Raw genomic sequence first — 142,463 nt, forward strand, 5'->3', positions numbered from 1 at the left:
TTGGGCTCAAGTGAAGAGCTCATTTCATGTGGAAATGACGAAGCAAAGCACCCGACAGGGCTGCACCTCTTTTTGATGTTGACAACACTTTGTATTGTAATTCGGCCAAGCACAGAGGTGAAAGAAATGCAGCACAAGGCCTTGAGTAAAAGCAAAAATGAAGTTGTTAAAAAAACTTTAAAAAAACAACCCCATTACAAGCAAAAGAGTAGACATTCTGCAAAAAAGATGGCCCCTATGACTAATTATGATTTACAACGTCATTAGATTAGGTCAGATTGTTAACATTGATGCCTCAATGTAAGCAGCATTTTCCCCATTAACTAGTTGATGTGCAAGTAGTTTACTTTTCACTACTGACACATCATTTACTTTAATTAAGACCGTAAACTAAAAAATATTAGACTCTAAAAAATTAAAACACAAGCACAACAATACAGAATACAGACATTGCAGTTCAAAATGCCCAGTGATTAAAACACGCGCAGACATCTGTTCCGATGTGTCCAAAAACCAGAGGTGTACCTTTTGTCACTTTGTGGAGGCTCAGTTAATGCCACTTGAATTTGAATGTTTTTAATTCAATTCATCAACACATACATTTGTACGTAAAAATTCCAACACAGCATCAAAGTTGGCCACATTACTATTAACAAACAGGTGACTAGCACTTGTCCATCTTGGGAGCTTGAGCAAGATTCTAAATGCCACCTTAAGCTTTTTCAGTTCTGCCTTACAGTCATTGCACCACAAGTGGGCTGTATAGAGCGGAGTACAGTTGGCGTGAAAATGATGTGACCCAAATATATTTGACCTTCTTTACCACATGTAGCTCTTGGTCTGCCATAAAGAAAGAAGGACAAATTTGCTTTTGATCCTTTCTTGGTTTAAACAATCATGACATCCCCCTTCTTAGAATATGAATTATTATTTAACTTATTTGGCCCAAGGACAGTTATTTGATGAAACATCTGAGATCTTGTGTTGGAACTGCTAACGTCACATAGAGAACAGCATCTCCATTCATCTTATAGAACATCTGGACATGTGTGATTTCTATGTGAGCGGTGGCACGCTCTCATTCACTTAGTCTACACCAGCTCATTTCTATTCTATTGTTCTCTTTCTATATTCTTTTCACTTTATCTTTACTAGACTTTTAGTTCAATCACGAGGAATAATAACAGAATAATATGCTGTTTATGTTTTTTTTCTTCTTTTGCCACATCACACTGAAGAAATAAAAGATCATGTCACCAAACTTTATTTACATTTAACAATATTAATCAACGGCTATCATCAACTTGCCTCAGTGTTCTGGTGCTTCTTAATCAATGGATTATGTGAATTGAAGTGGAGTAAAAATAGCCCTAATTCTCACTATGAAGATAGAATGTCTCTAAAGAACGAGTGTAAACAGATATCAAGGCACGAACACATGGAAAAAAGACTCGGAATGAAACAAATAGTACAGAACAATCCATGTTAGACTTAAACCACTTGAAAATCTTGCAGGTCTTTTAGGAGTGCCACATTACCATTTCTGTTTTGTTTCTTTAAAGAAGTTACTTAGGAATGTTATTCAGTTTGTGGGGGGAACAGGCTAAACTAGGGACAGTCATGCAGAATAATGCACTATAGTACAATTGTGAACATTGATTCTGTGTAAACATTGTACAAAAAACATTTTCCCTTTGCCTGTTTTCATTCCTCATGCTTGTTAGTTTTTTTTCTTCTAAAAATAAGCTCTGTGCAGTCAAAAGGTTCACAAAATGCCAACGTTAGTTATCATAAGTTAATGTGATTTTTATAAAAAGTGTTTTTTGTACTCTATCCTCTTACTGAACTTCAAAAGCAAAAGGGGAAATGAAACAAAAATTTAAAAAAAAAACTCAACTCAAATACAAATCTGAAACTCAAACTGGTCCTCGAAGGCTTATTGAGGATGGAAATAATTTAACTTGACTGTATTTTCATATGCTATGATGAGAGCCAGTCGGCTCAAATAATTAATGTCATAATCTAATTTAAAAAAAACAGCAATTCTTAGCTGAGTGCCTTGATTGTTATTGGTTCTACTCCATTTAGGGGATACTTGGTCAAATGTACTCAGTATGTACTTGGTGTCCAGCATATATAATGTTAGTGACATTACTGCTATATATACACACACACACAAATCAGCCACAACATTAAAACCACCTCTTAAAATTGTGTAGGTTGCCCTTGTGCCGCCAAGACAGCTCTGACCCGCCTGGGAATGGAAACAGGACCTTTGGGGGTGTTCTGTGGTGTGGGGACATTGGCAGCGCATCATTTGGGTCCTGTGGGTTTTGTGAGGTTGGGTTGGGTTCTGGGCTTCTTCTCGTGTCCTACGTGCTTGATCGAATTGGGATCTGGGGAGGTTGGAGGCCGAGTCAAAACTGGTGGGTGAGGCTGCTGCCGACGGAGAGTGCCATGGGGGGGGGGGGGGGGGGGTCTGCCTGGCGTCTGGTCTGCAACAATAATTACGTGATTGTTTTGTGTCAGAGTTACACAAGGATGAATGCTAGGACCCAAGGTTTCCCCGCAGAACATTGGATTAAAACGAGATAGCTGCTGATATCCACTTCACCTGTCAGTGGTTTTAATGTTGTGGCTGATCGGTGTATATCTGTATATCCCATAAATAATAATGACACCATACACAATGTGATGGTTGCAAATTAGTGATTGTTGAAGTTCTTTCAGGTGTCCCCTCTAGGAATCAAGTCTGTTAGGGTTTTCAGTATGAAAAGCAGTAATCATCACACGGCTGTTGCAGTCTCATGCAAGTCTGTATGCGTCGGGCATCATCCTGCAAAGACAAAAAAACAAAAAGCTCTATAGAAATCCAATACAAATGTAGATAAACGTGCTGTTGTTTCATTGTTTTAATGTACATGAACTTTAATCTACGTTTACTCATTTATCCTGCGGAATCGGGTCCTCGGCAATCACAGCAAATCACCCAGACTCACATGAGTTCACATTATACTCGCCAAAAACAAACTAATGTAATTACCCATCTAGAATGCTAGATAAGGCTTTTTACAAAAGTGCATTTTGCGACTGAATCTAGTTTCAAGATGTAACTTGAGAGTGAAGGACACTGGAGAGTTTAATTTCAGGTCGCAGCAAAAAGGTAAGTGTAACCATGACTACAGTCTGGTTACTGTCCATCCCACAGAGTGCATTATTTTTTCCCATTTACCAATCCAGTAATCAAACCATCTAAAATTAAGCTGCTACACACTCTAACGTCCTTACTTTTAGGATTCCATTCATCTTGGACGAAGTGACAGCTACAAGTAAGTGTTACATTACATCATCTAACAATCTGCCAATTATTCTCTCGATCGGTTTTCAAAATATCACAAGAATAGTAAAAATGTTAAATGTTAACTGTTAAATGTTAAGACTGGTATGTATCATCAGTTACTAATAAATAACTGATTTGTGTCATCATTGGGTAAGATAATCCATTGTGCACCTAAATGAAATAAAAGCCATTGTAAAACATTTTATGATTCAACATTCCCACCCACCCAGTCGTTCCTCATTCATACCTTTAGAAAAGACCACAGTCTTTCAGGTTGTTCTTAATAATGACGTCAGTGACGGCGTCAAAGACAAACTGCACGTTCTTGGTGTCCGTGGCACAGGTGAAGTGGGTGTAGATCTCCTTGGTGTCCTTTTTCTTGTTCAGGTCCTCGAACCTGGTCTGAATGTAGCTGGCCGCCTCGTCGAACTTGTTGGCTCCTGGAAAACAACCGTTTGGGGAGACGGATGAGATGATAACGGATCACGTTTTCCCCAATGTTGGTATTTGTTTGAAAGACAATACATTGCTGACTTTGTGTGGTTTGACTTCTAATGTGTAACTATTAAAGCTCTACCCTCAGGTGCAGCACGGCCCCTGATGTTCCCCTCCCTACCTGAGTACTCTGGGAAGCAGATGGCAAGGGGGCTGCGAGGGATCTTCTCCTCGAAGAGATCCTTCTTGTTGAGGAAGAGGATGATGGAGGTCTCGGTGAACCACTTGTTGTTGCAGATCGAGTCAAACAGCTTCATGCTCTCATGCATTCGATTCTAAAGAGAAGAAGGAACACTGGTGATGGCTCATGATCTCCGCCACAGCACCAACAACACACCGGAGCTGCCACCAGGGGGCACTGTTGTTTAATGTCGGAAATGTGAGGGGACGCTCCTCAGAGCATCGTTTGGCCACGTCTCTCCTGAGCACTGGTTTTAAACGCATAAGCTCTTTAAGAAATTGGGTTCAAGTCACCGGGTCAAGTCACTCGAAAAATGAGCTATTAGCACTTTCATTACATAACTGCACTCAGCTGGTTGAACTGTAAATGTCTTGTTAAGCTCCAATGAGCCGGTTTTACCACCTGGAACTCACCATTCTTCAGCCATAATAAGGAGCAATGGGCGGCGTAAAACCTCTTCTGATGTCGTACAATCTAAACCACCTCATACTGAAAACGAGCCAAATCAGACGGCATGTAAGGTCCATCGATGCAGATGACGACACACACACATAAGGCGGGGCTTTGTCCTCACCATCTCCTCATCCTCGGCCAGCACCAGGTCGTAAGCACTAAGTGCAACGCAAAAGATGATGGCTGTGACTCCTTCAAAACAGTGGATCCACTTCTTTCTCTCTGAGCGTTGGCCGCCCACATCGAACATTCTGCGAGGTAGATGAAGCAAAGGATGTGATAATAGGAACACAGTGTGTGTGTGTGTGTGTGTGTGTGTGTGTGTGTGTGTATGTCGTTGAAGGGAACATGTCAGGAAATGACAGAGGAAGCGGGGAGGAAGGAGAAAGTCAGGGTGGCACATTAAGTTTTCATGAGGCTGTTTTGAGAACGACAGTGGTGGTGAAGAGTCCATCAGATATCTGATAACAGATTGCAGATGTTTTTGCTGTAAGAGGGTAGGCCTCCGAAATTCAGAGCAAAGCACTGGCTAATGGGGAAGCGGAGCTCTGTGACTGATGCATTAAGAGGTTTGAGCAAAGACCCTGCAGACAGCGGAGGTGATAATAGTCTTCCACATGCAGGACAGCCGCCACTCTTTGATGATTCAGGCAACAAATGTGAGGTTCCGTTGGACCCACAATCTGTTTGGGTTAGCAGGTGACCGAGGAGCGCCATCTCGATGAATCTAAATGAAACCACCGTCAGAAGATGGCATTCACCTGTATCTATTAATATTTCCTCTCCGTAGTTGTGATGGTGAACAGGGCCCAGTTATAAAAATGTGACTTTCTTCTTATTGATTTCCTCCATGTATTATTCAGGCCAAACACTGCGGCTGTGACAGAGTGTAAATATCAGAGAGTTCATCAGGACACAGGTCACACCGGAGCCACGTGGCCGCCACTGCCTCTTTTACTTGGCCAAGTCTGTTTAGCTATTTTACAAAAGGTCGAGTCGTTTTTATATTGCTCGAGAACTATTAAAACAACAAACAACAAAAAATGTAAAAATACATATCATAACAACATATTATATGTTAATCTATACAGGAATTGGATCTGCTTATAGGTCTTGATATCAAATATTAAATAAAATCACTCCCTTCTACTAAGAGATACATGTATATATCCATTTCTGTCCCACACCTGAGTGCTCAGGCTGGATCAGGGCATATTTTATGTAAGATCCATAGTGCTGTGCCATGGAGGACATACTCATACGTTAGCAACTATATAAAGCTCTGGTTTTATTGAGTGAGAGCACGGTGGGCAGGTCTGATTTGTTTATCCAGCTCTCCGTGCAATCATGATATTTAGCCTTTTAATTACTGGCGTAATTTAGCTTCTGAGTTGTTGAGTTGCACATTTCCTGGCAGGGGGGTCAGTCGCCCCCCTGAATTAATGTTGGGAGAAAAAATAAGCTATTAAGCAATTTCTGGGTAATGCTGTAAAGTGGGCGTAGGGCCACTGTTCATTACGCTTCTGTTTTAGTGTTCAGAGCAGGTGCAGAGGCGGCGGCTTGTGTTGGCACATCCCCGCTTACCAGAGAGGACCAAATTCAACGAAAACACTTCTTCCACATCCAACACAGCCATTGTCCTGATGCTCTCCCAAAACAGCACTGAGGACAGTTACATTTGTATTTATTTTTTAATTTTTGTTGTATCACTGTAAGCGAGCATCGGACGTGAGTGAACGCGAGGGAGTCATGCAACCACTCAGGTGACTTAATGTCAAACACACTCTGTGACTGGGTCAGCTGCTGAGTAAGAGTTCCCTGGACTCACATCGCGGTTGCAAATGGCTAAACCACTCCATTTGGTAAAAGAGAGGCAGAGTGAGAAGGACGACGTTAACTCCCTACAGTTTTCATTTATTTATCTATTAATCGTTTCCAGGTCACTGGGAAGACTATTAACTCTGATATCACATGGGCGTTATTTGACCTTACTTGAAGTGCAGTTCCTTGAAAGTGAAGTGAGTCTCCACAATGCCAGTGGTCTTGACCCGAGTTCGCAGCACATCCTGCTGCGTGGGGATATAGTCTAATTTAGCTATCCTCTCCAGGTCATTCAGGTAACTGAGGGGGGGAGAGAGAGAGGGGGGGGGGGGGGGGGTGATGATTACAAAAAGAGACAAAAGCACAAAACACGCCAACACACCATAGTAACGCACAGTCACTAAAGCACTTGTGGTGCATTAACGTTCGCAATCAGTCTGCATTTTACTGAGCTGCATTGAACGGTAATAAACTCTGGCAATTTTGTGAACTTTCTGTGGAGTGAGTCACACTGCGCTGCAGTAAATGACTTCACTTGTGGCATTTCATTAGCCTGTTTGAGGGCCTTTTTTTTTTTTAAAGAACCGTGCTCAGCAGAGTCCCGCCGTCACCAAATGCACCGCGCAGGTTAGACTCCAACGCGCTGGCGGTCAGCCTCGCAGCACCGCAGCTCCCCACTGTGGTCGAGGAACGTCACATTTAATCGACATGAACATGTACAGCTTCTTCACAGGAAGACGACTGCAACAACTGTTGTGTTTTCTTCTAGCAATTTGGGGCAGTGGAAACGAGTTATGAACGCAACATTAACATTGCCCTCGCCAACAGTCGGACATTCATCCTCTTTTACCTCTATTTTTGGACTCCACCAACTCCGGAGGGAAACATCCGCCTGTTCGGCTGCTAAAAGCCCCACTGGGGCAAGCAGCTAGGCCCTAAGTGTGTCTGTGTGCCGCTTCGGTTGCTGTACAGGCGGTGTAATAGGTTTTTAGAGCTTAGTTTACGAACGATAATTATCCGTCGGCTCATCTCACATTATTACATTGGGCAATGGCAGCAAATATTTATTCTGGGGTTTTCTTTTGTGGAACATTCGTCCTCCACGCTGTCGAGTTGCAGTAGATTTTCCTCTGGGTTGCTGCTGTTGTTGTTGTCGTCGGGGTTACAAACTGTAGTAGAGGCTTTTTTCGCAGACTAGAGCCCGACTAAGATTGTGGCTGTTGTCACACAGGCAAGACATCCCAGGTGGACATCCACATTCATTGCTAATATTTACTTTATGTATGAATGTATTTCCTGCTGGTAATTAGGGCTGCAACTAACGATTATTTTCAGAATCTATTAATCTGTCGACTATTTTTTCAATTAATCGATTAATTAATTGGTTCATCAAATGTCATAAAATGGTGAAAAATGTCAACCGTGTTTCCCCAAAACCTCAGGATGATGTTTTGTTTTGTCCACACAAGAAAAATATTCAGTTTGCTGTCACAGAGGAGCAAGGAAACCAGAAAATAGTATTTAAGAAGCTGAAATAAGAGAATTTAGACTTTTGTTTTTCATAAAAACTACTTGAACTGATTAATCGATTATCAAAATAATTGCTGATTAATTTAGGTATCAATTACTAATCGATTAATCAATTAACTGTTGCAGCTTTACTGGTAATCTGGTGATTCACAGAGCTACATAACACGTCTTAACAAATGATTTGTCTGCTGTGTTTCGGCCACACACTTTTTTATGTGTTTGATATACTGAAGTTAATCATTACTATGGTAGATGACATAGTCGCTGCCTTCAGGTGGTTTTGTTTGGTTACTTTCGATTTTTCCATTTTGGTTCACTCCATATTGGATGTCCTATCATAGTGATACACGTCGATGTACACTCAAGCTCTGTATCAAGTGTAGCTTGTAGAGGAAACATTTTTCACCGTCACTCATGTTTGCGGGGAATGAGATGAGATCAGAGCGTGGATGCCAAGTATCAACTCTGCACATATAACGGATCCTCACGTGAATTGGATCACTGAGATGTCTTTGTGAGACCTCTGAGGGATTACCACTGGACCCCCAAGACTATGTACTGTCCTCAGTGGGAGGATTTCTATGGCAACATGCATATTCTTTACTGATTTGCTCTACTTCAGTCAATTTGATGTATGGTATACAAAAAAACATGACCATTTGATATTCCTTCTCTGATCGATTTAAATACAATACTCCATGGAAATCAATATGGCTCATGAGGGCTATTTGCACTGATGTTTTGCCTTTTAAAAGACAGATTACTGGCAACCTTTTCTCCTTGTTAGAGAAGCATTGAAATATAGAATAATGCTAAACATTACACGGTGTCTAGGAAGAACAGAGTAGGAAAAAACACCCATTTGATTTTTGCTCTCCGTGGTGCTTCATTCACAACCCTCCCACTTTCCCGTCTTTTCGTCTTTTCTCTGTCTTCTGACAGACTGTTGGTCAGCAGGGGAGTGTGGAAGCATTTTTCACCATGCTTGACACAGCTTGCCCCACTTACACAAGCATTGCATCATCATCCGAGGCCAGCTGGGATCTTCAGTGGTCCGGCCAGCCTTACACTTCACAGGCAGAACGAGAGAGATGTCCAACATTTCAGCCAATGTGACATTCGTGCATGTCACATGCCCATGATGATAATACATACAGTGAATAACTAGTATGACATAATTATTGAGTTATGTGTTTGTGTTAGATGTGTCAATCCTGAGATATCACGTTGAAAAGTCCACAGCTACCTTGACCTTTCACCACCAGTCCAAGTGAACCGTTGTATCAAATTTGAAGGAAGTCCTCTCTAGAGCTTTTGTGTTCATGAGAGTGGAGTGTATGGACGGATGGACAAACTGAAAACCTGATCACTACATCTATGGCTGTTGCCTAACGTTTTCCATCTCATCATGAGCATATCATACAAAACAACATTTCAGATTTTTGTGCAGCACCGCAACAAAATCAAAACAATTGCTCCAAAAAAACAACAAATCAAAACCAAAGTGTGGGTCATTGGGGTGTTTTGTTATCACAGCCTTGGACTTACATGGTTTACTTGGACGAAGTTTTCTCATCCGAGTCTCATTCTTTCATCTCCCGAGACAGACGATTCTGTGCTCTGCTTATCAGGTTACAATATTAAATAATCACACCCGGATAGGGAGAAATGATCACTAAAAGAAAGTTATTGGAATATCTTTCTCGTCTCTAAAGCCCCCTGGAGAAGTAAAAGACAGGTTTCTCACTGCAGCGCTTATGAGAGAGGCTGACGGGACTACACCAGTAGATCCATTACAACACCCGCAGTGGCAATACTATCGAACAATATGAAACCACTATTTGGTTTGCCAATTGGCCACATTTACCTTCATAGTGGGTAAACACAGAGAGGCAGTCTAAGTAAGTGAGCAGAATATTAAAAATCAGCAATTCTTTTAGGCTCGCACACGGTTGGAAAGTATTTCGATCACATAACAAAGTCACACTCACTATGCTGCAGAGTCGTTGAGTTGGTATTCTCGCGACCTTGCGAAGCAGCTCTGTATACCGCTGTCACCCCACAATCGCTTCATCACATTGGCCATGTCATCGGGAAGGACGCCCTGCTCTTCAGCGGCCGCCGACAGAGCAAAGAGCTGCTGGGCATCGTCCTGCGAGGGGTGAGAAGAACACCGATGAAGGAAATCACTGCCAAAACATACATGCAAACTGTGAAATGTCAAAAATCCTCAAACGATTGAAATATAGTACACAATACACAGAGGAAGTCCTAAATATTTCTCATATACTGTAGAGAAACCATTAGCTAAGTTGTACATCAGCTGTTAGACGGAGAGAGAGAGAGAGAGAGAGAGAGAGAGAGAGAGAGAGAGAGAGAGAGAGAAAGCAAATAGAATGATCTACAAACAGTGAAGAATCTTCTCAGCCATTAGTTTACCAAGTAGTTTTTGGTAACAACAAATAAAATTAGTCATGGCTGCTGTGTCTCTCTGAACTACTGCCAAGGAAGCGGAGGTTATAGCCGCGATATAATGTGATGATGACTTCAACCTGCAACCTACGAAAAGTTGATGCCAGCCAATCTGGGCTGAGCACATGCAAGATAGGTGAGATATGTTGGTGTGACTCGCGGTAACAGCAATGCTGCTCTAACAGACTGTGGTTTGACTTCTTGATGCCTGTGTCTCTAAATTCTCCCTTTTCAGTCGGCATGAAAGTCAACCTTCTTCTCTTTATTTTACAGTGTCTGATTAACAAAGAGCCGCCATTGGTCCCCGGTCGTCCCTGTGCATCCGTACTTATATTGGCGGTTCTGCTGTACAGTATTTGGCTGTAGTTGTTTCTCTGTCTAAAAGAGGTCTGATTATGAATGCAGTCATCATTCAAATCGAGAAATGATTCACGGTGACAAATACATTTCACAGGTTTTTTTTCCTTTCTTCTGGAAACACAATCTCACTGTGTGTGTGTGTGTGTTCATCACATTTGAGAAGAAATGCACTTTTGTCTCTACTTCCTGTCATGCAGTCACCCACTATGCTCCTTTCACGATTAGTCATTTTTAATCGACTTTCTTCTGTTGATTGATGTATATTTACCTCGTTCGTAGTGAGAATCAATCACCAGTTCTGAGGAACATAACAGCCATATATTTACTGAGGCTCTGTGTCTGCATTGCTGTTATTGCTTAACAATGTGTTCTATCATAGGGACCAGGACTAGCGAGCTTACGCACCACCAATGAAACAGATGCTTTTTATTGATGGATGATGCCACAGTGAATCTCTGGGAACGGGATATGTTTGCTAAAACTTATCCTGCTCCTTCAACCAGAGTTAACAAATACACAAAGAGCCTGGATAATGTGTAAGAGTGCATGTTTTTGATTTGATGTCTGTGTTTGTGCACGTGTATGCATGTGTGCACATATGCACAAACTGCGTGCGCGCTTCTGAGGGGCTGCTGTGTGCAAGTATGGGCAGGCTAGCACCACTAATTGCTACGTGTGGGAGTCTGTGAGAGTATCGTCACGAACACACGGCCATTTGACAGATCTGTCAGTGAGAGAGAGAAGGGGGGGGGGGATAAACATTTATCTATCCATCCTGCTCTTATAATGACCACAGCAGAGTCCTCGATCCCACAGTTTCAGATACAGAACACACTGTTGATTCCCGCTGACACACACTCCTCCACAGGAACGAGTTCAGACACCGTTAGACCTCAGTGGCAGCTTGTTCATAGGCTGATAAGTGTTGTGATGAGTGTTCACAGGGTGCAGTGGGCTGGATCTGTGCTCGGAGCTGTGGCATGTTGTTGTTGACGGTGGTGGCTCTCTTTCTGAAAGCAGCATATGAGAGTTTTTAATGATAATTCTGATGAGCTTTGTGTGTGTGTGTGTGTGTGTGTGTGTGTGTGTGTGTGTGTGTGTGTGTGTGTGTGTTAATTGTGCCTGCTAGAGCTGCAAACGATTCCTTTTTGCTATTGATTAATCAAACTGTTTTGTTTAACTGACGAAGCATCTAATCTATAAAATGTCAAAACAATCTCAAAAGCCCAGCAAATGTTCTCCCCAGAGTCAGATTGAGACTAATTAGTCCCAAATCCCACAGATATCATGATAATATCAAACAGAGAATAACTCACGTAGAAAAATGTTTTTCACTTATGCAGTTTTTAAGCCATTAGTAACCTTTTGCACATGTCAGTTTGACCTGTGCTGACAGGTTTTATCAGCCGTAATAGGCATTACACATTGCCAATAACTAACTGAATTTAAAGTGCTATGATAACTTGCTCAATTGAAAGTAACACCTGCAGACCTCTCCCCATGTTGCCTCTCATCGTCACACTGGGTGGCACGAAGCAAAGGATGCAACAACGCTGCCTCTGCCAAAATACAGGCAAAGGAGGAACTTCTCTTGATGGAACATTTGTATTTGCACCATTATTAAAATGGCTAATTCCATGAAAGGCAAACGCCACAAAAAAATACTTAAAAGACAAGTACATTGTGAATGCACGATCCAAAGTTTTGTCAAAACTTGCCAATGGCTAATTCCCTCTACATGCAGTGAGACAGACTAGTCTAGACAAAAAGCAGACATAGAATGTGAAGCAGACATAGAATGATAAATCACAGATACAAAAAAAAAAAGAAACCAAACAATTCTGGGCATCCTTTAAGGTCCTGCTTTTACAGGTAGTAATGTTCAGGACAAATACTTAGTTTGTCATTGCTGAGGCGGCAGAAGGCATCTGGCAAACTGAGTGTGTTGTCAAAATGTGCTCTGCCATCACTTTTGGACAAATTCTATCCCCAAAATAGCTGCCAGTGGCCTAACGGCTGATGCTGTTGGTATTAGCCACACATTCAGTAATTTGAGGAGAGAGCAGATCAAATATGGAGCAGGTGAAGTGGGTTAGACACCGACCTTTTCCCCCGCCGGTTACAAAGATGGACTAGTTGAGCGTCACACCGTGATCCCGTTTGTACTACCGACCACAGTTTCACCACTGACTGCTGTGCTCTGGCGAATGCTGAAATCCCATGATCCTGCCTTTGACAGCTTGCCAGTGTTATTGACTGAACACGAATTGCCCGAGAGGAGGCATGACGGAGGAAACAGAACCTTGTTTCCCAGAGGCATCGCAGCCTTGAAATGATCTTTGGTCACTGGGTTTTACTAGAGCGTTGCAATGAGGGAATACAATGTTTGTAGTAAGAGATAGTCCGACAGAGTTGGGTTTTTTTGTCTCATTGAGGCAGAAGGAAATGTGAAAGTGAGTTTTATGGAAATGAAGGAAAACTATTGTGATTTTAAATCTGTGCAAGCATAAAACGTAAGAACTACAACAAATAAAAAAAACAGCAAGATGTTGTTGATAAAACATGCTTTGTTTTGTCGTTGCAAATTTAAGATGAGTGGATGGAAATATTGCATTCCGTATTAACGTACAAATATACAGAAATGTCATGCTGTAACAAATACACAGTAGTTGTGTTCGCGTCTTACCACTCTGGCTGGGTTGCTGTAGTCTATCTTGAGACTGGCCATGGCTTTAACAATGGCCATAATAGACTGGATGGTATTACTGTAAACCACCGCCCGGTACTGCTTACACTCGTCTTCTGAGTAGCCGTCTTCGTGGATGATCCTGAGAATATCAAGACATTATTATCAAGTGCATACGTAAAAACCTTCATTCACAGAAGTGTTTTGGCCGCTTGCAGGCTAACTGCTCCACCGTGTTCCAGTGACACTCCTCAGCACGTCAATCATCGAGATGAACATGAACGGAAGTTTTACTGTCATGAATTAAGTGATGTACAAACAGCAATGATATAACTGATACTGTATGATTATCAGTGACACATTTGAGTGTTGAAGCTGAAAGAAAGCTTCTTTCTCGTCTACCAATACTGTCTGGTCTTGCCAGCAAGCTGTGTAGGATGATGCAGTGGGGTTAACACACACACACTCGAACTGCCTCTGCGGCATCCATTAGATGCAGTATCCTGAGTTTAGCTCTCGCAATATCATCGCCCTGGACCTGAGAGGGAGGGAACACAAGCGTCTGCACATGTACTAGTGCGCATCCTATCAAGAGGTGCAATCGTCGAGACTTCATCAGTCTGTCGAAGAAAAGCAGGAGGAGAGCGAACTGAGACGACCCCACGTGAATTGTTGAGTAAACAGCTTGCTGCATTTAACAGTGCATTGATGCAAATGATTAGGAAACAAATATATACATTTTCTGATTTTGAAGATATTTTAAGAATGCAGTAATGTTTTCCTAACTTTTACTAGTGTAATGTCATGTTTGCACAGGACGCTTCGGTGGGTAATGTTACATAACGGGCCAGTGGAGTGTTTCTGTGTTGCGGCTGATTTATCTGTACGCCCGTACGCGCTAATAACCGGGCTTCGAAGAGAGTGACAGACTGTTCCTGCTCCGAGCTCATAAAAAATAGATTCAATGCCTGGCTTGTCCAGAGGAATGTGAATAATTAAGCCATTTGGGGTCCTGCATGTGTGTGTCTGTGTGTGTGTCTGCGTGTGTGTGTGTGTGTGTGTTCTGAATGGTACACAGGCATTACAACACCCTCTGTAATCACAAACTATTACTGTGCTCGTAGCAGTAAAAGACAATAACACGGCGAAGGCCATGAGGTTCCCTACAAACCGCACAGAGTCAAACGTACCTTATCTAACAATCACATGGTTACTGTTGTAAACTCCCGAGCTAAAACCTCTGATTTAATCGGCCACATGGTCAGTGCCCGAGTGTCTGAGCCAAACGGAGAAGACAAGATCAGAAGAAAGTGTGGCAGAATTAACAGGGATTAGAGAACCCTCAGGTGCATGCGTTTGGTACTTTATGTTCTTACTTTCAACTCAGCTCGGATTTGCTGGTTTTCCAAAAGTTAAAAATGGATAAATATAAATGAGTTAAGAACCCTAAGTCCCGAGAAAGTCTTTAAGAGAGATTAAAAAAGAGGATAAAAACCCACCCACGTTCCAGTGAGCTGGGGTATCCATTTTAAACAGAAGAGACACAGTATATATATATTATAGAGGTAAGATAAAGTTTGCTTTTGTGACTTACTTCATCTGCTTTACAATGGTGCTCTTCCCAGACTCCCCTGCACCTGTTGGAACATTAAAGCATTACAGTTACAGAGGGAAATTCGGCCGCATGTTGCCGTTGCTTTGTGTCAGTGTGCGTGAGGTGAATACTGTCGAAAACAAGCAGTGACTGTTCCTGCTCCGAGAACACGAGTGACCCAGGGATGACCTGGCACCAACATCACATTCTGTCCTCTGGGTCGCCTGGTTTATTTATGTTTCCACTTTTGAGGACATGATGTACAGATATGCAGAATCCCTCTATTTAATTCATTGTTTATTTTCCAATCTGGTAGGAGAAGGGTGCAGGGAAGAGGCTGCCGGTTATTTCAGGCCGCGTGGTAGCAGTTGTTTTCTCAACTCATGGTAAGTATAATGACAAAAGGTCCTTTCAATTCGGCTTAGAATGTTTTAGTGTTGCATTCATTTTTTAAAGCACACCATATATTCATTCAAACATTTTTGGGTCAGCGACTGGTTGCCAATCACTCAGAAAACCACCTTGCAGGTTTGTCGATTGTATCATCTTATTTATCATCTAATGTAGCTGTGAGCTCCGGCAGGACCGACTCCATCCGATTGGTCAGCAACTGACATATTAGAGTGACTTAGTGTACAAGAAAACTAATTGTTTACATGTGTCTGGACATGAACCGCAATCGACATAAACAACGACTTCAGACATATCTAGAAATTTAAATTGTTGCAAATTGGAGAAAATATCTACAATCACTGAGCTGAAACCAAAGTTTGTTAAGTGGAAATGCAAGACACACTTAAGAACAAAAGGGAGTGAAAGTCCTAATCATTTAATCCATTAAGGATTAAAAATTAATAGCATTGGTACTGAGACAACCTGGCAAAAAAAAAGGCAAAATGTGCCATATAGTAGCAAAGTTGTCATACACACAGTTCACATGTCAGCACAAAACACACAATAAACCCAATCGGTCCGGATTACAAATACAGTGAGCTGTGCTTCAATCAACGCCATTGCAATCGTGTTGAAATGAGTACGCTTGAGTCTTTGGCATGTCCACTGTGCCGTCGGGACCACGCCACCACGCACTGTCCCATCATCATGCCACCTAACCCGGCCTTGCCAGAAAACATTAGCCTTGCCTGGAGCCGACAGAGCAAAAGGGAGCAAAAGGGATCCCAAGCGCCCCCCCCCTCGCGCTGTCAACACTCATCACATTCACACACGTCCAGCCACTTTTCTGAGAGAGAGGGACCCCGTGGCAAAGGGAGGGGTGCAGAAGCAACGTCTGGGGCGACGTTTGCCGTCTCACGAGATGCCACTCGTGTTCTCCTGCTAGACAGCCACGAAAGCAGAGAAAGTATCTGGATGGATATCACCCAGTAGACACAACAAACAAGATGTGCTATTAAAGAAATTCACGTTAATTCTCAGGTGTTCTCCTTGTTCCTTTAAATCCTGAAGTAGAAACGTTTCTTTAATCTAGTTTAAGGCTGATCTAGATGAAATTATGTAACTAGGCTGCTGCTTCTATTCAATCCCCGTCCTACCTCTAGGAACACTATGTTATATGACTTTTAGACCACGCTTCCACCTGCACATATGAACAGACAATATAAACTCAACATCAGATTCATAGGTGCTTGTATAAAGTTCTAATGTAATGTCAAAATGTGCCGTTTCAGAATAAAAGGTAGGTGGTGGAAAGTGGAATATCTGTCTCTCTCCGCGGACTCACACAGGCATGAAGGTCACCTTCCTCACCCCAGAATAAAACCCGTCCATTAATATTTCGAGCCTGAAGGGAGGTGAACACTTGTGAACAGCAGCGAAAAAAAGAAGAGAGCATCCTCAGCCTTCATGCTCGAGGTGTTTTCGGTGGAATGGGCAGTTGTTGTTGTTGTTGTTGTTGTTGTTGTGCTGGTTTGGGGGGAAAACCTTTGAATTGACTTTTGGATTTTTCAGTTTCAGGACATCTTATCGCAGCAGAGTAAACAGTGCACCATACATAAAAAAATATCGGTCATTATTCATCTTGTGGGTGTCAATTATCATTACTGGAGGTTTTCAGGAGAAGCCACATCAGCTAACAGCTTGGACAGAAAAACAAAAAAACAATCATTTTTTGATTTGGTTGCCTAATTGGAGGTAAGGATACTGCAAATTAGCTGAAAATAAACTTGACAAGAACAATATAAGAGTTGGCCATTTTAGGGATTAAATGTCACACCTGTCCATTAAAAATGATCTTGGAAACAAAAGCTTAACATAAATCAGGTACAAACATCACTGACAGCCGTAACGATGTCAAATCATCGGGGGACAAAGTGCCTCTGCACATGATTAATCAATCGGCACTGAGCAGGATATTAACACGGCGCTATGTGCCAATAAAATGACTGTATGCATAATTGATTTCAACAACTGTCTCATGTGGCGTTCAGACATCTAGTACTAGTATATCAGTGAACCCAGCAGAGAACAATATTGGTAAAGACCACAGGTCTCTTATTAAGCAGTGTATTCTAACGGAGCAGATCTATCCATCGTACATGAAGCGCTGTGAGTTGAAGCAGTAATGAGGACTGATCAGAATTACAAAGACCCCTCTGTGGGTTCTGCTGGCAGAGCGGACAAGCTCTTTCTTTTTGGTGCCGTTACAAGAGAACCAGAATCATTTTCTGGCAGCGAGGAGACGGTGCCCACCCCCCTCTTTCTGCTTCTTCAACCAAAACTATTCACGGCTGTTCCCCGGTTGTTTTTTTCAGAGAGCGCCTGAACGCAGCAAAGATGACACCATGATTTGGCGCTGAAAAGTGGCCAGGCTACAGAAAACAGAACCGTTTCTCTCAAAACACCCAGCACTCGCAAAATCGATGGCAACTCGGCTGCGGTCTCAGTTATCCACTGCTAATGACGCAAAGTAGCCATTCATGGACTGATGAGATATCTTGTTCCTCAGCAAACACACAAGCGTCAAAGTCAATCAACTAGCCCCGCCCTCATCTGCACTTGTGCTACACTCAGGGGAAGTGAATCAAGCGACTTGAAAAGTAATTTGAAAGGAGAACCGTAAGGATTCTGTTGGAAGTTCGAAAACTTAAGAACATTTTGAAAGTAATTTGAAGATGCAGCCTTGGGCCAATGGTGGCCACATCTACGGCCGCCAAGTGAATTCTTCAGGTAAAAAGACGTGGCTGGCATGAATCCATAGCTGTTTTCAAACATTAACTCCAGAAAATGTCCGGAAAACTGAGTCCGGACATTTCAAAGGAGTTGGCAATTCACATATGAAGACAACAGCAGGGAATTGTCGGAGCCAGACACGTTCACAGAAAAATGCCGGAACGTTCTGTGGCGTCCGGGTGGAGCAGCAGGAGGCAGGACACCACGATAACCCTGCTGCGGAAAGCAGTGTTTTCGTTCATGCGGTGTTCTCACATGGGCTCGCTTGGACAATGTCAGTCAGACAGTCTGCGGACATTTACTGTTCTCACACGAAGCCCCTCCGGAAGAATTTCTGGAAAATGACCAGCCTTCAGTGCATGTCTGAAAGCAGCTCATGTATATCAGAGGAGTTGTCTTCATCCTCCCCTCGACAGCAATTGCACGAGGACTTCGGTGAGAGAGATGTTCCTCTGGGTGAGTTTAGAAGGCAAAACAATACATTAAAAAAGAATAAAATATATATTTCAAACTCCTAATGCATCAGTGACTGACTTTCAGCGGTCGGGATTAGATTCATACGCTTTAATTATGAGCTTGAGTCCAAGAGATGTCCCATAATGAGCTTGCTGAGAAGGCAAAAACTGCCCTCGTGTAGCTCTCGGGGCACAGAATCCCTTGGGAGAATCTGTGACGGAGACTTTATATTAAGTCAGTAGAATATGTGTAGGAGTACCACTCAAGTGCTGCAGAGCCTTTAGTGAATACCAGCAGGCAACCGCTTGTTTTGTTCTTAGTCTCTGCGTCACATCACTGGCAGTAGATTAGCAGTTAGAGAAGCAGGAGTAAAATACATGCAACAGCAGATATATGGCAGACCAACCTTCCCACAATGACCCAATTACTATAATATATCCCTAAAACCTTCTCTTATGATGGCGCTTAAACCAGTGTATTACTTATAGGCTGCTAATTTCCAACGTGAGGCTTTTGATCCTGACATATATGTCTCAGTAATGATTCTCCAAATCCATAGTTCGATTCAGACATAGATTTCTGGGTTTAGTACCGTAGATTCACCAGCTTGCTTCTGCTTCGTCTACGTGACACTAAACTAAACAGTTAAGGCTAATGGGCTTAGTATTCGCCTTACAGGTATGTGGTTATACATCAAGTGCAGGTGCAATCTCTTCCACAGGTTCCCCAGTTCTTTGAACCACTTTGTCATTCATATAAAGTCATGGCAAATAAACTGAAATCTTGAATATTTGTCTAAACCTCACGGCAATGCATCCAATAGTTGTTGAGAGATTTCCGACCTGGACCAAAGTGGCAGACTGACAGAGGACATCCCTGGAGCCACGACGACCAGCAAATACACCTACTGCACTTAAAGAGGAGAAACAACTCAGCAGGGGATTTGTGACATGACAATGGGAATAAGCAACACCAAAAAACTGCATTCTGCTATTTCAGCGCAATACGAGAGCATCCTTGCAAGACATACAATCACAAACACTGTGTGTCACACGGCCCACTGCCATGGCTTTTCCTCTGTAGAGACATGTAGCACATCCCAGCATATGCCAGCGTCATAGGCCATCTATTGTCTAAGCGACCGCCATGGGAGAATGACTCACTGGCCTGGCTGAGACACGATTGCTCCTTCCCTTTCATCCTCGACTCGCTGTCCCCACCCGTCGGTGTCACGACTGCTCACATCCGACTAGCTTTTAACAGCCATTTAAAGGTTAATCTCTTCTGGGCGTCGATGACACCGAGCGGGATACACAACAACGATGCCGTTGCTATTTAAAGCCACGTCGCAGTGTACAGGCACAAGCAGACGTGATGTTATTTTGTGAGTAAATACATTATTATAGTGTTCTTCCTGACAACAAAATCCTCTCTTGTTAGCCTACCTGAATTCCCTTTTACGTTGTTCTACCTTTATCCGAGTTAAACAGATATATGTAACATTCAATCATGAAAGCTTTAGATTCCAATCTATATTGGTATTTTACCAACTATTTTACCAACTTTAAACCAAACCCAAAATGGGAACAGGCCATTGTAACCTGACCTTTAGTAAGTGCTCACATTTGTTCATCCCATCCACTTCAGCCCATTTTACTCTGAACCCAAAGTATTCCTTGCTCTACATTTTATAATGTCCTATAATTTGCACAGCTCCTTCCCACCTATTACCAGGTGCTATGTTGAAAGTCGTATGAACCCACAAAGAATTGTCACCCACCTCTTCAGGTCCCATCATTTCTACAAAGCTGTAGAACTTAACTGTTTAGGTTCATTCTCATCACTGTAATCACCATTGTTAACAGTTTCAAAAAAAAAAGCTCAGAGTGGAGAACTTAGCAGCTAAAGAGACTGGTATATTTAGTGCAGAAGATGGCGGAGACCCAAGCAGAGCTAACATTTATCAGGAGGCCACAATCACAACTCCAAATGAAGGTTGCTCCAGATAAGCTGCATGGTAAAACAGGCAGATGTATAAAGGTGCAGATATGTCAGTGTTGTTTTTACAGTTTGTTGCTCTGACGTGTAGGCGACACGAGTGATAAAGCCCCTTTGTAATCTCCATTTTTTTATGCAACAATTCTAAGACTCAAACAGTTCAGGCTCAGGTTTTGTTTGTCTACTGAAGTGGATAAAGGTTAAGGGTATTTAGGTGTGTGTGAGAGCAAGATACTCATCTATAAGTGGAGTTGTTTTTTGACACTTGGTTCTAGTATGTCGCCCTCTGTCAGCAGGCTTTTATTATCAGCCTCCTCTTTTTTCTCCATCTTCCCTTTATTGACCCGTCGACCGCCGCAGTCTTTGAATTATTTCACGCAGCCTCTCCACCACTTTGGAACACAGAACAAAGCCCTAGATGAGCTTTCTGTAGTTTTCAGTATAGGTAGGTGTCCATCAAAACAATATACAAAGCATCAGTAGCACAGTTTCAGCCAGCCAGGCATCCTGCCGCCCACTTTCACCGCCACCTCAGCCCACTTCACAATTAAAGAGAGGAGAGCGATGGAGGAATTTTACATGACTGGATACAGTGCACGTTGTCGCCTGGAGTGGAAAAGTAGGTCATCAGCCCTGAAAGGGAGGAGCGGAGCTTCACTGCCTCGCAGTGCTTACTGCACTCTGACTGTACAGCCAATGGTAAATGTTATATGTGTGTGCACAAGGAGCACCAACACATTGATGTCACCTGGATGTTCAATAAACAGCACAATATATTGCACAATTCTGTTTTAGAATTTACTGTTGGACATCACAGAGCCATTTTTGAAGAAAAAAAAAAAAATCAATGACTCACATCGAGCAGAACGCCATGTGCGAGACAGTGAAGACACAAAGAGTGACGGCAGCTTTAGCAGACTCCTTTTATCACACGTCTTAATCATGTGCCTTGTACCAAGGACAGCGAAACAAGATGGAAATCAAAGGGAGTATGTCAAGACTCATGTCTGAGGGGGAAAAAAAGGATCAGGGAGAAAAAGACGAGTGAAAGCTCATTCTGATGCACACAAATCGACAACGGAGGCGCTGTGACGTGACGTGCAGATGCCGTATGTGTGCAACACAATTAATCACTGCTGCCTGAGGAAAAGTACTGAACTCATAAGAGGAGTATAGGCGCACTTCATTACCGTCGTTGAAAGACAGAAGCAAGCACGTCTTTACATTTAATCCTTTTAGACCTCGGCGCATCCGTCAGCACCACTGATCATCCTATTCTAAGTTAATGCTTTATGTGGGTAGTTCTCACTGCTTCTGCTCTCGACTGGATCAAACTGTACCTTTCCAGTCTCCACTGGCAACCCCTCCTCCTCCTCCTCAGCAAAAACTGTTGGACTAATCCATTTCTTTGGAAATGCTCCCCCCATGGTCATACACAAGCAAAATGCATTGTTTCATTGCTATGCCATTGATGAGACTGTGGCTCCTCCTAAAAATCAATGATCCAGCCACTCTTGACATTTTAAGAAAGTGAAAAAGAACTTCATCTGTGATATACTCAAAAGAAACAATTGAAACCCTGTGGTGGCAAAAAATATTTAGGTCACAATCTGGTGGTGCTCAGTCATTTTTAACTTCATAATCTTCAAAAGAGAGAAACCTATTCAGAGGTAAGAGCTTTAACTTCAAATCACTTGGAAAACTGAATTTGATAAACATATGGATGTGCTTTTCAGAAGAATTTTTTTTTTCTCATCGTTTGGCCTCTTCATTTCTCTATTCCTCTGTTAATGTTTTACATGTTTAACATCTCCATTTCAAATAGCATTAAGTATTAGCTTCTTTCACATCCACATGGTCAAACCAAAAAGATAGAGTATTTGGTTCCTGCTGTTTTTTGCAGAAGGAAAAAGGATTTAAAAAATGTATTATATATATATATATATATATATATATATATATATATATATATATATATATATATATATATATAACCATGGCAACCCGATAGAGGGGATTGGGAGCCAGACTGGTTCATCTTAGTCCACTAAGCCAAACTATTTTTTAACATCATTCTCCAATGATGCAATACACTCAAATGCCCATAATGGAAATGTCCTTGTCAGAGGTCTTCCTAAACCAAATACACACGTAGCAAAGACCACCGCCTCAGCACGAATATAGTCTGAAAACCAGAACAAATAACCAGCATAGTGCCTCTGAGGTGCAGGTGCTTTCTCTGTTTTGATGTTTGATGTGTTTTGAATAGATGTTAAAACTGGCTATAATTTCACTATCTCCTACCGATAACTTGCCGTATAACAAATATATGTTGTGTCTTTTGGTCGGTGCTATGGTGCAGTATGCAAGGCATCAAACTATTGTCAAATTAATTTATGAATGTGAATGTGTGGAGGAGCGGTTTATAGTTATGCCAGCAGCAATCAACTGGGAGTCAAATCAATGAGTGACCTTTAACGCCGCCTTAACTGGTGATGTTGGTAATTTCGACTGAATGGTCCAGCAAAAAATGATGACAGGGAAAAGTGTTGGTAAAGACCTTTGCATGACAATTTTTGTCCCCGTCCCCAGAGCAGTGCTAGGGGACTCTTCCACCGTTTATTTTCTGCTGAGCTTGATTTGGCTCACAGGGCACTTTTTGCCTAGCCACTATGAACAAATCTTTCATTTGCGATGCTCAGTGCATCGATTCAATTTCCGTCCACCACTGCAAAGTTTAATTCCCAGCAATACCTCTCTGCTTTGGCGGAGTTCATGGGTGCAAAGTCCATGCTGCATCCAAATATGAAGTAGATGCGCCCTGCCGTGAAATACAAAAAGGTGCTGAACCAATGAATAGAGAGCGGAGGAAGAAAAAATAAGAGGTTTGCATTCTGTTGATGCATTGAATGCAGTTTTAATGACAAATCCACTCAGTCTTCTTCAGACTGAGTTCATGCTGCGACAACCAGCCCTAATGGTTTAAGTTTTTCAGAATTAGTTAGAAAATTAATTAACAGAAATTGTTGCACCAATATTTACTTGCTACATACTGTATCCAAAAGTCTGTACTATTAGTGATCATTTAAATGTAATTCAAAGTCCTGCTTTGTTTTTAATCTTGCTTTTACTTCAGCCTGTATTTGTCTCATGATTCTGTCAATGTCCCTCATTTTTTCAATAATTTTGATTTTATTTTACATCTAATTATTAGTTAGAGGTCTTAGTCTTTTTATCTGCATTTTAATCTGTTCTGTTTCTCTTAAACATTTGCTGATGAAGAATTGCATTCACCATTATTCTTTACTGCTCCTTCATTTGATGTAATTGCAAAGCACTTTGGGTCAACTCCTGTTGGTTTTTAAAAAAAAAAGCCTGTATCAAGCTTATTTAACAGTCAATGACATTTGATTTTGATGATGATCTGATTTGATAAGATTTCTTCATCAGCATTGTCAAAATGTCTTTTCTGAGTCTGAATTATAAAAGATATTTGTACATATTTAAATTCATGTAGGTCTTTTCAAGTTATTTCATGCATTCATAAAAAAGAATCTCTTTCTCTCTTACTTTCTGCTTATTCACTATCCCTCTCAACCTTCCATCAAATCTGAAAAAAAGTGTGACATAATGTGGATGGATTGATGTTGACACAGGCAACATGGTGATGAGTCTTGGTCCTATCAAGACTTGCTTGCTGAGGCCCTGTTGCACTCCTCACCCACTGTATGAGAGAAAAAGGGGCAAAGGATAAAAGAAGCCTAAATTATGTATGGGGGGGCTGATAATGAAAAAGTGATTGGAAAATGAAAGATGGGAAAGGATCGGGTTTGTCATCTGCACCACAGAGAGGATGAGGGCTGAGATTGGACTTTGGAGCAGTTATTTTGAGATGTGATAAATCAGTAATTGTATTTAACAAAGCTCTCCTCTAAAATGTCTATAATATATAATATTCTATTGCAGCAACTGCCAGATAACAGCAGCAGGTATCATAACAAAGTCAAAGGATCGTTCCCTCCCACTGCAGCAAGAGAAAGCGTAGAACATTTTAAAATTAATACAAAGTCACACAAAGGCTGGAGGCCATTCTCTCTCTTCCAAACACACAAACCAGCGCTGTGCAATTAATAGGTAGAAAAACGGCTACGTCTGGAAAACTGCGCCACAAGCAACATTTCAAAATTCAATCACAGAGAAAAGAGTTTTTCATTATCAAAAAATATAATTTCTAATTGCATTTGAGAATAACAAGGTGCATTTTTCTGGTATGATTATAAAGCAGATATTATAGTTGATAAATTACATTTGACCTGACATTTCTTTTTGTAATTCGTGTAATAATTATCTCTTATGAAAACAAAATGTTTCCATTGCTGGGCAATAACGTACATAACCAGTAGTATGTGTATTGGCATATTTATGTGCACTTATTTTGTGATTTTGCAAGATTACTACATTTTAAATACTCAGCTTCATACACAAACTGTGCTTAGATTTAGTACATGGTATGGACTTGAAACAGTCTGTACACTGTCCAGGGTGTTTCCTGGCTTGTAACTAAAGCATTCTGGGAGTGATGGGCTCCATGCAGGGGCCGACGAATGTGATATCTAATGTTAGATATACATCAATCTGAATTGTGTAAACATTGAAACATAAACGTGTCTGTGAGGTGTAAAACTGTGAGGAGGAAGTCTTTAGGAAGAGGACAGGTTTGCACACGTATCGCAAATGCGTAAAGCTGAGTAAGAGTCGCATTCTCACTTCCCACAAATACCAAAGTTAACACTCATGCAAGGTCTCATTAACCACCATCCTGCCTCTGGAGATATTCAGAGGCAAGCCCACTTCCTGCCAGTCGCATATCAACCAAAACAGACGCACCGCCTCGTACAGACACTTATTAAGACATTCACATATCAAAATCCGACACACACAAGGCCTGAAAGATGTGCCCTCCCCCACGCTCATTAGTCGACTCGGACCCTGAGCCGAGCGGCCTCATTAAGAAAAATCCTTAAATCACCTCTGATATTCTCTGAGCGGAGGTCACTCTTCTATGCTACTACCAAAAATCACCAATCACCATTACCATCTGTAAAGGTTCAAAATGTAGATTCGAGTTAACACAATATCTTGAGTGTGACCGCAGGGAGGATCTATTTCTTGCTGGTTCAGCACATAAATACACATGCATTTATTTTTCTTTAGGACTTAGTGGTATTCACCAGAGACATGACTAACAGTAGATAAGTATATTCTTTCACATTGTGGGTAGATGTGAGGTTGACATCTCTGGATGGACAGTCTCAGCATGAGCCCTTCTCCCCGTCACGAGAAGTGAATCACGTCTGTGAAGCACTATTATTATCGTCTGCCCGGGGCGGGAATTACAGATAAGCTGCAATTGAGGCCGATTTAAGGGGAGTTCAAAGGAATGAGTTTGGGGCAGAAAAAAATATATATTCTCACCTGAATATTTTTGGGTGAAAGGGAAAGTAAAACTGCCCCCTCTACCCGGTGCCTTACACGCCTAACTGTAACGGACAGATTCGTACGATGTCTGATTATAAATGTGATCCTATTGCTTCTGTATCGTGAATGGTAATAATAGCAGTACTAACACTCAAGTGTGTATTTGCCTGGAACCTCTCGGTTCATTTTGGATCTCCAAGAGGCGTTACCGACGGACACAGAGCAAAAGGCCTCTGGACGCAATTGTATAGCAACGAATCATGTGACGTCTGTTGAGCGACGCGTCTGATTGGTTGAGGCTGTCTGCAGTCTGTCTGCAGTCTGAGAGGACTTCAGCCACCACTACGTTTTATTTACAGTTTTTCATTTTTTGTTATCAACTTGGGATGTTGGGAGTGTGGACGGGATGAGGGAATATACAATGATTGTTTCAAAGTTGTGTGATACCTCCTTTTTATAAGTAACTGCTGCAAGGGATCATATTCTAAGAAATAAAGAGTATAAAAAAAGGAAAAGCCCAATAATCAGTTTTATAGTGACAGAATCCCTGCTTCATGTGTCGCCGCTCTTCTGGAACCAAACCCAGGCCCTTGAGTTGACAATTTACTAAGTTCTATTTTGCCTTATGATTATTATTAGTAAACATCTGGGGAATACAGATGAACCAAAAAGAGTCATCAATAAGTAAAGATGTCACTGATGGTCTTCACCTTTTGATATGTTACGTCATAGACTTATGCAACATGAGTTTCTGTTCCTGGTTCCAACACCATCTAGTTAGTCGGTTGCACAGAGAGCTCTCAAGTATGGCGCAACATTGTGAAATCAGTGTTTTCTTACAACACTGCGTGAGCACTGAGTTTTCTATGGACCTATGAAGTTTTATTTTTTTGTCTTGTCCTAAATTATGGCTTTAAGTATCAGTGCAGTTGGTTAAAAGACAAATGAATTCACTCAACAAAATGTTCATCAACTTTCCTCCACATAATTTGTTTCTGACTGTCCATCCCCAGTCCTCACTCGAACTTACCACGAGCTGTTATGTAAATCACAGAGTTATTTGGTTTATTATGCACTCTGTATCCATAACAACATTGTTGGCAAATGCAGAACTTACTAATTCTGCAAGGAAAAAAGGGAACCGCATTATTAGTTCCCCAAAGAACTTACGATTTAGACCAAAAAATGAAATTGGCTGAGTGCCGCAAATCCATGAATATCTTTTTGATGCACCCCTTTCATGCTTCACTAAGAAACCATCGAGTGACTCATCTTCTCTCCACCAGAGCAAGTTGGCATCTTCTGAAACACAAACGAACACCGACGAGCGGCAGCCTCCTGCGTGACGTCAGTGCACGGCCACTTGGAACCAGCAGGAGGTTCTTGTTGCCATTTTGTGCTCATTTTGTGGTTTTGTTAGTCTCTGTCCTAAGGTTCTCAATTTTATTTTGAGTGTGTGTGTGTGTGTGGGGGGGGGGGGGGGGGGGGGGCAGTAATACTACTGCTCACCTAATTCAGATTAAATCATACCAATGACGTCAATCAAGATGTCCGATCATATGAATAATTAATAGCAGTTGGATTTGGGATTGAAGTGGACCATGGAAGAGAGACCAAGGAGAAACTTGCCCTGAGAGACAGTGTGCATTGTGATAAGACGAGGGAATGAATATAAATTCCATAACATACAGTAACACCTGATGAGACTCTACAGATATGAATGTTAAAATCTGAGAAAAACGATATGAGACATAAACACCTACAATCATCCGTATTCGTTTAGCAATCATCATTAACTATCAAGTATTTTGATAATTAATCAATCATATTTAGTCATTCTTTCAGAAAATATAGAAAAATTATCTTATTTCGTCTTCTAAAATGTGAATATTTTCCGTAGCCTTCTATGATAGTAAACTGAATATATTTGGGTTTTGGAGTGTTTAATGGGCAAAACACAACATTTGAATATGTCATCTCGGGCTTTGGGAAATTGAGAATGGTCATTTTCCCCAAAAGAGAAAATAATACACAGGCTGATTTAGAATTTTCCCTTGTAACTCAGTTTCAAGGGGAAGGGTCAACTGAATTCAGCCACCATTGATTTTATAATTCACACTGGTGAAATGCTGTTCGCTCCAAAGCCCCGTACCTCTGATGAAGCTTAGGGAAAAGTTCAAACAGGAAGACTGTCTTCTGTGCACGCTTCCTGATTCACAAGAACAGTTCCCGCAATCTCCACACTCCACCAGCTCACTCTGGTTTTCATCCGATCTCAACCCAACATGCTCGCCTTGAGCTGTCAACGTTTTAAAATGCTCTCGCTCTCTCTCTCTCTCTCTCCTTTCCTTCAGCTGTCATTTCAGCACCTCCACCCCTGCACCACCTCAACTCCAGATGTCCCATTAAACTGTCCAACCCTTCATGAGACATCCCTACTCCGTGCTCCCTTCCTCATCACCACCACCGGTGTCTTGGCTCGGGGAGGGAAGTCTCCGTCACGTTGGACACTTCCATGTTGATCTCCATCCTGCCAGGGTCCAAGCACCAAAGTCCGTTCCTCCTGCTCACGATGAATCTCATTTTATTCTGAATGACTTATTCTTTGTTTCTCAATAAGTCTCTCCTGAATGAACTTCCGCTTTCCTTTTTTTTTTTCCTATTAATTTTCAAGGTGATGTTTTGCTGTTGCTAAACAAATGGCTTCGCATTTGCTGGTTCACAGTAGTGGTTAACAGCTCCACGGTGTTGACACTACACACGAAGGTTCACAGATACACATCTCATCTTAAGGTGTGTGTCTGTGTGTAGAAGAGCAGAGCGGGGGCATCCGCCATTAAGACGTTATATGGTTTAACCAACGGATGATTTTTGCTGCTGTAGAAAATATAAGGGGACGTGTGGCAGAAAGCTACAGTTACACCAGGAGCTTCTGCTCCAAACACTGCTTGATTCTTCATCAGCTGTTTTTTTTTAACTGTGTTATTCATCGGGATCTTTCTAAGGCTGGTTAATAACAAGTGAATCTTTCTGACCTCATGTTGCCAAAACTTAACCTGTGTCAACCTCTCAGCTCTCTAACACTTGGCTGGATCCTGTCCTCTACCAACAGCTTGTCACAGCAAGATGACACCGATCCAACCCCACCCAACTACACACACACACACACACACACACACACAGAAAACATCCTGGAGTTGAGCGTGTGCACATTTGTACAGTACGAGGGAGAAAGACAAATCAAGAGCAAGATGGTGGCAAACAAATGTGCAGATGATTTGGATGAGAGGGGAAGTGTGAAATGAAATTGGTAGTGAGTGGGAAGTTGTGTGTAGTTTGTGTGTGTGTGTGTGTGTGTTTCTACATTAAGAGTGAAAGGCACAGGAAGTGTGTGTTTTCATCTCTTTTTTCCCGACTCAAGTCAAACAGGACTTGTTTTGCTGTGCCAGGAGACTGTTGTGTATTAAAGAGCGGCGCTGAAGTGTGACCCTGTCAATGTTTGGTCCTTGTCCACAGGTTCAATACAGTGAATTGAGTTTCCTGGGCAGTTTGCCAGCTGTGCAGCAACATGATGATGATATCTGACTTATCTCGGAGTTTATGGACATTTGTGTTTGGCTAATTAATGACATGGTTACACCGGAAATTGTTCTCTCTGTGCCACAGCTAATAAGATTTGTTCCTTGATTTGTTTTAGGTTTTTTTTTTTTAATTCCAATGAATGCAATCTTATCTTCAATGCATTTTGTGAAATGAATTTTGAATTTTATTGCGTCTAAATGGTGCCAGATAAATGAACTTGCCTACATTGATAATTAACTGTGACTTCAGAACCATGTTTTGCTGCCTATATGGTAGTTTTATCATATGATTTGGTAAAGTCCTAATTAAATACACTAAAACACTATCATATTTTCACAACAGTATCATACTGGGCAGCTTGGTTACTGTCCCGATCATATATAAATATAAATATATAAATATATATATAAATAAATATATATATAAATAAATACATCTATATAAATTATATATATATATAAAAATAAATAAATATATCTATATATAGATATAGATATAGATAGATATCTATATCTATATCTATATAGATATAGATATAGATATATAAATAAATAAATATTACAACCAGAGAAGCAGCTGTGACCTACCCAATAAGAGCAATTTCACTTCTCTGGCTGCCTTCTCTCCGTCTTCCCGGAGGTTTTTGTCGATCATCTTCGACCTCTCCGCGGCAGCCTTGTCCTCGGCGCTCACCGTACAACCCATGGCTCCAAAACGCAGGTGCACCAAACACTTGTGCAAAAAAAAAAAAAAATATGTATACAGGCTTCAATGTGAATGAATGGTTCCGGTCGATGCCAAAAATATAAACGGCGGAGCTGTTGCTTCCAGCAGGAAAAAAAAAGGCCGATTCCAAGAGTTGTTGCCCCGCGCGTAAAAAGTCAATTGTTCCTGCAGAGTTCAAGCAGATGGCTCACACACACACACACACACACATGCACGCACACGCACGCACAGATGATGATGCATCCAAATCGTGTGTTGTCTTTACACAACACAGTCTCGGGCTCGTTACTGCTGGTCCATGTCGATGCGCTCCGACGCAGCTCCTCTCCATCCGCAGACTCGTCCTCTCGGCCCCTTGTGCGCAGCGCGTCCTCCTGCGACGGTCGAGCGACTGCGGCACGTCCCGTGTCGCTGCTGGTCAGCGAGGTCAATCCTCTGCGATCCCCGAGACAATTGCAAAAGTAGAGTCGACCAGTCGCGTCGACGTCACGCGGACGACTTGCAGTCCAATTAAACAGCACCAATTAGAGAGGCGTGATTCGAGGGGGGCGTGCGTGTGCGGACCGCAGTGGGCGCCGTGCCAGCCTCATTCCTCCGCATCTCTCATCACGGATGATGCGGACTCAGTACGAGGTGGACTGGACCGTGGAGGAGCAGCTCCGTGTGTGCGCAGTGATACGGGAGGACGCGCTGTTAAAATTGCAAAAACAAAATTGGTGATTCGTGTGGGACATCTTGGCACATGATGTGCCACTGATTTAAGGAGTTGGCGCACAGCGCCGCCGAATGGACGTATATCTGTTTTCCTCTGCTAGTCGACAGTCACTAGTGGGCACCATGTGATATTGATAACCAACACATATTATTCACAAAAACAAAGTGGAGGAACCAAATTGACAAATATTTAAAACAGGATTAAAATGGTTAAAAAACCTGTACAGTAATTGTCATAAAATATATGAATAATTGTGATTTTTCTCACATTAAGCATAAGATCCACTACTTTTTCAGAAGGTAAGGCTATTCATTTAATCTTAAAGGGAAATGCATGTTTCCTTCTAAAACCATTTCGTAAGAGGTTATACTCTCAGGATTCCACCATTGTTCAGCCGTGGAAAAAAGCTATTTAATTTATAGTAATTGTTATACTTTGGTCGCTGTCCTAAGGTGAAGGTCACATTCTTAGAAGTTTTTTTTTCCATTTGTAAAAGATGCTGATGAGATTTCATATTAGCGCTCATCAATGCATAACACTTATGCTAAATGCAAAGCGTCTTATTTTTTATCTGATTCATCTCTCGCGTGCCATTAAAACGAATCTGTGTTATCGTTGCAGCGATGAGATACAGCTGGGTACATTATGTTCATTTCTTCTTGTTTGGGTTGTTAAATATGGCAGTCAATTTCTGATTAGATCGGCTGGGTGTCAGGAAAAAAAACACTCTTGTTTACAGTTTTCACTGTAAACAGATCTGAGTTAAAATGTTGTTTTGTCTTTTGCTTTCTTACAGTGAAGACCAGCAGCGTGTTGACATGACAACATCAGGAGTCATTGATCGTGACGACCTGAAGCTGTGTTTTGTTAGCCATGACAACAATGATAAGAACCCTGTGTGTGTTGGATGAAACTAATATATTTGCAACAATGATCAATATCTATTAGCAACACAGAAAACCCCCAAATGGCTGATTTGCTCATTTGCACTGAAGATTCACTTTTTCAGAAGTGCGTGCAGTTTAAAGAATAATCACTTTCACTAAAGGGGAAATGATGAGACAATGTAAAAACATCTACAATTATTTTATTGCCAAACTAAAACTGTCCCTGCTATTTACACTTTACAAGCTACTGTAAATATGCATCACAAATATAAAAGGTTTAGATTTATATACATCATTTATATAAAGCCACATCTTATTCACCAAGATCCCATATATCTTATTATTAACTTATAGTTGTGTCATTAGCAACAGTTAGAATATAATAAAATATCACATAGATTTGATTACAGGAAAAATGCATATTTCATATACTGTGTCTGGTATTTAATATGTGGTACCTGTTTAAAAGTTAAAGGCATTTCGAAGCAGTAGGTAGTCAGTTGTTATTTTGGCGTGAATAAAAACTCACTTCACTAAACATGACAAAGCTAACCCTTCATTTAGCTCACACCACAACAGCCACGGCAAATACACATGGAAAAAAAGCAAGGGACGGAGGTTGATACGTGCACTAATTATTTCTCCTGCTGTTGTTTGTAATTTGTCCGTTGAAAACACCTCGATCAGGACTCAGAGCTCCTGAACAAACGCAACACAAACAGTAGAAGAATACATAAATAAAATGAGAGAAGCGATGGTTTACACAGGACTTTGCTGAAGCCTGAGAGTCACGCGTTACCATATAAAACCACCTTTACATCGTTACAAGCACTGAGTATTTGTCCTATAATTTCAAAATTTCAAAGATTGGCATTGTTTTAGCTCAGTTAATTTGCCAGTGTATATTTAGAAAAGAAGGATAAAGAAATGCTCCTGTCATCAGTAAAAAGTCAGCGTCAGTTTGCCATTGCTATCATGGGACCCGAAATCAGTCTGGAGAATTACAAATATTGGAGGTGATCATCCGCATCCCTAAATTAACCTCAAATTGAATTTGTCGTCACTGACCGGACATTACAACAGTAAGGATTACAGCATTATTTGTTGTCAAGTCTTTTAAGAAGGGCTTCATAATACTAACATAACACTATGGTGACTATAGTACAGGATGGGACCTCCAGTCCACTTCACCACAAGATGCCAATTGTATAGTGTTACACTGACATCTATGACAAATGTGGGAGGGAACATCTCTTGCTGTGTAGTTTCACTACACCAGCTACAGGACAGACTGGACGTAACAGCATGCAAAACATGAACCTTGAGTCTAAATATTCAACAAGCAGATCAAAAATAATACAAACCAGCACAGCAGAGATGTTAGGTCAGAATAACAGCAGATTAATACATCTTCAATTATCAATGATAAAATCAACCTGATGAACTCTGCTAGACCCACCAGTGGGTTTATCTTTACAAATTCATGTTGCGCGGCCGGGCATTTAACAAACCCACAGTTAGATTTAAAAAATAAAAATAAGGAACCATTTTTCCTTTGTACTCTACCTACTTTTTTGGCCCCTTCAATTTTGAATATTTAAAAAAAACATTCTTAATTGATTAGAAGATCAATACCACTTTGAGCGTGTGTGTGTGTGTGTGTGTGTGTGTGTGTGAGAGTGAGTGTGTGTGTGAGTGAGAGAGAGAGAGGGGGGGGGGGGGGGGCTTAGTTGTAAGAGTTGCTGATTTATTTATCTACTTATTTTTTTACCCCCTCTCCTGATCTTTATGCTAAGCTAAAAGTTTCCTGGCTGTTGTTCATTACGAGTATTTCCTAAAATATCAATGTATTATTTATGGCTTCTGGTATTCAAATTTTCCCTCAATGTAAGCATCGTAAAAATCCAAGGAAGTACTGCAACTTGTAACTATTATTTATCATATATGAATAAATATAAGTTCTGAATGTAGGCAAAGAAATTAATGAGAAATTTAAGGGGGGGGGGGGTATAATCAAGAATTAATGAGGTTCATGAGAAAGGCTGAAAAGTGAACTGCTGGGGTAAACTTGAACTGTACTCGGTTCATATTCAAGGTCACAGTTTGGCGTATGTGCTAAAACTTTTTTACAAAGCGCGGAATCAAATCCTTAAATCAAGCTCTTTATATTTGATCACACATTCAAGGTATTGTCAGTCTGTAACGCCTTCCATTAACTATATACTGAACTGTTAGCGAAAACAAAAACTGAAATCATACAGGCTTTTGGATCATTAACTTCATCATATACAGTAGCTAAATACGGTCCATTTGAAATTAAACAAACTTATAGTCGCTAAATAAATAAGCATTCCTTTTTTTACTGTGTTGTTCCAAATATTGAAAGGCAATTGATTTATGCATATGAAACAAAAGCATAAACTGTGTAATACCACACCACATTATAACTCTGGCAAATGGCAGATCACGAAAATGAAATGTCACCTGCACTTTAAGGCTTTGCAGCACTTTGTATCTCACGTTACATGGTGGTGAACAGTTCAGAGTGCTGCTGGTTCAGGATGAGTCCTGTTCTGAGAAAAATACTCGTGTAAAAATAACTTCTGAGTTATTTAGCCCTCTGTAGTGTATATATTGACGCCTTCCTGTCTCCAGCCTAAAATACAATCATAGCAACTTTTCTATACAGTACCAGCTGCAGCTGTTTGTGTGTAAATAAAGAGGAAGCAACAGGAAAGGACCATTTCACCATTGTTGGATATGGACTTTGTCACACAACAGATGATGAAAAAAAAAAACTGTTCCCTCCTGATTATTCATATAAATTAAATGACCATTGCACTAAGTTCAATCGGATTATGAAACATTCTTATGAAAGGACTTTGTTCAGATAAGTGTAAAAAAGTTAATTCAACTTGGTTAAAATATAAATGTGATTCCAACCCACATTTCAATATTGTATATATTGTTTTACCGTTACAAACCCCAGGCTGTGAACTGGGCGGCACTGTAGTTAGTGTGTTCCCACTGAGGTGATAGTGCTTCTTCCACCCCCCCCCCCCCCCCCCCCCCCCTCCCATTTGCTAAGCCTACACACTGAAACAGCCTCTAGTGGCCTCCTGCAGCATGGCCGCTCCCCGTTGTCCAGTCAGCGATAATGAAGCTCAGACTCATTACCATGAAGGAGACGCCCAGAGCAGCAAAACAGGCAGCCTAGAACACACAAGTGGTACGGAGGCTTAATCATCGAGTACTCTGCGGTGTAAAATATATCACTAAAACTAAAGCCTGTATAACCAAATAAGTAGAATCTTTTAATGCCTCACCAGGATCTTGGGAACAGAGTTCATGGGTTCCTCGTCTTTGGGGACGATGCGGATGTAGAAAATGGCGGGGAAAATGAAAATGAGGCAGGGGGCCGAGGTGGCACCTGAAAGCAGAAAGAGGAAGGACTGGTTGAAAACGAAGCATACAACGAAAAAACACAGTGATATACAAATACATGTACAGATGTAATTGATATTAAATATTCCTACCGGGATTCAAACCTTCTTGCTGTGAGGTGACATGGCTAACCACACCAAAAATGAGTCAACACTCAGAAAATCAAAGAAGTAGTGTTGCTTTTGAGTAGTTATTGGATTTTCATCAGACTGTGCTTGATGGTTTGTTCATTTCTACATCTTGAAATTTTGTTCTTTGTTGAAATATGCTTGTTATTAATATGAATATTATTGCCATATGTTTTCACTCAGATTTTTGTATTATTGTTAGTTTTATGTATCGGCTTTTCACCTGTTGTTCAACTCAGAAACAGCTAAATTCCTAGACTGAGTTCTTAACATAAACCGTACAAAGGTTGCTGCAAACAGCTCCATATATTGCGTCACAGGACTGTGAGAGCTGTATTCGTGTGTGCCTGTATATTCATGTGTAGTCAAGTACGGCACGTATGTTCGAACCACATGTGTACTTAAATACCTCCACATATTTGTGAGGGCAGAACCTGTTGCTTTGAACATGTCCTTGGCGGTCCCGCAACTTCAAATGTTTTCAACTTTAACCTCTAACCTGTGAAACGTGGCCTCCAATCTGAGGACAGAGCATGACAATAATATTGACTCCGGCCATCAATTTGTCCTTGAGCCCAAACATGGACTGGTCCCGTCTTTTAGTTTTGCTTTTAAAGTTTTATTATTTTTGTGCTAGGACCTAGGAGGGCTGAAAGACACTGGCATGTCGAACAGGAGACTTCAGTCAGTAAACAGACACAGAATAAGTAACTAATAATCGTGCATATGTAGAGTCGAACATAGAAGAAAGGGTTTGAATCGGTCCAGACAAGTGAGATGAGACATATAGTCTATAGTCATTTAGTTGTGATATAGCACAGCATGTTTGCCCATTTGCCCCACAACTTTTTAGTTATTGGACGGTAAACATATTTGTTTAAACATTAACTGGTGGACCGAATGCAACCAATGTCATGGGACGAGGTGATCAAAGATCTTTTATACCATTTCAATTTCTTTGGCTCGAGAAATGTTAACTTTTATACCCACCGATGATGCCGAAGATGCCCAGAATGTTTGGGGCAAATATCACCAGCAGGTTGATGAGGGTGAGCAGAATGATGGCGATGGCAGTGTGACGCAACCAGTTGAAAGACTTGGTGGGGAATAACATGTGCTGGATGGCTCTGCGCACCTGTGGGCAGACAACAGCAGAAGTGCGAAGGTTTTAATAGTGCCACGATGTAAGATCCACTGAGCACTGCAGGGAATGGATCAGCAACACACTTACAGGGAACAGCACGATGGGGACGGTCAGTGTGACGGCGGTGAGGACGGCCACACGCACACACAGAATCAAAGTGTCATAGGGATCGATCCGGCTGTACGTGTGCAGCAGTTCAGGCTCCACATTGCCTGCAGGAATATAAATAGAACAAATCTTTCTTAATACATGTGAATGTAACCCGTTGATACTTCAGGCACTGGTCCGCATCATTTTAACAATCAGTCACCACAAGAGGGAGCTTATAATCTATGTATGTTTAGGAAGGTAAAAAAAGAAGAAAAGTAAATCTGTGCAAAGCTTGGTGAATGATTTTTCTTCAAAACACACAAATAATAACCACGAATACTAAGGCTATCAACAAACAAATACTAAAAACAGGGTAAATTGTGAATGATTGATTAGGAAATTCATAAAAATGACATTCTCTTTGGCAATTTGCAGCTACTTTACTCACTGCAAAAATGTTATAGTAAAATGTAAATGTGACAGCAGTAGATTCTTATTTTTCCTGAAAAAAATGTGTGTGGGTGAGACTTTATTTTCAGCAGGCACATTGGCAGGCACACGTTGTTTTCTTTAAAGCGCACTACTGAGTGGGCCTTTAATTCTAATATCGCAAGATAAGGAAACCAACAAAACAAAGGCTTTTAAATATCAGTCATCCTGAACTCCTCTTGCTTTTGTGTACTATATTTGCCTCTCTTTTCTAAAAGTATCTATTAATTCTACTGCCTCTAAGCCAAAAAGCATTCCCCATTGCTTTTCTGTGAATCTCGTATGAAATGCAATAAAAAAAATATATTGATCAATGCACTACATCTGATTTGATTTGTCGATACACACTTGTGTTCATCTATTGATGTTTGACCGCAAACACAAACTCCAGATGAAGTGCAGAGGACAGCTGTTCTCACCATAGAAGGTCAGGTAGCCAAAGAGAGCTGCAAGAAAGTACATGCTGTACATGACAAGGATGGAGATGTTGGACACACTCTGCATCCTCTTCTTCGTGGGACTGAAATCAGACAGTTGAAAGTTTATGTTGAAGCCACATTCTCCACTGACATGCCGTCAAATATTGTAGGTTGCAGAGGGATGACTCACTTGCGGAGCTCAGTGTAAATGGGCAGGACCTCGGGGTGGCAGACGAAGGCGAAGGCCAAGATGGGAATGGTGTATGCTGTCTGCGAAGAGACACATAAACACACGACGGTTGAAGATTAGCAGTGCAACCGAGCGCCCTCAGACCTGCGGGTACACTCAATGTTTCGGAAAAAACATCCAGACGTGCAAACTGTATCTCCGGACTCAGCCGCCTACCTGTGAGTTGATGGTGAACATGCGCGGGGAGCAGTCGTCGTCTGCGTGAACAACACCGTTGGTGTACTCGTGGCCATGGCTTGAGATGTTCAAGCTGAGGAGGGCAGCAGTGCTGTTGGTCGAGAACTCCTCGAACGGGCAGGGAATCTGAAACTTCTTATAGATAACCTGCAGACAGACGCGAAAATGGTGAAGACAAGCATGAACATAATCAAAGAAGAAGCAAAAAGGAGAGCTCTAAACCACTGGCGACAAGCTGTAAAAAGAAAAGAAAAAAGAAGGCCATTTCACATCAGATTAGTGTCTCAGCCTCCAAGGTTTTACACTCCACCTTTGATGTCTGTAAGCAGCTCTTATATTCGCCTTATCAAACATGGCGAGTGTGGCAAAGAGACGAGGCTGGGAAAGTGGGTAACGCACGTGCCGAGGTGACATGCCAGAGCACATGAGGCTCCTTGTGAAGGGTCACTGTGATGACTCGCCACTGTGTGAGCTGGCCCGACTTACCGCAGTGAGAAAGAACACCATGCAGCCGAGAGAAAATCCACTGGTATAGCCGAGGTAACCTGGAAAGAAAGATAACAAGGCCGTCACTGTTACAGCCCCTGGATATGAACTAATCCCTTTGGATTGCATGTGTTGTTTGGTACGACGTAAACTGTATGAGTTAGATAAGAAGTTTACACTAAGAAGATTTCCTACTGTTCCATAAACGAGACTTCTGAAGCTGAGACATGTATACGGGATGTGATCGTCTCAGGAAATAAGATGTCTAATTGGGCCCCTGCTGTTTCCACTGCCTGTGTGGGATAAAAACACACTAATCGCCTGACTTCGAGGTACCTGTTCTATAAGAATGTCCTCATGTAAGTTGGCTCAATGTCAGAAGAAAACATAATCTTCATTAACAGATCTAGAAGATGGAAAAGGCTTCTTGAAAAGAGTAAGATCGGCACACTGCAGTAAAATGTCAGTCTTTGAAATGCGGTGGACCAAATCGAGACATCACTGACTACTGTTTCCCAGGAGACGAGACTATGGAAGCATATAAACACAAGAGACAACAAAAAAGTCAAAAGTACAATTTAAAAAGAACTATTTTTGACTTCACAACACACACCGAAATGTTGACATACTGTACTTTCTAAAACTATTGGGCTTTTTAAGCTTTTGTTATGAATATCAGAGAGAGAGAACAGTAAATGAGAGCGAGCAAAAAGTCCTGAACCAGACTTGACCTGGGGACAATTTGGATTATGGTCAGCATCTGAACCCCTTAAGCCAGTATGGTGACCTTGCAAGTGGAAATGTTTTTACATAGCAGGCGGTCAGACCAAAGTCAGCAGCGTGTAAAAAAAAAAAAGGCAAGGGTAACATTGGTGCGGGGTGTGTTGTTGTGGTTGTTGTTGCAGGTGTCAGTTTGAAAGTCACCTAAAATCTCATTGAGTTTTTTTATTTCTATTATTGAGAAATTTTCGTTGCCACTGTCCCCTAGCTGGGCACTGCCTGTAGCTTGAGAACATACAAAAAAAAGTCAAATATCCAGGTTATATGCCTCATTTGCATCTATCAAAAAGGAGTTATAATCTGCAGAAGTCTCAAAAATACGACGGCAGACGGTGAGGGACAGAGAACATGTATGACTGTAGTGTTGCTCACCAAGTTGCTTCATTAACGCCAGGGGCAGGATGATACTGGCAGAGACCATGATGACCAGGTAGTTTCCATTCAAGTACCACAAACTGTTTGGAGAAAGAAAAGTCCAGTTCACTTTCATGAGCTCATCATTTTAAAACACAGAGACACAGATTAGATGGACACATCTAGAGAACTGTTGGCAGTGGGGTTCATTTTTTTCTGAAATCAAATAGTACGACAAAGTACTTGTTCGAATGTCCGGCTGTTAGAAATCGACTGGTCCACGTGGTCGGTGTGCTGTATGTTGGGCATGACGACAGCAACTTGCTGGGAACGTCCTTGGCCTCAAGACTGCGGAATAACGTGTCTGCTTGTGTTTCTCTCCACAGTGGGACTTGAAAAGACTGTTGCATAACTCCGATGATTTATGTGACCGTTCACAGTTCGGAGCAGGAAGACACGGTGGAGCTTAGGCATCGCAAAGCGCTGAAGAAAGCCTGCAAACATTACCGTTGTCAGCTTCGCACCTTTGCCATCTGTCCTCTCTCTCTGTAATCTCTGCTGCCCCTATATTAAAATATAATGTCGCCCGGAAAAAGTTTCCCTCTAAACGGCACTTCTTAGTTCTTTGAAACAACTCTGAAAAACCATGGCTGCTCCCTTTTCGATCCAATGAGGGGCCTTGCTTTGCTTCTGCTATATGTGGACACCACACGTGTCCTCCCATTAAGCACCATGTGACTGCTCCTTATAAAACATGCCTCCCTCATATAACCCGAATAACATATCATGTACACTGGGGCTCTTAACGTATGCAGACTTGTTGGCACAATGTCATTGTGTTGATCTGACACGGTGACCCACTACTACCGACTGCAAACATAGGAAGGAGACAAGATATTTCACCCGCTCGCGATCACTTACAACATTGTTGATTATGGTAAATAGACGGTACATAGTTGAGCGGAATCGTTAATGGACGTTTTTGCCTTTTAAATGGACCAAACACAGCTTTACATGTTGGACCAGAAGAGACACAGTCGCTTTGACCGACATGTCTCCCTCGGCAAAAAATATTCAGGAGCAAAGACCATAATGAATCTTAAACATCAGAAAGGAGCGCCAGCAACCTGCAGCTTATAGTAATGATTGTCAACCCATTAAAAAACACTGTTTCCTGAATCCTGTTTGTAGACAGGGTCTTCAGCCGTACAGCTTCTTAAAGCCACAAAGACTCTGAACGAGCAATCAACCAGTGTGTGTGTGTGTGTGTGTGTGTATGTGTGTGTGTGTGTGTGTGTGTGTGTGTGTGTGTGTGTGTGTGTGCGTGTGTGCGCGCGTGTGGACGAGTCCCTTGAAAGCATGAGAAGTCACACGAGTCTTTGGACCCCTCATCAGTGGGTCATTTCAGATGATCGGCTTTCACATGTGGCTACTGAGAATCCAGCGCTGTTAGGGGAAAGTCATACCACAGACCAAGCCAAGTCCAGTTTCATGTTACTGAGGACAAGCCCAGGTCCTCATGAGCAAATTGCAGGTCTTGCACATGAAGGATGTCTTGATACATTGCTGAGCTTGAGTGTTTGCAATCGTCGGCCTTATAAGTAAATACTTGAGATGGTTGGTTAACAAAAGGCTTCTATCATACTGTATTTGTGACATAAGCTTGTGTTATTACATTGTTGCAAAAATAATATAATATCAATCAAACTAATGCAAACCAAGAAAATAAAAAAATAGGTTAAAAAAAAAACTACCAAACAATAAAACAATGATTAAAACAAAAGCTAATAATTAACAAGAATTAGCTTTATTTTGTAACTTTTTTTAAAATTTGACTTTAAACTGTAAAATGTCCCAATCAGCACGTTTCTTGATCACGCGTCTTTAATAACCTGATTGAGGGATCTTAATGTGCCTTGTGATTGTGTCGTTAAATGAGCACTCATTATCAATTTTTTTTAAATTCTCAAATATCAGTATTGTTGTATTGGTATTGGCATCAAATCTCAGCAGCTCCATTTTAGTGACTTCCGTCTGACTCAAGCCCAAGTCCAAAGCTCTGTCCCTGCCACTTCCACATTTCTGATCCTCTCCCCCCATGTGACCACTGGAAACGTTTCAGTATTTTACCTGAAGTTCATGTATACTCTCCACAAGAAAACAATATATACGCACTGTATAATGCACATCTTCGTGAGATCTTTTGTTTTATCAGGGAATTTTAAGTGAAAGGCACTTTATGTGTCTATCCATCTGCCACACATCATAGCTGTCTATTTAAAGAGCCACGGGTCATAAATAAACCCACAGCCCCACCGCCTCGACCCTCGTACCCGACACCACAGATCTGTACAGCGGAGAGGTGCGTCAAGTGGAAGTGAACAGTGTGTCTCGGTTGTTGAGCCGGCCCTGAGCTGACCTGCTCGGCCTCTGAATTTGGCATGCGTATTACAACACCTGCTGCTGTCATTAGTGTGTGTGTGTGTGTGTGTGTGTGTGTGTGTGTGTGTGTGTGTGTGTGTGTGTGTGTGTGTGTGTGTGTGTGTGTGTGTGTGTGTTTGTGCGCGTGTGCGTGTGCGTGTGCGTGTGCGTGCGTGTCATACGTCAATTTTCGATTGTGGCTAAGCTTCTGACCCTGACAAAAATACACATGAGTTTATCCTACTCGATAACTGATCAGTGATAAAGGGTAACGACGTGCCCTTCAGAGGGCTTACGCCCACGTGTGCGAGTTATCTTAACGGCAAGGAAAAAAAAAAATTTGGAATACCACTCAGCAAGACAACAGAGAGGCAGGTCAGGCCGTAACCTTAGATGGAATCTCTTGTGTAGAGGTTGTGTATTGTGTACTGCATTGAATGTAAGATCCCCAAGAGGACTTTCCGGGTGTTTACCTACAATATATAGAACACAAGATATTTTAAAGTGTCGGTGTAAAAGAGCTGCAGTCCCTTTTCAGCACGAGGTTTGTTTTTAAATTTGAACGGGCAGCTGGAATCCACGTCAGTCCTCAATGGCCATATGCAGAGCGTCTGTGGCAAGACTCGGACGTGAGCGGCGCTCGACTCCACAAGGCTTATGTTGTGTGTGTGTGTATACATAACTGACAGATATCCAGCCGTGTGCCCCCCCCCCCCCCCCCCCCCCCCCCCGCCCCAAAACCTCCCTGGTTGTCCTCGGCCAATTAAAAGCCTCCAATCTCATCACACCCCCACACGGACTGAATCGATGAATGGTGCAAACGGACATACTCGCTGCCAGGCCCCCCTTGACCCCTGCACACAGTGTCTGAGCTCTGGACCGACAGCAGGCAGGAGTCATGTGCGTCCAAAACCACGTAGATGACAAATACTCACTCAGCGGTGGGATCCGCCTTCAGGAAAGCTTGGATGACCAGCGGCAACTCCGATTTAACGATGTACAGGTAGCTGGACATAGCTGCAACAAGAACAAGAGGAGATGTGAACTTGCGTGGCCAAGCGCGGTCGAGTGCGAGTTTACTTGGCAGACATCAGCAAACAGACATCAGCAAAGCCATGTCACAAGAGCACTTATCACACTGTGTTTGTGTAAGTGACAGAGCGGCAGCCACTGTACTGCTGCGGACATTGAGGTCACGTCCCTTGCGTTGTCTTTCTGGGAATCATGACATTTCCGTAACCTCTCTAGGTTACAAAAAAAAAAAAAAGAATGACATTTTATCGAGAGGTTCCACTTTGAGGGAGACAAAAAGTGTGATTATCTCAACCTCAACTCATATGTTATCATTCATAATTAATTTCAGGCTGATGGAAATTAAAAAAGATGTTTTCTCTGAACACTACAAACGAGATCTACTGTCCTTCGGGATGAAATTAATGACAAACTCAACAATGCTTTGTTAGGAGATATCCGAAGACACATGCTGCTCGGGGAGTGGGAGGAACACTTTTTATTTAATATATCTCTGGGAACGAAAACTGTTTAACTGTTGTTCTGGTCTTTGCCCTTAATACAACCACAGATCCCAGTCTGGAACAAAAACCAGTGGATTAAGTGAATATGGATGGGGAGCTAAAGTCTTATCCATTTAATGATGTGTATTTCATGTTTTCTGCTACAAACAGGTGACACATGCTGTATTTGTGAACACATTAAACTCAGAGTCACGGCGGCTCCTCACCTCCAATATTCTGCAGTGTTATTGCTATACCGGCAGCCATTTTTCCTGTAGTGCCAAAGGCTCTGTACCCCAGCTCTTCATAAGCTCGAATTCCTGTAGGAAGATTACAAACAATAATTTCAACTCAGTTACATTTTGCTGGGACATCTCTTTCGGCAACACAAGGAACAATATCTGAAAAGAGGTATGTGTGTTTGGTAGATAACGAACCACCACTGTTTTGATATACAGCAGTAGCAAAAAGTGTTGGAGCTTTACATTGACATATCATATCGGTGCCACAACGTTATAACATGTAATTGTGCTGTTTCACGACAAATGGCTCAGACATGAAACAAGGCTTACCCACAATGCCAGAGGATTTAAGCAGCAGATGAATGGAGTAAGACGACAAGGCTGCGACTGCAGTCAGAAGAAACCTGTGACACAATAGAAAATGGAAAGTCATATAGCACCGTTATACTTATATATTTCTCCAAACTCTGCATTCTTTGGATTACAGCCTTCATTACCTAATATGCATCTATTTGTCTCCATCCATGTCCTGCCCATGCATGGGAATATGACGCTGATACTGCTCATTGCTTCAAAATGTATTATTGTAACACAATACCAATAGTTGAATCAAATAATAAATATGCAACAAGAGGAGGCATTGTTGATATAGAAAGTCCCTTGCGATAAAAGAAAATACTGTAAATGTGCGCCATTGATAAAGGGCCAATAGTCCTACACGTGGTGAAAATGCTATTTCCCATAACCCCATTTGTGTAATGAGTTGCAGTGTCCCTCCTACAGAGGAACGGAGCCTTGAGCAAGGACTTTCACATGAGCATTCCTGGAGAGTCACAGGGTGATCCCAAATCAATCACCTTTCTCAGACCTTTTCCCAGCATTTCTGTACACTCTTTGTGTTTCTCGTAGCCACAACTAGAATCTGTACGCCTGCAAGCAGCGGGATGGAGATCCAGCCCTGAGATTTCATGAGAAGCACTGGTGCCGTTATAAAGGTAAACTGTAAACTGTCCGAGCTCCCTCAACTCGCAAACAAGTGTTGATTTGTGCCCGTTAGAAAAAAAGAACTTGGAGTTTGAGGCCTTGTCTAAATGAAGAAGACAGCCTTCTCTGGATCCTGACACCCTGGTGCAATATTCAGCAAGGCGCCTGGCTTTTCACGGCCGCTCTATTTCTGTGTTGCTCTGGAAATATACAGATGAGGACTGAGCATGTCTGTTTGTGTTGCGGCTGGTGGATGAAGAAGCAGCAAAGAAACATGTGAACACATGGGTGCTTATGACTACTTCTGCATGTCTACAAGGAAGCTAACTTATTTCACTATAATTATTTGATCATATAGAGATATGAAGCCCACAAGAGCCCATATTTTTTACAACCCTTTTGTTTTAGTTAGCCCTTTATGAATTAGCCTGCTCCCTTTAAAAGAGTCACTTGCCTTTAATCACTATTTAAAAAACGGCAATTTGTTATGCCTGAAAGGTGCCGTTTATTGCAATAGACAAAAAACAAAAAATGTGAATATATATTTCAGCAAGATACAGTAATGAAAATATGTTAAAAGGTAGAAGAAGTGAGGATGCACCTACATATATTTTAATACTGGCTGCCTTAACAGACACAAATAGATAGTGTATTAGGTGTTAATGACATTTGTTTTCTTTAAATATCACACTCAAGTGTCATGTTAAATATGTATTAAATCCTTGCACATACTGTTCATGTTTTGTGCTTGTTATAACAGGAGGGTTGCTCCTACTGTGGTTTGGCAATTACTTCTGTGGTAAACTTTGACATGCTGTTTATTGCATGTCACGTTGGAGATTTCATCATGACGTTGATGAATGTTTTCATAAGCGATAGCCTGCAGCCTTCTTCATTAGAGGAGCTGCTCTGCGAAAGCTCCAGCATTGATCTGACTTCCTTTTCCCCTAGTTGGGGGTAACATGAGGTAATTCTCTATTCCTGTCCTGCCATTTGCTATGCGGCTAAACAGACACAGACTGTCAGACCAAGACGACCAGGGTCATGTCTGCATGGAGCAGTTGGAGCTAAATGAACATTCCAGATGCCTCACTTGGGGGTTTTACAGGTTCAGTTATTCTGAGCTGTGGCCTTTCTGTAGTCTCCTTGTGGCGACGAGGGTGGAGACGAGAGCCTCAGGATAAGGGCATGAACAGATGAGGCCAAATCATGGGACATAACATATTACCAGACATGACGACACTAAATCAGTAAGAACTGTAACGCTTGCGCTTCAAGTCCACAGCAAGACATCAAGTCTGACAGCAATTCAGCACTGCAATGATTAATATACTTGCAGTGTTTGATAAGTAGGTAGAGTCCAGCTTTTATTTCGGAAATGGCCTCTTCCTTTCTTATTTACTCACAAGAAGAGGAGTACGCCAGTGTTGGCCATGGCATAGGCCAATCCCAGGATCCCACTGCCCATAATAGCGTTACCCAGGTTGAAGACAGACATGCCAAAAGAGGTCTTCCCTTCAAACTGATGGAAAAAAAACAAAAGCATATGATTAATCTCCATTTCACTTTGACAAAACCCACAATGCTCTCTGTTGTTTTATGTAAACTCGGGCTTTTGCACTTACATCTGTGAAGCGTACAGGTTTCTTCCCATCTGCACTGGGCAAAAATGTGTCATTTTCCAGGCCTCCGTCAGGATCATCAAATCTGTGGGGGGGGGGGGGGGTTATACCTGTTATAATTGAAGGTCTCTCTTTCTTCCTCCAAAAAAACTGCACACATATCTGCTGCAGACTGTAGTCAAAATCACTTGCTTATTTTTTGGGGCGTTATTGTATGCATGACAACAAATGCAGTGGAACAAAAACGCTCATACAAATCTCAACAAACATACCTGACTGTTTGAGTGCCATTCCTGTACAAGGATCCACCCGTTGAAGTGAGCACAAAAACAAGGTAGACATGCATTTAAAAAAAGCAAAGATTATGCAGGAGGCAAGTCATACTGTATGTCAGTCACCACATCAGTTATCCCTGTCATATTAATGGGAAACTCTTCCGACAGGGAAAAGATACATGTAAATCTGTCCAAAAACTCAGTGTTTAGCTTTGTGTGGTATTTCATACAAGTACAACGAATGCAGAAAAGACAAACGGGCTCAATATCAAAAGTGCTTGACACATGCTGTGATCACCAGAATATAAGCAACAAAGAGCAGCCATTCATCTGTGCTCGGAGTAAACGGGAGAATACTCACTGATCCTCCTCTAGAAATGTCTTCATTTGCACATTCATGTCTTCTCCGGGGTCGTGGCTTTTCCCGTTGGATATGATGTTCATCTCTGACTGAGCAGGTTCCATGATTCAAGTTGTAAGGTCAATCTCTTCAGTTGGTGTGTGTTCAACGGAGGTGTCACTCAGTATCTTGAATATCTAGGGGTGGAGGCAGAAAGAGACGTGAATCACAAAGGTACAGTTGTGTGGGATTGTTTGGTTATTTAAGATACTATTTTGTTGAAAATGTGTAGCACACTTTGAATGATTAAAGGCCTGAGAAAACATATCTTCTGAGTCGGCTTCACATTATGGGATATGTTGTTCTTTTTTAGATTACTGCCAGATTAATAACATTTGTTTCCTTTTTTCACATTTCTGCACATTTAGTTTGTGTACATATATATATGTATATATATATTTTTATTTATTTATTTTATTTTTTAAGGGTTTTAGCTTCCTCTTAGTTTCGTAGTGTAGTGCCACCCTACTGTAGTTTTTGCTTTATATATACCATTTTCCAATTGGAAGTATAAATGAATCCAATTTCCATTTCATTTCAGAGAGGTTTAGGGTCATACAGTGTTAATAATAATAATAATAATATATTGAATTTATAAAGCGCTTTTCAGGTACCCAAAGCGCTGAAAAGCGTGTTGCAGTGTCTCTTAGCTCAAGTAAATTCTCGTGTTGTCAGATTTCTGAAATCCTGCATTCAATGACAGACGCTTTGACTCCATATATTTCAGTGTTTGTCTACTTTAATGACTCACTCGTGCTGATGACGATGTGATTTCCAACACCCAGGACTCGACCTCATTCACTCACTCGTCAGTTAATTCACTTAAATTTCTGCTGTACATAGCGACAGACTGTAGCTCTACAAATGATCCCAGGCTGAGGTTAAATGCTGAAAATTGGGACAAAACTTCTTTTGTGTTTTCCAGAACTTACTTACTAAGGAAGGCAAACAAGTCCACACAACACGGTCAAAGGTCAAGGTCTATATTTGAGGGTTTTTTTGTTTGTTTTTTTAAGTTTTGTTTGCTCTTGTCTTTTGTGTAGTTAAAGTCGCAAGCCTAAAGTTTCTCCTCTGTCTTTATGTTGAATATAAGCACAAAACGTGACAAAACAAAAAAACTAATCTCTCACAACAGTGCTCCCTTAAATTACTGAGACAGTGGATTGCAAAACAGTTATTACTGCAATACCTGATTTACACATCTTGACTGTATTTTTCTTTAAAGATGTTTTGGGTTTGCTGTTCGCAGCGGTTTGAAGACAAATGAGGTATATTTGTAAACCAGGAAACAATTATCCCACATCTATATCCCACAGCCAGAGTGAATCCTCTTCACTATTTCCCTCAGGGAGACAATAGTGCATTGTCCGCTGCTTCTGCTGTGGCCAGCGTACAGCAGCTCAGTTGTGTCCAGTGGCCTCTCTGCCACAAGACCACTGTTACTGCCATTCACACTGTACAGACGAGAACCACTACAGCTACAAAACAAAGTGGAGAGGCATCAAATAAAGTCACACATAACGCTACTCAACACAATAATAACCTCAAAATGATCTCACTTAAAACCTATTAACTTCTAAACTACAATTTCCCATGACCACAAATGCAAAAGCCCCTCACATCAATACTTCCTGTTGTAATACAAGACGTGGAATGATCATTTCCTCAGAGGTGAGACCGAGACTTTCCCCTCATGAATCACAAATGGGAAGAATAATACTTTTTTTTAAGACTGTACATATTGTAACTCTACTCTAATCACTGTTGTTGTTCATGAACAACCAAAAACAGTGGATTTGGGCTTAAATTATTGGCGACAGGAGCCTGGAGACATTGTGCTTACAGTGAATACAGTAGAAGGCTGATTATGGCATTTTTCCAATGATGTGATCCCTTGTTTGTTGCCATACAGTGCTGTAAATATGTGTCCTATGTTACACCGTATTAATGTCAGGTGTGGTGTTTGCAGAACAGAAGTTAAACTGTGCCTCGCATGACATTTGCAAACAATCTAGTTTCATTGGTGACATTTGTGAAGGAAAATAGGTACATTTCGATGAGTGTGGTTATTTTATTTCCACGCATCGTTTAAATAAAGCAGGTATCTTTTAGTCTTTCAGTATCCACGATCATTAAAGACAGAAGGAGAAAGAAAGATCTGAACCGATAAAATCACAGTCAAAATCATATTCTTCTTACATTATAAAACCACATTCATGTACGATCTAAATACAGGTTTCTGTTTTTGTACTCATTTTTTCCATTGCTTTCACCCAGAGCAGGTCAAATTTTTATATATATATATATATATATATAATATATATTTGAAATAAAATATTTGTGATTTTAGAAAGAAAGCTAAAAATACCATATCATATAGCCATTTCTACTAATACCCTTATGCAGATTCTCATGACGCTGTATAACCTCCAAAAGTGAATTTATTTGAGCTCAAATTGAGTCTTTTTTTTTCCGGGATATCCCTATTTCTCATTTTTAACTACAAAATAAATCTAGAAGACAAAAGAATTTTCAAGGAAACCTCCATCGGGAACTAAAGGAGAAATTACAGACCCATGAAATCAAGTGTTTCCAGGTGTCTTCTGAAAGAGCCGTGTGGCCACATTGGACACTTGCAGTTCTCTGTTCAAGGCATCAAGGTAAGTCTAACTCAAACACATGGTGTCTTAAGCGTCGTGATCTAGAAAAGGCGTCCCAGTTTTCCAGCACTTCTGGTGAACGCAGTCCGTCAGCAGCGTTAATCCAGCAGGCAGAACTGAAACATCGGACATGTACGGACCAGGACAAGTGCAGATCAGGTGGCTACACGGACACAGTGCTGATACTGTTCCTGCCGTGTAATTTCATCTGGTGACAGTTTAACTAAATGTGTCTGTCAAGGAAGATCCCAGACGGCTTGTTAGAGACTTGACAGAGCTGGTTTCATACGAACACTGTTTGAACATTTCCACAGCTGTGTAGATAACCTTTGTGTGGTGTTTTATTTGTACAATTAACTTATAAATTTAAAAAAAAAAAATGATTAACTGAAGGATGCATTGGTCTAAATTCTGCTATTTCAGAGATAAACTGGGAGTTTGTATGCTGCTAAATATGTAACTGATGATACTAGGTTAAAACTTTCCAAGTATAAATGGAAAATGTGCACACGACTCGTAACTAAAAACCAAATTTGCACCTTTGTGGTTCAAAGGAAGGCGCATTACCTCTTTTTTGGGGGGAGTAGTAAGAGATACAAAGGTTCAAAAGATATTGTTGTTGATTTTGCTCCCTCTGATTTACCTCTCTGGCCACATCTCTGTATGCTGGGTGATGGATGGATCAAATGTAAAACTGGTCAACCTCTGTATCTTGCAGGTGAAAGCTGCCAAGTCGTGGGAAATGTTCTATTCAAGAACATCTGCAGACTTTCCGAACAGACGGAGAACATTTACACAATACTAGAAAAACTGAGTCACCAAATTTACTGTACTCCCTTGCTCTTTCTATATCCATGTTACTTGTTCTCATGCACATTTCTGGCAACTGGTGCACAGAGTGCAATATTTTTTCTTATATTTTAAATATATAAATTCTTTGTATTTACATTTCTTATTGTTTAACTTTATATTTTTGCAATTCTTATATTTCTACATTTGTATTTCTTATACTTCTTTGTAAGGTGTATTGGGTGACTGATACCTGCTGCTGTTACACTGGAACTTCCCAGCTTGTGATCAATGAAGTAGTTACTGAATACTGATTCCTGTCTATCTGGCAGAATGCCCTATGAATGCTCTTCTACTGAACACGGGGTGGGGGGTGGGGGGGTCACCTTACACTTGTGCACTCCACTGGAGCCACAGTGAGTTTGGTTATGTAACTAAGCGGCCACGAAGGCGCATGACGGCGAAAAGTGTCATTCCGAGTTACTGGACTCGCATGACATTTAAAATGTTTGAACAGGTTGGCGAGTGAATAATGTCAAGAGGTTTAGAAGAACTGTGGCTGCGTTCTAAAGAATGACTTCCTATCGTTCCTTTTGCGAGCTGGACATGAAACAGAAGAGGCACGGGACAAGTGCCGGGGAGCACATGTAGATGAGGAGATGCCCATGTGGTGGTGTATCAGGAACAGGCACGAGGTTCAGCCAAGAGCGCCTGGCAGCACCAGCTCATCCTCAGCCACGTGCCTGCCGGGGACAGAGGAACTCTATGGCAGCAGTATCATAACTATTCACAAGCAAATCTCACGTTACGTAACGCGTAAAAAAACACACAATCCACAAGTAAATGCAGAGTGGTTTGTCTGTGTAAATCTGCATCTGTGCCTCTTCAATTTACAGCTCGTATAACATCATTTGTACGCTACTATTTTCAATGGAGATCTCAAACTGTACATAGTGTGGATACTTTTAAGAGTCATTCCGCATCGTTTTGTGTCAAACTAATTCCTCAAACGCAGGAGGATCAAGCGGTTGCCAACAGATGTCAGTAATGCAATATATGGAAGCCAACCCACCGCTGTTCAACAAACAGAAACATCAGAAATGGGCAGCAGCAGCAGCGTGGCTAGCCAACTAGACGATGCGATTTTTATCACGAAGATATACATATCTTTTTATTTTACAATGAAAAGGTCACTCGGAGCCATAACTAACAAACATGATGAGTAATCAGCTACTGTACCTGGATTGTGTTTTACAATTAATGATAGATTTTACGAGTCACATGCTCTGTGCATTTGTTGATGTACAAATAATGTTAAAATTAGAGTCACAGATACAAATCACTTGTATAATTGGGCATCATATTTTACGACTTAACATAACTGGACATTTGTTTGGGGAAAGTTTTGGCTGTTGACAGTTTTAAAAACTCCTGTGGTCATGCGATGTCGCCCACCACCTGGATCACATGTTCTTCTCCTAGGCAAGGGAGGCTCTTATTCTGGTAAATTTCTCACTTTTAAATGGTTCAAACTACTTTTATTATTGGTTGTTCATGGGCAATTAAGTGTTTTGCCTAATTTCCATGAAATCATCCATCCGTTTAGCCACGAGTCTGTACATCACCTAGTACATCCGCAGCCACGACTTTCCTTGCTATTGGGCAAGATTCATTTTGGTATTTTAAGGTAAAGTTAAAAGTAAAATGTGACAATATTTAAACAGCTGAACAAAAATAGAGGACATATTTTTGTCTTCCATATCCAAGTATACCAATACAAACAGAGTACATGGTTCCTGTGTATAGGACCAAACTCCGACATCCAACCGCAACAGTCCTTCATCTCTACCTTGTACAGCAAGTTTCAGACTGAATGTTTCTAGCATGGAATGGAAATAACTTTTCCACACATCTTTGCAGAGGTGCTTTTCAGGTAAATAACCTTTTTGTGAACGTACTGTGATGAATAAGACACTCCGTGGCAGCGCTCATGTCTGTGCGGTATACTTATCCATAAAACAGAAATAACATAGATAAAAAAAAGATGTGTTTTGGTGTTTCATATTCAAGTGGTGGTTGTACCAGCTTTAAATGCAATAAAATAATCAAACATGGTTCTGTATTTCCGTGACATTCAGAGACATGTGGTCATTGCTGGCCTTGACTAAATGTTACATAGAGAGGGGGGCACGTCACAAACAGATGACATCTAATATAATGAAAGTCAACAGATTTTTAATAAAACACCATCTCAGCCCACTAAATTCCTCACAGAATGAATGTGGATTTATATGCAGGCTGTCTCCTCACACAAAGACCCAAATGATAAAGAGGTCGTAAAAAGAAGCTTCTGGTTCTAAGGTGCAAAGATGGAGCCAAGATATAGTTAAATATGCTGTTTTACAAGCGGCCACAAGGATTTGTTAACAAGTTTGTTCATTCTCAGGTCACAGGGTGACAATGTTGTGTTAAAAAACTGTTTCTGAATTAGCGAAAGGATCCTCCCTATTTTAAATATCAAACCTCTAATACTCTGTAAGATCATCTCTACCCATAACCCAGTTCACACTGTCACATTGTTTCTCCATATTGTTAATATACAAATGTAAATTATAGTGGCTTTAAGATGAGTAGCTATCTGTCTGTTGCTGCCTTAGACATTTTGCATTGTTGTAGGATTTTGCCAGGTCAAAACTTGAGACCTGGAAGTTCATATCCAAGTCTTTACAAAAACGAGAGCCATATATCAGCTTGCATAACGGTTAAGTGCTGACATTCAATATAGAGTTTGTGGCCTGCGATTATAGAGTATAGCGATTTATTTCTTCTGAGTGTTCAAATACAGTAACATATGGCTCTATGAACAATTTTTAAGGTGGCATATATTAACATGAGAACAAATATTTGGTCCTGATTGCTCCAGAGGGAATAAACTCAGGGGATGACTAATGGGATTTTTTTGCAGATGCAGAGAACTACAATGCCTAAAAAAGATTCAAGACTTTCACTTGGAAAGTTTCTCAAAAGATGATGAAAAACATAATTCGCTAGGACAATTTCCCAGAAAACCGAATCTTTAAGAACAAAGCGCCTGGAGGGAGGACATCCTTCTCTTCCAAATACTCTCAATGGATTTACATTATTCACTCACAACCAGAATAATGATATTCTGCACTCAAATAAATGCTTCCATTTGAATACAAATCATCAATAGAGGACAATGACTTTCCAGTGCTAGAAATAGAAATAGAAAGCAGCACATGACAGGGTCAGGTTCAACCCCACGGATTATGATAATAATGATAATGGAGAAATGTACACGCATGTCGGCCCGGTGGGAAAAAAAAACAAAAAACGACCTATCACACAAAAACAGCCTGCACAGTCACAAATGTTTGCTCTTCGTGGCGCTCAAACTGTCAGCGGGGGGGTTTTGGTGTCACAAATTAGCGAAGATTAATAATAACCTCTGGTGAGTCTGATAGTTCACACACACACACACACACACACACACACACACTGACTTGAACGCAGATCTTCACAGTTCCCTTCAGAGTGACAGGAGGGCCCAGCTGGCTGCCTCTCACGTTGATAAAGCGCCGGCCCCCACACACTGTTGCACCTGTCCAGCTCCTGCCTCGTACTCTCAGCCACTCCGATCGCTGCAGACAGCGAGGTCGCTGACCGCGGTCGGGCTTATCTGCCCATTCTCCACTGTGATGAACCCGGCATGAAAACCCATGTAGGGGTGTTGCTGTTTGGATGGGGTCAAAGTCAAAAACATACTGCCCCCTCACCCACACCACATTGAATACACAGACAGAAGTTCCCTGCACCGGCCGCCTGTCTGCCTCCCAGAATCGGTTCAAAGTTGTCAGCCTTCCTGGGATATTTCAAAAATCTCTTAAAACGATATTTCACATCAGGTAGCTACGTGTTTTCACCAGTTTTCCACAGTTGCTGACCGAACACCACCTTCATTCAAGCAACTGCTTTGTTTCACACCATCCGATTTTCATGCCCGCCTCTGTGCAAGACAGTCAAATGTTGAAACTCACAACCTGCAACAGGCTTGTAAACTTTTTCAATCTATAATATGTTAACGTGACCCATTAAGCTGGTTCCCAAAAAAGCTGCTCTGTTCTGGACTCAGCAATGCCTGAAAGGTCACACGAGACAAATCAGAAATGCCCAAACCTCAAGTATTATTATTATTATCATTATTATTGACAATTACTTTGGAGCCCTGTTATAACAGGAAAGAATAACACTGCCTTTAAAGGGCCGGCTCCCTGTAAACTCTTGGTTTTTTCAAGATCGTAGCCATCACTGTATTAAAATAAATAAGGGCTGCGACTGATGATTATTTCCGCTATTGGTTAATCTGCAGATTTCCTTCTTGACTGATCAACTTTTTCATTCGGTCGACGAATTAACTGCAAGTCACAGTTTTCTCAAGACTTCGGAAGAGTAATACTTCTGTCCAACCAATAATCCAAACCCCGAAGATGTTCCGTTTACCGCCAGGCGAGACGAGGAAAGCAGCGAATGCTCATACTTAAGAATCCGGAACACAGCCAACCATGACACCTTTGCTTGAAAGGCAAAAGCTAATCAATGGTCTTCTAATACAGCACAATGGCCTTTAACATGATAAATATGACCACAAAGAACAGCTTTTTCGAAATAGGTAATACTAAACACTGGAAAACATTTACAAAGAAAAGTGCAAAACCACAAAACATTAGGTCACGAAATGGAGAAAGGGTTGTGTGTCTCTAATAATCATTCAGAAAAAAAAATGGACGAGTAATAAAATTGTTGTTACTAAAAGCCATTTTTTTTGTCAGGGGCAAAAATAATAATCCCACAATAAATCAGGCTCGGTGTGTGAAGGGTGATCATGCTCAGCAGTACCTTCCCACACAGGGCTCCTCTTCCTCCACATGGGTACTAGGCCTATATATAGCCTGGCAATTATAAAAAGGCAAGGCGCTTTAAAAGGCTGCTGCTGGTTGTTAAAGCTACTGGTGTTGAAGTGTAATTAAAACAGAGAGAACGTGTTACTGAGATGCACTGTTGGTCAGAGGAAAAACCATTCGCCTCGGCCAGTCATCGTGGTTCTGGTGGGCAGGAGGAGGAAAAGGAAACAAGGCTGTCCGGTCGCTTGGTGTCATGTGGCAGGACACTTAAAGGTGTACACTGAGAAAATGAATCAAACTTTTTTTTTGTGGGGGGGGGCACGTGTCTCAAGGAAAGAGTTGCACGAATATGGATTCGTTGAATTGGCCTGATCACACACGGTGCTGCGTGCACAAAGCCCCACACAGGCGGCGACACCAGCTGAAGCTCGGAAACGTCGGCGCAAAAACTTTCCCCCCAACAACAAAGACAGAATATTAAAAGCTGGAACATCTGGGGGGGGGGGGACACATAAAGAACGCCATTCATCCCGACGTTGGTTGTACTTCTCACGTCCAGGCTCATCCACGGCGAGGGACAGATCGAAGCCGCCGGACAATAGATGGGACGACGATCTGTCAGTCGCCGCTCGACGCACATGGTCGTGACATCGCGACCTGGCGCTTGGCGCGCGGTGACCCAACGTGCGCTCGGAAACAAAGACGAATCTGCCCAATAGTTTGCCATGCGGTCATATGGGCCGCCGATATGAATTATAGGCGATGTGTTGTCTGAACCCCCCCCCCCCCCCCCCCCGCCCCCTTCTACATCCCTGTGTGGTTTGGAGCGAGAACCAGCCCCAATATGTCCAAGATTTTTCCCAAGCCTCGAACCTTTCCATAAAACCGGTACAATTCTAAAAAAGCAACACAAACTCTATCATAACTGCAAACGAGGCGTGTTTTTCCTTCCCTGTCGGATGTGTTCAGTCTTACCAACGGCTCTCTGCGACGAAGCCTTCAGGTTAATTCCTCCGCTGAGTGGAAATAAACTGTTGGTCGGTGGCTCTTGCTCCTGGTTCTCTCCGCGTTTTCGGTTTTCTCTCTCTCTCTCTCTCTCTCCCTCTCTCTCTCTCTTTCTTTCTCTCTCTCTCTCCCTCCCTCTCTCTTTCTCTCTCTCTCTCCCTCCCTCTCTCTCTCTCCCTCCTTCTCTCTCGGTGACTGATACGAGTCGCTATCTATCTGCGTTTGTGGGTTGATTTTGGTTTTACGCACATTCGGACCGTGGCTCTCCGAACGGGCAGCTGCTGAATGAGAGTGGAGAAATGCTCGGCATTGTATGAAAAAACCCAAACCCTTGTGGAGCTCGACTGTGGGGGTCGCGCTGGGCCCGCCTCCTTTGCGCCCACCCACAAACCTGGCTGCGCGCTCGGCCACTTGTGGTCTTGTAGAAGGAAGCAGTGGCGGCTCCTGGGGGGGGGGGGGGGGGGGGGGGGGGGGTCTATCAACAACGGCTATCGGTGTCGTTTATTATTCAATTAATATTTCAGAAGAATTTTTAAAAACATTTAACTAACATCAATCTATTTTTAAGATATCCTTATTATTTTGGGTAAGTTTCATTCAAACTATTTGGGAAATGGATACTAATATTGATCATTACCAAGAACTACAATTATAACTTATTCAAAATCATTGATAATGACTAAAAAGAATGGAGTAAGATGACGTCACGACATTCTGCTGATCAGCGGTAGCAGTGTCACCTCCCTGTGACTCTGTTCTTCCGCTTTTCACGACGGTTTATTTAAGGAGCCAATGAAAAACCCTGATGTGGCGAGATAGCATTACGGTAAAACTTCAAGGTTTCCCCCAGACCGTACCTGCTGTGTTACGAAACGAGCAGGCTGAAGATATCAATCATACATTCCACACACCCACATTCATACGTGACAAATCGCTCATTCAATGCGCTCGGTGATTACTGCAGGAGAGCGGGGGCATGGCGGTGTGCGTTATCACCTGCGAGCAACATGTACAATCCGCTTAACATGATCATTATCCAGCTATTATATCAAACTATGACATATCTTCACGTGTTTAAGACCAACAGCAACTTCACATTGTTGTGTGTTTCCTTCAAACTACAAACTAGAAGAGTCTTGGGAGAGTTTTAACCCTCAGGCAGTGCACGCTGGGAAGTCTGTTAGTAATCTAGCTTTGTTCATTTCATGAGTTGAGTAAAAACTCAGCAGTTCATTAATTCAACAGGTTTAATGTCAAATTTGAACACATTGTGTTCAAAGAGCTAGGAGACATCCTGCATCTTTCCTGTGCCGAAGAAGGGACGTCCCAGTGCGCCTGGAGACTACAGACCCGTGGCCCTAACGTCACACGTCATGGCAACCTTCGAGATGTTGGACCCACAACACCTCAGGCCCCTGGTTCGTGACCACCCGGATCCACTAAAGTTTGCTGACATTACTGTCGACGATGCCCTCATCTACCTGCTTCGCCGATCATATACACGCACCTGAAGAAGCCAAAAAGCACCATGAGGATTATGCATCTGCTCGCTAAAAACTTGCATACTGATGCACAGAATCTGCTTCAGCAACGAGCAGAACTTGGCTCAATGCCAAGCTCTTAATCGGTTTTATTTAAAGGAAATACGTGAATTGCATAAAGTTAAGGAAACAGCTCATTTTACTTGAGCAGCAGAGGGATGTTTGAGTTTCTGAGAAAGCAGGATGGGAATACAACAGCAGAGATTCAATCGGCGACCGCAGGCATCAGGATGTATTGCTCCACTGTAATAATGTAACAGTAGGTGGATGTGAAGTTCAGAACATTTCTCGCCGAGAGGTGGGAATATCAGAGGGTGGGGTACGGCGAGGTTCACGAAACAAGCCCATGGGATGAACTAGATTATGTTTCAGTGTGTTTATGTAAGGGATTCCAGCACAGAGAAAGGGCAAACTGACCACTGCTTTGAATGAAAGAACAATATAATATATAATATAATAATAATATAATAAATACAGCCCAAGACCCGTGTGCCCTATACTGTAAGTTGTTGTCTGACAATGGAAACATAATAAACAGCATTTCATTCTCCACTTACAGGATGCTTTAAGCTTCCCTTTCCTCCTCCATCTGCGAACAAAGAGAAGGAGAAAGACCATAAACTCAGAGTGCAATGATGTCTTCAAACAAAAGTTTGCACAAGAGCAACACAAACGTGTTTAAAAATTATATGCATCATAATTCATGTATGTCCAGTAACTATTTGGCGCAGTGTTTGATCTGAGCCTGAGAAACCTCACAATGTGATAAGACAGTCAAATCATTCACACCATGCACTCATCCATAGTGGTAATAACAGTGTTAATTTGTGTAAATAAGCAGAAATACTACAATAAAATCAAAAAATGAAACTTTTTTTATATCTGAAGCAGATGTCGCAATATTTTAACAAAGACTGTGGAAATTTAAAAACACAGAAATTTCATTGCTCGACTGGCCAGGGCAAACAGAGGAGAGCAACAACTCAATCGGAGCTGGAAAACATCTGGTGAGGTGGACTTTTAAATTTACAGTACATACCCGCAGCAGGCTTCAGCTGTGACTCTGTGGGATGATGAATGTCAGATAGTTGGGTCATAAAGCAAAGCAATCTTTTCTGAGATTAAAACACCTTTGAATAATTTGAAATCAAATTTATTTGTCCGTTATTGACACATGTTAACACAAGTTGGTAGTGTTCTGTCACACAATGTCAATGACAACATGTGATAAAATGGGTCCACCAAGCTTCAATACTTGTGATCACAATAATCACAAAGTATTGTAACTGCCGTTTAAGATTTTTAAAATGCACTACCAGATTCAGCGGACACTTCTTTAACAATGAAACTTTATCAGTGTAACATTTAGAAATATTCGTATTACCTATGACATTTATTTGTAAAGAAATCATTCGGCCCATACCCATGTCTCCTCGTTTGTGATGTAATAAAATGAACACCACCAGAAAATCTCGTAGGGAATTTATTTTATGTACAAACAAAAGATTTTGTATAAACTGTACAATCTTTTCAACATGCTGAGAAAAAAAGGGCATTACCACTGACGAAATACAAAAAAACCAACTTTGTGAACTAGGTAAGTAAACTTACTGTGCATATGTACAACTTATAAATTATGTAATTCATTATCTTAATATGCCTGCGTTACAGAGTATTTATATGGTCTGGTCCTTGGTAAGGGGCATAATCATCGTGGAGTCATCATACATGAGTGAAATCATTTAAGATTCTCTCTTTTGCTTCAGTATCAGTTCTTTTATCCTTGTTAATGCAGACATGGTGGAGCTCGTCCAGAGGAAAAGGCAAATATCATCTACAGGCCAAGTTGATATGAATCATTATTTGAGCTCGGGACAAAAGATTCATTCCAATTCAGTGAAGCGAGCAAACATGGCTTTACGGACTGCGTCTTTGTACGTGTCGGAGGCAGAGAGGGTGTAGTTTGTGCCTTTAGTTCCAAGTCCAGCTCCTTTTGTTCTCAGCTGGGCCTGAGGAGGGAAACAATAGACGTCAGTACTTTTAATAATTAGATATCGATATACACTTATTGAGGCTGATGGGTACTGAATACACACCAACAGGTCATTGTTGTTGATCATACCTCAATTGGTGCAGTGATGCCCTGCTGGTTGCGACCAAGTCCTTTCCCCTCCTTCCAGCCCATGGCCTGCAGCATTTTGTTCCCAATATTGTCACTGTTAAGGCCGTCCTTAGTGGGCTGCTCATAGTTACTGGACAAGTGGAAATTTTGTGTTTGTTAATTAAAACGTCTTTCTTTTTATGAAAATGACCCTAATGAGAACAAAGTTTCTTACATGACTGGTGGTGCTGCTTGGTTAAATTTCTTCTTTTTGGGCGCTGGCGGTTCTGGGATGCCATATTTCTCTCTCCTCTCAGCTGCCCTGTCTCTGTATTTCAGCTATTCACCAGAAGAATAAAAACATTTTGAGTCATTAATTCACTGTGAAACAGGAACTTTGACTCAAATAACAGCAGGGCGATTCGGTGTTGAGACGAACCTCGGTCTCTTTCCTCTCCAACTCTTCCAGCTCTGCCTCGGTCATTTTTGATCTGCGGAGAACCTCCAGGTTTTTCTAGGAGGGACCAGTGAAAAGTTAAATACTGCGATGAATTCATAGCCTAGTGGGTTTTCCTGACTTGCACTTTGGATTTTCCCATTTTGGTGGCGTTACCTTGTGGAGGTCAGAGAGCTGTTGATGTCGAACTAGACTCTCTTTATTGGGAAACTGTCTCCTACACAGCAAACAGGCCAACTTCTTCCAGTCTGTCAGCTGGTCCTGGACTACGTCACCACCATCGAGCTCTGCTCCCCCCTCCTCAGGGTCACTGTCTCCACTGTAGGCGGCCACAAGGCCAGACTAAAAACACCATGGACAAACAAGGGCAAGAGTAATATAACCAATCTGAATATAACTGAGCACATTTACAATACAACTAATATGGCATTAACAATAATCTAGTAACTTAGCAAAAGAAAAGCTCCAGACCCCAAAGACAGGGAAGACGAAAACACTCACCTTGGAAGTGTGGACTGAGCTGGTTGGTGGCTCTTCCTCAACGGCCCATGGCATCTCTGGCATGAGTCTGTCTAGACCCCCTGCCTGCTACAAAATGCATAAAATATATAAAATCAATACTATATAATCTCTTAGGACATTTACATCAGGTCAAAGGAACATGCACACACTGAACATTTTCATATATTATGACCTTATTACCTTCTTTTCAAACAATGTGAAGCCAGCGTCAGCAGCTGCTGCCTCCCTCCTCTCCTCATGACTTATAGGCTGAAAGCTGCTTCTGAAGTTCTCTTTCTGCTTGTTAAGACTTTTAGCCCACCGTTCCATGTCTTTAGCAATCTGGAAGGATAAAATTTGGAATTTGAAGTTAGATCGAATCAAATATTCAGAAACTGCTACATAGCAGAAGACGAATGAGCTGACGTAGGATATATTATGATACCTGCTGAGCAGTCTTGCTTTTGGGCTTTTCCTTTTTCTCCTTGCCTTCTTTCGATTCTTTGCTTCCTGTTGCTGCATCATTTTGTCCAGCATTCATGTCACCTGAGGCAGGTACGTATGTCTGCTTCTCACTGTCCCAGTACAGGTACTGCTGGGTCTGAGAGTTGTAGTAATACTGAAAGGGGATAAACAAATATATAAATAATCAAAAACAAGATAACATTTCTGTTAGTGTCAGCAACATGACAGTAAACCAAGTTGAGTCCTGTGTGGTGGTTGTGCACTACTTACATGTGTGTTGGGGTCGTAGTAGAGGCCAGTTTGAGGATCATAATAGTAGCCAGAGGACTCATCATACTGATAAGTGGATGTATCAGGAACAGCTGTAAATTACACAACGTCATTATCAAAGTAGAAACGTATTTTCTAAGTTATATGACATATTTTAGGTAGTTAATCAGTTGGGTCGATAAAAATCATTAGATACGAGCCTTTCACAAACATCTGTATCAGCATGTATGTTTGCCAATTTCTCATAATCTTTATTCAAGTTCTATATATTTGGTTGATTTCCTTTAGTTGTTTATAATAAAGTTAATGGATTAACTGTAAAATATCAAGCCTCAATTACATATCTTGTCATATGGGTTTGATAACAACATTGGTATGAAAAAAAAATCATCTAGGATGTTTTAAGTAATAATACTTTTTTAGTTATTCATGTCATGTCAAATAATAGAAAGTAATCTCAGGTACAGCTGCTTGATCATTAGCTTCATCCTATCATATACTAGTCATAGCTTCTTTTTATTTGTAAATTGACTTCATTTTCAAACTACATAACCAAACGATCAACTATTGCTTTTTCCAAGCTGTCCCCAGAGTAATTTAACGCACATGACGGTGACCATGGGATGATTAAGCACATTATTCATCATCATCGCCATAGTGAAACAGAGCAGGTTTTACATGACACTATATGATCCTCATACCAGCGTTGGCTTCAGCCGTATGTCCGGAGGCTGTTGAACCGACCGCAGCTGTAGGAGCAACAGACAAGGCCGCAGCTTCCATCCCTGAGAGATGTCCTGTGTGGGATTTTGCCTCCAGTTGGTGCGCAAGTGTCAATGCCTGCAATAAATGTAATTGTTATTTTGACCTATAAATCATGCATTTTGTTAATTGTACTATAGTGTAATTGCAGCGCTTACAAATATATATACATTACCTGTACAGCAGGCTGAGCAATTATATGTGGTTGGTAGACTTGTGCAGTCGGTGTGATAACAACTCCAGCTGCAGTTGGAACAATCTTTACACTTGGGGCAGCTGAGATCAGAAAGGCAAAGCACAGAATAATTCCCCAATGCTCCACATGATTGTGCAAACAGTCAAATTATTATTACTCCTGCTTTGAAAAAAGCAGGAGTTTATTTAAATTAGTAATACTTTGTTTCATGTTCCTAAAGCTCTAGTGTGGACAAATGAATGTCCTGGTATTATCAGTTGTGTCATTACACACAATATTATTACTAAATAATAAATAGTCAGAAACTGTGACATCTCATACCTCCTAGAATTCCATTTCCCTGTGAGGTGCTGGCTCCTGCTGCTTGCTGGTAGTACGTCTGATACTCCTATTGAAAAAAAGCCATTCATTGAAACACAGAAAATATTTTTTTAAGGCCTTAGATGTTTGAAACTACATCAACCAAGGCTTTACCAAACAGTGATGCACACAATTACCATCATGGGTTGTTTTTTTACACTTATGAAATACAGGTACAGCCTCTTTTCTAATTGCTTACATACAATGGTCATTTCAATAAATTAACCAATAATTATATATTTTTTAAAGATATCAGAATTTATCTACTCTAAAGCAAATTGATTTAATGTTTTTCTTTTTTCTTTTACTAACCTGTGACATTGGAGTGTAGCCTTCTTGCAGGTAGCTGTACTCCGACATTCCATCTTGGCTCTGTTGTGGCCAACAAGGTAAAATCGTGCATTAGGATTCTGTGACATTAATACTTGGAGATGACAAGTAACATGAATTTGAAAGAATATGGGCCTACCTGACTTGAGGACCACTGGGCTGCAGCGATGGCTGTGCTGGCCACGGAGAATGCGCTGACGCGATTCCCATCTGGTAGTAAAAGATCCCTAAAACAAAAGAAAATGCTCAATAGTCAATTCCCGCCTTGTGGCCGAATCTCTCCGTTCACTGCTGTGGATATAACAGTGGCATATTGAAGAAAAACACGACTACCATATCTATTACAAAACGCAAAGCACACAATACAGTATTGTTATACTCACTTTCTAGCACTCTTGGCATAATCCACCCCTATTGTTTTCCCATCAAGTTTCAGAGGAGGCTGCAGTCCCTGTAAGATGGTGAGCAGCTGAGAGGCCTCCTGTGAAGTGGAGTGATATTATATTTTAAACCAAATGATGCAGCAAGTTCATGCAGGAGAAAAGTATGGATTTAACTGTGCATTGTTCACCTATAGATATTAAAGAATACTTTACCAGGGGAGAGGAGAGCTGTACAAAGGCAAAGCCTCTGTTCTGGCCCGTCTGCTTGTCCTTGATGAGACGAATGTTGCTAGATGAAAGATTAGCATATGGTGCCAGGGCCGTCATGATGGCTTCCACGGTCGTCATGTGAGCGATATTTCTCAGGATGATTGCTGTACAGAACAAAAGTCTAGATATAAGAACAAACGTCCACAGACAGGGCTGGTTTTCCTTTCAAAGCGGGACATTAAAATGCCCTTACTGTCGCCATAGAAATCTCCACTGGATTGAGATTCGGCGGGTCCTGTATTACTGCTGATTTCACCTTCTGTTGAGAGAACGACAGAAGTAAGAGGTGCATTAACATAACCTTCAAAACAGTGTAACCAAAGAACTGGAAATTAGGTAAAAGGTGATAGTGTTGAACACTTGTGCTAAAAATGAGTATGTATTTACAATATTGGATAGACTATTTCATAAATTCCATTTTGTATTTTGTTTTGTCCCCTTTTTGTGTTACTGTCAGGCAGGAAGGAAAAATGTATGCTGTTTCCCCATCTGTGCGGTTTGCCTACATCTGACAGTGTCAACACTTAATAATCCATATCACTTGGTTCACTAGGCCTTTACAACTCCAAGAACACAAGCTTTGCGACTGCATCCCAGTACTGCTGCCTCAGGCTGTCAGGATGTCTGCTGTCAGTGGCCTCTTGTTGATTAACTACTTACCAGCTTTGGCTGCTCCACACCTGAAGCACTTCAGCCTCCTCCGGAAATTGTACAGGCCACACTGAAAGTAACCGTTCACATCATTTTGATTATACACCTACTAAAGCCCTTAAAAGTGCTGCCTCAGAGAACAGGCAGTCTATATTGGTGCAGCATACCATACTCACCTGAGACACAACCTAACCTTTAGCACTCATCCAAATGTAGGTGTATCAAAAAAATGACACGCTCACACGACTGTAACAATTGTAATTTAAAGGACTAATGTCTGTGTTTGTGTGCATTGTTGTCTGGTAACACAGAAACTAGGAACTTACAGTGTTGCAGAGCCAGTCTTCATACTTGTTTCTGGGGTTACTGTAGTGCATGTCCACAATTTTGCCTTGGATGGTCAGACGTTTCTGAAAGAGGAAGACAAATATTACTCAAGTGTCCGTGGTGAGAATTTATCTCATCAATAGAGCAAGCAGTGTTGGAAGGGAGAGAAGGGGAGAGGGACCCCCAAAAGATAGCCTTTGTGTTAAGGACAGGCACATGTATATGTGGGCATGGTGTATAGAGGTTTCTTAAAGTGTTTGGGACCCGCGTGCCCAGACTAAGCTGGAGCAGAGTGTACAATGTGACCCTAACAGACATCTTTGACATGTATTGGCTTCCCAAAAAAGTTACGGAAGAGAGTGACTTTCTTTAAAAAAACAAAAACATACAAAAAATAAATACCCATCTTTTGAGTGGGCTCTATCACCACGGTAACGATAATGTGTTCATTATCTTAAATGCAGATTCCTTTAGGAGATGACCTCACAATACGAGTGAAATCAGCAACTTTGAAGCTACTGCTATCACATAAACTAGACAAAATACTTGTCAAAACATTAATCATGACTTATCAAATCCAGTAATATAGAAAAAAAATCTCTAACACACAATCCATTTTTTTCTTCAAAAAAGATTAATATTTTCCACACTACTTATTTAATGCACTTTGGTTGCCTTTAGGGTTATTTTTTCCAGATCCCCAAGATTAAAACTAGACTTGGCGATTGTGAAGCAACCTGATTGGTCTCCATCCATCGGGTAGCATCTTGCAAGTGATAAAAGTCCACGAAGGCGAAACCACGGCTTATACCTAGAGACAGCATTCAAATATAGACGGGAGGCGTGTTAGTTAAGAGTCCATGGGCATATTATTCAAACTCTTCCACAAACTGCTTCACGACCCAGGCCCTTTTTGGTACACAGCGGGCCACTCCTTAGGAGTTTTATCATAGCAAGAAATCCTGCTGAATATCACTGTTTGAAACACACTCAACAACTAAGTGTGTTTGCCAAATGACTCTCACAACTATTATTGCTTCTTTTACTTACCTTAAAAGAGATCCACAATTAACTGAAATGAAAGGTCTTAAATTAAGATTTTCACGTAACATAAAATTCTCTAAGCTGCAATGGGAAAATGGGTCTGAATGGAAGCAGATTGGCCCTATGGTCAAAGACTGGGGGAAGGTTGGGGTCCGTCTTGTATCCGTTCCTCACCTGTTTTTTTCTTCATCAGTCTGACATCCACTGGCTGGGGTCCCTCCAACTGGTCTATGGCAAAACGAATCTAAAGAACAACATAGAGATGGTAGTTTAATAACATTATTCTAAACCTTCCCCGTTTTATACAAAGAAATTTTAATGGTGGACACTTAACATAAAACACATCTGTAAAAGAACACTTCAGACTTACATCATCCTCAGCGACATGAGGAGACAGACCCCAGAGCATAATGGTCTTGCTCTTCTTCTCCTCCCCAGGCTCCCTTCTGTAATCCTGGTCTGGGTAGTCACCGTCTGAGTGGTAACCATCTTCTGATCTATCACTGTTGCGTCTTTTCCTGTCTCTTTGCTTTAAAGGAAATAATTCAACGCATCAGTAACATCCCTGAACAAAAGAACATTTCAACTCCACCATCAAAATGCAGTTTAAAAGAACGATGAGTAATAAAAAAGCTACCTCTGGACTGTCTCTTGATCCTCGGCGGTCTCCTTCGTAACGATCACCACGTCTCTCTTCCCCCCAGCGGCGCATGTTGTGTTCACGCTCTTGATCCCTCTCTCTTCTGTCGCGCCATTCTGATTCATCACGGGACTGGTCAGAGCCATATCTGCCGCTACGTTCTGTCCGACTGATCCTGTTAAAAGTGACATTGAAAGGAAAGGTAAAACATTAGCACACCATCACTGTGCCACTGATGTATTTGTATTTGAGCAAATACTACTATATCATCAAGCTCAAATTACACTAGTTCTTGATTAACATTATGCAAAAAACAAGCCTGTCCCAAGCATGGAGAATTAACAATCACAATGATTTCTGTGATGATTACATAGGTCGAAAATGGGGTAGAGAACATTTGAATCTGTAAAAAATGTTGATGACATCCAAACAATGTTTATGACACTTCGACAGATAACATCTGGAATAGAAGCCTCGTCAGCTGTGATTTCCCAGCCGACCATGTGATGGAGGCAGAGAAAGGCTTTTCTACTGAGCTACAAAGTGGCCATAAAGCTATATAGAGCTCACCATCTCAGTTCAGTAGTAAGCTGCATTCATGCAACTTTCCCTCAAACTGGAGAGGGTAATGCCTAGCTTAGCAAAACAAGATGCAATATATCTCAATGCTGTCAATGTGTAACCATCTGTACTTTTCATATATGATGCTAAATTAAGGTTAATTAGAAATTCAATGTCAAGATTGGGTCCACTACCGGCATGAGAAATGTCCTACCAGATATCAACGTTTCATTAGATGTGATGGATCGAATTTATATTTTACCCTGCCAGTTCCAGCACGTGATTGGCTGATATTTGCTTTGAGTTGGCATGAAATTACCCAGGTGGAAAACTTCCAACTCCACGATTTAAGGGGAATATTACCATCATTAAGAACAAGTGGGGTGACAGTAATAGATTTACAGTAGCATCCGGGATACAAGATATCTGGACTGTGAATATTTCAATTGCAGACGCTTTTAATCCAACGCTATGTTTGTCTGCGGTGACACGACATGGCGGATACTTTAACTGGAATGCTGGTTAGCCGCACCTAGCATGGGCGCTAAAGCTCAACGCTGCCACTCACCTTTTATCAGCTCCCATTTTCTCACTGCCTCCGAACGCACACGACCTCTAGAAAGCAATAATGCAGAGTTCCAAGTCAAACAAACACTGTTTTAAATATATCTTGTTCACAGGATGGTTCATCTACTACGATGCGACAAACACATTGATCGCAACTGCGAACCACAACACGGTCTAACCTTAGCAAACAGACACTTTCTGCCAAATCCAGCGACGCAAATGACAAGAGAATTTGATGTTCCAGTTTCTAGTATGAAATAGCAGTAACTCACCAGTGCGGTTGTTGACAGGTTGAACAGCTGTGTTCGTTATTCGGAGTTAAAATCTGAAGAAATGCACGCAGGAAAAAATCATCTCGCGTTCAAGGGCTTTCGACGACACTACAAAGGCACCTTCTTCATCCCAAGATGCATTGGTGCATAACCGGGTGCATTGTGGGTACTTAGCTTCGCCCCGAGTTTGCCTCACAGGCAGAGCTTGCAAATCGGTTATCGTATATTATATGGTCATATTTTTAGGTTGTATTTGTGTGGGGGTTTTGCATATTGTTAAAGTTGCCTGTCTGCCAGTGCTACAGAAGGATGCGGTGCAACCTGAACAAAGACAGACAGAAGGGGTCTATGTTGGGGTACTGCCTGCAAGTCCATACGCAGGGCGAATTATAATCAAGAACAATAAAGTGCCACCATTTTGCTGGGCATATCTGCCGTATTTGCAATTCATGAAAGTCTAGTTCAGATTTAGTGTTAAAAAGTTTAAACATTTTTCCTTTTAACGGATAGTTTGCCACCTTTACGTAGGCGGCTGTTTGTTACTGCTGTTGCTGTATGCAAATATGGGGGGGGGGGGGGGGTGCTCAATCTTCCATTCAATTAATTACATGCATAGTTTTTGAATAATTTGATCAAGAGGCTATACATTTTTAAACAATATGGTATAAAGAAATCTTTATTTCTATCAAATTAAAATAGTCACAAGGCCCTGGAAATTGTTTGAAAGTACCAGTGTCACAAAGATGAGGCAACAGAGAATCATTAATTAATTTACACAGATGCAACCCATTTCCCTTTTTTTTTAATGGCAAAGTTCTCAATGTTTTCTTTGATTCTGAAATGACAGACCTGCGAAAACAATCCAGCTCACCTTTAACAATGTTCTTTATGGCCTAAATTTATACTACAGTAGCTCCCTTTCTCAGTTAGTAGTGTTCTCCAGACTGCCTAGGCTGTGGGTAAGATACTGTACATGTTAGTGTTGATTTAACGTACCGCTGTTTGTCTGTATTTGTATGTTCCTGTATTTAGTACTACTCAGAGCAACATTTTCTTGTTATGTGAAACTCACTTAGGTTGAATCTGATAATGATTTGCTACAGCAGGAAACAAGGTAATTGTTTTTCATTTATTACAGTATTTAAATTCTGAAACATCACCAAACAGTTCACTGTACAAGCAGGTTCTTTAATAAAGATGACGCCACAAATAATTGTTGGACATGGCACACAAGAATGTTCCTCTTTTATAACCCTCCAATACGATAATGATACAACACAGATGGTCAATCAAATCGTGCTGATACCAGATCCATAATTAAGTTCCACAATGCTTTCTTTTCATTTTGTAACATTGATGATGTCTGAATCAATGACGCCCAAGACAGGCCCATATCTTCTGTACAAATGCACCATGAGATAAAAACAACACAAAACCCATATATTTAATATAAAAATGGTCCAACGTGGCCCCAGAATAGGAATATGGAATCCATGTCACTTATTCCGATGAGATCCGGGGTGAGGCGAGTTGAGGTGAGGTGAAGTGAGGTGAGGGGGCAGGTGGGATCTAAGATGCTATGCATTTCTATGACGAGGTCTAGGTCAAGGTCTCGCCTTTTGTCACCTGTAATGAAACAAACACTTATGTGATGTTTATATCACTTTCAAATATTAACATTTTTTAGATTACATTTTGCAGTATACTTACTCTGGCCTCAATGTATTCAATCCTCCTCTCCAACGCTGTCAGCTTCTCATTTAGAGTGGCCAGACGGGATCGACACGACATATCTGATGGCATAACACACAGTTATAACACATGCGGCGTAGCTTGTCCACGCCATCAATCACGATGAACAACAGTGCTGCTACTTACTAACGTTACCGCCGAGAGAACAGCATTACATATCGATGCTAAAGCAGCTGTTGCCATAACGCAAATCACAGCAGGGCAGGCTAGCGTTAGCATAGCAGAGGCTAGCGGTGGCGTTAGCCACCTCATCACTCGAATAAAGTCGCCTTTTGGTTTAACATTCTGACATTTCGCAGGTATAACACATTAATCGACACAAAATGTCACGCGAAACTGTCATGGTATGTGTGCAAGGGAACAACAACAAGCCCGCAGCGAAAGGTACAAGCTAGTTGCTAACTGGGAGTGGCCATTTAAAACATCAACACCAGTGCTAGCAGCAGCAGCAGGATGGCTAGCTCAAGTAGCTAGCTTGATCGAGCGATTCACACACAACCTCCACACCAGCGTCGACCCGGTCCACGCGGTCGGTCGTTAAAAACTCACCGAACGAGTTCAGGAAGTCGGCGATCTTTTTGATGCTGCTCGTGATCACCTCGATGTACTCTCGATTCGCCCAGTCTTGGTGAATCTCTCTCTGCACTGGATCCTCCTGGCCGGCCATGTTGGACGAGTCGCGAGCTAAGCGGCGACGGCGCAGCGTTCATTCGAGGATAGATCCCTGCGCTCACCCAGGAAGTGCGGCGTGGATGGGCCAGACGTGCGCTACCGGTTTAGTTAGCCATAGTTAGTAGCCACAGAATAATTTTGGATAAGCATTTTTGTCATATTTTCCCTTGTGCAGAAGACGATTTAAAGTTATGTCACACCCTAGATAGTGTACACCAAAGACAGCATCCACCAACGTTTATTTTGTCTACAATAGAAACACCACCTACTGCTTTAATTTGAGTTATGTCATTCAGTCGTTGACATATACATGTCAATATTGATTAAGTCAATATTTTTGCATCGACGCAACATGAAAATCCACGTTAAACACTCCTCCGGGTGTAGGCTACATTTTTCGAAAGTCGAACCGGCCAACGGTACAAGTCACCAAAGATATGACTGTGGCAGATTTTGTTCACATACAACCACAAACACTTCACATATTATGTCAGGTAAAAACATACATTTTTTCCAGATACGTAAGAATGTTTTAAATGATGCGGTCGTTGGTGTGCATTGGACACAGATGAGAGCAGCACTTCTTGTGTCAGGAAATGTTTATTCATAGCCCTCCAAATAAAGATATTTGTGATATGAGTCATACACAGTGGTCGAGTCAGTCTTTTACATGTTCATCAGAAACTCCCCTCACAAAAAAAGGCTTCAAGGAGTGTCTTCATTAAGTAAACAGGCTTCACAACCTCAGTGTACAGCACTGGAAATACTCATATCTCAATAGTTCTGCAGCTCACTGTAACTGTGAACATGGACAAAATGATAACATAACTGTGACAACTGATAAATCTTTTTGGCCAGTCTGGTCGTTACTGATATTCTTCACGGAGTGTTTTGTAGCACTCTTTACTTGACCCTCTTGAGTAGCTCTTGAATATCTGCCTCAATATCGATGGTAAGGAAATTTCTGCTGTAGCGCTTAAAGGGCTCTCCATCAGGGCCGATCAGGAACTTCTCAAAGTTCCAGGAAACATCGTTCCTGCACACTGGACTCCAGATGATGGACTTTGGATCAGTCATGAGAGCCAATGCATCATCACTGGGAAATGGCAGGCTGTTTTTCAGGTAGACAAACAAGGAGTGTGCATCCTTTCCATTCACATCCACCTTCTCAAGGAGCTGGAACTTTGGTTCAAAGCCATTCCCTGGACGGACATACTTCAGACATTTGAGGATTTCATCGTTCTTGCAGTTCTCCTGTTATGAAAAAAGACAAAAATCATTAAATGGATTGTAGAGTTGATGGACAACATGCTACCAAATTATGCCAGTGGTGAATTTCCTCCAGTACTGTACTTAATTTGGATGTAACTGTGTTTTACTTGGGAGTTTTAAAAAAAAATCATGTAACATATGTACTGTTTCGACAGTTACTGTAGTTTGCACATTTAGATTTTCAAATGCAAACTCAATAAAATATGAAGCACTGCTACCTGACTGATTTTTTGGGGGGACTGATTTTTATATATTTTAGGTTTTTATTATTAGCTCCACCTCTAATACCTCAAACCTCAAATACAACAGCAAATTACTTTACCACTAACACATTACTAATAATAACACTGATAGGGGCAACTCTGATGCTTATCAGTAGTTAGTAACCATCATTTAGCTGGTAAAATTTTTCAATTATTTTTTTAAACTGGTGATGTTTTACCACTAAAGGCCTTATGACAGTTTGATCATATTAAACACAGCTTTCCTTAAAATTCAAAATTTCCTAATGATAATAGTTGCTAGACTTTATGCCATTAATAAACATCTGGGTTTTACTCTACAGTCTGATGAGGAAGGAGCACAGGGGCCTTGGAGTCCTACACAAATCTGATCATATTCTAATCCTTGATTACTGTATTTTCTAATCCTCACATGGGAAAACAGAGTGATAATAATAATGAAACATACCTGATGTCCAAATTGATTGCAGGGGACACCCAGGACAACGAGTCCCTTGGCAGAATAACGCGAGTGGAGCTCGTTCATCTGGGTGTAATCCCTGGTTGTTGTTCCTCATAGAGACGCCACATTTTCAATAAGAACAACTTTCCCCTTTAGTGAAGCGAAACTCAAGGTCTCTCCACACAGCAGCTTTGCTGTCAACTCATAGAATCTTCTCACAGTCCCAGCCATTTTCTTTCGGGATTCCGGATAGATTCAACGAAGAGGTTAGACTTCAGAAAAAAACGACTTCGATTGTTTTTTAAGGCGGTCGAATGTCAACAAGGCCAGCCTTCGCCTTATTCGTGGGGCGGGGACATTCATGTCACACGACACTCCAGGCTTCGTTGTGACCTTACTACTTTAATATTTCATCATGTTCATTCATTTATTTTGCAATACGATTCAATGCGTCTCGCCGAAACTGCAACTTCTTGAACTCTCGATATTTTATAACAATTTCACTGTCAAGGAAGTAACGTGCATTTACAAGCACTGCACAGTTGATCGATTTGTATTAATTATTAGCCACATAACTATGGTGAATGAATGTCTCATATTCATATTGGACTTCGAGACGTGTGGCAGACGTGTGAACTGCTGTTTCTGTAGTTCACCGATTTAAATTGCCTCTCAGAAACATTTGTAAGTGTCAAGAACATAGAAAAGTTGGCACGGACATAATCAAATGTCTTGATTAAAAAAAAAACCCACCCCTCCTGTGGTCGGCTTGAATGGTATCTTCCAGGAAGTCCCATGCAATGGAGAGATGAGAAGTACAAGAAGACGTAGAAAATAGGAGAGAATCATTACAAAACTCAGATTTGGGCATACCTGACTAATGAGTACACAATTCAAAATAGGAGAACATAACTCAGGAAACTGTGACAATTGCGGACAAGAGGAACCAATAGAACACATCATAGTACACTGTCAAACATATGGGACTGAGAGAACACGACTCAGTCAGAACCTGATAAGCTCAAGATGAAACTGAATATTGTGGACATTTTACAGCAAAACTTGCAGAACGAATGTTATAGTCATTTAATACAGTACCTCAGGGAGATAAAGGTGTTACGGGGAATCTAATAATATTGTACGTTTTTGTTTTGATTTGTTTTTAGTGATTCTGATCCACACTACTCACCAGTTGGTGGCGGTAATGCACCAGTTCGTTGTTTGCCAACCGCCATAAAACAATAAGAGAAGAAGAAGAAGAAGAAGAAGTCGTAGAAGTCCCATGCAATGTGCAATCTTTGGTGCTTGGCGGTTTAGTTACACAAATCTAAATGCAGCTAAGGACAATTTACCTCCAAGAAAAATAACGAAAACATTTGAAGTGAGAATGTTCAAACTGTGCTCAGTGTTCACATGCAGCTGAATAACGGTCCCTGCGCCTGATGCTAGCGCGCGAGCTAGCGTCATGTCCGAGTGGCTCGGTGTGTGTGTGCTCCTCAGCCTGTTGCTCAGTCTTCTAACAGCGGCCGGCTACGTGTTGTTCTCCGCCGTCCGGTCGGACATCACCGTGGTGACCGGCTCTCCTCCCATAAAGAGGATCACCTTCGCATACAAGTTCAGAGAGGCACGGCGCGACGCCCGCGGACAACTCTTCGACGAGTCTCGCAGCATCGGACCGAAGCTCTCGCGCATCCGAGTCTTTTATGCCGAGCCCACGAAGGTAAACGGACACGACACAGCACGCCCAACGGTACACGCAGTTCATTATAACCGTGTGTTAAGCACTTGACTCAGTAATTTCATTTAAAAACCAGCCAGACTTTGTAACGTAACGTGAACAGGCCACTAGATGGCGGTAATGCCCTTCTCTTTGATTGAGTCAACTTTCTTTTCAGCAGTAGTCAACCACTTGGGGGGTTAAATAATTGAATTGATCTAATTAAAAAGTTTTTTTTTTTTTTTTACCACTAGTAGTCAGTTTAGTGGCATATCATTTGGTTTCGACATTCAGTTTTTTAAAATTTTTGGATCTGGTTTTCCTCAGCATGTTGCAGAGACTTTTGGCCCTGACGGATGTTTGTGTTTTCCACCGAGTGTTATCACTGCACATCTGGACAGGGTGTGGTGTTCTTTTGTGGATTCAGATGTCACAGATATCATGCGAGGTTGTTTATTACAGATCCATCCTGAGGTGTTGCCCTAAACCACAGTATATACCGCAAAGTCTGTGGTATTTTCTCATTATTTAACAATACAGCATGTGACCAATAAAGAAACACATTTCAATAAATTAAAAAAATATGTTTTACTAAAGCAAGTAAACCATGGTTACCCACTTATGGCACTGATCACAACATATCTACAAATTATGAAAAAACTATATAATGATTTTTTTTCCCAGTCTGATTTGGCTAATTTGAAGTTAGTTTGAATGACATCCATTGTGTTCAACTACCAAGCTAAGTTCTCCCAAGGTTTTGCAATAACATTCTTGCTGGTCTTTATATTGAGAGAAAGAGTCTAAGGCAGATTCCTCAACTGCTTTTGTGATTTTGTATGTGTTAAGTTATTGTGTATTTTTAATCATTAATTGATAATCAAACATCCATTAGTAGGATTCACCCTTTGACAGTGAAGCCGACTGGCTTGTCTTTTCAGCCGAGGCTTCTCACAGCAGCGTTCAGTTGTTTAAATCAGAAGTTCCTTGAACAGTCTTGTTTCTCTAGCTGAGAGAAGCTGAGCTGTGACAGTCGAGTTGACATAAGTGTCACTGGGGAAAAAGTGCCAGAATGATATAAAATGAGGAATTTTTACACACTAATTATGAACTAAAAATGAACTAAAGTTGTGGAAATAATGTGGAAATGCATGATTTTGTGTTATTTATTTCATAACATCCGGCTTCCAGCACTTAGATTTCCTTTGCTGTCAATATAATACAATTAATAAGTTGTATATCTTGATGAGGTTTTTTTTCCCACACTCATCTGATTGCATGTGTGAAATCCTCCATTCTCAAACCTCAGTAACTATAAGCAGCAGGAAAAATATCTGCTGGATCTGTTTTCGTGATACCTTACCCCATCCTACCTAACTCTACGGGGTCTCCAAAGTCATGTGGTGCTGGTTCCTATATCTTAAAGTGAGTGTAATATCAATCGTCTTCTCAATAGTCTCTGTCCTAACAGATGGGATGAAACAAGTAGTAGCATCTTGAAATTGTTAAGCCGTTTTGAGGTTCAGGTAACGAGCAGAAAACAGGAGCCTGACAGATGTGGTCTTTAGAAACATGAATCTGCTCCGGCATGTAGCAAGATAATAGTGAATGTTGAACACAGTTTGTAGCTGACTGTCAGAGCAAACTGATGACCACGGAGATGGAAACACTTTGATGCATTATGAAAAAAAAACAATGTACATATAAAATTTCCTATGGAATTATAACATCATGACAATTATACGAGACAGAATTTTTCTCAGTCTGAAGACATAAGACACTTAAATTGTCAGTGTATGTTTTCAACGAAATTGTGTTGGTGACTCACACAGATCAGATTGTTACAGCTACAATCAAATGTCAGTTAGAAATTAAAAAAATATAAATAACACAACAATAAACAATAGCAGCAATTAAAAAATGCAAAGGACTAAATGAATAGATAATATCATCAGTGGGATTTAAGTGCATGGGAGGACAGTTATTTGAAGGAGACTATTGTGCCAAATGTGCTAAGTATACATAATGATAGACTACTGTTTCAGCTCAAAGGTGTATGGAAGAGTTGGATGTGAAAGAAATGAATAGATTGCCCTATCAATAAATCAAAATAAAACCAATTTGCAACAATTGTGATAATTGGTTGATTGATAAGTGATTCAGCTAAAATGGCAAACATTGTCTTTCTCCACTGTGAAGATTTGTGTCTTTTCTCCTTCTCTTATATTTAATTGTAGAAATTGTAGACTGAATATTTTTCAGTTTTGGATTGTTGGTCGGGAGAAAACACAAACGTGAACATTAGCTTTGGGGATATATATTGGATATTGTTCCTGCAGTGCATATATTTTCTGTTTATATGCTCTGGAAAGTTTAGATTCTTTGTTCTTCTTGTTACCATGTCACTTCCCTTTATAAGGAATATTCTATATGGATGTGCCAGTTGTCATAACCAAAATTTATTTATCAGTATTTAGGTATTGAGTCAACTATATGATGTTACCTAAATGTCAGTATGACTTTATAGTTTTGATAATTTTGCACTAATTCTCCTCTCTGAGGCAGATGTGGCAACTCATCAATATTGCCTTAAGTGGCACAGCTTTAGCATCCTGCACAACAACTTGATGGAATGTAACCAAAGTTCAGCAATGGTCTCTTCCCAGCTCTGCTTCAAAACCCTTTTGTTATGCTCATCCTCTTTTTCCCAAGCCAGCAATTAGGCGAGCAGAGGGTCCTAGTTCCTCTGCACAGTCACAGCCAAGTCCTGATCTAAGTTAAAATAATTGGCGTAATGATCTCAGCTCATTAGCGTTCGAGCCTCAGGATGCCATTCTGTCCCAGCATCAGCAGCCCCACAGTGCTTTCAGATAGGAGGACTGGTGTTTGGTGGCTAAATAGTGAGACACTGTCCATTGATATTAGCAGCGAACAGGATTTTCAAAGGTTCGGCTGAGAGAGGACGAGTGTCGGCAGGGCCAGACTCATCCTCTGTACTTGTTCTTCCTCACTTTTACCTCCTTTAATCACTTCCTCTGGAGAAACAAAAGACCTCAACAAGGACTTGAGTTGGTCCTGAGATGGTTGCCATGGATACATGGCTGGAGCAGCTCTGTCTGTTCTATCACAGATTTCTGAGCCCCACTCACTAAACCTCCCCCAGTCTGTTCACAGTTCCACAGCCGGGAGGTTTTTGTTTTTTTTCTGACCCACTGTGCCCACTCTACCTCTACCCTGCAGCTCTTTTCTTCTTCGCTCCCCCTCTACATCCAGCAAACGTCAGAGGGAGGTATTGTGGGTGGATTTTCGTCAAACTTTTATATTCCAAATAAGCGATCAGGGTCAGGGTATGTTGTCCCCCAGACAAGGATTGTATAAATGAAAACCCGGACAACAAGTGGAATAGTGTGGAAATGACATGGGTCTCGTGATCCTCAGGGACCCACGTTTGGGTCACAATATGATGAAAGCAGAGGGCGTGACAGCTCAGGGAGGGACCGGTCAAGAAATGCATTAATCAGTCTAAATGTTAGTCTTTGTGGTGAATGATGAAATAGTAAAAAATCCCAATGGTGGTACTCCCCCTTTCGTAAAGGCCTAGTAAAACATCTATAACGTGAGTTTTACTGTATCTGCACGTGGATAGAAAATACTTTTTAATGCCAGTGAAGATAGTTTTCCTTTTTTCCCCCCTGTTGCCTTACCAAGGCCAATTCAGAGGATCTGCTCCAGCAACTTAACTATTAATAGAACTGTTAGTGTATTAAAGAAACATCAAAAGACAGGACACTTGTGCCTGGATGAGTGCAGAGAGGCAAAACATTAATTGTGTATAGGTTTGTTCTTTTGGCGATGGCTCTGTGTTCTGGACAATCCACTTTGAGCCTTGTGATTATTAAAAACTCCACTTGGCTCTCAGACGTGGCACTGTGGGCCTCCATAGTGGCAAAAATACCCTTGTGTAAAGTATCACAAATGTACTTGTGGTACTTAAAATACGGTCAAGCCATTAACTAGATATTTAAACTCTATCTCTCCTGTTTTGAACAAGTTGTTTGATGTGTTATCTTTTAGTTCGGACGGCTTCGCTGAAAACCTCACTCTTCTTCTGACTGAACTGACAAACACCATTATTGATTTGCCGTGGTGGGCAGAGATGTATTTTTCCATTTGATGATGGGAGATCATAGTGAATCTGTCCTGCATAATCTCCTCTCCTGAGCATCCAAAGCATTTTGCTACAATGCTTACCAGAGACCAGAGGCGCTGCATCACTTAAATATCATGTGCATAAATAGTAAATTTGAACTATATGCATTTTGTTTTTGTTCATGCTGGACAACAGTGTTAACTCCTGGGATGGAGAAACTCAAATGTCATAGTTTGTTCAACCAACAGTCCAAAACCCAAAGATGTTGAGTTTACAATAAACAGAGATAAACTGTAGAGAAGCAGTAGCTGGGTATTTTTTTGGTGTTTGTAACCTAAAATGGCTCAAACAATGAATCAATTAACAAATCTGTGTCTGATTAATCTCCTGTAGATCAAATCATTTAGTAATTAAAAAACTGTTACAGCTCTGCCCTGAAGACGAATCCGTACAATGGTCACAGGCTCGGGTAAAGCTGGTAAATGTTCTGTAGAAACAGATTAGAAACTGTTTCTGATAATCACAATTTTACCAGCCATCTACCAGCCAAGATTTAAGTAGACTAGTACACGATGTTCATAATAATACTCAAAATAGGATCATCTGCAAACACCACACAAGGGTCATATATGTATGTTGATGTAAGAATCTGTTGCAGTATTCCTGCATGTATGTTTGAAACTTTGTGAAGAATCAGCCCAGTCTGCAGCGCTCAATGAACATTTCTATCCATCGCTGGCCTCACGTGATGAGGAACATAGGAGAAAATAGACGCTCTTTAGAAACACCGGCTGTGCTTGAAGCACAGCATTGATAGGTTTATGAACAAATTGGACTGTTTCAGCGTATTTATGACACAAGCCCTCAGTGGTGCTCAGCCCTGCACGGTGGGGAGAAAGTCTTGGTTGTCCCTGGAGTAATCATTTAGAAAAAAAAAGAAGCAAGTATCTCTCTTTTCTTGTTTTAATGGACATCCGGGTGCTCGTGGAAGAAGGAGCAATAATTGCTGCACAGCCAAATGCTCCAAGTAGAACTTCTATCAATGACCGTATTTTCACAGGAGATATTGGGTTTGTTTCTTTTTATGTGTGCTATGTGCTAAACTGACCGTACACTACACACACTTGTGTTAATGACGATGCACAGTGTAGGGAGTTTGTACAACTAGTTCCTACATCGAAACACAAGCAATCATTTCTTTGGAAATGGCCAGAGGATTATATATTTTTTTTGCTTGAGTATTAATCTGTCCGTGTCGTTGTTTTCATATTTAGAATCTGTTTAATTATGTCACTTTAATCACTGTAATGAGGGGAAAAGGGGAAGGTCAAATGCTGGCAAGAATACAGAGTGTGGGAATCTCTTCTATCTGTCAGTCTTGTTTTTATGTCCTCATTCTCCAACCCATTTATTTTATCATATTTATTTATCTGTTTATTTGATCCCTCCTTCTGTCCCTAGGTGCCTGGACCACAGTGCCGCTGTGCCATTGGCTGTATTCTGAGTGAAGGAGAAAACAAGGCAGACGAGGAGCTTACGAGGCGCTTTGAGACGTCTGGCTTCAATGTTTTTTCCTTTCCCGAAGTCACACACGTGGTCACTACCTCGTTACCCCACAGGGCCTTTTTCTCTGTTCTGCTGCGAGTGTGGAGAGTCTACTCACAGCTGGAGCTCTACATCAAGGTATTCTGCATTTCTGCCGAACCTCACTCAATCACTTGACATATTTCTCTTAAATCACCAAAAAAGGAAAATGAAGAATTCTTAAGTGTGTATAACTTCTCAGTCCAAATGACAAATTCTGTACATACACAAACTCCATAGATTTAGTCGTGGTTTATAGACATGTCCATACGTGTACACACTACATAGAAATATAATAGCCAGATGTTTTCTGTGCATTTGTTTTTGCCTAGCCTAGATATGCACTGTATGTAAAAAGTGACTTAATCAGTGTGTAAACTAAATTTGAGGTAATTTGAGGGTAAAGTAAAACTGAATTAATTTCTCTACATCAAAGCGATACATACATTATCTTCACACAGCCAGCATCTTAAGCCCATCACATACAGTCTACGTCCCATGAGCCTCAGCGATCCCACAAAGTGTCTTGACTTCACACTAAGTCAGCACACAAAATAGAAACACAGGAAATGTTTTCACTTCCTGTGTTTCTATTTTGACTTGGGACCATGGCTGTTTACTAATAATATTTGCGATGTTAAAAACATTATTCCTGAATGATTTTTCCTTTTGGAAATTAGGTGGAATAACTGTTATTAGCCACCGCCTGCACACATTCCTTTTTTTAGCGAGAGCAAAACGTGTAAGGAAATGTGCGAACGTGTGTGATAGAATGAATCACTGCCGAGTCTGTGGTGGGGTTACGTCAAACAGCTGAGGATAAATAATCAATATCTAACCTCTTGTTCATCACTTGCACTTCTGAGTCATACTATGCATTTTTAGGCTTCACAAAGTGAAAATGTAATTTGTGGAATGTTGAGTGCTTCAAATCTTTTTGCTTTACGCCTTCTTGGTGGCATCCCCTGGAGGGTTGGTAGGTGTGTGTGTGTATGTGTGTGTCTGTGTTGGGTAGTACAGCAGGAAAAGATTTGTGGTTGGAGAGGAGATGTAAAAGTGGAGTGAACTTGGAGACAATAGAAAGAAGAGAGAAGGAAAACATTTTAAGCTCCTTTTAACGCTTTATGATGAATGATCTCGGTGAGTGCGGCCCGAGGGATGCCGGGAAAGTGAGTCATTGTGATGAGCAGAGAGTTTTGGCAGATTTGGTTTAATTATGCAGTGTGCTAAAACAGGTGGCAACACCACAGGTTGTCTCAATCGCTCCTGCGTCTGCTGGAGGAATGTGTTTGTGCGCCCTGTCTGTCTGGCCCTACCATCTGCCTGGACGCCGTTTAAACCTGGCTCCGCTCCAGTGGCACTTAGCCCGTCTCTAAGGTCAGCTCAGTCAGTCTCCTTCCCTGACAATATTAAATCTTTGTCTCTACACTAACTTACCTGCTACATATGATTTACTGACTTGTGTCAAAGTCTCTTACTGGCTATAGTTGGATGTTGTAGTTGTTGCATGGCTCCACATAATACGAAGCAGAACAGCATTACATAATTATTCAACCTTCTAATGAAGTCTGAGACATAGTTACAGATATTTGTTTAAGAATAATAGCTACTGCAGTCTGGTCTTTGATGCACTGACAACTTTGCCCGTTTATTAGGGGCACAGTGCCATGCAGTCTAGTTGTCCATCATCTTTTAAATAAATCCTTTCATGAAAATCTTAATGTTCATGTTTTGCTGAAACTATTTTAGACAGGTGTTGATTCAACTTTATGGGTATTTGGAAAGCTGTATTTCTCATATTACACCCCCACAGTTGGGGGTGTCTAGTTTTGCTTAAAATCTGTCATGTGGGTGGCCTTCTGACCTCATCCACTATTCCCCTCCCAGCTATATTGATATATAACTACTGGAAAAAAATCCTACACAAAAACTCTTGTGTTCATATCGACATGTTCCGTAGCAATGCAGATAAAAAAGGCAACAACAAAAAAATAGAAAGTGTAAATTGATTATCCGTCTTGTTTGTCTGTAGGAAACCTCAAAAATCCAAACTGGTTTCCATGAAAATAAGTGAATAAATTTGCCTCGGACGAAGGAAAACACATTTTTTTGGGAGTTTTTAATCTTTAATCTTAGATTGAATTACATGAATTACACATCTTTGGATGCAACTCACATGTTGGACAGTTGTACAGTGCAGGTGCAGTTTGCAGCTGTTGCTCTTCTCCAACTCTACAGTACATTTGCAAAGTCCAGTGGTATTTCACTGTGGTATTTTCTTATTTCTAGTTTGTCAGTAAATTTACAGCTGTATGTTCTCAAATATCTGTTTAACAGGGACTTTGGTATCCCCCTGGGGTCTAAAACCACACTGTTCAACAACTGAGTCAATTGTATTGGGAGACTTCACAGTAAAATTCAGTTCTTGGTTCTTGTAATGTCCAGTACCTTGCCTTCTGTAGATGATTTATTCTGTTATGCCACAATATACCGAATCCACAATGCATAGGTGCGTTACCCCGTGAAGGCAGACAATTGAATCCTTGTAATATTACTGAATACATTTACATGAGAAATTTCAAAGAGTGGCTGACAAAAAATATTTCAGGCAGAAACATTTGTTGTCTGAGCAAGGCAACCATGCTCCCTGAGTACACTCAAAACTGACCAACTCTTTAGCTTGAATTAAAACTTAAAATGCAAGAAATTTGTTTGTCTGAAGACAATATATGTTTGCCCGCAGCTGAAAAAAGAGTCTTTGGAATCTTTGAAATGTCTTCATATAGAAGTGACAATTTCACTTGAATCAGTTAAAGGAGTTGTCAGCTGAATTTATTAGGGAAAATTCAAATGACAGTATGAAAAGGAGTTTACGTGTTTAAAGGTATGTATTTCAGATACTGCGGAAATCACCTCAAGTGTTCGCGATGAAAGTAGTTGAATGGTTCGATAAAATTTAGAGCTTCAAGGGACTGAACCGTTAATTAGAGAGAAGGATTGTAAATGCTCTAATAACTCTATTAACAAATTATCAAACACCAGAGCAATGAACTTCAGTATAAATATTTTATTAGTATACTGAATATAATCCAACAACAATAATTTAAACTGCCAGCTAACTAATGGGAGCAGCCTAACAGCCCAGACAGTTCTAAATGGCTGTCTTTTTTTGTGTGTGAATAATGCATGCTGTTGATGGCTGACACTTCAAATATCCCAAGTGGTGAGACCTTTTCAAACAAGCTCATCAGCATTTAGCATGCCTGGCTTGTCATGGCACACTGATTTCTGTCTGCCACACACTTTTGAGTCGCAGCCCCATGGCCAGGCCTGATATTTGCCCAGTCAGACCATTGATTGGCCCCAGTGTTTTTCTTCTGGGCCTTGGCTTTTTAGTGGTGGGTTACATCACAGACACGGTGGCATCTTGGGATTTGATTCAAGCATGGGGGAGGGGGGCCAGGCCTTCAGCCTGGATTGGGACCGGGGTTGGAGGATAATATTGCTGACATTCACCGAGATCTAAAGGTTTGTGAAAGGCAGACGATGGAACATTTGTTTGCTTGAGGGCACCAGTTTCCTGCCAACACTGAGGTTCTAGGCTGAATGCAAAGCAAGTGTCCTCTTGGTCCTTTGAAATGGCCTTTTTTTTTTTTAAAGCAACTTACACACAAGATCATTAAGTCTTCCTCATTCCCAACTAAAATGAAACCTCTTTTTTTATGTCACGAAAAGGTGCTGCCTCTCGCAATTCTTATTAGTATCATCAGCAGTGATGCAAGGCAGATGTTAGTCCCCAGGGCCTGTTAAACACGCAGACTTTTAACTCACTGTGATGTACAATCAGAAAGGTCAGAAAAGGTTGTGGAGTGTATATGCTGGACGAAGTCATGGAGGCAACGTCACATGGACGATTTAGAAGGGAAAACTTTCTTGATTATAATTGTAATTCTGGAGATTAATAAATTCCTCATTGCATTCAAACAATTCATTGCCATTGAAAGGCTACGGCAACTGTTTCATTAGATTTGAATATTAGGCTTCAAAAAAGGGGAGAAACTGAGGTCAAATTCAAAATCCCTTAGGGTCATGCAGAACTTTATAAGTTGTATTCAAATATTCAGAAGTGGTACGAATTTCCTTTGTCTGTTTCAGTTGTAACACTTGACACTAATGAGTTGCGTGGATCAGACCCTGTGGTTAGGATGATTTATTAGCAACCTGTCAGATTTTATTAAGTCTGACAATTGTAAGCTGCTGTCTGACAGGAACTCTTAAAATGTCAAACATGTATGTGTAAGCGCAGACGCCTGAAATTAAAATGCCAGCCTTCACACCCATGCTTCAAATATGGAATCCTTATCTAATCATTAAAATGAACAATACATGTAGTGTGATTCCTTATACATTATAAAACTCTGATACATTCTACTCTCCATTTTTTACTGATGAGAATGAGGAAATAACAATTTTGACTTATTATCCCAGTATTATCGCACAGAATAAAAATCACTTCGCAGTAAAATTGACCAATTTTATAAATGTTTGATTGAGCGTCAGTAAAGTCCTACTTAACCTTTTGATCTGGCTGCAGCTCAGGAAGTAGAGAGGGTTGTCGGTAAACCAAAAGTACGATGGTTTCATCCCCAGCTCCTCCATTCCGCATGCCAAGACACACAACCCTGCGATTGTGATTGAATGATGTATGATAGGAAAAAAAGTGCTGCGTATAGAAGTGCTGTGTGAATGTGTGCATGTGTGTGTGTGAATGGGTGAATTCGACTTGGGGTGGTCAAAACGACTAAAGAAGCAGTATATGAATGCAGTCCATTGACCATTGACCATTTAAAAGTCAGTAAGATTCACCCCAAGAGTGAGAGCTGTAGTATTTTTCTTTCCTGGCTCAGCAATGACACAGAATCACGAGAAGTCTATCTACCTGTATGACTTCTCGTGTGAACTATATGTACAGGTGGTCCTCCCCTATCATCATCTTTGTCTTTTGTCTTGTAAGTTTTTTCTTCTGAGAAAATGTAGTTTAGAATCAGTGTCTTTTGTGTTTTTAATTTTAACCAGTTAACTATATTAATGTACGAAACCATTTGGCCTCTGTTATCAACCATGTTGCATCATAACCCTGTGAGCTATTTCTCCCCCGGGGAAGAGCTGTGGAGTGAAATGTTCAAACATGACTTTCATCCGCCAGCTGCTGGGAATCTACTGTTAATGTCACATCTACATATGATTGATCTGATTTAAACTTTACTCTTGGTTGCACTGTCGCACTGAATCAAGATCAGGCAGATGGGGTGTGATTACAATTTAAGAAAGGTAGTTATTTTTAGATACGGGACGAATAGTTTTGCGCCAGGGGCAAATCAATCACTTAAGATGTGGAGATCGAGCAAATGCCTTAGAAGTCTGCTTTAATGTTGTAAGAATGTGATTTTTTATTATTAAATTTGCTCCCTTGTCTGTCTTTCGTTGCACTGGTGGTATAGTGAGAAGAAAATGACTGAAGAAGATCCATAAATTACAAGATATTGTGGAGGTACAGTGACAAAACTAAACTACCTACATTGTAGAAATTGTTGTCTACTATTACCACATATTTTATAAAACTCTTTTTGAACACATGCTCTCTCAGTGCATCTTTAACGTGTGCTTTACAGTATAGTAGAAGAGAACAGGCTCTCCTTCCACTGTGTCAGCTAAAATGTTCCTACAGGCTGTTAGGCTGTGTCTTTTGCTGAGATAGACATGCAAATTAAATGAATTTGCTCTAGTGTCCTATTGAGGGATTTTCTGAAAAGCAATCCCAGAAGCAATTCTGAATCACTCAAGTATGAGTACAAGTACGAAGACAGGCTGGGGCACCTGACCAAGGTGCAGAGGTTTGAGACCTCAGCAAGCCAAATTAAGAAAGTGGGAAAGATAATAAAAAAGAGGCTTAGGACTAAACTGCGTTATTCAGCTCAGTGACTTTCAAACAGCCCTTGTTTATTTGTCAGGGCTGAATAAGTCCGTGTAGAGAGTGTTGTTGTTTGAGTGACACCTGAATTGTTTTTACTGGCAGCAACTACTGTCACTCATTATGCCCATGGTCCCTTTGAACCACTTTTTCGGCCCCTCAGGGCTTTGCAATGAAATGTAGACTATAAAAGCGCTGTAGATATATTATGTTCCATCCTCCTCCTCGGTGTGAAGGAATAGGATTCAGAGAAATGACTGAAAAAAACTCTTTTGGTGCTAATGTTTTGACTTTCGAAATAACCATCTGACGAAGCAAAACAGGAAACAGAGAAAATGCAGCATTAATATGAGGGTTTCATCGGATATGATTAGAGATGGGAGGGAGGTAGATGAAGGGAAAGTACAATGGTAGGAAAAGGAAGGCCATGTGCCACTGATGGAGTGGTAGCCTCCATAATCTTCCAGATTACTGTCATTACCACACTTGCAGGAAGCGGTCAAAAGTCACTCTCCCCTCAATCACACGCTCTGTTGCTGCTGAGTGCTAGTGTTGGTGACGCAGTGCATCTCCACTGAAGTGTGTTGCTGCCACTATTAGGAAAAGAGGGAAAAAAGATCAGTATCATGTTGAGATTTTTTTATTATTATTATAACTATTATTTTGTTATATTTTGTTATTATGATACAAACTTTTCATGCTATAACAAACAAATTGGGTAAAATGTTGAATTTTCCCACTAATGTTAATGACCAAATACCTGCAAGACTAGTGACATCCCTAACAGCCCCATGCTGTATTTTTGGTTTAGTAGTTTCATTTTTGTGAATATATATTCTTTTAAGTTTGAATTTTACTAACCTGCTAATGTGCTAAACTAAGGTGGTGAGCATGATAAACATTATAATACAAAATTCCTTGTATGGCTGTAGTTTCTTAATCTTGTCTATTTTTTCGGACATTTGATAGATGATACTATAAAAAATAATAAACTATTAATCAGTTATTCCTAAAAACAAAAAAAAAATATCGATAATGAAGTTGCAGCCAAAAGTAAGAAAAAGCTGAAAAATAACAGCATCCTTATTGGTTCTATTTCTGCAAAAAATCTCAGGTACGCAGCAATCATTCTGCTAAGGAGAACAGGTACATCAGGGTGACCCTGTTGTTTGGGTTTATTTGTGGGTGAGCTGAAATCGAGGGAATAAACTTGGGAATATGCATGTTTCATATCTTTGTGTGTTGGGAGTTAATGGTTCCTCTTGTAGCTCGTGCACAGGTTTTTTGTGTCTCAAGCTGAACTTTGGTTACAGTATTGTCCCTCTGCAGTACCACGGCTTGTTTTTCACTCCTCTGGTGTCCAAAAGTATACTATAGTATATGTATTATATACTATAGTATATATACTACGCTATATTTGTTATTCTGTCCCACAGTGCCTTTAGATCTTCCAGCTCCACATGGGAGAAAAAAGTGCTATTCTTTTGTCTATAATTAAATTGCTGCTCGAGAGGGAATTTGCAGTAAAATATCCTTTAAAAAAAAAAAGAAATATAACTATTTCTCGTTAAAAACGGATAAAAGGAAAATGTGCAATTAGCAGCATTTCTTTACAAGAAGTCTCACAATTTACAACTTGAAAATGTAATTAACTAAAGGAACAACTCACTGCTGGTCAATCTATACAGGCGTTTGCTTATTTGCAGCATCATTTTTGGGACATTAGCTTCTCCATAAAGCAATGCAAGTATTAAATCCTCAATTTATGTCAGTAGTGCTGGTATTTCTTGACTGAAATACAGTCATTGTAGTTATTTATGAGACACATAGTGTTTTTACCCTGTTTGCTGCAGGGTATCTATTTTTTTAACACTTCCAAATCAACAACATTTTCTAAAACTTTTTGCAACAGTGCTAACAACCACACCACAATGCCGCCCCTTCCTCAAAGAGTTTCATATGGAAATTTGTCAGTGTGATCTTAATTTGTTTTCAGAAACTTTTTTCACTTCATGATCTTATGTCTACTAGTTTATAATAACCATTCAAACAGGACATTCACCAACCTTTTATAGTACTGAATCAATTTATCTTCAATATTTCTCCTTCAGCTGTTAACATGCACTCTAACAGTTTAATTATAAACATTATTGCACGCACAGGTTTACTCCAGTTCGATCAATCAAAATCACAGTGAGCATACCCCCATTAACAGGCCTAGATTAATTGTCATTTTTTCAAATTACACGATTTAGTCAGATTTGTTTTTAATTTGCCTTGATTAATTGGATTAGAAATACGAACACAAATAGCACTTCGAATCCACGAAGTCCCTAAATTGTTATTTATCTATTCATTGATCTTGTGTTTTTGACTTCAAAATCAACACCCCTTCAGTCTCATTTATTTTTCCAGGGGGCACGTGACGCCTTTTCACAGGGAACCTGAGCAGATGTTGTTCTCTCAGCTATAAAAACCTGGAAAGAGAGCACACTCTACATTTCTTTATGTAGACCATCCATCCGTCACCCGTTCCCTCTGGACCCGCTGCAGAGAGGCTGCAAACACACAGCAAGCGTGAGAAAGTGTGCGCAAGGTGATTAAAGTGCCATGTGTACGCACCTGTGTGTGTTTTTGCATGATGCTCTTGGCAATCCACTCCACTCAAACTCATTTCATTCACTTTTAATCCTCTGTTGATGCAGATTTCATTTCACAATCTTTCAGTTAAACAAAGCACCATAATTAACTTAAGGTTTAACTGTGACATGTGAATTAGCTCAATAATTAAACTCACCATAACGATTAACAGAGCTTGTGTGGCGCCTTTTTTGAAAGGTTCCCCATGATGAAACAGCTTTGGCGTGGGCTGATCTGTGCTTGTGAGGGGAAGCATCTGATTCAAGGTATTGATGGTGACGGTCAGGATGATTGCATTTACCCATTTTATGATTCATGACTTACTCTTGGCTTGACACACAAGTAGAAAACAAGCCACAGGAAGCAAAGGTGAATATGTCCAGTTTTTTAATTTTTCAAACAATCAAAGTAAGGTGAGGTGGCTTCTGCACTGTTGGCCTTTGTAATTTCCCATGTATGTTCCCTTACCAATATAATAACATTTTCATGCCAGAGAAAACAAAAACAACAGATATCCTTTTGCCCAAAAAGTATTGTCATCTCTGTGCTTGTGGATAATGTGAAGAAAAACTGACCTCACTGTGACCCTGTTATTCTGGAATCCCTTAAGTGCTCTCCTGGGCCCCCGAGGCCCTGAAACACCATGAAGACAATCAAACAAAAATCAATAAGTACACTATCCACAATCCCCCACCCAATTACAAAAGCCTACCAAGCACAATTTTGCCTCAGCGATTCCACTGTTGGTCTAATTATTGGCCTGCCCTTTGTCCAACGACTTGCAGGACACAGCATGAGGGTTGTTATAGGCTGTTCCTTACTCACTAGGCACTGACTCAAGTAATAAGTAAAGGCTCCTTTTGTGGGTGTAGAAATAATGGTGACCAGTCACAATAAATTTTAACAAAATCATTTCAAATCAATGCTTTCGGAGTCGTGATTATTACAGTTAACAACAGATTTTGGGCTGCGACTAGATTATTTTCTCGATTACTCTATTAGTTGTTTGGTCAATAAAATGTCATAAAATGGTAAATAATGTCGATCGTGTTTCCCAAATCCCCAAATTATGTTTTGTTTGGTCCACACACCAAAGATATTTTGATTACTGTCATAGAGGAGCAAAGAAACCCTAAAATATTGACGTTTAAGAAGCTGTAATCAGAGAATTTGGCCTTTTTTCCCATAAAAACTACTTGAACCAATTAATTGATTATTAAAATAGTAGGCGATTAATTTAGTAATCAATTACCAATTGATCAATTGATTAACTGTTGCAGCTGTATTATGATAGTTAATGCTCTTGTCAGCTTACACAATATTTTTGTTATGTTGTCATTCACATATCCTAAATACCCTTGCTGTTTTCCTCTTGTTGAATATGTATCCTTTCAGAGTGAATTAGCATTTAAAGCATTTAACATCCTTTTTTATATCTTCACCCACTTGTCTGGTCGTCGCTGGTCTGAAGAAGTCAGGAGCACTCACTGCTTCCACCTTTTCACTAATGATTTCCATTAATCATTTCTATGTGCTAATGGAGCTTATGCCTTCTGTTTTTCCAAGGAAATAATTTCAGGTGGGATTCATTTTCATTAGATTTTTCAGTGCGTAGGTGAAAAAAACCCCAGAACCAAACAAAGGCAAGAGGACATGAATAATCTTCACGTAATTATAAAAGCAGATGCACAGATGAATCATTTGGCTTTGAGCAGAAACTTGAAGCTACAAGTTTTAAAGCTTGAACTATAAAGTAATATAAGGTAGCAAACAACGTGCCAGGATTATTTAGTGAATCAGTCGCAAAATCAAAAAGGAAATCCAGAATTGTATCTATATCGTAATTTTGACGAAAGCTGACTTTTATGATAAGGCAGCCAAAATGACTTGTATTCAATTCACGGTGGCTTTGCAGTTGGCATGGATACATTGTCCTGTCCTACATCCAGTTTTGTTTACATCTTGAGAAAGTCAAGATAAGTTTCGGACCTCTTGTGTCTTTTGCCATCCTACAGAACCCATCGGGTCCTGGTGCTTTTGCCCTGCACCTTCATAATTGCTGAGGTCTCTGGGGCCATTTTGCAGGAGCCAATGTTCCCTAATTTCCATTGTAAACACAGTTTTCTCATGATGTTTCCATTTCCACAACCTAGATAGTAGTGACACAGGACCTGAGCCCAGACGCCATCACTTAAAGACGCTGCATAGCAAAATTGTACTTATTGTTATGAATACCAACTGACTGAATATTTTGCATTCCATCTGAATCATCACACCTATATGTGACATGTTTGTTGTTTGTGAAGATAACTGAATTACTGAACTGTCCCTCTGTAAACAGTCAGAAGCTTTTCTCTTGAATAGGTACTTTATATTCATTTTCAGTCAGGTGTTTCCATTATTTTCTTCAAGGGGTAAATGCAGTGCTCTTAAAGCCGTCCCTGACTCTGCTCCCTTGGCATACAATGCTTTCGCGCTTGGATCTTTTAAGTGTGCCATTAGACTGTTGAGTCTGCTCCTATTTAGTCCACTTTGTCTGCAGCGCTGCATTTGTGAGTTTCTCTCCAACCCGTCGTTGTGTAACTTCCAACACCAACTAATTGCCATATAAAGTGTTGGCATCCACTGCACTCCGTAAATTAGAGCGAATATAATTCTGTCAAATCAGAATTTACCAGTGAAATATTAACTGTGAACCCTCTGAGGAGCTATTGTGCTGACAGCGTGGCTGTGCTATACTTCATTTTTGAATTTTGATCATTTATTGATGCAAAGTTAAGCTTGTGGGTGTACGTCTGCATGTATGCATGCACATCAATATGCAATATATAGCAGTCCACGACTTACTCTGGCGGACGAGCCAAACCAAAGACGATGCGCAGATGTTTCTGAAGGAGAAATGCTCCAATAATTGATGTTGCTGAAATCACTGAAACTGACAATGTTGTTCCTGCAGACAGCAGCCAGAGGAACATTACTGCTGGCATAATTGGGCTGAGAGACAGACGGTGAGAGGGATGATAGGACACAGTTTTTTATAGGGAGGCAGCTGTCTTCCTTTAAAAGAGTGTGTCATATATGCACGTGCTCAATCTACAAGCCCGATTATCATATTCTATAAGTGTGACGTATACCTGTCGTATCTCTACCTCCACTTTACTTGAAATTGGATCGCAGGCAAGGGCCACGGGGATGCCGCAGTCCCAGGGTCTGTCAAGAAACAATAATAATCTGAGCACTTTCAACTCCGTGAGAGATGTCCTGAATTTTAATAAAGAAATGATTGTGGTCTATTATGGTTCAATGCTTCGGAGATGGAGTAGGAGTGCAAGGTGTGAATGCAGAGGTCTTCATGCTACCACGCTTTTTTCTCAATTTAATTTATTGTTCCCATGCCACAAACTCTTTTAATTACAGCAATCAAACCACAAAAAAATTCCTCAGTTTATCACTCCAATTTGTAGCCTGTAGAATATCACAACAGATAAAACTTAACATCTACACAGTGTTACAGTGCATCGAGTAGCTGCAAAACTTGTTGCACAATTAAAACAAACAAATTTACTATAAATAATTGATCATATGGAGATGCTGCACTGCAGCTGCAGCATGTTTCTAGTATTGCTCGACATTTAGCATATGCCAAAGGGGCGAAAGTAACAGACATTGGCTCTGCCTGAGTGGAATAACAAAGCGTGGTGTATGAAAGGTTAATGAGCGCGGAGAAGCGAAGTGGTCTCTGTCACGCGAGACTTCCCGCCTCTAGAGGAGTGAGTAACAGAGCTGGAGTTTCAACAGAGTCAGTGTGAAGTGTGGAGGCTGCACATTCATAAAGACAAATTATAGAGATCCAAAATGAGCCGCATGTGAGGAGGAAGGGGAATTTTTAAAAATTGACTTTAGCTCATGGATGGAGCCGTGAGGTTCCCACAACGGGAGTCATATCATTTTCACTCATGATTGGCTAGAGACAGACTTGTCGTGTCATTTGGCATGTCTGCACTTGTAGCCTTCTGTGGTGCTTCCTCTGTCCATTACATGTACGTGTATGTTAACACGCATGTGTTGATGAGTGTTGATCGGAATCATTTTAACATTGGCAGGGATGAGCGTTAAAGAGAGTTAGATTTGCAGGTAGATCATTTAATACGACTGAATTGTCCTCTTGAATTGCTTTAAAGCAAATGTGTATGTCAATGTCATGTATTGCTATTTGTTGTATGTAAATCAGGAACTTACTTTTAAATTTTTTATACCAACTTGCTCTTGCAGCAGAGGAGGCTGTGTGCACACCCGTTCCTTGAGATCTACAGGGAGGGTCGGATCCAGTTCATGGCCCCCTTGGCTCGGCAGGGAGATTTCTATGTCCCTGAAGCCCGGCAAGTTGAAAGGAGGCTGTCGGAACAAGAGGAACCACACAGTGATACAGAAGTCTCAGGTACATGTGCTACACGCTGAATGAGCAAATCAAAGCCCTTTTTAGCTACTCAGGCTACATCCTTACTACTACGTTTTTGTTTTAAAACATTAATTTAAAACTTGACTCATCTCTGTCCAGAGGAGCGTTTTAGCACCGTGTCAGTTTTAATCCCCGTCCATACTAACACGGCTGAAAACGTCATCACCTAACCATTCACGTACACTGAGCATGTGTGTGCCAGTTTAAACAGGAAGCAGATTGTCTACTCTGCAGTTGGTTACTTGTAGCACATTGGTAGGGCAACAAATGCAAGTTTTGCTTAAAAGTTTGCTTAGTGATGACCTTTTCAATATAAAATGAGAAAATGATATGCATGGACAGATAAGTACAGTATTATGTTATTTATTTTATCTCACATTTTGTGTTAAATATATTTGCACAAAGTGTGTTTCATGAGGTCTTAGAAAGATTTCATGAACTTTTACTATATCACTATGGGACTATAAAATCATGAGTGTAGTGTCTGACTGTCACTCATTGCTGTCCGTTGTGAATCAGTTTTTGTCAAATCTAAAGCACAGTTGTTTTATTTCTTTTTCTTTTTCATTTTTGGTTGCTTGCTTCCACTGAACAGGCCTTTAAAATGACACTGATATACAGTACTATAATTATAACTAGAGCCCAACCGATATTATCGACCAACTGATATGAGCCTTTAAATGTGCATTTATGTTTACATTTTAGGTGAAATAAAATCCATATCGGTCGGGCCTTACATGTAACGTTGATATGGGAAACAATATTGCATCTTTACACATCCAGCAGATGTGGAACGAGGTTGGCATTCATTTGTTTTCTGGCAACCCAATAACTTTCAGTTCATTTTTACACTGGGGTCTGCATTCTGTCTCCTGACTCCTCAAGGAAATATCTGGTTCTTTCACTGCTACATACTCCACTTTGCTCACCAGCTTCTGAAATGGGAAAAAGTTTTTTTCAGTTAGTTAATTGGAATCAGCTACTTTCTGATGGCCATCGGGAAACTGCATGTGAAGGCACCTCTGTTTTGGCTTCAGCATTCAGCCGCGGTAGTTGCCTCTTGGGTTGGACCCTGGGGAGTTGGACCTTGTTTCTTTCTGCTGTTTTGTTTATGAGCAAACCCCCGCAGAAAAAAAACTGTGACTGACACCTACCTAGGTGTTAATGAAAAGCCCAGACTCAACAGCCTCTGGTGCAAGTGTGCTGCCACTCGCCATGGGGTTGTTCACAGCAATATGGAGTCCTTATGGAAATCTGGCCTTCACTGTAAACTATGAACAAACACTTACATACGATTCCAATTGACACAAATGTATCCTCACGAGACATACTATCTTGTGAAGCAGTGTTTGCAGCAGTCAATATTGGATGAAGCGAGATGGAGCGAGTCTAATCACGAGTTCACGTGAAGTGTGAAAATAAGCCTATTTCATGATAACAGCTTCATCGCACCTAATTGCTACGGCTTTGCGGCAGAGGCCATATTGTTCAATTAGATTAACTCAAACGGAGCTACACCTAACCATGAATTCAAATATAAGCCAGCTGAATCATATAGGACATGAATAATTGTATTAAAAAAACCCACAAAACAGACACATGTCTACACATGTTTAAGTTTAAAACGTTTAACATGTTTTGTGTTGTGGCACTGAGGAGCACAGAATACAATGATTGATTTATTCCGCTGGATTGTGTGTCTTCATTCATCTCTGATGTTTGTAAGGATTGTTTTGGAAAATCTATTCTTTTAATTACAGTGTTTTAAAAAGAATGTTAATATATTTCTGCCACATGGTCGACTTCCTCTAGCACAATTGTGTCCACCCTCTCGCATCTAGTGTCGCATCTTTATACCACCTCCATCCACAATCTCAAACTTCACAACAGAACACCACACCTCCTCCTGATCTCCACACTCAGAAACTGAGAGTGGCGCTGACAAATACCGAGCTCTTTATGTGTTACAAGCGCGGTGCAGATAGGAAATGGCATTTGGGTGCATGAATGTGAATGATAATGTGACAGGTAGCCTTGCTCCTGTCACACTGGGGTAGTGGGGAAGGTCAGCCAGGTCAGTGGAGGCTTCTTCGTTTCCATTGACCTCCCAACTCACACATCTGCTTCTCCCCATAACGGATCTCGTCTCTGTGAGTGGAATAACCTCCCGCTGTCAAACAGCCGTCACCCTGTCGTTCTCTAACATACAGAGATCTCTGTAACATACATCGTTCACTCTGCTACACAAGTGGATTTGCTGCTTTCAGAGCTGTTCTTGTGTCTTTTGGGGCAAGTTCAAGTTGGTGAGTTTTGCCTTATGTCATCATAAATTATGGGGGACACGCTCTTATTTTAAATCCCGCCTGTCTACAGGGGGCAGTAAAAACTTCATGGCTGTTTGAACAGGAAACCAACTTAAGCTTGAGTGGGTGAGTGATTGAGAGAAAGAGAGCTCTGCACACGCAAAGTCAAAAATTGCCCCCTCCAATGTTTTTTTGTTTTTTTTGCTGTGTGATAGTAGTCTGTTTGACTCCGTTGTGGCGTGATCTGAGGGTGTTGCTAATATATTGCGATAACCGTGGCAGCCCTGGTTTCAGATGCAGTTCGAAAGTCCGACAGGCACCTCAGCTGAAGGAGTCTCAGTCTTCAAGAAAATCTTTCAAGTTTTGTTTTTGGTGCTTGTTTTGTATTTTGAATGTTTTTGCTTTTCAAGTGTCACACCAAGTCAAGTCTTACTCAGGAGTAAAATCTTCTCAGCTCTGATTGTCACTCTTTACATAATATCTTGGTCTGCACTGATTTGACCTGGCACAATTCAAGCCTACTAGTAATCATCCCTCTGTTAAGAGTTAGCACATTAAATCTTGACACACTTAAATTCCAATAATGAATCAACTGTCACTCAGATTTATGTCGAGGTTGCTGCCTGAAGGCAACGCTAAACCTCTCCAACCAACTACAGATACAATTCTCAAGTCAAATGTATCTTTCAATCCAAGTGGGATTTTTGTTCCCCATTGACTAATTACATTTTGTGACTTGCTTCAGGCATTGGAAAAGCCAGTGAGCATATATTTGATGTTTTATTTATTGTTTTCTCTTCCCTCCATCAATCATATGCACACGAGGTGGTTATAAATGAATCTACATTCAAATTTGGTTGTTTTTTGAATGTGAATTTTGAATTCATTTTTACAAAGATAAACAGGAGTTGATTCTACACTGTACATTTTGTTTGGCGTTGATTTGTGCACATCCTTTCTGCCACTTGATAAAAATCCTCATAGTCCACTTCATGTAATGTTGCTGTTATCGTCAGCTACGCAATTTACATGCAGTCTAAATTCTCCACCTGTTGTTTGGACACCAGTGTGAGATGAATCCTAGTCCCACAGTCTCATATTCTCTGTCAACATCAAATCATTTCCACTGCAATATCTCTCTCTTACCCTCCCGCCTTTTCTCATATCATACTTTGGGGATGTGTGACGCAACATGAACCCGTACCGTACACAAACAGGTCCAATCCCAAATAAACAGAGTTGCTCTTCATATGATTTTTTTAATATTCAGAATCATGTTATTAATGTTCTGTACTATTTCTACGTCATTATGAAACAAAACTTCGAGTGCCTCTCAGAATTTGTCCCATCATAATGTATTTTATCACCTGCAACATGATTAGCCTCCCGCTGGCCTCTGTCCACCGTTTCGTATGAATCGTCAGTTCTTGACACCTGTGTGTCTCATCGTCAGTTCTGCAGTTAATGACAGGCGGGCGTAGTGTCGGTACGTATTGATTTGAGGAGAGCGTTGTGTGCAGTCACTCAAAGCCAAGGAGGCAAAAGGTCAAGAGACTGAGTTTGACATCGATTCTATTAACCTGCAGAGCGCACACTCAGAAAAACTTGAGACAAGTGATTGGTCTGTTTGTATGATCCAGTCCAAAGAGCAAAAGACGTTTAGCCTTCAGGAGTTTCTAATGAATAACATTTCAGTGCTACTAAAGAGCCCCGACTTCAAGTCACAGCACAAGTTGCTGCTGAAAAATACGTGACGGCTACCAAGATACATCGTCGACTGTCATGCAAAACTGCCAAAAAGAAAAGAATTAAAAGTATTGAACAGTTTCTGCATTTTGGACTTGAATTTTGTGATGGTTCCTCATTCATTCATCACACAGGTCAGCCTGAATGTGTAATAGACATTTCTGTGAAGTTTATGGAAATGTAGGCATTATAACAACCGTCAGAAGAAAACAGCTGGCTGCAAAATAAGCAAGGTGTGTCCTAATAATTGTATGGAGTTTTGGGGTTAAATTTATTCATTATTCATTTGTTTTATGGAAGAAAAAAAATAAAGTCAAGAAAAAGCACAAGTAATCCATGAACAACAGTTAAGAAGCGACAGATTTATTTAAATACCACTTGGGCGTTGGTTATCGTGTGTCTGTCACTGGTGTGTTTTTATGGCCCTGGACTACTTTAGTAATCTTTCTAAAGCACGTGTGGTCCCATAAGAAACATGATCTATTGTCAGCATTTCATTTTCAAATTTTCTGATATTTTCCTGCATTTATGAGGAAAAAGTGATGGAAAAGAATAATAGTTGTTCTGGAACAAAATCACTGTGCAGCTTAAACACCATCATGCAGATTTTGGTTGAATCCCAGCGCTGCGTTTTTGGGCATCCAGTCTTTCCTCATGTGGTGTTTGTTTATAGAAGTCCTCTCACCATCTGTCCGTCCCCTCCCTTCTTTTCTTTTATTGCTGCTCTAGGTGCAGACTCGAACAGTGAATACAGCTCGGGGAGTGGGGTTCTCCTGTCAGACAGCAGAGAGTCGTCCCCAGCGGCATCCTCGGTCCACTCTGTGGATCAAGGGGATAGAGATGACAGAGGGGGAAGCTCTGGGGGAACCTCCTTTAAAGAGCCGGACTGGGAGCAGGCTGGTGGACAGACCGACGAGAGAGAAGGGAGGCCTCATAGAGACTCCGTCCAGAAGAGCCAGGAGGTTCCCACTCAGGAGTGGTGGGGCGTCGTCGGAGGGGAGGAGTGAAAGTTCACCCAGACACATTTGTTAATGATGAGAGAATAAAGGGATTGGTGGGTGACACTCTTTATTTTTTTTAAAGTCTATAAATACCATGAAAAGATCAAAACCAATAATATAACATCCATTATTTCCTAGACAAGATGTCAAAGTCAAATTATTTCCTACAACAGCTGAACACTGTATTGTTTTTTTCGCAGACGCTACTCAAAGTGGAGTAAATAGATTATGGCAGTGGGATGGTATATGTCGGATCCATAAATAAACTACAGTGTGCATTCATTGTAATGAAGCCACATGTTTTGGCAGTGCAGTGGATACTCTTTTTTGTTTGTTTGGGTTTTTAAATAGTTTCTGGAAAACAACGGAGGTCTATGACCAATTAATCAGCATATCAAACTTTGCACAGACAATTCTATAAAGTCATTGTTTTTTTATTTAATGGTCTTTTCATGGGATTTGTTGACATATTTGCTGAAATATATGGAATATCACCAGACTTAGTCTGGAGGTGATGGTGTTAACATCTGCTAGATATTCTTCACAGGAAACGAGAGGATATTCAGGAAGCCTGAGTTTCTTGAAACATTTTTACAAGATTACTGAACTGAAGTGTTTGTTAGCCAAAGCCTTTTACTTGAATATCTCCCTCTATAATATGTAATCTCTCCATTTGAAATGATCAAAGCTGTTGTGAAAAATGATCCATTTTTGTCAGACCAATATAAACATAGTTGCGTTTAATTTAAGTAAATTTAGCGACTTGTTTACAAAGGACCTTAATGGCATTTATTAATAACGGACACAAACCTGTTTGTGTTTGAATAAGCAAATAGACCTCACAAAGTGTTCTTCACTGTTTTCTTGTGTTTTGGATATTTGAATATGCTTTTTTTTTTTTTTTTACAAGGCTGTGTGTGGCAAGGTGTGACTGAATGCGTAATTACGTCTTCCTGACCACCTTTAAGATCTAGGACATGATTATGGTGAGTGTGCTGCCAAGACAAGTGGGCTGACCATTAATCTTTATTTCCCTCCGACTGAAAGGAAAGCTCTGGGACTCTACCTATTATTTACAGACGCTCTACATCTGACCTCTGGCCTCCTTAAATGATCCCCCCAATATTCAATCCCAGCTCCTTCCTTTTCTGTTTGGACATCAATTTCTTTACTTTCTCTGCCATTTGTTAATTCCTGTTTGTTTTATCTGCCTCGCTCTCTTTTGAAATAAATATGGCAGCTTGAGCCACAACAACAACCACCTGATGACCCACACCCTGCAATGTGCTGTACATCTAGACATATCAATATCCTTAATCTTCCACACCAAACTTCTCACGGCAAGCCGCGTTCACTTGCCGAGTGCGGGAAATAAATGATGTGCATCTGTGCAATTAAGTGAGAGATTGATTAGACACACATGGCATTTTACAGCCTTTTACATATTCTGAGTTCATCAAGTGCAATTAACATTCTTCAGATGATCATTTTTACCTCTGACAGGCCAACAAGGCTTCCTTTACTGTAAGTGTTGCATTAGATTGTGAAATAAACTGTTGATATAAGTCTGGGTCATCATGCAAAAGCCAGCCGACTGTGTTAAAGTCATAGACCAAACATAAGAATGGATGTAGACTCCCGGACTGGAAAGTGAAGCCAATGCGCAAGTCCCTGAAACCTGTATTCTCTAGAATGGCCAGTAGAGGGCGACTCCCCTGGTTGGAGTTTATGTTCTTGATGTGTAGTTTCAGGTCTTCTTCTATACTGCATGATCATTTTCTAAATTATGGTCCATTTAGAGTCAAATAGATGAAGAATGTTATGCATCGAGCTGTGGATATGGCATGATTGACATCTAGTACAGTCCAATACGTGTTGCAGGTGTAGGTGGACGTGCAGTGGATGAGCTCCAAGTCAGGCCCAACATTTTAGTATCATTGTCTCGACTAATGTCCAAAATTGCAACTCCGATACAAATATTTTAATTTATGTCGATCTTTAATAATAATAATAATAATAATAATAATAAATTTCATTTAGCCCCCTGCTTGTTCATTTGAGTGATATTTGTCGACGTATGTTTGTTAAAATACTGTATGTTCTTTCTCTTTGAGAACATGGAAATGTGAGAAAAAAAAATAATACAAAAAACTAACCAGTTCTCGCACTGTGTCACTTACTCATTAATTTAGCCCAGATTGGAGTTGCCTCAGGCTTAAGTGGCAGAATGCTGAGCTTTGACCAGACAGATGCTCTACAAATAAGATGATCTATAGTGGGTGTTTGCATTTTTAATCTAAATGCTGATTACTTTAAAGATGGGGAGAAGTTAAACAAGATGGATGTGCTTTAAGAGTAAGGGAGAAGCGCGGCGATGCTTTCCGTGTGTGTAATTCTAAAAACCTCTGTGGAAGATGTGGGCGTTCGCTGCATCTCCTTATGTACACTCGTGAGGTAGTAACTTGCTGAAACCAAACCGATCTTTGAATTATTCATTATTGTTTATTGGCAGCTGGAGCTTGGTGTTGAAGTTGTGCTACATAGGTGGTCTTTTAAAGGACTATCGCACAATTTGCTACCTTGTATTTTTAATAGTTTAGAACAGTGATTCACTGTTACACAATCACTCATCCAAAACACGTCACTGTTGAGCCCTCAGAAATAGACATCCTTGTTTTTTTGGGGGGTCGTTGTTATTTTTCCACTACTACACGTTTACTGGTCGAGCACTTTTGATAAAATATTCAGCTCTGAGAATTCAAGATATCTCTTTAGGTTGAGTCTGTTTCTCCTAACAAAATGATTACGGTAGTCTTAAAAAATCTTGGCAACCATCAAACATCCGTCATCTACTGTACAGTGTTTCTGTTCTGTAATTTATACTTGTATAAATTACTTATAGTATAAAGTATAAATTATTTATACTTGTATAAATTACAGAACAGTTTTGTAATTTATACTTGTATAAATTACAAAACTGCAGTCAACATGTTAAGAAAGGCAGCGGAGCAGGGAAGCTACGCAATTATTTTACTACTCTTCGCTGCACACCGACCTCACAAGACCGTTTAGATTAATTTGTATGCTTATCATTTTCTGCATCCAGCATAAAGTCTGGGTGTGCTTCCGAAGTTGTCAGTATAGTTGCATCTCAAAAAATTTGAATATTGTGAAAGGGTTCCATATTTTCCCTCACTTATTTAAGAAAGACTTCTAGACTCAATACACGTAACTAAAATTTTATTTGGACTATAATAATATCGGCCTACAGCTGAAAAAAAACAACTAATCTGAAAATATTGGAAGATTTCATTTCGAGTTTGAGTAAATAACTATTGCGACCGTATAAATACTGTGTATCTCAGTCTAGGTCAATACACACGACCACAATCATGGGGAAGACTGGCGACTTGACGGTTGTCCAGAAGACGATCATCGACACCCTCCACAAGGAGGATGAGCCACAGAAGGTCATCGCTGAAAGGGCCGGCCTGTTCCCAGAGTGCATATTCCTGGAAAGTTGACTGGAAGGGAAAAGTGTGGTAGGAAAAGGTGCACAAGTAACAGGGGTGACCGCTGTCCTGAGAACATGGTCAAGCAAAAAACTTGAGAGAGCTTCACAAGGAGTGGACTGAGGCTGGAGTCAGAGCGACAAGGGCCACCAGACGTCTTCAGGAACTGGGCTACAACTGTTGTCAAGCCACTCCTGAACCAGAGACGACGTCAGAAGTGTCTTACCTGGGCCAAGGAGAAAAAAGACCTGGACCGTTGGTCAGCGGTCCAAAGTCCTCTTTTCAGGAGAAAGTACATTTTTGCATTTCTTTTAGAAATCAAGGTCCTGGAGTGTGAAGACAAGAAGTCACAGGACCCAAGTTGCTTGAAGTCTTGGTGTTGGTCCACTGTGTTTTTTTTATCAACTCCAAAGTCTGCCAGTCGTATAAAATACATTTCTGATCTTCATTGAGGGCCGATTACAGTAGAGACATTTATTGAATATTTCTGGGCAGAAAATAATTATGACACGTGGCAGCGCTGGCAAGGAAACCTCCGCAAAAGTGCCTAGTTCCAGTTTTCGGGACATTTTCCAGAGTTCAAGTCTGAAAACGGCTTAAATGTCCAGTATTTTTTACAGGTCCTTACTCGCCTCTTCTGTTGACGCCAACCCCCCCCCCCCCCCCCCCAGTCATGCTTGGGGGGTTTAGGGTCAGGGTTCCTTCTCCTCCTCCAGTTGCAGAAACTGAGAAACTGCTCCCGCCATATTGGCCCATACACTGGGTGTACATGCTCCAGTGTCTCCGCTGATGAGCAGCGCCTCCTCCATCCTGGGATGGAGAGTCAATCTTCCCCACAACAAAAGCCTTTTGGGTTCACACCGCTGGCTCCAGAGTCGTCCTGACTCTGCAGATTCTCCTCGCGTGCACCTCACCTTTTCACCAAGGGGCATTCACCTCCTCTTCGAGCTCATCAAAGCTACGAACCGCTTCCGCCTCCTCCAGTTCCTCTCGGAGTCTTTTTCTCACGTGTGAACCCTGGTTCTCGCCTCATTAAAGTAACTCTGCTGGGCTTTTTTTCTTCTTTCTTTTCAAGCGATGTCTGAAGCTCCGGGTCTTTAATCTGAAGAGCTTCAGCGACTTGCCTGCCCTGTTTTATAATCGGCCTCAGTGGCCTCTGCTGCTGTACATCTACAATGGGATATACTCCCTCAGTTGTCCCTCACATGCCTTCCTTGCAAAAAGGAGTTTGCTGATATTTCCTTCTTTTCTACTATTTCCTGCCCCAAGGTCTCCCTTTCCAACAATGCATTTATAAGCCCCAGCAGATTTTCTGACTGCAATTTGTGGGCTGGTAAGTTTGTGGGTTCATTTTTTTTTGGGAGTTGTGACCTTCTAGTTACAGAGCATTCCCAGGTTATTTATGACTCATGGACAGTACGGCCCCACATTAAAACATACCAACAAATACCAGGTGAGTGAAATATTAAGTGTATGCTGCTCAAATTACAGAAAATAAATCGTGACAACTCAAGAGCAAAATGTTGTTCCAACAAGTTTGCCCAAGCTGCTCAGGAAAAAAAAAATACACACAGATGAGAACTGTTCCACTAAAAACTGTTCACAGTCGTGTGTGTGTGTGTGTGTGTGTGTGTGTGTGTGTGTGTGTGTGTGTGTGTGTGTGTGTGTGTGTGTGTGTGTGTGTGTGTGTGTGTGTGTGTGTGTGTGTGTGTGTGTGTGTGTGTGTGTGTGTGTGTGTGTGTGTGTGTGTGTGTGTGTACACTCCAGAGTAACTGTTTTCATATGAACTCTTTAGGGCTTTGAACACCACAAACCAAATATCATTCACCAACGACACATTGGAGTGGCAGAAGAAATGTCAAAGTCATCTCAAAACTCAAATCAAACAAAAAACTATCTGCATGGCCAGATACCCACGCACGAGTATAGTGAGTGAGAGTAGATTTGCTTTTTGTGATGTGGTTGAACTCACCCTCACACTAATATACAGCAGATATTGTGAATAGGTATTTGAAAGTGACGAGTTATTCCATTCGGCAACAAGACCACGTGTGTTTCCAATACATACTTGTGAATATCAACAAAATCACAAAGACCACAGAGAGAGACCGAGTTGTGTCTCAACCTGATTGTCTTGTCGTCATTCGCCGATGTGAAGAGGTCAGAAATCCATGCGCACTGACCACCGGGACACAAAACTTATCCCCTCTGTCCTCTGTAATTTCACTCAACATTAATTGGCATGCTCCTATCTCAACCCTGCATCCCGCCCACACGCCCTCAACTGTTGCAATGTAAACTACAATTCTGTTTCCGCAGAAAATTGGTCCCTTTGTGTCGGCAGGGGGAATTATGCAACCAGCAGGACCCGCATGTCATTTTAATTGCCACTGTACACAGGAAAAGTTTCTCTCCCCCCCCCCCCCACCTCTAACTGCAACAAAGCTATTGTTAGTCTGGAAACGAAACATCTTGAAGATGGTGAGGTGGTTTGTTCTGCATGTGTGGGAGGAGGAGGAGGAGGAGGAGGATGAGGAGGGTGCTGGTGCTGGTGGTGGTGCTGGTGCTGGTGCTGGTGGTGCTGGTGGTGCTGGTGCTGGTGGTGCTGGTGCTGGTGCTGGTGGTGCTGGTGCTGGTGCTGGTGGTGCTGGTGCTGGTGCTGGTGCTGGTGGTGGGGCTCTACTATGTGACGGCGACAGTGAAGCTCAATTCATCCAGAACGAACGTGTTTGTCGCGTCCTGACACAAAAACCCAACTGGTCGCAGAAGACACCTCTTCTGCACTCCTCGCTAATTATGCAACGGGAATGTCGCTGATGTGAGAGTGTTTGAACGAGAGAGAGAGCGAGAGAGAGGGGGGAGAAATGGTGCACGAGCTGGTGTCTCTGCAGAATGCTTTGCCATGGAGCGACAGTCGTGTGAAGTTAACCTTCATTACCAAGTGAGACTTTTGAAGTTTCCCACTGCCGGCTGTACACAGCTGTTAAATAGTTAATATGCTGAATCAGTGACAACATGCGTATGTTGTATTGATCCAACGCACTATATATTTCTGCATTTGATTCAACCTTGGGCTCAAGTAGGCCTCCATCCTGTACCATTATAACTGAACTGCTGTGTGTGCGTGTGTGCGTGTGCGTGTGTGTGTGTGTGTGTGTGTGTCCTTTTCAGTGAAAAGCAAAGTGTGCAGCCTACCTCTACTGCTGTGAAGTGCTTCACCACTCAACTGGAGTGTGATTCAGTTTTAATGAGATGGAGGTGAATGAGGAACTGGCCAGCCTTCACAGAGGGGAAACAAAAAAAGAAAAGAAGGAATGATGCTCATTTCTCTTTTATCATTTTCTTCTTCTAAATTTAGCTGGAGAGAGGCCGAGCCTCGAAAGTCTATTTGTGGGCTACTGATTAGTTTTTCTTTCTTTCACTGTTTTCTTGTTTATCATTAAAAAGTTCGACGTGACAGCAGACGAGCCCCAGCTCCACGGGGGAGGGCACGGCGGATGAGTCACAGAGAAAAAGACCTGCGAGAAGTTGGAGGACAGGATTTTTGCGATTAATGGCGCGCTCCGCACAGCGCACATCAGTCCTTAGTTAAAAAAAAAAAAAGGAGTCATCGTTGTGGAGTCCCCTTCTGCCGGCGCTGTGCCATAAAAACCAACGCCACATGAAGCGCCGTCAGGCTCGCGGGAAGGGGCGAGGGAGCGCGGCGTCGACGCGCTGCACTCGGAGCTGTGGAGCGGCTGCGTGCGCGCAAAGGTCCGGCGGCGCTGCAGCGGCGTCTCTCCTCTGAGGTGCATTCACTTGCCGGCGCGCAACGATAGATGCGAAATGCCAAAAGACGAGGTGCAGATCGAATCGAACGTGGCTTCACTCGCCTCCTGCTGCGGCTGAGAGGGACATACGATCCTGCACGGGGAGAATCCTTCGACGCGTCACTGCATGTCCATGCATGTGGACACGTGAGCACTTGGGCGACGTTATAGACTGTATCGATCATAGGCTTATTGGATTGGCTGCAGGGGCACAAGTTGGAGAGCACACGGGGGAGTTTTGTCAGACTTGCCAGTGTGAGCAGCACTTCAGAACCAAGGACAGGTCCGGGAAAACCGCTGCATGGCACGCGCGCTCCAAGTGACCAACATCTGGACGGCGCTGGTCACGCGAGGCTCCCCGCGCCGTGTGTGCGCACCGTGGGAAACAAGACCTGCAGCTCGACCCCCCCACAGCGCTACGAGCAGGTAAGACAAGATCTCTCCATTAGTTCCATTTGAACCCAGTGATTCTTCACTGGAACGACTTTTTTTTATTTTTCGGAGCAAAATCGTCCCACAACCTCAACTAAACTCACGACGAATGCGTTATTATGATCACTTATAACCGGTGCATCATTTTCCCAACATCCCTGTTTATAAATATCACCTACATGGCACCAATGGTGAATAATAGTGAAATCGAACTTAACTTGATCCAATGGTTTATGATCTACTTTATAACTAGAATGTCCAAGAACCTGAGTGAGACTGCGTGTCTTCTGACCAGAAGAGAAGAAACAATGAAATGCATCATCCAACACTGGCACCTTTCAAACCAATCAGAGCTCAGCAATATGATTGTGTCCTGCTGTGAAAAGCGATGGGGCTGTTTTCAGTCGGCGAGGTTTGTGAAGAATATTCATCCAAGTTAAAGGAGACACACCTCCATGTCTTGACGAGTGTTATCACCGTGTCATTATTAGATGGTGCCACAATAAAACTAACAAACACAATCTGCTGTAGCCACTCTCAAGCTCATCGTCGCATCTAGGTGGGATATCAGCTCCCTAAAAACCCTAGATTCAAGTCTTTTTGGAGTCAAACAGACTGACATTCAGATTCCCCCTGTGCTATTTTGTTAAACTGATGCTCTCGATCTACGGTCAAACTAACAATCAGCTGGCTGCTGTAACCGCCACGGAGGCATCCTAATTCCTTCCAGCTGACAGGTCCAGGTGCACGGATTCTCTAAGTCCCCGCTGGAGATGATACAATGATGGAAATCATTTGTACAGTCATGACAGTTATTTCTTCGCCCTGTTAGCGGACGATAAAGTTCTTCTGCTTTGAACAGCTAGTTAACTTTAGAGCGGGGACAATCAAAGGTCACGATGTGTATGTGCCTCGAGACAAACGGGTGCTTGGCCTTTATGAAGCGAATGGGGATTTGCAGTGTGTCCTCTGGCTGAATGGCTCAGTTCGCTGGCATAATGTGAAAAATCTGGTTGTCACGTCACGTTACAAAATCGTAACTTGGGTTTCACTTGGGGAAAAGGTGACGCTTAATCCATCCAGTAATTTTTGTCGTGGTAATGAGAAGGGAGGGGAAAAAAACTATGTCGCAAATTATTGCCCCATCTGTGTTAGTCGCACAATAATTTCAGTAAATCTTGTGGGATCTTGTCAAAATGTTTTTACGCTGATGTTGATGCTCACGAGGCTTAATGCTTCGCGCGGATTCTACAAATATGTACTATTCAAGTGTTCAACAAAAGTGCACACAGGCTATGCGCCAAGCCAAGGTGAAGGCAAAGTCTAAAGTGAGCACATTATACATCATAGTATCAAACAGCACCTCAAATAGATTAATGCTGCATTGTCACAGCCGACCTGGTCGACTGTTTTAAACAGGTGATCAGTCTGCATTGAACTCCCACACCTCCATAAGTGCTAAGTAATGTCCTGTACACAGTGTGATTGTTCGTGCCAGTCACCATCATTGCTGAGAGCGACTCTGCGGTGACTCATACGTTACACATTTGCGGTACACTGTACACACATAGGACAATAAGGAACGTGTTCTCAGAGCATCTTCATGCTGGAGAAATCCTTTCTGTGCTGGGCGGGAGATAGTAATTTACTAGCCGGCGGTTCAAAGCTGAGTAAAGCACGCTGGCGTTTCTTTTTGAACTCGCCTTTCAGAGGGAATGTTGTGCGAAGACATGCTGGGGAGCGGGTGGTTCGCTCGGCTGCTGTGTGCCAGTGTGACAGCCGCTTCCACGCGGAGATAGTTTTAATGATTTGATCGAGGCCTGATAGAAGCTACTTCAGTACTGAGCAAAGGCGGAGATTTAACACTCATGCAAAGCGATAATGCGGCTGCCGCTTAATAGGCGTTTCCTATAATTGGTGGATAATATGGCCTTGACAGCTGTTTTTCGTGTCCACATAAGACTCTCCAGCATTTACTTGCACTTCTTAAAGGGTTTTTTGAGATGATCTTCTGGACCTCCAACCTCACTTTGGACCGGTTCGCATGGGCTTGCCTAACTGGCTGTTCCTTATTGCCCCATTAATTCCCACTTCGACTCAGTCCCGAACGCCCCCGTCTGCTCTAACAGACAGCACAGAAGAGCAATTAGACTCTTAAATGTTGAGCCCTCCAAGTTACTTTCTCACCCTGGCTCTAATAATAGGGCGGATGTGGTGCAGCAGTAAACATCCGCACCTATAGTGTGATCTGAGAGAGATTGTACGTTATGGCTTCACACATTACAACACGTCATCGTCTTTGCTGGATCGAGGATTGTGGATTCATCATCAACATGATGTGATATTTATCTGGGGGGGGGGGGGAATCAGCATTCATTGCACCTTTTCCCTCCTTGTTTCCTCTGCGCTGCTCCTTGTTGTGTGCACTTCTCCTGGAACATCACAGGCTTATTCTTCAAAAGTCCCTTCAAAAACATGCTTTCACACACACACACACACACACACACACACACACACACACCGCAGATGAACTTATCTGGGTGTAGTTGCAGAAGCTGGTGTTTTCTCAGCCCTACCCCTGCGTACCCCGGGGGCGTACCGTATGGGGGGGTTCGTCTTGCTTCAGCACACAGAAACAGGACACCACCAGGTTGAATGAGATCCCTGTTCACATATTTTAATAATATGTATAATAATAATTAAACAAAAAAAATACTCAGAGCCGTTGTTACTAATGATAGGGTGCTGTTGTACGAAACAAAACATTAATAATTATTGTTAAAAGACTCCGTATGGTTCACCAAAGGTCCATCGTCACTGTCTGAATCTGTTTAAATCAACTTGTTTGTATGTTTGATGAATGTGTGTAAAAAGCAACAGGACCTGTTCCCTCTCCGTGAGACGGAACCGGGCCACACAACCTAATCAGACAAACTCCCGGTGCGATCTAAATCCGCAGCCTCCACATGATAGGAATCTATATTAGCATACATGTCTCACTGCCCACTTCCCTGCAGTCCAACCCTTATTTTTTTTACCCACCCGGTTTCCATGGCAACCCCAGCCATTGAGAAGATCCACCATCTATGTGATATCTCGATTGTAAGCCTGGAAAATTACGCCTCACTCCAGAGGTGCCTTAAATGTCCATGAATGTTTGCTGTGGTCACACGGTTAGCGATAACGCCGTGTTTATCTTCCTGATCAAACTGCAGTGATACAGGGGCCACGGAGAGACATGGTGGAAAATGATATCAACTTCTGTTAAAAACATAAAACTAAAAACAAGTGAGATTCATTCAGCCGCCTGACAAAGCTGTTCTCGGGTTTAGACTGCCCTGAGGTAGCATTATCCATCTGCAACATGTCTATAGGTCACAATAAGATAAGAAAAAGCAATACAGCTCAGGTAAGAATTGATAATAAAACTGCGGAGAACCTTGCAAGAGAAAGTTTATATGTAAACTGCCTGCCTCTACACTTTTATACCTTTATACCGTGGTGTGATAACCCTGTGGGCAAAAAGCTGAAAGAGTAAATGTACCGATGATGATGAAATGTAAGATGTCAGTGGTGGTCAATAATAATGATGATGATGTCATTTCGCAGCTCTGTTTCAATCTCCTCATAGATGCCGTCCATCGCGAAAGTATAGATAGATAGGGACAGATGGATATTTCATAACGATAGGCTTCTTTGATCGGGTAATTAGTTTCTCCTTTTATTCATTCAGGGAATATCAAACATGCTGCACGCCCTGAGAGAGGACTTGAAAGTGATCTGCCTCCAGACTCTGTAAGCCCCTGCTCCCTCTCGACTTCAACCCGCTGAAGCCCGCTAACCTGATCCTGCCATGCTGAGTGTTGCGCTCTGCCCCAGGTCGCTGGCCATTTCTGCCAATAATCGGCCTCTCCACATGCTCCTGCTGGCGCTGCTGATACGAGGGGTTGTGCCCAACATCTCCAGATTACCTCCCCCGGCCAAACGTGAGATCATCATGGACGGGGACTTGGTGATTGGAGGCCTGTTCCCCGTGCACCAGAAAGGTGATGGGACAGAGGACTGTGGTAAGATCAACGCGGAGCGTGGGATCCAAAGGCTGGAGGCCATGCTGCTGGCACTGGATGAGATCAACGCCAGCGATCACATCCTTCCCGGACTCCAGCTGGGGGCCCACATTCTTGACTCCTGCTCGAAGGACACTTACGCCCTGGAGCAGTCTCTAGATTTCGTCCGGGCCTCCCTCACCAAGGTGCAGGACCCCGGCTTCATCTGCCCAGACGGCTCCAGACCCATCCAGAACGAGGTCCCGCTCGCCATCTCTGGGGTCATCGGAGGATCTTACAGTGACGTCTCCATTCAGGTAAATGAAATTGATTTATCTCACATGTTTAGTTTGTGGTGTCGAGTTTTGTTGGTGCGCATTTACAGGAAATAGCAACACAGGCAACTCTGCCACACGGCAATCTTCAAACACATGGCGATGTACATGTTCTGTATGTTGTGCCAAGTTTATAATGAGGGAACAATGCTGATGTCAGAATTCAATATGTTTTGCAAGCAGATAACTGATAAATGTTGAATAAAAATGAAAAGCCATGCCAATGATTTCTCAGCCCAGAATGTCTAAGAATTGCATTCGTACTAGAGAATGAGAGCAGGTTATATATGTCCAGTGCCGGCATCCATCCAGTGCTAACACATGAAATAATGTGACCTTTATATTGCAAGGTGGAAAGTAAATGTACGGCAGTTGGGGCGGTGGACAAGTGTCTGACTTTCACGCAGGAGACCAGAGTTCATGTTCCTTCACAGTCCTGCGCTCAGCTGCCAGCTTATTAGGTTCACCCAGTAAACATTAATCCAGTCTAATACATGACATAAATCCCCAGTTATCCTGGTTATATTCAGTTTCTGTTGAAACTGTTTCACAGATGTGTCAATTTAACTCTTTCTCTAAAAGTGTTTTCAACAAAGACTTCAGAGATCATAAGCCAAAAGTGGCTTTGCATCTCCATTTTTTCCTGAGCGGGAGGACTAAGATCACACTGCACCTACAGTGGAAAAGATTTTTCCTTTGGCTGCTGTAGGAATCCAACTGGGATTGCAAAGAGAACTGACCTTTCACAGACACACACACACACACACACACACACACACACACACACACACACGCACACACACACACGTGATATAGGTTGCCAGCAGCAATGAGCATAATTAATTAATTCTGATTGCCTTCACACACCAACAATTACCATGATGCACAGGGTGTTAGTGAGACAAAGTGCGTAGGCATAATTTGGTTACGCTTTCCATTCACTGCAGTTCACAACATATTTATTTTACACAAATACTCAAGCGCGCACACACACGGACACATACACAAAATATATATACAAAATAAATAGTGAAGTAAGTGGTCAAACCTAATGCTTCATTTTCTGTCAGTACAGTCCAATGACAGCAGTGGTTCCATACAAAACTTATTATTAACAGAAAAGATGCGAGGATTCTACCGGAAAACAAGCTCTTCCAAAAACACCATTGCTGTTTTGCCCAATATACTGTATCTGAATAACTACAGCGCAACAGTGTTGTATTTCCTACATTTTTCGTAACTGTTTTTTTGAACTTATTTTCATGTTCTAGTAGGAACTGGTATGTCTTTAAAGGGCAACGGTGACCTTTTTTCCCACGGCTGGTTTAAAGGGCTCAACACTTCGCTCTAATGAAACCACTGTTGTCATTGGCTGGTAATGTCACTGCCCCTACCCTCTCACGTATTCTCTTCATTTGTGCCATCACTCCGAGGGGCAGTTAAAATTTGGCTTGTTCAAATGGTACCAAAACACATGACATTAAAAATGCAACAGACAACATTTGTGCCCCCTAGTGGTTCCAGATGGTATAATTGTTTGGTCTCTGTCGTAAAGACGCTGCAGTAGCAAGACGCCGGTAAGGACGCAGGTACTTTCTAATACTCTTTATTCTGCTTTTGTTTCTCCTGAATTGGGATTCTTTTCTCTTGCGAGCTTGAGTTGTTTATTTTGTTAATTCGTCTGTTCCACGTCTGCCATTTCCATCACCGTGGATAGATACTGGGAGAATGCTATTCTCTTCCTTAATTTGGTTGCGCAGAGTTGTCATTTTTTGTGTGAAAACGGCAGCCAAGAGAACAACACGGTGAAAGCGAGGCTTATAGGGGACCAATATAAGCGTGGGTGGTGTTGTTTTTCTATTGTCATTGCACTGTGTAATCAGTATTAACATGACACATTTTCTATTCCTGCTTTTAGAAAGTTGGTGAAACAGCAAGTGTTATCATAGTCATGCTTAAATTTAGAGATTTAGAGAACACCTCTGTGTCCACCCAACTCTATAGGGATAAGTGTTCTGATGTGGAAGCTCATTAAAAAGGATAAAAGCTGAACACGTGCTGCATGAAACAATTACACATACAGTATGACTAATGCTGGGAAATTTCACACTAAGCACAACGTGAATATTTAATGTTATACGCGAAAAAAAGAACTGTCGATGACTGAATCACTATTCATGAACACGCTGCAGTGTTTATGCATTCTAATCAGTGGACATGCTGCTGTGTTAAATGAAAATGTTCAGTTTCAGATTGAGATGTCTCTTCACGTATCTTATATTGATTCAATTGTGAAGATCTAATGATGCAGATGAACAGATTCCAGTGTTTCCCCAATTCCAACAGAGACTTCATTTACAAGCCCACAGATGGGGGGTGAAATGTATTTTAGTCCATATATAACACAATATAAAACAAATTTAGCTAAATAATAGAAAAAAAGCAGTTGATTCCAATAGAACCAAATAGAAAACAATACAACCCAATGCACAGGCTTATTATTATTTCAACCATAACTCTCGTATGAAACCTCTCAAGCATTATAAGTCCCTTAAATGACAAGTTACAATGTCATTGTCATACTAATGCTAAAATACAAGTTATTATTCAATCGTTGACAATTTTTTTACCTGTTGTACAGATTGTTTTGCCCACTTGGGGGTCAGTGGAAACAAATTGTGAATATCTTATCATCACAGATTAAAGACGGGATTTGACCTTTTCAAAACAACCTTTCATTCCCTCCCACATACATAATTTATACAGTTTCTAAAGCCCCAACGGACATTTTTCCCCTCACATTTGATAAAGAGTGCTCGGGTGGCTCCTGTTAACCAAATGTATTTGTAATTCTTATGGCGTTCTTCATGGGAATATATAAAAAAAAAATGGATTTGAGTTTTATTTATGCGTCCCCATTTCTCCACACAGTAAGTAATATATGGGAACCACTTATTCTTGAGTGCTGCAGCTTCTTTGTAATTCCCTTGTTAGGTTCCGCTCAAACAACCACCAGGATGCGATCCAACCTTAGGTAAGTTCTTGCCAGGAGTCCACAGAATGCTTCATGTCATCTTGTTGAAGCTGAATGGAGAGGGACACTGCACTGAAGACAACCGACTGACCATGCTGGAATCATTGGAAGCCTCCAATAAAAAAACAGGGTTTCTTCACTGGGAAAGAAGCGGATGGTATAGAGTGCATTCTCCTGTAACGTTGAGGATGCTTCGACAAAAGAACAGCATGTTTTTGAGGAGCATGAAAAGGACTGTGTCTGTGTGGCCCCCAGTGAATAAGTCTACAGCAACCGCACCGTCACAAAGATTCAAAAGGAACCTCTGTGCTTTTGAGTGTTTTTGCATGAAGTTCAATACGTACCTCGACTGTCATTACGCTCAAAAGTCTCTTTGTTTGCACATTCAGTTCCAGGGCACTATAATGAATCGGGCAGTGGGAGGGTTGAGCAGCCCCTGGTTGGACTTTTTTTTTTTTGAGAGGTCATTGGTTTAAACAGACCCTTTTAATCCCAGAGAGGCACTCTGTTTTTATAAAACTGAGAAGGACAAGTGCCAGCGATGGCCCCAGTTTGAGAGGAGCTGCCTTTCTCATCCGCGGGGTGCATCTCCATTGGCTGGCAACGGCGCGTCCACCTGCGTGCGGAGTGGAGGCTGATGCTGCCTGTGGCGGGGGCCAAGGACCAGATTGTGGGAAAAGATGATGGGAGACGAGCCACTTTCTCCTGAGCCTGAAAAAAGATTCTTTCATAATTAGCCCAGCAGTATTTAAGAAGCTCGCGCCATTGTCTTACTCATCCTGGTGCACGCTAGTCCGTCCTTGCTCTGTCCCCTCGCTGTTGAATTGTTTGCCATCCCAGATGTCCCCTGCACGCCACCCGGAGTGAACCAAGAGTGATGACTCATTTCTAGCAGCCTGCACTTTTTTACAGCAGTGATTTTAAACTGGCATTGTAGCGGAATTATTGCAAAGAGGACAATAGAATCATTCTGAAATAGTCCCACACACAAATAACATTTAAAAGGCGATCTGCGGTTATCAAAGTCACTAAACTTCCACAGCCACACAATGCCAAGCACAAGTCCACACTCAAACTGCTTTTTGGCCTGAAAATAATTTAACACTGTATTTGTATTTGTGTGGTAATAAATTAAAAAATAAAATAAAAATGAAATTCTAGTTCAGCAACTGATCATCCATAAATTAAACATATAATATGGCACAACATGAATTGTTTTCCTTTCAGACGAGTTACTGACAAGTGTCCTGTGAACCAAGGAAAAAAGTGGCTTCCAATTTCTCTTTTTGTGTGATTTCCTCAGTATTTAGTGTTGAAAAAAAACCATCTTGAAATTTAGATTTTTTTCAAATTCATTTTTTATTTCTAATTTTACAGTATGACTACTGTAGTGGATTCAAATTTGTACTTCAATAAAAGACTCCTTCAAGACCATTAGACAAACTCTGTCTTGCCACTGCTGCAGCGGCATGGGAAGTCTTCATTAAGTCGAGGTTATAAAAGTTGTAAAATCGAAATCGATAAAAATCTGTCCTCCTGTGCTTTATATTGATGTTATATATTTTGTTGGTTTGCGGTGGTTTATCAAGGGTGTTGATGTGTTGCGCAGAGAGAGGGTCGGGCTGTGTTTCCGTCTTCACAGAGTGAATTGGCTGCTTTGGTGTTAACTTCAAAAGGGTCTTGTTTATCATGTGATAATATAGCAGAATTCCCCACAACCCCTCCTCCCTCTTCCTCTCCTCTCCCTGAAAGTGTTATTTTTGAACAGGAAATTTTGAGCACATTCGGAGAACGTAGCTCGGCTCCCTAATTAGCACATCCGAATGTCGTTCAAAGTGAAGGGAAACCGTGTTCTGACTGGAAGCTTGGTTCAAGTCGTGACCCACACGGTCGATAATATTGCTTGGATATTGATTTCCAGACACACTTCTCTTCATCTTGTCCGTCTTAGAGCTGATGTTGGTTCTGGTTTTTTTCACACGGTTTCACAGGAATAATTTATCAGTCTCTGCCTCGGAACCTGTGGCTGTTATCAAGTGTTTTCGGTGCTCAAAACTGTGTAACGGGAGCACTGCTCTGCAGACTTTGTTTAGGCTTTTATGAGTTTTCACGTCTGTCTGTGTGTCTGTACGTATCAGTGTTTTATGTTTGTGGCATGGGTGTGTGTTCTTCAGGTGGGGGGTGTCTGCACATGCAGCACTCATGAGGCACACTGGGTTTGCTTGTAAAGAAATGTGATATACAGATACTGTACCTTGCCATGTCGCATTTAAACAAGTTCACATGAAACATAATTAAAATGCTCAAATCAGGCAAAGGAAATACCTTCACCCCGACAATTGTATAAACCCAGTCCCCCAGAAGTTATATTTATATCTTACACAAATGTTTTTACCAATTATATTGTGGTAGCAAATATATTAAAGGGGACATGTTTTATCCTTTTTTTTCTTCAATTTTCCCCCTTCCTCTAGTGTGTTACATATGGTTTTTGTGTACGTGAAAGATCTGCAAACATAAAAAGCAGAAAGTCTGCGGTAAAGGGAGCTGCAGGAATGGAGAGAATGAGGAAACTGATGCCTTTACTGAACACCAGGGCATGTAAAACCCTCAAGTAATAACCCACATATCATAATAACCCAATAATATTTCTTCTTTAATCACTACCTGAATTATGTTTAGAAGAAACTCCTTTTTGAATTAATGAAAAATTGTAGAAGGAAAGCTATTTCTGTACATACTTAACATTATCGTGGGAAATACTAAACATGCTAAGATTGTTTCGAGAAAATTAGCTTGATGTAGTTTTAGTTTATATTTGTTCATGTTTTGGGAGCAGTGTAATTACTGTGGGCAATGATTTGAGCACAAATCATAGGCTGTATGTAACATTAATGGCTTTAACATATGTCTCCCCATCTTCCAATAAAATGACACCTCTGTTAGCAGCCTATTTCAAACTCAGGGAGGTAAAATACAAGCTGTGGGACCGATGGGTATAGCCGACCAAACAGATGTAGGATAAAATGGCCCAGGCTATCAAACGAGCTCCACCACTGTTGCTACGATTTGTCTTCTGTGGATGTGGGTATGAAGAAAGTATCAAGAATAACTTGGAGTTGAGAGAGCAGGTGGGAAATGCAAATGCAAAAAAAAGCAAATGTGTCAGAGATGCACAGCACGGCAAAGTTGTGCCGGTGTTCAATTTAGGTGAAAATAAGCCTCAGATAGAAGCGGGCATCTTGGATTTATCTCAAATTATCTGAGAGGGGACAGATTCCCAAGTGGCTGTGCACAGAAGATGTAGGTGCATGTCTGTTTGATATTCTATGATTACTATAAATCACACTGTTTTTCGCTGTTTCTGCCATTTCTCCACAATCCATTATATGTTTGTCCCAATATATGTTTGGAACAATCTTCAGCTGTGTGTGTTGCATGTGTCTTATACCTTATGCCTCACAAGTCACTAATTGCCTCTAAATGATTGGATTCATTGATGGAATAACGACATATTGATTCTAAGATGTTAATAATGATTTCACCTCACATTCACCAGGATGAGCTTTATCAGCATGTTTTATTATTTCCCCCTCTCACTAAATGATTGTGTGATTTGCCTTTTACAAGAATTATTCCTTATCTGCACAAATTGACCAAGCTAATTCCCAAATTGGACCTAACCCAAGCTTGGCACGGACAATTTGGGCTTCCGCTTGTAGAACAACTCTGTATCTTTTTTGGGAATTAGATTTAAAAGAAAGAATTGATAGCACTGCAACTCACTAATGTGAAGATAAACATTACATCAATCCAACATGGAGATCATTTCATTTTTGAAACTCTGTGCTTTGCCTCAAACTTTGACCACTGGTGTGTTGGGGTACACTTTTGGTTTGGCAACTGAAATGTATTATGTGTTCAATATTGGATTTACTTTAAATAAAAATAAAAACGAATATGTTCTGACTTCATATTTGTTTTTAAACTCAGGATTTTCTTATCAATTTGAAGTTACATACAGTATATTAAACCCAGCAGCCATGTGCACTCTATATACTGTATTATCCACTGCACGTATTTGTGGACCCTTGGTGAATGGCTGGGCTGGTGCACTGCACATCCCCAAGTCTCACCCTATTTGTCATCTACTGTATCTACTGTAGGGCCCAGCTTTACAGGGACCTCGGGGGAAATACAAATGGACTTTGCATGTTGAAAAAGATCATGACAGACACATGAGTAAGAGACCGTGCCCATGCTCCAGCTGTCTCACGTCTTTCCTTCGTGCTGCTGCTCTCTGAAGGGGAACGCTGACCTGAGATCCCACAACACTGTTGCTCATGATACACCTCTTACACATCATATATGATGTAATGATCTTCAAAGTTTCATCTGCAGCCAACCTTTTTGTCTATGGATTATATTATGATGACAATTATTGACACATGTTGCATTCAGGAAAACAGGCAATTGATTTTCCTTCCTACTGTTGAATTTGAACAAACTAGCTCTGAACACAAAGACTCTCGTCGGCATTAAGGTTTAAAATTAAACAATGTGACATAATCTGTAATAGTTGTACAATTTAAATCAAACAATGTATATAAGGTACCTAATTGGACAGTGGAATCATAAAAAACTAGACAATAATCCCAGAGATTATATTTCTTGCAATGTCCTGGATAACTTCTCTTAACATCGGCTATTTGTACAATTAAATGTCTGCAAATACTGCAACTCTTTGCCAATTTGCTTCATGCAGTTAAAATGAAAAGATATGCAATAAAGTGCCTTGAAATCTAATAGGATTTGCTTTATACAGGGAGGCCGTGGTGCATTCGTCTTTGATGTAGCATTTTTTGGGGGGTTACTGTAGCCCATGCCATGTCACATTTGGGTAATTTTAGATTTTAAACTACTGGACCATGAAAAGCATCTAATTGGTACCTCAGTTTTTGCTGTAGTCCACACAAGCTAATGTGGTATACGTCTTCACGGGGGATGGGATCGGGTTAGGGTGAAGTCTAGTCCCAGGGAGGAGTTGGTTGAAATTAAAAAAATGAACTGTGAGTTTCGTGTGAGTCCCATGTGTTGAGAGCAAAAGTACAGCATGACACTCCTGAGCCGGGGCTGTGGATGTTGTCACTGACTTGTCGATGCAGAGAGTGAGAGGGAGAGACCACGTGAGGATGAACAGACGGTTACTGTCACACACTCCAGTGCTGTCCTGAAAGGTGCGCTGTCAGGCTTCTCCGGGAATCTACTGATGCCTGTCTGAAAACCCTGCAAGAGGAAAACCACCTTATCAACATGCGAGTGTTACCGACTGACTCGGTGTCAGTCACACAGGTTAGCCTGCTGCATATAAATATTGCACATATCCCAGGCACATAAATGCATCCGTGACTCCAATCGGGCTTCCCTGTACGTTACCAACATAAATCACATCTCGGTGGTTAATTTGATGAGACCCCTGCCCTATATTCTACCAGGAACAGTGGAGAGGACTACTGCTGGGCGCAGTGCGCTTGTCTAAGTACATCATCTTTACTCTATTCATCCCCTCAAGAGCTTGTAGTGTGCCCGCATCTTCCGTCGGCTCTTGTCTCTGGGGTGTTTTAGTTAACGGAGGTTAAGCACATGGCCACTGGCAGATCAGGGTTAATGTGAGTAATTTCTGACACAAAACCGCGCGTTTACAATCTCAAGAAGTGTTTGGTGGCGCAGTACAGTAATGTAATGTTAAGAAATTCTTCGCTTTATTTTGAGACTGGCTATAGCAATGAAAAGATGTTCCTGTACCGCCATGATCAGAGCCTCTGTGCTGCCTTTCAAGTCAGCTTTTTCTAAGCCACTGGTAGAATTTCCTGATGTCAATCATTGCCTATATATGATCATGATACATGCCATCGAAAATGGGACTTTGGACTGGTAGTAGTGCCGACTGAAAGGTTGAAATTTCATGTCAAATCATCCAATAGGTTTGGAATAATATTTCAGCCTCCATCAAAGTGGTGGACCATCCAACTTACCAACATTACTTTCCCCGGAGCCACGCTACTGCTGAAGCTGAAATAAAATGTTCAGCCCATGAACCACAAGCAGAAAACATATTATAGTTATCATCTTAAAGGATTGACTAAAAAAGGACTAATATCTCTGTCTATATTCTCATGTGCCGGAATGAGTGAGTTACGAGGGAGAATGGAACTTTTACTCAGACTTAGTGTCAGAGGGGAAGTTTCCAATTATATCAGTGGGGATGCCATTGTTTGGAAAGCCTCCAGGCATACAACGATGCCTGAGGGAGGAGGTAGTCACATTGAAGCTCATGGGTATTCACTAATCATCACTGCATCCCACGAGGAATCCTGCAAACTGACAAGTTTGCACCAGCACTCTGTCATAGTTTGCTGTGTGCAGAAAATAATTGCTGTGCTTATTTTTTTTGTCCAACATGGACATTTTTTCAGTCAGAAGTTTCCATCCACCCCAGTTGAACTCAGCACCAGCTTTCACCTCCGCAAGGAAATCAATATATATGTCTGTGTAGGTGGGCGGCGTATCTTCTGGTGGAATCTGCCCTGAGATTTAAATGAGCTGACAGAATGGCCTTCACTCGAGAAAAACAGCAAAGCGGGCTGATAAAATTCTCATCCCTGTGCCATTGTTACTGTTGTTATCTGACATTATCTGTGAAGGGATTTGCGGCAGTAGCTGCTGCCGGTTTGGATCCCTGAAAGAGTAAACAGGTTGAGATAGAGGAACGTTGAATCTTCGCCGTTTCCGCCGCCAGTCTCTGCCTAAGAGCCGAAGCACATCAGACAGCAGCTGCAGGCTTGAATATCGCCACCTCACCCGGACATCTAAAAGTAACAAAGCAAAAATACTTTAAAAAAAAAATAAAAATACACTTTTGCAAGATTTGAAAGTCAGCATTGCAGCATGTCGATGACAAAAGGCAAATTCACAACTTTTATCACTATTATTATACATTTCAACACTCCAGGAGTGTTCCATAGACATGTAGAACCTATACCAGGGTGTTTTGAACCTATTCTGTGGGCTTATTCTTAGTTCTTTGTCCTTTTCGTCATTTGAGGGGCATAAGGCATCGGCAATCTCCATCTGCTCTAGCCCAGGTGTCTGATCTATTGCACTCTGGCTCTTAGTTTTATGGTAAAGTTCATTTGAGATGTTTGACAGGTGGGACATTGCTGTTCTAAGACACCGTATATTGCCCTAATAGAAGTTGTTTTGAACTGAAACAATCCTCACAAACCAACTTGGAATCATTCCATATAAAATAATTAACCAACTACTACGACTCGTCACAGTTTCTACTGGTAAAAAGACCCAAAGTTCACACTCATCAAATAATGGATTCCCGGGGCATTCTTCTTCTTCTGTGAGCAGTGCAGGTGCTGACCATGTAATACCATGTCTTCTGAAAAGTCATCTTTAAAAAATATTTGATTCAATCTTTGAAAGTATGAGATGAAGCTCAATGACCATAATAAACCTAAAGTTTCCTTCTTGTTCTCCAGGTTGCCAACCTTCTGCGACTGTTCCAGATCCCGCAGATCAGCTATGCCTCCACCAGCGCAAAGCTCAGTGATAAAACCCGCTACGATTACTTTGCCCGCACCGTACCCCCTGATTTCTACCAGGCCAAGGCCATGGTTGAGATCCTGCGTTACTTCAACTGGACCTATGTGTCTACAGTGGCCTCAGAGGGTGACTATGGCGAGACTGGCATTGATGCCTTCCAGCAGGAGGCCCGCACTCGCCAAATCTGCATCGCCACTTCCGCCAAGGTGAGCCGTTCTATGAACCGCCAGGGCTATGACAATGTGATCCGCTCCCTGCAGCAGAAGTCCAACGCCAAGGTGGTCATCCTGTTCACCCGTAGTGAAGACGCCCGTGAGCTGCTGGTGGCCGCTGCACGCATGAATGTGACCTTCACCTGGGTGGCCAGCGATGGCTGGGGAGCACAGGAGAGTGTGGTGAGGGGCAGCGAGAGCGCAGCAGATGGAGCGTTCACCATTGAACTAGCCTCCTTCACGATCAGAGAGTTTGAAGACTACTTCACCAAGCTGAACCCATACACCAACACAAGGAACCCATGGTTCAAAGAGTTCTGGGAGCACCGGTTTGGCTGCAGCCTCCAGGAACATGGCTGCAGTGAACACAGCCTGCGAGATGGAACTTTTGAGCAGGAGTCCAAGATCATGTTTGTGGTGAACGCAGTCTATGCCATGGCCTATGCTCTGCACAACATGAGGCAAGCTGTATGCTCCAACACATCCAAGGTCTGCGATGCCATGAAACCAGGTAACGGCAAAAGGTTCTATAAGGAGTTCATCCTGAAGACCAAGTTTGAAGGTAGGAATAACAATCAAAGGAAATGGAAGTAAAATGTATATCTACATTTTTTTCATGTGAAATGATTTTTCAAATGACTATGATTTGATTAGATTCATTGTGAATTCAAAAGCAAATGTGGGGAATGGTGATTACAAATACGTAAGCATGACACTGGATTAAGACTTCAAATGCATTCAACATTGTATTTATTCAATAAGCAAAACCTATTCCATGAATTAGCATGGAGTAATAAGTGGGAGTTGAACCTTTCTGGAACATATTTTTCAGATTATGTTTTAATGTTGAATGTATACACACATTTAGATGATCTGAAATAGCAGGGGCCTGTGAGATTAAATCATAAATTAAAAAAAACACAAGTACTGCTAGTGTTGTTGTTGTTGTGGTGGTGTATGGTGGTACATATACACACACATATTAAATGTGTAATACTTATGAATATTAACGTTGCTGCACTTTTGCTTCCTATCAGCTCCATTCAGACCTGCAGACACAGAATACATGGTGCGCTTCAACTCAGTCGGCGACAGCATCAGCCGCTACAACATCTTCCATTACCACAAAGAGGAGGGTAAGTTCACCTACAGGAAGGTCGGCTACTGGGACCACAACCTGACCCTGAACACCTCCCTGGTGCCCTGGCGTGGCCTTGTACCGCCCACCTCCCAATGCAGCGACCCCTGCAGGAAGAACGAAGTGAAGAGTATGCAGCCTGGAGACGTGTGCTGCTGGATCTGTATCCCGTGTCAGCCGTACCAGTACCTGCAGGATGAGTTCACCTGTGCCGACTGCAACTTCGGTCAGTGGCCTCTGGCTAACTTGACGGGCTGCTACGACCTGCCTGAGGAGTACATCCGGTGGGAGGATGCCTGGGCCATTGGGCCTGTGACCATCTCCTGCCTTGGTATACTGTGTACTCTGTCAGTAGTGGGCCTGTTCTTCAAGCACAATGAGACACCTGTGGTCAAGGCAAGCGGACGGGAACTCTCCTATATCCTGTTGCTGGGCGTGCTGATGTGCTACAGCATGACCTTCATCTACATCACCAAACCTTCTACGGCTGTTTGCACTTTGCGTCGACTCGGCCTGGGCACCTCGTTTGCAGTGTGTTACTCCGCCCTGTTGACCAAGACCAACCGCATCGCTCGCATCTTCAGTGGAGTGAAGGACGGAGCCCAGCGGCCGCGCTTCATCAGCCCGGCCTCCCAGGTAGCAATCTGCGGCGCTCTCATCTCCTGCCAGCTACTCGTGGCCATCATCTGGTTGCTGGTGGAGGTGCCAGGGGTTCGGAAGGAGGTGACCCCGGAGAGGAGAAACGTGGTCACCCTCAAATGCAGCAGCAGGGACTCCAGCATGCTCATGTCACTCACCTACAACTGTGTCCTCATCATCCTCTGCACCGTCTACGCCTTCAAGACACGCAAGTGCCCTGAAAACTTCAACGAGGCCAAGTTTATTGGGTTCACCATGTACACCACCTGCATCATCTGGCTCGCTTTTCAGCCCATCTTCTATGTCACCGCCAGCGACTACAGGGTAACTATATCTGAAATCGTTTCTTATGAAGTCAGCTGAGTATTTATAATTTATAATTCTAGAAATGGCACAAGCCCGCTGCTGTGGAATAATGTAAATACGGTTTATAAATGACTTTCCCTTGTGTGTTAAAGAAGAAGAAGGTGTCACTTTCTCATTCCATTTGATCACCGTCACCCAGGCTCATGAAAGAGAGAGCTTTCTTTTCATGTGGGTTGAAGGATCTTTCGAGATAAGAACAAAGATTCAGGAGACAGATGAGGCCGCAATATACAAATAGAAATTAATGACCTTCAAACTGATTCATTGAAATAAATGTAAAATGTTTTTTAAAAAAACCTTAAACATTAAAATCATACAGTTTTATGACCGTTGGTATAATAAAAAAAAATATGTGGGCAAGGACACTAAGTGCTGGCGTGTTTAGTGGTTTGCTTCCCAAATAGTCCAACTACACTTGGACTATGACGTTTCTGCTGCAGTCGTCGCATGGGGATAAAGTTTTACAGCCCTTCGTTGTTACACAAATGGGTAAAGGCTAAATGTAACCTGCATCACACACATGACAATGAATTAATGGGATGAATGTGCAAAACTATGGCCAGACTTGTTTGTGATGCTGCAGCAGGACAAAAATTATAAATATATGTTTGGCTCCAAGGATGAATTAATCTGTCTCTCCATGTCGTGTAACGTAAGAACAAATAAGACAAAACATCAGGCGTTGAGCCGACAGACCATGTAAGTTATGAGTGCCGGTGCCTTGGGCCAACTCAAGGCTACTGCCACAGCCTTTGGCCAGGGTGTGCGTCGAGGCCTTTGTTGTCCAAACAGATGGGGGGAGGTCTGGGATCACACTAGCTTTCTATCATCATGAGGTACCTCAGGCTTCTCACGTCTGGAGTGATCAGCCTTCCTGGCACCACCCGAACCGTGAACCGACAACCTGTACCTTTCCCAAGTCCGGGTGGAATTAATGAGACTGGCTAAAGGAATGAGGGGTTTGGCACTGCAACAGAGACCTTGCTGCTTTGGATTCTGCGTGACACCACTGATAATGGCCGAGGGTCAGCTGCCACATTTCAAATTAGGGTTGGATAGCACACAAATATAATACTGAGATACTGGCTCTGTTGCCCAGGGAACCACTATGGACTCAAGGTTTAGGATGGACACAGATACTTTGAGAAACCTCTCAATGCAAATTATTTTAAATCATAATTATTTTTATTTTTGATAAAAGCCAGCAGAAAGTTGATTCCTGCGATATATGCACTGGTTTTTAATTTAAAGTTTAAAGCAGTCAATTTAAATAATTATAAAAGACCAGGAACACGCAAAAATAATTGCTAATATGCCATTTAACAAAATTAAAATGCAATTCTGTTGAAGGACTCTAATGATATTCATTTGATTATAAAAGCGGTCATACAAATATAATGACTTACAATAAAAAGCCACTAACTAAAGCATTAAGTAAAGTAAAAAGTGTAAACTTGTTGTCTTTGCCATCAGGTTTAAAGTAGGAGCACATTAGGTTCCACACAGTGCCGCAGAATGGCCTATTAGTGTTCGATAATTATTTGTGTAAAAAATAAATGGTTAAATGTTAAATGGAAATTTACGTTAGAAAGACTGAAAGAGATAAGGAGCTGCCGACAGGAGACAAATGAAGTAATATTAGCCGCAGTCCTGCTGGTGTTTTCATCCGTTATCTTTCGTCAAAATGTGTGAGGACTCCTCGTATTTCTGCAGGGCGGCTGTAGTAATGTTTGTTTAGGAGGGATTTCACTTAATGCTGTGCTTCTGAAAATAGAAGTTCCTGGACTGCAGGGGTAACCAGTGGGGTGGGGAGATGACCCTGGCAGTCAGCTCACATTAGCAGCTGAATCATGACTAACAAGGCCCCGGCTTTCCAGTACAGCCAGCCGGGCTTATCCCACATACTTCTTCTTGTCTCATATTCATTCACACAATACAGGATTAGAATTGTTAACATGCGTAACTCACAACCTCACGCAATTACATAATTGAAAATGGAAATGTGGATGATAATGCAAGATGAATAAATGAAGGAAACATAAAAGGACACATTTTGAGGCGACTGCACTATTCACCTGGGGAAAAAATATCAATGTTTACATGTTAACAATAAAAACTACATGAAAGTTGTTGCCATGAGTGAAATGAAAGATAATTGTCATGCAACTCTGCAGGCCCTCTATTCTCCATGGAGTGTTTCCGCATCTTTCAGCTCCTTGCTTTGGTTTATTCGGTTCAGTCCCGGTGCATCTCACAGCACAGTTGCTGTTTTCACTGAGAGAGCTCACCGTATATCACCTGCAGAGCACCAAATGGCAGATAGACAAACAAGAAGTAAAACAGGAGTCAATACTGGACTTAGAAATTTAAAATCAACCATTGTGTGTTAATGATTAAATTCAATAAATAAACCCAAGAGGTTAAATTAATAGGTCAGTGTTGTTCTCTGTTGCTCTTCAGCCATGAAGTTATAATTACCTATGTTCATCATTAAAAACTTGAACAAAAAAAAGCCAGGTCCACAATATTCTGCAGTTTCTTTTTGACCAAACCTTTATACATGTAAAGTTTAAAAAAAGTACCTTGACAGACCAACAAAATAACAGCAATTATTCATTTATTCATTTCGGTGCACTTGAAGTTAAGCTGTGACTCCCACGCTGAGCCAGCTAAGATGGGAAGAGAGAGAAAAGAGAGAAATAATGTTTTTCAGTGTGAATGTCAAATAACGATGAAAAAGGCCATTTGTAATTTCCTAAAGCACAAAGTGGCATTTTCATGATGTTTTACCCTCGAAGAAGACATTCAGTTTACTATATCCCTGTTCAGAAGCTGCAGTAGGTGCTAGTTTGTTATTGTTCCGGGAAGAAAATTACTTTTTGACAATTTATCGATTATCAAAATAGTTGCTGATTACCTTTCTGTTGATAGTCGTATGGATCCACCTATTACAGTTTCCAGCTCTAATATACATATATGTATACGTTTGACGCAGTGGGAAAAAAAAGGAAAGAATGAAACTGTGAGTGAAGTGGTTTGTTAAAAAAGGGTGCAGTGGAGTAACAGGTGTGTTTGTGTGAGTGGGGAGGGGGCCGGAGGCGGTTTGAAGAAACTCCATTAGTCCTCTGAAGACAAAAGGAATTAGTCCGAGCGCAGACTGACGTATTCATCGCCCACCCACTCCTCTCCCTCCCCGCAGGTGCAGACCACCACCATGTGTATCTCCGTCAGTCTGAGTGGGTCGGTGGTTCTCGGCTGCCTCTTCGCCCCCAAGATCCACATCATCCTGTTCCAGCCCCAGAAAAACGTGGCCACACTCCGGGTCACAGCGAACCGTTTCAGTGCCACGGTGTCCGCTTCGGCCCCCGCTCCCAGCTCCAGCTACTCCAAAGGTACACAAACATCCACTGTGTCCATTACATCGGGTTCTCATTCAACTAACGAGAGAATTGAGGTCACTTGCATTATTTTGGTGCGGTCATGTTGCATTTGTTTCAGTGTTTCCCCCCCCCCCATACCATTTAATTAAACACGAGTATAGGCAAAGAAACTTGAGAACGGAAACTTGACAACACTGAAAGTTTCTTTCTGCTAGTTTTCCTGGTTTTGCATCATCCTTTTGCCAAGCAATTAAAATCCAGTTATTATGTTTCTTTTTCATGTTAGATAAGAGCAAGTTTTGTTTATTGCTCATTAAACTGACAAATAATTCACAGCACAATCTATATAAATAAAAACAGAGAACAGAGTTGACATAGTGCACTCAGTGTGCCACCGCTTGTTTTTTTCCAGAGCTAGGGGAGCTCAAACAACTTATTGCTGCACAATTTAGAGGCTTATATAAATGTATTAACCCTCATCCCTTTAATTGGACTGAGGGGATTTATTTGTCTGAGATTGATGTAAGGACTAAGAAGTTTTCAGAGCTTTTACTTCAGTAAAACTTTTACAACACTGTCTCCGTGACAAGTAAAAGGTCCTTGTATTCAGAATACTACTCAAGTAAAAGTACAAATATATTTCCAGCAATAAATCCTTAAAGGACAACACATTTGTTATGCAGAGACTTTCCCTGTGGTTGTTATACTGTTACACAATACACTGAATTATTGATACTGACTCATTCAATATTGTGTATGATCTCGGATGTGTCATATGTTATAAACTGGTGTGTGTAAGTAAATTAAAGCAAAGTCACCATTAGCTGGAGTTCCCAATTGAATTCAGCAGACTGAAAAGTACAATATTTCCCTCGTCAATGTTGTGTTAGTACCATAAAATTGAAGCAGTCAAGTAAAATACAACACAATTAAAGTATTTGATTAAATATACGGTACTTAGTTATCCTCCACGTGGGACCATGTAAGAGATCCACCCTACACAGCAAAGAACTTTCAGGGCCAACAACTGACCAAGATTTATCGCTTGTAGTCTTTATCTCTGGTCTACAGTTCTGCTTCCAGACAGTGAGAAACTCTCTCCTGGCTAAACGTTGATGTTTCTATTCTCCCAGGATCAGCCTCCAACTACGTGCCAGCAGTTTGCAACGGCCGAGAGGTGGTGGACTCCACAACCTCCTCTTTGTGAAAGAGGCTCCTCTGGAAGCACAAGAGACCGTCCCACCATCACTCATCCCTCCATCAAACAGGGCTGTGTACGGCGGAGCCCCCCCCCCCCCCCCCCCACCCCCACCTCATGCCATTCAACATGCTGTGGAGAGATAACTCTGTCTGGGGTGTAGGCTGACTCACGGTGGCCAGGGTAACTTCAACTGTGAAAGCTACAGTAAACGACGTTCCTACAGCGAGCAGTATGTATGAAAATGTAAAGCCTTTTTGTATAGATTTAATATGCTGTGATCTCTTTGGTTTACAGATAGATGTGATTAAATGCACTGTGCCTTGTTGTCAAATGGGTGGTTGTGAAGCAATAGTGTTACACAAAACAAAAAGGCTGTTCTTATCTTGTGCTGTGAATCTATCCAGATGTTTTAGACATTGACAAAAAAAAATAAGAGCTATGAAATTAATTTAGCCTTTGTGTTATACAAAATGTGACTTACCATTGTGAACGTGATAAAAAACTAGGCAACTAGACAATATAAAGGACATGTGTTACTGTAGAGTGTTGTTACGGTGTGCTTTCTTGTAATTTATGTAAATAAAATATTTTTTTTAATATTAAAAGATTAAACATCAGTGTCTGTGTTCACATATCAGACATTCACTCAAAACCCCAATAAATTACTCAATAACTTAGTTTAAAAAAGAAAATCTTTTGCCGTGTAGCAACTACCAAGACTTTTATTTTGTGCTCAGATCTCTGAACTATAACTACTGATGTAACTAGTTGTGTAAGTGTACACATGTACAATGGCTATAAAGACCAAATTCAAAAACTTGGATTTCATCTTTTATACTGATTGGTGTTTCCTGATATTAAATTGTAATAACCATCTGAACAGAACCGACCCACTGTCTTCCAGGTCCGACCCAGACTTCCAAATCAAATGTCACTGTAAAGGTGGAAAATATTTATTTTTCCTTCTTAACATTTATGCAGTGTACGTGCCATTATGAAATGAAGAAACATTAGCGGGAAAATGTAAGAAAGTACAAATGTGAAATCAACGAGGTTTGATATAAACTGGTGGATAAACAAAGACATGACATGGGCAGTTTTTAAACCTTTAATTTACAAAAGAAAAGACACCTAACAGTCCACTACTCAGCCATTTTGTTTTCCTCTGGATTAGGAGGCTTCCTTTTGAGAGGAATAATATAGATCCCATTCTTGGCCTCTTTTAGCCTCCACCATCGGCCCAACCTGAACAAATAGAGACAGAAACTGAGAATCAAGAGGCACAAACACACTACATCAGAGAATTTAAAGAACAATTTGAAACAAGAAACAAAAAAATGGATCATAGCTCGTTTTATGACCTTATCTCCTTTACAGTGTGAGAATGAAGTTTCAAAGTGTGACACACACAGTTCTGAGGATGTCCAAATATAAATGCTGGTGGCTAACCCTCTTCATGTGGTGTCTCACACTTTCCTACATACGTGTGTGAGTGAAAAGAGTGAATCAATGTACATCCGACACTGACCAGGGACAACACGGTCTAATATTGTAAATATTGTGCAAGATCACAATCACATTAAACTGTCAAGTTTGGATTTGGCCCATAACCTTGCCCGAGGAGGCTTTGTTGTTGGGATTCCTATTACAGAAGGAAATTAAATCTCACTCCATCCTTCAGGTTATGTTCTGAATGTCAGCTCCGATTGTAATCACAGTTGTTTTTATGAACTTCGGGCGGCAGAGAAACCCTTGTTTCAAACAAGTTCTGAAAATCCAATTAAAACAATATTTGTGGAGTTGTTTAAAAATCAAATTAAGGTCAGATGATTTACGCAGATGGGTCTCAATTTATTAATCAAATCAGATGTTAAACTGAGTTTGTGAGCTGGCTGGACAAGAAGCATGACATATAGTTACATGCATATAGAGGAACTACTCGAGTTCAACAACATGACCGTACTGCCCTGGGATATACAGTCAACCATCATCTAGTCTAGTTTACTGTTTGGGTTCTGAACTGGCTCTTTCTTGGAGAATCATTTTTTGTTTATACAGAATTCAGTGAGGAGAATTATTCCCACACCAGTGAACATAAATATAAAACCTAAAATACTGTTTCCTGGTGTAAATAAATTTCTTACGTCATTTGAAGATACCATCACTGCGAAAGTGAGGCTGCACTGACCGAGGCCGACAAATGGATCATCACTGCCCTCCGGTGGACATATCGTTCACTGAATGTGAAACCTAGACTCGCGTTTATTAATTGACAGCAACTCCACAGACAGTTTCCATGGAAACATGACCCTGAGTTCAGTTACCTGTGCTCCTGTCCCACTCCTGCCACCAAGAATTGCCCGGAGCTCGAAAACTTCAGGCTGTTGACGAAACCAGACTGGACGTGGTGGAGGGCGAGAAAGCAGATGGATAAATAACATATAACTGAGGTGGCTGCCAGAAAAAGGCATTGTACATGTACATGTTGAGTATAATTTTATAGTATAGTATAATGTAAAGAGAAGAGGGGGTAAGAGCTCACCACTGGTACACTGAACAGTCGCTCCAGCCTACGGTAATACTGGCCACACTTCCAGAGCTGCACATGCGAGTTGTGTGAACCTGTCCAGAAAGAAACATCGTTGCTGGGTTATTAATAGACACCATAACATTATAGGTACGGCTTAGGTAAAAAGAAGTGAACCCGGTGTTACGTTTACAAGTGCGTAGGACACTTAATCAAGACTGAAATGCATTAATTATGTTGAATAAATTAGCCTTTATAAGAGATAACTGTGAAAAGAGTTAATTTAAAGTGTCCTGCACATTTTAATTTTTTTGTTTTTGTTTTTAAAAAAGCTTCTAAAGACGACTCTCACAGCTAGAGGCACCTGAGGCGACGGTATCCGAGTTTTGAAGCGCAGCTACTGATGCGACCCAATGAGGCTGCTCCAGCGCGGCATCACCATGGCAACCGTGAGCCTGCTTCACTGTGCTGAGAGGCTTCTTCTTGTTGACACTCCAAAGAGACACAGAGCTGAGGACGTTCAGAAAACAATTGAGAGAGGGGCAACATGAGTGGATCTGTAAGCACGACATTGGTCCCGGAAATTAAACTGCAACTAATATCTCACCCATCATCAGCTCCTGTTATCATGTGCTCCTCGTTTATCAGCTGGATACAATCGATTGAACTCCTGTAGGAGCACAGAATAATAGAACAAAGATAGTGTCAGTATTTCAGATTTTATCATGAGTGTCAGAGGTGTCAGTTTGTGTCATTTAACCAATGCAGAGCAGATTATTGATAATTCATACGGCATCAAATATTGACAAAAAGCCGCAAAATATTTCCAATTTAAATCTTTGGCCTGCAGTGGAACAATAAGAACCTCGATAAAGGACAGTGGGACTGTGAAACCCCAACCTGCTGTCATGTTACTTTGCTAATTTAACAAAACTCATTTTTCATTTCACAGTTAACGCATACAATTGTTATTCTATTAAAAGTTTTGGCAAGCTCTTTATTTTTCCAACATTAAAATTACGTTTTGAAAAGTTTTGCATTTTTCTTGTCTATACTTACAACTGCATTTGTCGTGTGACTATTGAGATCCTGAAGAAGTGATCGTGCCACACCACGTTGTAAACTTGCACAATTTTTTTACTCTTTTCACCTCATTTCTTTTTATTGTTGTTATAATCCCTGCACCGTCATCTAAAATGCTTAATATACTTCTCCCTTTTTTTTTTTTAATTAACAAGTTTCTTACTTGGTCACAACCATCATGACACAGAAACAGACGACAGACACAAAGAGACTCACTCGTGGCCGTGGAAGACGAGCTGAGACTCCTCGGCTATCTTCCACACCCTCACAGTGCGGTCCCGTCCGCCTGCTGTCACACAGCGCTCACGGCTCAAACTGTCCAGTCCTGTGATTGCGTCCTGATGCCCAAAGCTGCAGATTCAAAGATTTAGTTAAATTCACTCTTTCAAGACGAGTGATTTGGCAAGGGATAGATTATCTTCTGATTAGTTACTCACAGAGTTTCCACGTATGCATTCTCATCCACATTCCAGACCTTGATTGAGCGGTCATGAGATGCGCTGTACAGATCATGAGTTCCCTTCCTGAAAGAAAGACCCTAAGAAGAAAGAAAATTTAAGACACACAGGAGGACTTTTGATAGAAGTAAATAAAAAAGATGATAAAATATACAACTGAGAGAGAAAGAAGGAGAGTGCATACCGACACAGGGCCTTTGTGTCCTGTGAATTTATAGAGATGTTTACAGGTTTCTCCCTCCCAAATCATGATCAGTTTGTTCATGTCTCCAGTCGCCTTAAAAATGTGGAGAAAGTCATATAACATCATATAACAATAAGATGATGCTCTTATCAATGCTGGCTTAATATGCAGGTTACAAAAAAAAGACGAGGGCAGATTATACCAACTCACTAAGTATTTTCCATCTGATGATATGTCCATGCACAGGATGTGTGCTGTATGTCCAACATGCCGATCCTCTGTACCTTTCCTTCCACCAGGTATCGTGTGCAGTTTCTTCCCACTCTCAACATCCCCTTAAGATACGAAAAAAGAAAAAAAACAACTGAATTAAGACTTTGCAACTATAAGACACTTTTAAGAAAATGGCTTTCACAGGGTTTTCCTTGTATACTCACACTTAATGATGGAGCAGTCTTTGGCGGCAGAAAAGATGCACTTGTCATCAGGGGAGATGACCAGACAAGTAATTGGAAGTTTGTGTCCTCTCAACACCCGGATCTCTGAAGCATCTGGCTGGATGAGCTAAACCACAGAAAAGAAGAATCAGTTTGTTCATAAGCAGTTTTTACCACATGTTGAAATCAAGTAATTAAAATGTCCCGTACTCACATCTTTGGCAATAAGTCGCTGAAGTTTTCCTTTTTGTTCAAGCTGAGGAGAACCACATACAAGATACATAAATGATCATGTAAATTAGATCCAAAATGATTGACTGTTCGTGACCGTCTCCTAGCTTCTAAAAAAACTGGTTCACTAACACAAGATCTGATTTCTTATAAAAGGTTGTATTTCAAATATATATATTTTTTTTTTACCAGCTCAGAGTTCGACTCATCAGGAATTTAAGTGTCTGGCCAATGAAATGGAATAACTGACATGAGTGGATGCTGATTCAGGAAGACGGAACCCGTGGATATCTTAAGCCATGATGGTCTGCCTATCCCCAGTCTCAGTAGTGTATTTAGCTTGGAGTAATGTTGTCATCTCCCCGCGACTATGACACCCCAAGAGAGACTTCAGCTGCTCACTGATTGTTTCGGCTTGCCACAGATAAGACGGCCTTGATTGGTGTCTGAGAACCAAGAGTTTCTCGGGGAGGATAGACAAAATTCCACGACAGTCAGGAAGAGGATGCTGTGTTGATCGGATGAGTAAGTGCTGGGTGGGGGGTGGGGGCAGCGTTAGGCTTATGAAATAGGATCATGGCCCCAGTGGCAATTACACCCTTGTCAAAGATGCTGATATCGTCACAGAAGACACTTCTCACCACATCTTCTTCGAGTCGTCCTGCAACCAGATCCGTCTCAAAGTCATCATCTTCTGCTTTATTATCATCTGACGAGAAAAGACATCACACAATAAACATACACACGTGCCCGACTACAACGTTAGGCCCCGAATGGCGCATGGGTAATGTGTATATGGGCTCACCTGCTTCCTTCAACTGTTCAAGGTAAAGTTTGGCTAATCTGAGCTTCTTCTCTTGGGGCGTTTCCGCATAGTCGATGTCCTCGACGGGCTGTCTCTTCCTGGGCACCACGGGACTGAGCAGACAAAACAGAGCAAGTTCACAACTGCCAGACAAGAAATCAATGTCGTCCCTTCACAATTCACAGAAGTGAGCACAGGAAATCCACCTCTCCGCCTCGGAGTCGCTGGAGATCTCTTCGTTGAACTTGGCGTTGGGTTTCTTCGCCCGCACTTTGCTCTTGGCACCGGAGTCGCCATCGCCCTGCAGCGGGAGAAAACAGGAGGATCGACACGATTCACGAGGAGGTTTCATAAGTTCATAAAACAGAGGAAGTTGTGTTTGAACACAGCTGGTGAGTAGCATGGACCCAGCCGCTGCTTTAGCTAAATAGCTAACAGTCGTGCAAACGTACCTTTCGTTTTGGCGCCGATATACTTTTCCCCTTTTTGGAAAATTTTGAGTTTTCTTTTGTCTTTATGAAAAAAGACGACGACATGGTAAAAAAAAAAAAACCTACTCGCACAGTTTCAACCTGAGCGAGCTGCCTGTACAAGTCAACACTGAACCCACATGGGTACACGCCAAGCGAACTAGGAAATCCATGCTAGGTTTTCAACGGGACGCCGATTGGCTGCTAGTATCGTGATCTTCACGTTGTCCCGCCTCTTGCTGAAACTCCGAATTTCCATTGGTTCAATCAGGAATTTTGCCGAGCAGGAAACTGTACGTGGGAAAATCCTTCCCTCGGGGAATGAGTTTTCGAACATCTGTTCCGCACACAATTGTAAAAAATATAAACACGGCGATATTATCAACATGTGTTCCTCACTTACTGGAAGATAAACACATGTGAAGCATTTCGCACGTATTAAACCGCAAACATTTTGCGCGGCTGTTTCAAACGAGCCGCAATTGTGTAGGGATCTATGTACTGCACTACTGCAGTAGTACTACTACTTCCTCTACTACGCAGTATTTTTTTCATTTACTGCGCTTGTCTTTGTCCTCAGCCAGTGTCGTTACTGTCCGTCCCCGAGGTCGAGCTGAGCGGCCAGGTGAGCCTCCTCCGAACACGACGCACATGTATCGATGGTGTATTGAACGTCAGGTTGTGTCACTCAGTGTCTCCAGCTGGAGTCAGTGTGGACAGTAGTACTGTGGGTGTGAGGACGGAGGGAGGGGGGGAGGGGTGCAGCAGGAACAAAGTTGTCATCCTTGTCTCGCAGTGAACTGAGCTTTTAATAGTCAATAAAGGAGACGGCTTCAAAAGTTTGAATCAAAGTTGGACTTCAGCCTGTGCAGAAAAGCAATGCTTGATGAGTCAGCTCACCACATCTGCCCTCTCTCTTCAGAGTATCTGTTGTTTTCTTTTTGTTTAGATCCCCCCCACCCCCCCCTCATCCCCATGCCACCCAAAAGAGGCGCAGGAACGACTCCAGCACCACAGCCGCCAATGAAGATGATAAAGGTCACGGGTGCACAGGAGTTTGGCTGTGATCCAGAGGAGGACAAGTACGTGCTGCCCGAAGAGTCCAACTACTCACCGTTCCCAAACAACGAGGTGATGGGAATTTTTAATGTTTAATAGAGCTTCAAAAACAAACAAAAAACCTTACCGTACACGGAAAATGTTGAGCTGATCTCTTCTCATGTGGCAGAATGACACCATTGAATTTGACGAAGAACATGTCGCAAGTCCCGGCATCAGGACGGACACCATCAGTCTCCTCATGAAAATAGAGCAGCTGCAGGCGCAACTCAAATATGAGCGCAGGTGTCGAATTTTGGCCGAGAGAGAACTGAGGGAGCTGAAAGGTGGGTGGAAAAAAACAAAGACGTATTCATCAATTCATATGCTAGAAATAGATGCAAATGTCGAGGTCACAGTGATAATCGCCTACTCCACCAAGGTAATCTCTGTCATACTTAGAGGGCTGAATGACACAAAGAGAAGGTTGTAGTCTATGATTGAAGACAGATTACACACGTTGCATTTTTAAGGTGCTTTTTTAGACAAAAAATAAATAAAATAACAAAAGCAAATTAAAGGTAATGCCCTAATTTCCCAGAAGGTTCCTTGGAAGTAAAGTGCAGTCTGATGCTAGTTAAAAGGGAACATAGGGACAGTGTTTAACTACACCATTCTGGACCCCAGAGTCACATGAACCTACAAAAATGAACATTTTCTACAGTGGCATATTCACTGTAAAATACTTTGATAATCAAGTATTGAAAGATGAATTTAATTATTGTCAACCTGCATTCAAATTGAGCTTATTTTTTTCCTTATAAACGATATTGAATTACATTGATATTTCTCGAAATTGTCCCCATAAATATGAAAATCTTGGAAATATGTGACCTAGTTAAATAAAGGGGATTTATTATCCTTCACCAAAGTTACATACCAGTAAAGTAGTGTAGAGAAAGTGTTGAAATAACATCTGGACTGTATTGTAAGGAAATAGTAATGTAATTGAACACTATTTTGAGAGTTTGGTTGTTATGCGGGGGGAATTTTGATTTCAGATCTTAGCATTCTTAAAATCCTGACAGCAGCTCTGATTCTAGGCTATAAACATACAATGTAATGAATTGAATTATTCAAATAATAAACCTGCTCCAGTGTCAACATGTCAACGATGATTCTGCACTTTTTGCAGAGATGAACAGTCTCATGATGCAGATGAGGCACACGGCACATGAATTGCAGGTCACCCTGGATCACGTTCTCCATGGAGGCGAGGTGGGAGTTGCACCGCAGAACTCTCAAGACGAAAACATGTCTTTCCTGCCTGAGCCTGAGATGGAGATGAGAGCAGTTCATAATATCCCAGAGGTCAGGGCTCTTATGTTCCGTGTCTTCTAATGACGGCACAATTTTGGGAAGATTGAACTAGCTTACTGTCAGTGCTCCTGTTTCAAGATGTTGCTTGTTTTTAATATAAAATTCACGAATAGTAGACAATTTCATAAAGATTCAACTATTAGCGCATCTTAAAGCATTTTTTCAGAACCTTTTTTTCTTCTTCTTTTTGGCCTCAGGACGACCAAAACTATCTGTTTCTCTCTGAGAATCTCCGAGTGCCGAAAAATCTCTATGAGCGCATTGCAGAGATCGGAGACTACAAGAAGTACACTTCAGCGCTGCTGATGATACTTTTTGACAGAGAGACCTTGGCCACGCACTCTCTGCAGGGCCGGAGGAACACCTTCACAGGAGAGGATTGCCACAAGCCTCAACTACCGCCTGAGATCCTCAGAAGTATAATTGGTGAGATACAGGACACTTGGTTATTAATGAACTTTGAGCACACAATACTGCTCACTGTTCAATTTCCTAAAAAGTTTTTTATTATGTTTCTTTTTCCAGATCATGTGACAGTCAAGTTTGGTGTTGATAGCAGCCAAATCAAAACCGCAATCCGCACAAAGTTGAATAATGAGGACAAACTATTAAAGAAGAGGCTGGGTTTGGGTAAACCTGAAAACAAAGCGACAGTTGATCAAAGCTTTTGCCAAGATGCATCACTCCTGCCTGAAAATGAAGCGGTTAAAAATGACTCCCGCTTATAGCATTTCACATCTGCATTTATTTGTGGGTTTGTTGGTATTAATGTCTGATAGAAATGTGTGATTGATTACCTTTCTTAATCCACATCTAGTTTATTCACTTATGGAATCTAGTGCTTGTAGTCAATTTTTTTTAACCTTTTTTTTTCAGAATTCTTTGTTTGTCTATTGTTCTGTATGTTCAAAAAGTGTTACGTTTAACCTGGTGACTCAACCAAGCCATCGAGCTGCTCCATAGAATGTCATGTGTAAGCAACAATTAAACGTTTGTAGTTAATCTGAGGCAGCAGGTGACTGTGTCACTGTTTATGAAGTAGATCTTTGTCAAACATACATGTACCACATTTTAATCAGTTGGCCTTTGTGTGTTTGAAAGTAGGAAATCTTTGAAATGTTTAATATAATAGAGATCTCGTTTGTATTTTGTCGTTCTTTACAAAATGTGCAATTGCATCAAGTGATATTGTTTTTCCAGAAAAAAATCTTTTGGGAGTTTTAGAATAAGCCAGGAGTGTTAATAATAATCCTGCTTCTGCAACACATCTACTACTCTACGTGTCTGTTTGTTGTGCTTCACTATGTAAGGGGCAATAAACGTTTGGAACAGATTTCCCTCCATCAGTTGCGGTTAACTCTCAACGGGAATATCATTTTGTTTCACCGGCAAACAACAGATGTCAGTGCTGAGCTCTGTTTCAAGCTCATCCTCGAGCATTGGTCCACTAACCCAAAAGGTACAAACTTGTTGTGAAGTGAAAGTTTCTATCACATGAGGGGGAAATATTTAAGACATGGGATCAACTCCCTTTAAAGAAGGAGTGTGTGTGTGTAAAAATGGTGAATGCACCAAGCAAGCCTGAGCGATACTTCAGTGTCTACATTCTCTCAGAAGCTCTGGGGAGGAGAATAGAGGAGCATAGTGGACAGTGTGTGACAGTCACTGCCACATACTGACTGATGAAAGACAGAGTGTGTGTGGTTACTGTGAGTGGATGTCGGTTTGACAGAGTCACCTTCTCTTGAAAGATGTGATGGGGGACAATCACCAACAACTGGCTCCTCCCCCCTCCCTTCCTCCAAGCCAGCTGTGCTGTATCACTGAACTCTCAGCCCATCACCTCTCTCTCTCCCTCTCTCTGTTTGTGTCACATCTCCCTCGGGTCTCTTTTTCAAGGCTTGTCTCTCTTTCTCTTTGGGGCGGAAAAATATACAGTTTTCTTCAGATGTTGCAACAGAACAGCACAGTTCCCGAGAGGGCTCTGGGAAGTGGATCAGCACTTCTATAGAGCTGGAAGCAATCCACGAGCACTGACTTCAGAGGATTCAGAATGAGTCATCACAAAAGCTTTGGAAGTACTCAGCTGGACAAGACTCCAAGGAAAACTTTATTTAGTGGGGCTGCAGACAATTTTCACAATTTAAGAGTTGCTAGGTAAGTTTTCCTCTTTCTTGGTGAGACAGAGTTGACTCAGCGGTTATGGAGACAAACCTAATTTTCTATTGCCATATCAAACTTTGATAAGTAGAAAATGAAGATAAATTTGTATGTGGCATTGTAATGAGTTTGCATAAAATGTTCCCAAAGTTCCACTGTGCATTACTGTGCGCTCTGTGTAAAGTCCTGGAACATGATGTTGTTGACCAGTAGGATTGGGAAATAATAATCAAATTTTCCAGTTTTTCATTTAAAAAAAAGAACGATACCTCACTATCTGTTACTATCTTAATGCATATAATCAATTCACATATTATTTTTTTGTTTGTTGTCATCACGGTTGTTTGTTTTTTAAGTTTCTTATATTTTATATTTTTGATCACGGCCATTAAAACAAATTATATAAAGTACATATTTTTGGGGATATAGAGAAATTGGTAATCATTTGTATTATATCAATTCAAATACAATACAACCAATTTGTTACCATTACTGAAAAAAAAAGCCACCAAAGAGTGTTGGATTAAGGAGTTTCCCTGTACAGGTTATAAAGCATGGCAACAGATTTGTGAGAGATTAAAAGACCTGCATAATCCCCTCATCCTCATTATAATGTAGAAAATAATTTCATTTTATGGCGATTTCATTCTGCTTTTTGATAAAAGGTAGCAACAGAGGGAAACAACAGCAGAGGCAAAAATTCATAGCATGTTTTTGGTCATGAATTAATCATAAGAAAATGTTAAAAAAAAAGAAAAGAAAGACTGGAAATGACTGGTATAGCTGAAGACGATAATCCCCTCCAGAAGGAAAACGTGGACTTTAAGGACGTAGCATATGCTGTGCTGAAGCTGCAGCAGGATGAAAACGAGGACAACCCCACTTACATAATGTGCATGAAAATGTACACGTCCATGTGCTCCGTCGTGGGGATAAATGTGAGAGCGAACGCGGAATGCAAATAGCTGTCCACCAGAGAAGATTACAGCAGGGAAAGAGCATCAGTGGATCGCTGGCAGCGAGCGTGCACATGTATTTAGGACACAGCATCTTCTACGTTATGAGCACAAGACGGGTAGATACTGGACATGCAGCAACACAGACAGGGGAGAAATTAGGACGATTTTAAATCACATTTGCTACATGGTGTTTCAGTGAACACATAAAATGTGTTGAGTCAATGCGTGTTGGTTGTGTCCTTTTTGATAAGAACCTGCACAATGTTTGGGGGTCAGACTCTTTGATGGCGTGGTGCAGGGTGACTCTGAGCACATACTGATCAATGTCGCCAGTTCACTGCAGCTGGGCTAAAACAAGCACACTCATTATCTTTCATTTCAAAAGGACGCGCACGAACGGAGGAGAGACAGGGTGTCCTCCATGAATTATTCCTATTGATCCAGTCTCTCCTCCACCAAACAGAGAGAGAAAGAGAGAGAGAGCGTTCCCTCTAAAATATCCCCACAAATTATTCTATGAACATTCATTGACTAACTATCCAATAGCTTTAAGGTATGTGCATGTACTGTATGTGTTCTCTTTGCGGTTGTGATAATACAGTGAGGATCCGTGGATGTTTGATGGGATGAAAACTGATGGGCAAAAATAATTTCTGTACGATGTACAGTGATGTCTTTTGTGGCTCATGAGGAGCTATGTCAGTCCCGGTGATGTCATTGTGATGTGATAATGATAATAATAATACATTTTATTTGTCGGCGCCTTTCAAGACACCCAAGGACACCTTACAAAACATGAACAAAACATTAATAATAGCACAGCAAATATATCAATAGTAAAATCAGGTGACTAGTTCAAAACATTCTAGTCAATGAATCAAGGTGATATTGTTAAACACATTTAAAGCAATAAAATTAAGGTAGACATGGTGGAAGTTATGTTGGGTAAGCTAATCTAAACAGATGTGTTTTGAGTTGTGCTTTGAATTGGTCAAGAGAGTCCAGTTGACGGATGTGAGGTGGAAGAGAGTTCCAAAGGCTCAGGGTTATGTCAACTTGGGTCCGTACATTGTAACAGAAAGCGTTGTTTTGTTTGTTTCTGTAGCAGGCAGCTAGCAAAAGACAAAAACTCTAAGACCTGATTGTACACAACCAGCATTAAACAGCCCACAGACACAGTTAGCTGCCTGCCAAAGGTCCCTCAAGAATCGGTGGAGAACTGCCATTTTGGAGCCTCCGGTTTAGTCATTTGTGGGAGAGAAAACCAGAAACCAGACGTAACCATATTTGGAGGAGCAGGGGGTTGGGCCTGCACTGAGAGCTTTCACGCCCCCAGTGCATGCTGTGCTTTATGATCAATTTTACTCTGAATGGGACCATCGTTTACAAAATGAACATCATGCTGTATTGAGGAAGACTTGAAACGAATGATTGAGACTTTAAACTACTCCTGCAAATGTTTACTGATGTGATGAGTTGAGTCATTCTCTCATAGGCCGCTATAGAAAGTGACTTCTTTTTTTGCAAACATTGGAGTCCATCAAGTGAACCCTAACAGGACTCCAAATGAATGATAAAAATGTTGCTCTGTGTCTGCTCTTTGCTAGCCCGTGATATTATGTCAGTGTTCTGGTCACAGGTCTTTTCCACCTCCCCAAAGTGACAAAAAAGAATCAGCTAATGCAATTTATCCAGTTTTTATTGAACAGCAGTTTCCATTAATATTAATTATCCTGTTTTAATGGACTGTATCTTCTCTTCACAGGAGTGAGGTGTGTTTCATTTGATGTCTGAAGGGTCCTTACGCCTCATCGCTGAACAATGGGGGAGTCTGGAATACAGATGTGTGCTTTGAAACCTTTATTATGAATCATGGAGGAAAACGGTTCATCTGCGACCCCTGACCACAATGACAGCACCACCGCTTGGGCACCGATGCCCTCAGCTCCCAGCCGACACCTGGGCACTCTCCCCAACCACCAGACACGCTTTAAGGACTTGAGCGGGATATTTTTCATGGTGACCATGAATGTTCTGGCACTTCTGGCCAACACCGCTGTTCTGGTCGTTGTCATAAAAGCACCTCATCTCAGGAAATTTGCCTTTGTTTGTCACCTGTGTGCAGTGGACCTGCTGTGTGCCATCTTGCTCATGCCTCTGGGGATCGTGTCGAGCTCTCCGTACTTTGCTGGTGTGGTGTTCACTGTGCTGGAGTGTCAGGTGTATGTATTCCTCAACGTAGTCCTCATAGCCGCTTCCATCCTCACCATCACGGCCATCAGCGTTGAGCGTTACTACTACATTGTCCACCCGATGCGCTACGAGGTGAAGATGACGCTGAAGCTGACCGCGGCCGTCATGGTGATGGTGTGGGTGGCCTCTGCCGTGCTGGGCTTGTCCACTGTGTTTGGGTGGCCGTCCTACGGCAGCCTGAGCACCATCAGTGCCGCACACTGCTCACTGTATTGGAGCAACACTGAACACAGGCGGGTCTTCTCTGTGCTCTTCAGTGTCACCTGCTTCTGTCTGCCCGCTGCTGTGATTTTTGCTGTCTACTGTAACGTATACAAGGTGGCCCGCGTTGCTGCCCGCCAGCATGGCCCTCTGCCCTCGTGGACGAATAATCAACTGAAGCTTCGCTCCGACTCGATAAACAGCCAGACTACAATTATCACAACCCGCAACGCCCCACGCAGGATTATGCGCGATCGGCCTTTTGGTGGTGGAAAAGCCGCTCTCACTCTGGTGCTCATCGTTGGCCAGTTCCTGATCTGTTGGCTGCCTTACTTTGCCTTCCAACTCCATCTGA

General features: G+C 41.5%; 10 protein-coding genes across 15 annotated transcripts in view; 4 read left to right on the forward strand and 6 right to left on the reverse strand.

The window, feature by feature from the left end:
• Nucleotides 1–1,248: 1,248 nt before the first annotated feature.
• gnai2b (guanine nucleotide binding protein (G protein), alpha inhibiting activity polypeptide 2b) lies at nt 1,249–31,224 on the reverse strand. Its single transcript, XM_035631620.2, has 9 exons — nt 30,220–31,224; nt 14,933–14,975; nt 13,339–13,480; nt 9,812–9,972; nt 6,462–6,590; nt 4,591–4,720; nt 3,957–4,110; nt 3,588–3,780; nt 1,249–2,836 (listed from the first exon to the last, which is right to left on the reverse strand). The coding sequence occupies exons 1-8, from the start codon at nt 30,335–30,337 to the stop codon at nt 3,590–3,592; spliced, it is 1,068 nt and encodes a 355-aa protein (XP_035487513.1). The 5' UTR covers nt 30,338–31,224; the 3' UTR covers nt 1,249–2,836; nt 3,588–3,589.
• A 920-nt stretch (nt 31,225–32,144) lies between these two features.
• Nucleotides 32,145–56,874, reverse strand: slc38a3b (solute carrier family 38 member 3b). 3 transcript variants are annotated; one of them, XM_035631617.2, is made up of 17 exons: nt 56,526–56,874; nt 47,141–47,316; nt 46,777–46,797; nt 46,508–46,589; nt 46,289–46,404; nt 44,229–44,302; nt 43,884–43,976; nt 43,078–43,159; nt 39,740–39,822; nt 38,588–38,646; nt 38,081–38,248; nt 37,865–37,944; nt 37,675–37,775; nt 36,764–36,888; nt 36,523–36,667; nt 35,287–35,390; nt 32,145–35,173 (listed from the first exon to the last, which is right to left on the reverse strand). In XM_035631617.2, the coding sequence occupies exons 2-17, from the start codon at nt 47,242–47,244 to the stop codon at nt 35,069–35,071; spliced, it is 1,542 nt and encodes a 513-aa protein (XP_035487510.1). In that variant the 5' UTR covers nt 47,245–47,316; nt 56,526–56,874; the 3' UTR covers nt 32,145–35,068. The 3 variants fall into 3 exon arrangements, with proteins under 3 accessions (XP_035487510.1, XP_035487511.1, XP_035487512.1); XM_035631618.2 differs by lacking the exon at nt 56,526–56,874 and adding an exon at nt 54,153–54,272; XM_035631619.2 differs by lacking the exon at nt 46,777–46,797.
• Nucleotides 56,875–59,566: 2,692 nt separating this feature from the next.
• On the reverse strand, nt 59,567–68,410 carry rbm5 (RNA binding motif protein 5). Its single transcript, XM_035631616.2, has 25 exons — nt 68,254–68,410; nt 67,983–68,029; nt 66,851–67,028; nt 66,584–66,742; nt 66,388–66,457; nt 65,907–65,980; nt 65,169–65,252; nt 64,852–64,912; nt 64,385–64,450; nt 64,135–64,295; nt 63,922–64,019; nt 63,678–63,765; nt 63,521–63,580; nt 63,170–63,236; nt 62,828–62,928; nt 62,592–62,730; nt 61,891–61,982; nt 61,601–61,774; nt 61,357–61,497; nt 61,156–61,242; nt 60,811–60,996; nt 60,637–60,711; nt 60,433–60,536; nt 60,219–60,348; nt 59,567–60,105 (listed from the first exon to the last, which is right to left on the reverse strand). Exons 2-25 carry the CDS (start codon nt 67,997–67,999, stop codon nt 59,980–59,982), a joined length of 2,538 nt encoding a protein of 845 aa, XP_035487509.1. The 5' UTR covers nt 68,000–68,029; nt 68,254–68,410; the 3' UTR covers nt 59,567–59,979.
• Nucleotides 68,411–69,368: 958 nt separating this feature from the next.
• brk1 (BRICK1 subunit of SCAR/WAVE actin nucleating complex) lies at nt 69,369–70,742 on the reverse strand. The gene is made up of 3 exons (XM_035631442.2): nt 70,555–70,742; nt 69,964–70,046; nt 69,369–69,879 (listed from the first exon to the last, which is right to left on the reverse strand). Exons 1-3 carry the CDS (start codon nt 70,670–70,672, stop codon nt 69,853–69,855), a joined length of 228 nt encoding a protein of 75 aa, XP_035487335.1. The 5' UTR covers nt 70,673–70,742; the 3' UTR covers nt 69,369–69,852.
• Nucleotides 70,743–71,258: 516 nt separating this feature from the next.
• gpx1a (glutathione peroxidase 1a) lies at nt 71,259–72,958 on the reverse strand. Its single transcript, XM_035631441.1, has 2 exons — nt 72,640–72,958; nt 71,259–71,931 (listed from the first exon to the last, which is right to left on the reverse strand). Exons 1-2 carry the CDS (start codon nt 72,862–72,864, stop codon nt 71,581–71,583), a joined length of 576 nt encoding a protein of 191 aa, XP_035487334.1. The 5' UTR covers nt 72,865–72,958; the 3' UTR covers nt 71,259–71,580.
• Nucleotides 72,959–73,762: 804 nt separating this feature from the next.
• LOC118309383 (testis-expressed protein 264 homolog) lies at nt 73,763–99,769 on the forward strand. The gene is made up of 4 exons (XM_035631440.2): nt 73,763–74,353; nt 79,962–80,183; nt 92,968–93,133; nt 97,933–99,769. The coding sequence occupies exons 1-4, from the start codon at nt 74,099–74,101 to the stop codon at nt 98,208–98,210; spliced, it is 921 nt and encodes a 306-aa protein (XP_035487333.1). The 5' UTR covers nt 73,763–74,098; the 3' UTR covers nt 98,211–99,769.
• Nucleotides 99,770–104,374: 4,605 nt separating this feature from the next.
• Nucleotides 104,375–130,919, forward strand: grm2b (glutamate receptor, metabotropic 2b). 3 transcript variants are annotated; one of them, XR_004793521.2, is made up of 7 exons: nt 104,375–105,951; nt 109,691–110,320; nt 120,923–121,760; nt 122,236–123,299; nt 126,541–126,733; nt 127,855–128,151; nt 130,782–130,919. XR_004793521.2 is itself a non-coding variant. In XM_035631946.2 (6 exons), the coding sequence occupies exons 2-6, from the start codon at nt 109,811–109,813 to the stop codon at nt 127,926–127,928; spliced, it is 2,679 nt and encodes an 892-aa protein (XP_035487839.1). In that variant the 5' UTR covers nt 104,375–105,951; nt 109,691–109,810; the 3' UTR covers nt 127,929–128,866. The 3 variants fall into 3 exon arrangements, 1 of the variants encoding a protein (XP_035487839.1); XR_004793520.2 differs by having other exon boundaries at nt 127,855–128,165; nt 130,782–130,911; XM_035631946.2 differs by lacking the exon at nt 130,782–130,919 and having other exon boundaries at nt 127,855–128,866.
• On the reverse strand, nt 129,017–134,449 carry rrp9 (ribosomal RNA processing 9, U3 small nucleolar RNA binding protein). Of its 2 annotated transcripts, none has more exons than XM_035631948.2 (15): nt 134,100–134,449; nt 133,854–133,948; nt 133,648–133,760; nt 133,484–133,551; nt 132,826–132,867; nt 132,612–132,738; nt 132,385–132,509; nt 132,175–132,267; nt 131,970–132,070; nt 131,749–131,883; nt 131,057–131,119; nt 130,802–130,959; nt 130,465–130,544; nt 130,247–130,320; nt 129,017–129,167 (listed from the first exon to the last, which is right to left on the reverse strand). In XM_035631948.2, the coding sequence occupies exons 1-15, from the start codon at nt 134,181–134,183 to the stop codon at nt 129,065–129,067; spliced, it is 1,461 nt and encodes a 486-aa protein (XP_035487841.1). In that variant the 5' UTR covers nt 134,184–134,449; the 3' UTR covers nt 129,017–129,064. The 2 variants fall into 2 exon arrangements, with proteins under 2 accessions (XP_035487841.1, XP_035487842.1); XM_035631949.2 differs by having other exon boundaries at nt 130,814–130,959; nt 134,100–134,423.
• Nucleotides 134,450–134,641: 192 nt separating this feature from the next.
• Nucleotides 134,642–137,878, forward strand: LOC118309612. The gene is made up of 6 exons (XM_035631950.2): nt 134,642–134,742; nt 135,067–135,248; nt 135,346–135,502; nt 136,351–136,526; nt 136,733–136,961; nt 137,061–137,878. Exons 2-6 carry the CDS (start codon nt 135,093–135,095, stop codon nt 137,261–137,263), a joined length of 921 nt encoding a protein of 306 aa, XP_035487843.2. The 5' UTR covers nt 134,642–134,742; nt 135,067–135,092; the 3' UTR covers nt 137,264–137,878.
• Nucleotides 137,879–138,401: 523 nt separating this feature from the next.
• Nucleotides 138,402–142,463, forward strand: part of si:ch211-213o11.11 (probable G-protein coupled receptor) — a 4,927-nt gene continuing 865 nt past the window's right edge. Inside the window, exons 1-2 of the mRNA XM_035632958.2 lie at nt 138,402–138,692; nt 141,420–142,463. The exon at nt 141,420–142,463 is cut by the window's right edge and continues 865 nt beyond it. Of these exons, the coding sequence (XP_035488851.1) occupies nt 141,527–142,463 (937 nt within the window). The 5' untranslated portion in view covers nt 138,402–138,692; nt 141,420–141,526. The remainder of the gene's footprint in view (nt 138,693–141,419) is intronic.

This window comes from Scophthalmus maximus, chromosome 6 (genome assembly GCF_022379125.1).
Source record: "Scophthalmus maximus strain ysfricsl-2021 chromosome 6, ASM2237912v1, whole genome shotgun sequence".
In the NCBI taxonomy this organism is placed as follows: Eukaryota; Metazoa; Chordata; class Actinopteri; order Pleuronectiformes; family Scophthalmidae; genus Scophthalmus; species Scophthalmus maximus.

Bases quoted from the DNA above. Each gene is read 5' to 3' on its own strand.
- slc38a3b (XM_035631617.2), bottom strand. From the start codon at position 47,244: ATGGAACCTGCTCAGTCAGAGATGAACATCATATCCAACGGGAAAAGC. The intron at 37,776-37,864 runs GTGAGTCATCCC...GTCTGATTTCAG, and splicing joins ATTTACACTGAGCTCCGCAA to TCCCACGAAGAAGAGGATGC. The intron at 36,889-37,674 runs GTGAGAACAGCT...ATATTCCTGCAG, and splicing joins TGGCTACCTGACCTTCTATG to GCAATGTGGAGCCTGAACTG.
- LOC118309612 (XM_035631950.2), top strand. From the start codon at position 135,093: ATGCCACCCAAAAGAGGCGCAGGAACGACTCCAGCACCACAGCCGCCA. The intron at 135,503-136,350 runs GTGGGTGGAAAA...CACTTTTTGCAG, and splicing joins AGAACTGAGGGAGCTGAAAG to AGATGAACAGTCTCATGATG. The intron at 136,527-136,732 runs GTCAGGGCTCTT...TTTTGGCCTCAG, and splicing joins CAGTTCATAATATCCCAGAG to GACGACCAAAACTATCTGTT.
- LOC118309383 (XM_035631440.2), top strand. From the start codon at position 74,099: ATGTCCGAGTGGCTCGGTGTGTGTGTGCTCCTCAGCCTGTTGCTCAGT. The intron at 74,354-79,961 runs GTAAACGGACAC...TTCTGTCCCTAG, and splicing joins TTTATGCCGAGCCCACGAAG to GTGCCTGGACCACAGTGCCG. The intron at 80,184-92,967 runs GTATTCTGCATT...TTGCTCTTGCAG, and splicing joins AGCTGGAGCTCTACATCAAG to CAGAGGAGGCTGTGTGCACA.
- rrp9 (XM_035631948.2), bottom strand. From the start codon at position 134,183: ATGTCGTCGTCTTTTTTCATAAAGACAAAAGAAAACTCAAAATTTTCC. The intron at 132,739-132,825 runs GTGAGTACGGGA...TCTGTGGTTTAG, and splicing joins AGCGACTTATTGCCAAAGAT to CTCATCCAGCCAGATGCTTC. The intron at 131,120-131,748 runs GTGAGTCTCTTT...GTGCTCCTACAG, and splicing joins CTCGTCTTCCACGGCCACGA to GAGTTCAATCGATTGTATCC.
- brk1 (XM_035631442.2), bottom strand. From the start codon at position 70,672: ATGGCCGGCCAGGAGGATCCAGTGCAGAGAGAGATTCACCAAGACTGG. The intron at 70,047-70,554 runs GTGAGTTTTTAA...TTATGCCATCAG, and splicing joins CGACTTCCTGAACTCGTTCG to ATATGTCGTGTCGATCCCGT. The intron at 69,880-69,963 runs GTAAGTATACTG...GTTTCATTACAG, and splicing joins TTGAATACATTGAGGCCAGA to GTGACAAAAGGCGAGACCTT.
- grm2b (XM_035631946.2), top strand. From the start codon at position 109,811: ATGCTGAGTGTTGCGCTCTGCCCCAGGTCGCTGGCCATTTCTGCCAAT. The intron at 110,321-120,922 runs GTAAATGAAATT...CTTGTTCTCCAG, and splicing joins ACAGTGACGTCTCCATTCAG to GTTGCCAACCTTCTGCGACT. The intron at 123,300-126,540 runs GTAACTATATCT...CCCTCCCCGCAG, and splicing joins TCACCGCCAGCGACTACAGG to GTGCAGACCACCACCATGTG.
- gnai2b (XM_035631620.2), bottom strand. From the start codon at position 30,337: ATGGGTTGTACGGTGAGCGCCGAGGACAAGGCTGCCGCGGAGAGGTCG. The intron at 4,111-4,590 runs GTGAGGACAAAG...TCTTCTCTTTAG, and splicing joins TGGCCGAGGATGAGGAGATG to AATCGAATGCATGAGAGCAT. The intron at 3,781-3,956 runs GTAGGGAGGGGA...GTTGTTTTCCAG, and splicing joins CTGCTTCCCAGAGTACTCAG to GAGCCAACAAGTTCGACGAG.
- rbm5 (XM_035631616.2), bottom strand. The intron at 65,981-66,387 runs GTGAGGAACGGA...TGCTGTCTCTAG, and splicing joins ACTGATGAAGAAAAAAACAG to GTATAAGCCGTGGTTTCGCC. The intron at 60,537-60,636 runs GTTCGTCTCAAC...TCTGGTGAATAG, and splicing joins TGGAGAGGAAAGAGACCGAG to CTGAAATACAGAGACAGGGC.